Source organism: Notamacropus eugenii, chromosome 5 (assembly GCF_028372415.1).
Source record: "Notamacropus eugenii isolate mMacEug1 chromosome 5, mMacEug1.pri_v2, whole genome shotgun sequence".
Lineage (NCBI taxonomy): Eukaryota > Metazoa > Chordata > Mammalia > Diprotodontia > Macropodidae > Notamacropus > Notamacropus eugenii.
Window position 1 is genome coordinate 153,866,909 of NC_092876.1, and position 119,996 is coordinate 153,986,904.

At 38.2% G+C, this 119,996-nt stretch overlaps 1 protein-coding gene and 1 pseudogene across 1 annotated transcript; both read left to right on the forward strand.

The window, feature by feature from the left end:
- Nucleotides 1-3,258: 3,258 nt before the first annotated feature.
- On the forward strand, nucleotides 3,259-3,986 carry LOC140508949 (large ribosomal subunit protein eL6-like; annotated as a pseudogene).
- Nucleotides 3,987-38,062: 34,076 nt separating this feature from the next.
- Nucleotides 38,063-109,104, forward strand: TMEM123 (transmembrane protein 123). The gene is made up of 5 exons (XM_072615676.1): nucleotides 38,063-38,188; nucleotides 38,328-38,931; nucleotides 95,669-95,992; nucleotides 98,349-98,499; nucleotides 106,654-109,104. The coding sequence occupies exons 1-5, from the start codon at nucleotides 38,063-38,065 to the stop codon at nucleotides 106,676-106,678; spliced, it is 1,230 nt and encodes a 409-aa protein (XP_072471777.1). The 3' UTR covers nucleotides 106,679-109,104.
- The last annotated feature ends 10,892 nt before the right edge of the window (nucleotides 109,105-119,996 follow it).

Genomic DNA, 119,996 nt, shown 5'->3' on the forward strand with positions numbered 1-119,996 from the left:
GTAGTTGAATTTAGCATATTGAATGAATATGTTCTTCATATTCTTTTTGTGTAAGAAGCACTTAGGTGGATCTGTACATAATACACTGGACCTGAAGTCAGGAAGACCTAAGTTCAAATCCTACCTCACATACTAGCTAGGTAACAGTGGACAATTCACTTAACATCTCTGTACTTTGGTTCCCTCAACTGAGTTCAAATTCTGACTCAGGTACTAGCTAGGTAACAATTGGGGATTCACTTAACCTCTCTCTGCCTGAGTTTCCTCATCTGCAAAATAGTGATAATAATAGCACCTAATAACAGTACCTACCTCCTAGGGTTATTATGAACCATAACATAATATTTCTAACAAACCTTAAATGCTAGCTATTTATTATTCTATGTTCTAGCCAATCACTCCATTCCTATTTTGTTCTTTCTTTCCTTTCTCTGTAAATGTGTTAACATCATTCCTTATGACTGGAATGGACTATCTAACCTTCACCACCCAGTCTAGCGAAGTCCTTCCTTTCCTATCAAGACCATGGGCACCACCCAAGACATGGAACTGCAGAGTATGCAGGATTTGGAGTCGGAGAACTTGGATGTGAATTCTGGATCTGACACTTATTATACAGGACTATTGTTCTATGATGGAAAAAAGCACGAGATTTGGAGTCAGGAGACTTGAGTTCGAAACCCAACTCTGTTACTCATTGCATTTATTGCTTGTGTGATTGTGAGAAAGTCACTTAACTTGTCTGGGTCTTAGTTTCTTCATCTCTATGTAGAACCCAGAACTGTCATCATCCATTGGTCCCTAAAAGCTACTAGGTTTGAAACATTTTGTGGATCATCACATACTCCAAACCGTAGCTTACAAAACCCCACTGATAAACTTGTGTTTAATAGGCCAACAAAAGAACATACTAATTCAACATAAAAGACATTGAATTAAAGAACATCGCTGTGTAAAGACAAGAAGGAGGACAGGAGGACAGCAGATACAGTCTGGAACAAGCAGAGGGGGAGAAGACCTTCTACCACTGGGGATTCCCTATCTACTTGTCTTCCCCCTTGATGCTTGCCATTTGATTCTTTAGCTGAGATTAGAGTGAATAACTTCCTTCCTTCTAATACAATGAAAGACCATCAAGTTTCACCATCTGCCCTACTATTACCTCCCAAGATCCTCATCAGCTGCGCTATCTATGTGCCCCAAAGTCCTCCAGCTCTGTCATCATAACTACTTTTATAATTTAAGGACCTTATCATCCACTCCATCTTTACTTAAGGTTTCCAGGCTTTTCTATGTGCCCTACAGCTGAATTTTCTTTTTATGTTTTGCCTCCCCTAATTAGAGTATGAGCTTCTTGCTTTTGCCATTTGTATACCCAGTACTTGGCACAGTGCATGGCACACAGTAAGCTCTTAATAGTCAATAAGTCAGTTAACATTTACTAAGTGCTTACTACATGCCAGACACTCCACTCAGCACTGGGAATACAAAAAGAGGCAAAAAAACAGTTCCTGTCTTCAAGGAGTGCATAATCTAAAAGGGAAGATAACAAGCAAGCAAACATGAATAAGCCAAGTATACTCTAGATAAGTAGGAAATAATTAAAAGGAGGAAGGCAATAGAATTAAGAGGAGTTTGGAAAAGCATCCCGTAGAAAATGGGATCAAAGTTGGAACTCAAAGGAAGCCAGTGGACAGAGATAAGGAAGGAAAGCATTCTAGGAATGAGGGAACCAGAGAAAATGGCCAGAGCTGAGAGATGGAATATTTTGTTTGTGAAACAGAAAGGAGACCAACGTCAATAGACTGAAAGTACGTGGCAAGAAGTATTTTTCATTCATTCATTTGAATACTCCTGGCTAGATTGCCATGCTAATAGTGTAGACACACTCAAGGAAAACACATGAAAGAGCACACATAATCATGGAAGTATATCCATAGTGTAGTGCCTCATTCCTCCAAAGAATTGCCATCTCTAGTGATATCACAGAGCAAGCTATCTTCTCCAGTGAAATGGAGTGTTCTGCTATGTTCCTCCCTGCTGAACATGTATGGTACTTATATACTTATATACAAAGTTCATATTCCATGAGCTCCCTCATCTGCACAAATGTGTAACGCTATCCCCAAAACATGAGTTTCATAAATTGGTCACTGGCCAAATGGTGCTAGCGTTTCTGCCATGACTCGTCAGCTCAAAACCCTTAGCATCCTCAGACCTATTGGCCTAGAGACACAGTTCTGAGCTTGGAGATGCCCCAGAGTAACTTCAAGTATCCCTGGGTCAACTATTCTGTTGGACTAGAAAACCTCTCTTGTCTCTTTCAACTGCAAATCCATTATATATCTGTGTGAATTTGGGCAAGTCAATTCACCTCACAGATCTGTTTCCTCAACTATAAAATGAGGGGATTAGTCCTTCATAGGAGCAGCTACAGTGCAGGGCCTGAAGTCAGGAAGACTCTTCTTCCTGAGTTCAAATCTAACCTCAGATATTTACTTACCAGCTGTGTAACCCTACACAAGTCATTTAACCTTGTTAGCCTCACTTCCTCATCTGTAAAATAGTCTGGAGAAGGACGTGGCAAACCACTCCAGTATCATTGCCAAGAAAACCCTAAGTATAGTCATGAAGACTTAGACCTGACAGAAATGACTCAACAACAACTAAAGTCCTTCAGAGATGGTTCATCCATTTTTAAGACTATGATCTTGTGATCTCCCTTCACGAAATTTCCTTTGATTGTCTCACATCCTACCACCCCCTCTAAGAACAATTTCTGCCCTAAAATTTCCCATAATTCTTTGAACATCCATAGAATTTATCACACTTAGCCTGTATTATACTCCACATACATATGAAATCATGGGATCCTATATTTTAGAGATGGAAAAGATCTTAGGGACTATGTAGTTTTTCATTTTACGGAGAAAACTAAGCAGAGAGAAGTATCTTCAGCCATACCTGCCATTTGATCGTAAACTGCTTGAAAACAAGGTTTATGTAGTATATTTTTGGGTCTCTCAAATGTTACACAGTATCTTATACATAGTACATGTAAATGCTTAATACATATTTATTCTGGACGATGAACTGAATAAGATAGATGATGTAGTTCTTTCCCATCTCTCAAGATGGCAGACAAAAAGCCCCCAAAGGAACCAAAGGAAAAAAAGGTTAAAAAGGGGAAAAAGGAGAGCAAAAAGGAAAATGTGGCTGAAAAGGTGGTGAAAAAGACTCAAAAAATTGCAATCTGAACCCAGTCCTGTCCCGAGGGATTGGTAGGAACTCCATGTCTGCAATGTATTCCCAGAGAGCCATGTACAAGCGGAAATATGCTGCACCAAAAACCCAAATTGAAAGGAAAAAGAAAGAGAAGGTACCTGCTACTATCTCAAAGCCATTTGCTGGCAGATAAGAATGGAGGAACCTGTGTGGTAAAGATTCGCAAAATGCCTAGGTATTACCCTACTGAGGATGTGCCTAGAAAGTTGCTAAGTCATGGCAAAAAGCCCTTCAGCCAGCGTGTGAGGAGACTTCAAGTTAACATCACCCTAGGCACCGTTCTGATCATGCTCACTGGCCGCCACAGGGGCAAATGAGTGGTTTTCCTGAAGCAGCTGGCTAGTGGCTTGCTACTGGTGACTGGACCCCTGACCATCAACCGTGATCCTCTGAGAAGGACCCATCAGAAATTTGTCATTGCCGTATCTACCAGGGTTAACCTTTCAGGTGTAAAAATTCCAAATCATCTTACTGATGCTTACTTCAAGAAGAAGAGGCTCCATAAACCCAGACACCAAGAAGGAGAGATTTTTGATACAGAAAAAGAGAAATAAGAGATTACAGAGCAGCACAAGGTTGATCAGAAAACAGTGGACTCACAGATCCTACCCCAAATCAAGAAAATTCCTCAGCTCTGTGGCTGTCTGCGTTCTGTATTCTCTCTCTCCAATGGAGTTTACCCTAACAATCTGGTGTTTTAAATGCCTAGCACAGAACTCATTAAAATATTTGGAATAATTTTTTTAAAAAAAGATAGATGATGTACTATCAATTGCAATAATAAGTACGCAATACGACATTTGTTCTAATCAGGTTATATACAACCCAATTTCTTTTACATAAAACAGGGATGAAACAATGGAGCTAATATGATGTTCTGCCATTGTAATCCTGAGCCCTCAAACAAGTGCTGCTAATGTTATGCTACTAGGATTGGCTATGTCAACAGCAGCTGGGGTTCTGAGATACCATTTGTTCATCACTGAGTAACTGAGGGATTGTTCTTTTATCTTTGGGTAAAAAGTTATTTAATCTTTGGAGATTTTTTTAAAATGTATTTTAAAATAATTTTGTAAGTCAAAATTTAGTACCTATTAACAAAGATAAACATTTAAACATTTTTGGACCAGTATATGATTTCATTGTCCTAGAAAGCTCAACATTGGAAACCCCTTCTACCAATGAAGATTGGTAAATTGCCCTGTAATTTACAATCTATCTGGAATACTCAGAGGTTTAAGTGATTTGCCCAGGGTCACACAAGTGTGAGTCAAAAGTGGGATGTGAACCCAGGTCTTCCTGAATCTAAGGTCAGTTCTCTATCCACTGTGTCTCCTCCAAATATTCAAATAAAGAAACAATAAAAAATTATTTCATAACAATAATAATAAGACTCATTTATACAGATCTTTAAAGTTTGCAACACATTTTATATAGTTTCATTTATTCAAATGGAAATCTCACAAAATTTCAACCTGTTCACAATTTATATTTTCAATGTGTGAACTTAAAATAATAAAAATAAAATCTTTTGTTTTTGCAATCATTTCTGATTCTTTTGTAGTTAATTTTTTTCAAAACTGTGTTGCTATCATCATTTCCATGTAGATAGATTCTGTAAAAGTTAACAAGGTTAAAGAAAAAGGCAATGCTTGTTGTGTTTTCACAGCAAACATGCATTTCTATAAAAAGTATAAACATCCACATTGGAACCATATTTGAGATTTACTTCTGGCACTGGTGATGTCTCCTTATGAGCCTTCACTTCTCTGTTTATTTTTTGGCTCGCTGACATCACATCAAACATGATGATTGTTTCAGTCAGTTCCAAAGAACTCATACACAAACCTTGAAGTGAGAATGTTTTATCTATCTTGGGGGGAAAAAAAGAATAATCAAAGAAGGAAAAAGAAAAATTAAACTAGATAAGGACAATAATGCTGAAAACAAAGAGAATAGAGATGCTCAATTTTTATTTTGCTTCTGTTTTCTCAACTAGGGGGAATTATCTTTAGACTGAAAGGGACAAATCAAATATAGCTAACAATATCTACATATAAGGTGATAAAAGAACAAGCAGGCAGCTGCTGCCACTGATGTCCACCAGGGGGCAACCTGATCTGAGGAAGGTAGAGATTTGAGGAGTAATAAATTTCAACTTCTGCAATGGGAGAAGTGAAGTCTGTGTGAAGTCTGTGACAATGTGGCCACCATGATGCTGTTGAAGCCCATACTTTTGCCACTAAGATACTTTACTCTAGAAAAATGGAAAAAATGCAGCAAATATCAAACATGATGGTGATTCATCAATTTGCACACTGGTTTATATCCTAGTTCTTCAAAACAATTCATAGTCATTAGCTAAAGGTGTTGCATGTATTAAAGTTAAAACTTCAATTAAAACAAAATGAAAAGGATAAATCTTAGTGATCAAAACAACATATTCAAGTTTTCTAGCTCACATTTTAGCCAGAATGTAGTTCAGGCTTTACTTTGGTTGTATTTTATGATGCACTTCAGGATCCTATTAGAGGGAGTTAGAATTACAAATGACAAATATGCCACAAAATAATTGTCTTGCTGTCACTCACTTTCCTACTCACATGAATTTTATAGCTCCAATAACTCTCCAAAATGTGCAACTTCATGACAATCACACACAGAGACTTTTTCTATTATGTGAAGACTCTACATTTGAAAAGGCATTAAAATCACTTCAGAAACAGGCAACATTTCTCTTCAAGAATCCACCTGGGAATCAAAGCAGAGAGAATCCCAGAATAGATTTGCGAAGGAACACATGTATATGGTAGATTACTTTTAAAATGTTACATATTATGGTTTATCTTTCTTTATAAAATATTATGGTTTCTCTTTCTTGGTCAACCAGGGCAAAAGAAACTTGGCTATGTTCCTAACCAATAAAAACTATTTAGCTAGGTAAAGTTGGAAAGGTGATTGAGTTTAAGTGGCTAGGTCCAGATGAACTATATATTTAGGCAAGGAATGGCAGATAAGATTGTTGAGTTATTGTCAGTGATTTTTGAAAAATCATGAAGAACAGAAAGGGAACCTTGAGATTGGAGGAGAGAAAAATGTTACTAATTTTCAAAAATAGAAGATAGCGGAGCCTGTAAATTGTAGGATGATGAACTTGACTTGGATTTCTGGCAAAATTCTAAGTGGGTTATTAAAGGAATGGTTAGCGAATATTTAGAAAATAAAGTCACGATCAGCAAGGGTCAATATGACTTTAAGAATGTCATGCCAGACCAGACCTGCACAACCTGGCAGCAGGTAGGAATCAATATTAAACCAGGTTAAAGTTCTTCAGGCTGCACATAGCTTTTTAGCAGCACACTTTCCAAGTATAATTAACGATTAAACTATTTTGCAAATGAACCATATTTTTTTTAAAAAAAGGAATTTCAATTAATAGCAATTAATTATACTTATTGCTTAAGATTTTTATCATGAAATCACATTAATGTTTTTAAAAATTACTTTGCTAAGTGGTACAAGTTTTAATACATTTTTCCAGTTTTCTTACTGTTTACATTTAGTTAATGGAACATATTACACTTGTTGTCAGCAATCAGTTTATCGTGCCCCAAAATCACATTTTGAATCAATTTCTTTAGAAATCTGAAAACTAATCTTAGTAGCCACCTCACTTTCTGAATTTACTTTCTTGAAAAACTGTTGTTCCCTACTGAGATTTTTCAACAATTTGGCTACTTTAATTTGTTTTTCATTGGTGTACAATTTGCATATGTCAGGGTGTTTTGATTGCAAATGGTGACAAGGATTGCATTCCTTCAGAACAGCTATTACTTTTTGGCAAACAAGGCACAATATTTTGTCTCCATGTAAGTAAACAAGTATCTATTTGTCTACTCAGGATTAAACATTTGGTTCTGATTCGATCTTCCATTTCTTTTTATCAGCCATTTTACAAAGTCACCCCAAAAACTTTAATATTAGAACCAAAAAATCTCCACGACAACCTGCTCATGTACAAAGAAATATTGAACTGAGTGTCTGACCTTGGAGAGAGAGCCAGACACTCATGTCACTTGGAGGGCAGCTGCGCAGTGAGGGAGGGGAAGAAGCCGTCACCTCTCATCACATAGCAGGCATAAGATGCCTTGGTGCATGACTGCACTCACTTTGTCCCTGTTTAACACCAATAACGACTGAAAAACACAGCAAAAAGATACAACTCTTGCTCCTCTCCAGCTAGAGACAGATTGAGGATGGGTCATGACCATGGGTCATGTGACAAAAAGGAGAGAGTATGCAGTGGCAACCTACCCACCAAGTACATGATGAGTACAATAAGGCAGGTTAAGCAGAGCACTGACAAAACATTCATTCCATCTTTACTTTCTTTTACATTCTCTATATTTTTCACAGGTCACCTGAAATCATTTGGCAAGTCACAAGCAGCCCATGGATTGATTGCATGTTGTGCAAAGCCTATACCAGACTAACCATATTTCCTTTATGGAAAGTGTTATTAAATTTGGAGAGCAAAGTAATGCTCTGGATTTTAATCTAGTTTACTTGGAGATTAATAAAGTATTTGTTAAAGTATTTCATACTATTCTGGTGGAAAAATGTAGAAATGGGAACCAGGCAAGAATACAATTAGATGGAATCAGCACTGATCAGATGGAAAGGTCTCCAACTGGGTGCCCCACAGTTCTGCACTTGGTCCTCAACTAATATAATTTTGTCAGTAACTTGAAGTGAAATACAGGACACTTACCAAATTTTCAGCTGACACAAAGCTGAAGAGATAACACACTGCATAATAGAATCAGGATTCAAGAAGATTTTGATGAACATGATCAATTACTTATTCACTGCCATACTAATCAGACTAACAAAAAAATTATTTTATGGAGTTAGAAAAAATAATTTTAAAAATCCACCTAAAAGAACAAAAGGTCAAGAATATGAAGGAAATTAATAAAGAACAAAAATGTAAAAGAAAGTGAACTAGTCATACCAGATCTCAAACTCTATTACCAAGTGGTAATCATTAAAATAATCTGGTATGTCTAAGAAAATAGAGTGGTAGATCAGTGGAATAGATTAAGTACACAATACACCCTAGGATACACAACTTTTGACAAAAATTGATGGGAAAGCCAAAAAGCAGTACTTGGCAGAAATAAGGTATAGACTAACACTTCCAAGATAAGGTCAAAATGGGTACAAGATTTAAACATAAGGGGTGATACTATATGCAATTTAAGGGAGTTAGTTTACATGTCATATCTATAAATAAGGGGGAAATTTATCACCAAACAAGAGATACAGAGCATTACAGCATGTAAAATGGATAATTTCAATTACATTAAATTAAAAATGGTTTGCACAAACAAAACCCAATATGGTCAAGATTAGAAGGAAAGCAGAAAACTGGGGGGGGGGGGGAGGCAAATTGACAGCAAGTTTCTCTGATAAGGGCCTCATTTCTTAAATATATAAAGAACTGAGTCAAATGTAATAGATTATAAATCCTTCCCTGGTTGGTAAATGGTCAAAGGATATGAAGTCAGTTTTCAGGTGATGAAACCAAAGCTATCTATAGTCATACGAAAAAATGCTCTATCACTATTGACTAGAGAAGTGCAAATGAAAACAACTCTGAGGTACCACCGCATACATAAGAGATTGGCTAACATGACAGAAAAGGAAAATGACAACTGTTGGAAAGGACTGGGAAAACTGGGACACTAATGCACTGTTGGTAGAACTGTGAACTGATTCAGCCTTTCTGGAGAGCAATTTGGAGCTGTGTCCAATGGGTTATAAAACTGTGCATACCCTTTGATCCAGCAATACTATTATTAGATCTATATCCCAAAGAGATTAGAAAAAAAAGGAAAGGGACCCATATATACAAAAATATTTATAGCGGTTCTTTTTGTGGTGACAATGAATAGAAGTTGAGGGGATGCTCATCAATTGGAGAATGCCTAAACAAGTAGTAGCACATGATTGTGATGAAATGCTATTGTGAAATAAGAAATGACATGCAGGATGGTTTCAGAAAAACCTGGAAAGATTTACATGAACTTATGAAAAGTAAAGTGAACAGAACCAGGAGAGCATTGTACACAGAAATAGCAATATTATATGATGAACCACTGTGAATGACTTAGCTCTTCTTAGCAATATAAAGATCCAAGACAATTCTGAAGGACCTATGATGAGAATAGCTATCCACCTCCAGCGAAAGAACTGATGGAATCCACATGCAGATCAAAGAATACTGGTTTGAGTTTGTTTTTTTTAACTTCCCTCATTTTTCTTGGTTTTTTTGTCTATGTTTTCTTTCACAACATGACTAATATGGAAATATGCCTTGCATGACTGCACATGTATAGCCTTTATCAAATTGCCTGTCTTCTCAATGAGGAGGCAAGGAAGGGAGGAGAGGAGAGAATTTGGAACTCAAATTTGTCTTTAAAAAGAAGGTTAAAAATTACTTTTTCATGCAATTGGAAATATATGTGTATATATTCAAACATACATATATATTATATATAATGTACATATATATGTATATATTTCCTATCTTAAAAAGAGTAATTGTTCATTTTCTGAATTACAGAGCAGGACACTCAATTACACATTCCAAGAAGTTGACTCATCAAACATCCACATGTTTCCAGGACTGGGCCCTTATTGGCCATTCTCCTGTTACATAAGGAAAGAACATAATAACCTGCAAAGTATTTAGAGGGTCTTAGGCAACTAGGATAATGAAAAACCTAGGCTAAAGATCAGTTGAAGTACTTCCATATTTAGCCTGAGAAAGAGAATAGGGAGATCATGGTAGCTGTCTTCAAGTATATGAAGGTGGAAGAGAGTTTAGAATTCCTGTTTGCTCCTGGGAAATTGGGTAGAAGTTTGAGGAGGGGCATTTAGGCTTGAAGCCAAGAAACTCTCTAACAATGGAAGCTATCAAAAAAGTGAAATGGCATCCCTCAAATGTGTTTCCCCTGATTGAAGGTCTTTAAGCAAAGATTAGGTGAGTTCTTGTTAGGTATATCATAGAGGGAATTATCTTTCAGGTATAAAAGTTGGACTAAGTGGCCTCTGATGTCCCTTCTCACTCTGAGTTCCATGGTTATATGTTTGCCTGTGATAGTAATTATGAATTATCTATTCTGTTCCATTGATCTGTTTTGCTGATTTTTATTCAGTGTGAGATAGTTTTCATAATTATCCCTTTCACAGTATAATTTTAAATCTGTCAGTGCAATTCTCCCTTACTAATTTTTTTTGTTCATAATTCTATTTGAGATTCTTGACTGTTCTTTCATATAAACAATCAATTCATCTACTTCTATGAAGTAGCACATTGGCATTTTAACCAGTACTGCATTCAATCTAAAAATTAATTTGCGTAGTATCAACTGTTTAAAAAATATATTGACCCAACCTAGTTTTATACATTGAATCTATCTAACTATTTGATTTAGTGATTACTTATGTTTTAAAAAATTCTAGAATTCTCTTTATGTTGGTATTTATTCAGTTCTTGGTCATTTAATTCTCTTTATGTTAGTATTTATTCAGTTCTTGGTCATTTAATTCCTCAAGAATTTGATTCATTTTGTTGTTTTTATAAATGGTATTTTCGTTTCTATCAATTTCTATCAATCTCTGTTAATAATATATCTATTGACCTTCCAGTTTCATATGTAAATGTTTTGGGGATTGTCTGACTTAACTAGGTCTCAAATAGAGTTCTCTGCAAATTCATTTTCCTCTTCACTTCATCTCACTGGTCTTGTGAGGTGCTGCTGCTCATAATCTTTCGCCAATCTGCTATGTAACATTCAGTTCAACAAACATTTATCAAGTATTCATGATATGCAAGGCATTGGGCTAGGTTCTGAGAACACAAAGATTACATTTTAAAGTTCTGACTGTGAAGAAACTTACATTTTACTACAGAGAAAGAATATGTTCACAGACAAATACAAAGTATATACTGAGTACAAGGGGGGCTGGTGAATAGGAGAAGTGGGTGATCAGCTGTGTCGGAAGTTGAAGAAATATCAAGTAAAATGAAGATGGAAAAAGATCACTGGAAGATTTGGGCTATGGGAATTGAAGAGGTTGATGAACTAGGAATTCAGGGTGTTTGAGAGGATATCAGTAAGTATACTGAAAACTTCAAAGATAAGAACAGGAGTTGGGTTGAAGAGGAAGACTGAGCCAGGTAGTTAAACTCCTTGAAAAAGGAGAGAGAAAGACTTGGAGGTGTGTAGATGGCAGTATCTGGGGGCAATCATGGAGAATGGAATACTGGAGTGATAATGGCAAAAGAATGGTCTGAAAGTGGGAGTGATGAACAAGGACCATGACTATGCCTCCTTCTTCTCCTGGCCCAGGATTCAGAGGGCAGCGAGAGAAGGAGAACCTTGGGCTGAAGAGAATGACTAAGGTGAAGTGTCTTCTGGGAGCAACTAGTTTTCCAATACCCCACAAAGACAGAATGTGAAGTTAAAAGCTACAGGATAAGGGAGGCTTGTTAACAAGATCAGGAGTTCCTAAGGACAATTTATTTTGCAAATGAGTTTATGTTCTAAATTGGTATTGCCCTTGGCTTCCACATCTCTCCATTTTACTAGGAAATCAAGTGCTTGCTGACTAAAGAATTTCTGATATTCTTTTGAACTTGCAATGATTGCCACAATCTCTTTGGAAAAAATCAATAATCTGTCTTCTTTTCATTTGATCATTTTTGGAATTGGTCAATCGGGAGCCTTTATAATTACATGTAGTATTATATAATTATGTATATACATATATATTAATAATCCTCCCACTGAACTCTAACAAAGAAAAATAGTTAACACAAAACCAATCAACCAAGCGCTCATATCTGAACACATTCCACACCAATAGTCTCTGCATCTTTCCACTGAGAGAATGAAAATTGATTTCATTATCTGTTGTCCTGTATACCAATAATGGTCACTGCAATCTGTCAAAGTTCAGTTACGCTTGAGTATTGCTTTTGCTTACACTGTTTTAGCCATTGTGTGTCTTTTCTCTGGTTTATGCTTTCTTCACTCACTCTGTATCAGTTCATACTAGTCTTCCCACGTTCCTCTGGATTCCTTATATTCATCATTTGTTATAGCACAATAATGTTCCATTACATCCACAGACCACAATTTGTTTGGCCATTCCCATATCAGCAGGCACATGATTTGTTTCCAATCCTTTTCCACCACAAAAAGTTCTATCAATATTTTAGTATGTTTAACATATTAAGTAATCAATACTTGTTATGTAGGGACTTTCATTTTGTCAATCCCCTCTGGGTTAGAATATGAATAAGATAATAACTTTTTTCCTTTCAAAATTCCAAATTATTTTTGTCCAACCAGAGTGGTTAGGCTAATCCACAGTTTGAACAACAGTATGCTAGGGTGCCTGTCTTCCCACACCCCATCCAACAATGCTTATTTTTTTTATTCCTTCTTCCAATCTGGTATTGGCTCCAACCTTTGCCCCAACTAGACAGTGATAGTTGCTATTGTTTGTCCTTACTTCTCAAAGTGAACAATGACATCAGAAAGGTGATGTCATGATTTCCAAGTGAATCAGATTTAAGTGAGGGAGGGATGTGCAAAGTCACCAGTCTCACTGTCTCTTTAGGAGTCATCTGGGTCCAGAGGCAAGATATAGATCAGGATGACTAGAGACAGCTCTGGATGCAATGGGACCTTGGCCTTTTTAAGCTAAGGTCTATCTAGTTCTCACTTTGACTGAGGCAACACCCATTCAGTGATTAAAGCTAGGTAAAAAAAAATTAGCCAAGGAATGATCCCTTTGGGATGTGAGTGGATATTTGCCCTGTTCAATACCAGAAAGATATATAGGCAAGAGGCTTCTGAACAGTTAAAAACTTTTAATCCCTTTCATTATATAATCCCAAACCATATTTTCCAATATATTTTCCACTATCTCCCCTCATTCACACCTTTACATTAAAGGCATCTAGTATCAATTGGTTTGGAAGACTTTGTCAAGTTGTTTGTAGATTTTCTCTACCCCCTCCATTCACTGCAGCAGATGCATATAAGCTTTAATGATCCTTATGGTCATTATGAGCACTGCAAGGCAAGATAACCATGTGCTCCATAATAGGATCTCTTTTTCCCTTTTTGCACATGATGAAATAACTTTGTCACTCTACAGAGAGAATGTGAGCCATCCTTCCATTTCGCTGCAACTTCCCTATATCTTCTGGTTTCATTTATAGTAATAATGGTGGTATCAGTAATAAAGTATCAATAATATGAGTAATTAGAAACAAATAAAATATATATAGTATTATAAATAAAACACCTATAAATATTTTTTGTGCATATAGATCCTTTTTTTTTCTTTATCCCCAGACCTTATCAGAGTGCCTGGCACATAACAGGTGCTTAATAGATGTTTATTGATTTATTTTTAGATATAGAACCAATAATGAGATCACTTGATAAAAGGGAATGATCAGTTTTGTGATTTATTATATATTGCTAAATTACATGCCAAAAAATTTGCACAATTCTCCAATCCCACCATCAGCATAATAGAATGCCTTTTCCTAGCAGGCATTCCAACATTGAATTTTTTCTAATTTTTGCTATTTTTAACCAATTTAGTAGGTGTAAGGGGATGCAAAGTTGTCTTTTTAGGAAATGTGAATATTCTTCATGTCATTATGAACAATTTGTATTTCCTTCTTCAAATATCACCTTTGCAAACTCTGACAGCTTTTCCATTGGGAAATACATTTTGCACATTTATTAGTTCCTAATAGATTATAAAAGCCAGTCCTTTTTCTGATACATTTACTATAAATATATTTCTTAATACATCTGTTTTGTCTAGTCTTTTATCTATAAAATTCTTTTATCTGACTGTTCCAATGTTTTTTTTCCATTTGTTTGAATGATAAACAGATGCAACAGATGTAAATATGCTACTCCTTTTTCTTCTAGTTTTGTATGATTGTTTTTGTATTTAGGCCATTGATCCAATTAGATTTATTGTAGCAGATGGTGTGAGGTATGGATCTAAACTAATTTTTCACTGCACAGCTATCCAATCTTCAGTTTTCACTGAATAATGATTCCCCAATGTTTTTAGTCATGAGGTTATCAAATGCTAATGTCTGATATACATTAAGTTCCAGTTCTGCTTTTTCTATTTTGTTCTATTGATCTGTTTTCCCTTTTTCCCCCCAATGCCAGAGAGATATTTATAACTATTGCTTCATAATGCATTTTGAAACTTGGTAAGCAAGATCCCATTCAACTATTCTCTTTTTTATAAACTTTCTTGATATCCTTGTAAATCTGTCTTTTTCATAAAACAACTGGCCTTTGTAATGCTTTAACTTTTGAAAAATGCTGTATATATATATATATAATCTCATTTAAGCTTCCAAACAACTTGCTATGAGGTAAGGTATTATTACACATCATTTACAAACAAGGAAACTGAGAGTCAGAGTATTTAAGATACTTGCTTAGTCACATACTATGCCAAGGGCCAGATTCACTTGGAGTCAGGTCTCTGATTCCAAGACCAAGTTCTTTCCACTACATCATGATGTTTCTCATATGAATGACACCATTTAACTATGTGATATGGCCTATTGATATTTCTATTGGTATCACATTAAATCTAAGAACTTACTTAAAAAATATTGGCATTTTTGTTGTTTAACCTAATCAAGTGTCAATAATACCTTCTTATACAATCAATTCTTCCTTAATTTCTCCTAAAATTATTTCAAAGTTGTCTATAACTCCTCTCACATGAATTAATAGGTTAAGGAACAAATATTTGATGAATTTTTCTAATTGTTGTCAATGGTATCTCTCTTTTTTCCTTGCTGGATCATTATCCCATCTTCAGTACCAATCAAATATTGATCCCCAAAGACTCTATCCTGGGCCTTCTAGCTCTATCTTATTTCTCTTGGTAATCTTATGAGCTCCCTTGGGTTCAATTAATATGTCTTTGAAGATGACTCCAAGCCCTAATCTAGCTCTTGAACTCCATTACCATGTAACCAACTTTCTGATATACATTTTTAATTGACTATTCCATCAGAATCTCAAACTAAATATGTCCAAAACATTATATTTCCCAGAGAACTCATCCTTCCTCTAAACTTCCTTATTTCTGTTGAGGGTACCATCATCCTTTCACCTACATTCAAAATTTGGAATTATCTTTCATTCTTTTCTTTCTCCAATCACTCCCACATTCAATTAGTTGCCACATTTTGTTTATTCTGCTTTCTCAATTATTCTTATGACAGATCCCTTCTCTTCATTCACATAAATTTCAAGTACCTTTTGCTCCTTGAACTATTGCAATACATTCTTATTATGAATGACGTAAGTCTCTTGACATGAATGACTCCATTTTTAATTTCAAAGAAGCCTGCTTACTCCAACTCTCTTCTAGGTAAACAGCTGGATTGTGTAGGTCTGATAGTCTGAAGTTTTTAACCAAGTGCCATCACCTTGATGTATAACATCAGTGTAGTATCATAAGCTATTTACTAGTCAATCGACAGTTATCTCAAAGGGTACTGTAAATCATATATTGGCACAAACAACCTTGACCACAAATTATGTCAGCACACACCAGTTTGATCAAGTTCTCCTTAAAAATGGATCACACTGAGCCCAAGCTATCACTCCTAATCATTGTAGGATGGGTGAAGAACAGGTCTAAACTGAAGTCAAGTAGAATGAGAAAAGCCAGCAAAGACAATGGGCCAAGATTTGAGAAGAAACCACACTGTGAATTTCTAGTTTCCTAAAATCTGAATAAGATTAACTGCAGCATCACCAGAAACGGAATCAGGTGGGTCTCAGTATCTTCACTCCCAGCATATCTTCTCCTGACTGGATTCAGCTCTCTGTACCCTTCACCCTCAAACTTGTACCTACAATCATGTCTTCCACTGTCCTGATAGTAGTACAACTGCTTAGAACAGTTTGACTGTGATGTTGGACTGTGTCTTCTCTATTATAGATCTCGGGAAATTTAGGTGATTTTCATTGTGAGGTATGGGAATATGTGTAGAGGCTTTTCTACCCTCTACTGAGAAAACTGAACCAAGTAAATAAGATTGAATGCATTGTTTGAAGTAAGTAAAAGCAAGTTTGAGCAAATCATTGAGTGTCTTGCCTTTCAAGGAAAAGTATGTTTAGCCAGCTATGGTGGCACACACCTGTAATCTCTGCTACTAAGGATGTTGGGGGTGGTGGAATGCTTGAGCTAAGGAACTCTGAGCTACATTGGGTTAAAGTTAATCCAGTGTCCACACTAGGTCCAACTCCAATAGGTGAGCTCTCAGGAAAAGGGAAACTGCTCAAAGAGGGCAGTTCAGATTGGAAACAGAGCAGGTCAAATCCCCATGTTGATTAGTATGCAATCAAATCCATGATTGACCTGACTGAACACTACCTTTTTAGCGTGAGTTGGGTAGGGAGATCCAGTTCCCCCCACCCAGTAAAAAAAAGTTCCTAGTTTTGGCTATTCTTTTTTCATGTGATATCTTGGGTAATTGGGTACAAAGGGCTTGGAAACAGAAAGATTCATCATCATGAGTTAAAATCCAGCCTTAGACATTTACTAGCTGTGTAATGCTGGGCATGTCACTTAGCCCTGTTTGCCTTAGTTCTTCATCTGTAAAATGAGCTGCAGAAGGATATGTCAAACCACTCTGGTATCTCTGCCAAGAAGTTCCCAAATGGAGTCACAGAGAGTTGGTCTTCAGAGGCTTCCTACTGCCTTTAGAATAAAATACAAACTTATTAGACTGGCATTTAAAAGCTTCCACAGTTTGACTGTAGCTCTCCTTTTCAGATTTATTTCATATTATTCCCCACAACACACTCCTCTATGTTACTACCAAATTGTCCAACAGGCTATTCTTCAAAAGGGAGGTTCCCTTTCCCACCTCCATGTCTTTGCACAAGCTGTGACCCATACCTGATGAATGAATAAAACAGTACTTAGTAAGTTCTTACCAAGTCACAAGCATTGAAAATAAAAACAGATACAAAGAGGAAGACATCACCACAAACTCTTAAGATTGTGACCCTTCTTCAAGGCTCAGTTCAATTCCACCTCCTTCATAAAGCCTTTCCTGACCCTCTCTAGCTTTTGGTGTTCTTTTCTTCAACAGATTATGTTGTACTTAATTATTTGCACATGCCCAGTATCTCCTCAATAGAGTGCAAGCTCCAGAGGGTAGAAATTATTTCCATATATTTCTTTTTGTTAATCAAATAAGTAAAAGCATTTTGTAAATGTTATTATGGGCCAGGCACTATGCTAAGCAAAAACCAGTTCTTGCCTCAAGGAGTTTACATTCTAGGAGGGAAGACAACATGCACATGCATAGGTACAAACAAGATCTGTACAAAGAACAAGGTAACTACAGAGGAGACCGCTCTAGGAAACAGGGGAAGACTTACTACGAAAAGTACTACTTGAGTTGAGTCTGGAAAGAAGCCAAGAGTTCTATTAAACAGAAATGAGGAGGAAGTAACCTAGGTACTTGGTACTTGGGTTTTCTAGATCTATACAATCATATCAACTGCAAATAGTGATACTTTAACTTCCTCATTGTCAACACATATTCTTCTAATTTGATTTTCATGCGTCATATGTGGCATTGTAATATTGTATATTTGTAATATTACATCATTTAGAAGTGGCACCTTTGCTATATGCTTGCTTTGATGGTATCAAAGGATCATAGATTTAAAAGTTAAGATTGCAAAACAAATCATGTAATCCAGTCCTCCTCTTTTACAGATGAAGAAACTGAGACTAAGGGAGACCTGTCCATGGTCATGGAGGTCATAAATAACAAATAGAATTTGAACCCAATCGTTTCTTCTAATTCAATACTCTCGATTTATTGAGCTTTCAAAAAAACTGATCTTTCTGTGGGAAATCTCAGGTTTTTGTATTTATAATTTTGTATTTGTGTTTCAAGGGTAGTTACGTGGCAGACAGTAGATAGAATTCTGGGCCTGGAGTCAGGAAGACTCATCTTCCTGAATTCAAATCTAGCCTCAGACACTTAATTAGCTGTGTGACCCTGGGCAAGTCACTGTTTGCCTCAGCTTCCTTATCTGTAAAATCAGCTGGAGAAAGAAATGGCAAACCACTCCAGTGTCTTTGCTAAGAAAATCCCAAATGGTGTCATGAAGAGTTGGACAGAGATGAAATGACTAAACAACAACAACCACTACTACCATTTCAATTTTCACCTTGTTAATGAGATTTGTCCCATTACCTTTGATTTAATATGCTTTTGAAATAATCTCTTCAAAATTAAAGTTATCTACAGTCATATGAAAAAATGTTCTAAATAATTATTGATGAGAGAAATTCAAATTAAAACAACTCTGAGGTACCACCTCACACTTATCAGATTGGCTAATATGTTAAAAAGAAAACTATAAATGCTGCAGAAGATGTGGGAAAATTGGAACACTAATGAATTGTTGATGGAATTGTGAACTGATTTAATCATTCTGGAGAGCAATTTGGAACTACACCCAAAGGGCTGTAGAACAAATAGTGCATGCCCTTTAATCCAGCAATACCACTGTCCGCACCCCAAAGAGATCATAAAAACAGAGAAATGTACACATGTACAAAAATATTTATAGCAGCTTTTTTTCTGGTGGCAAAGAATTGGAAATAAAGGGGATACTGATCAATTGGGGAATGGCTGAACAAGTTTGGTATATGAATGCATTGGAATACCATTGTTCTATAAGAAATGACAAGCAGGCAGATTTCAGAAAAACCTGGAAAGACTTACATGAACTGATGCTGAAGGAAGTAAGAAGAACCAGGAGAACACTGTAGAGTATAAAACATTGTACAGTAACAGCAATATTGCACAACCAACAACTCTCAGCAATAAAATGATCTAAGACAATTCCAAAAGACTCAAGATGGAATATGCTATCCACATCCAGAGAAATCACTACAGAGTCTGAATGCAGATCAAAGCACACTATTTTCTCTTTTTTTTCTTTCTTGTGGTTGTTTCCTTTTGTTCTGATTCTTCTTTCACAACATGATTAATGTGGAAATATGTTTAATATGATTATACATATATAGCCTATATCAGATTGCCTACCATCTTGGGGAGTAGGGAGGGAGGGAGAAAAAAATTGGAATTCTAAATCTTATAAGAGTGTTGAAAACTACATGTGATTGGAAAAAATAAAATACAATTAAGAAAAAATACTATTAAAAATCTGTTCATTTACTCAGATGTGATTTAATAAATTATTTTTTAGTTTCCACATGGACCTCGTTTTATGTAGAGTATTATTTATGTTCTATGTGTGGTCTACAGAATATTTTGGTGTATTTACCTATTTTTTCCTTACTATTAACAAGGTGATCAATTGTTGTGTTTACTTTATCTCTACTTTTAAAAAAATCACACAATCTCATTGTTGAAGGAGAGTCTCTTCTGCAACATGCCCAAAGAAGGTTTGAAGGCAATTAGTGAGGAGCAGCCCATACCACCTTTGGACAACTCTAATAGTTAGGAAGTTTTTCCTGAAAGCATGACTAAATTTTCCTCTATACAATCCCCCCCAACTGAACTCATTTCTGTTCTATGTGACTAAGAACAAATCCTCTTTCTATCATGTGACTACCCTTCAAAGTCTTGAAGACAGCTAATATATCGCCCCTAAAATTTCTCTTCTTCAAGCTAAACATCATTGATTGATTCAAAAGACATTCATAAAGCATGAACAAAGATGTCCCTCCACAATATACCAATACCCTATCTAAAGGTGATGACCAGAATGGACACAGTACTCCAGATCTGAAGAACTGGCTAGTACAGAATACAGTGGGATCATCACTTCCCTAGACTCAAAGAGAATGCCTCTTTAATGAAGACTAAATTTCATTAGGTCTATTTTCCACCATATCACACTCCTAAACTCATATCAATTTTCCCCCTTTTCTCCTTCCTTACTTTGGACTTGATGCTATTTCTTTGGTGGAGGGAAATCTGGTGAGGAAAATATTTTCCAGTGACAATTGATACCTGCTCTGCTATTTAGTCTTAGAGAATTGAAAAGATAAATGATTTACCTAGGGTCAAATGGCCAGTATGGATCTAAGGACTTGTACCCAAGTCTTCCTGACATTGAGGTTGGCTTACTATCTATGATACCACACTGCTTCTCCTCATACTGATTTTTCAGTCCACTAGAACATCTTTTTGAGATGAACACTGATCTAACTGGGACTCCCAATCTTGAACCTAAAAAGTTTACTTTTTTCAACTCAAGTATAAGACTTTTTATTTATCCCTTTTAAATTCAGTCTTACTAGATTTAGCTGGATATTCTAGCCTGGTAGGAATTGCTGGATCTTGACCTGATTATTCAGTGTGTTTGTTATCACTCCTCACTTTGTGTTATCTACAAGCTTGATAAGCATGTCATTTATGCTTTTAGCCAAGTCATTAATAAATGGTACAAAGATATGAAACTGAGATAAGAATAAATCTTTGAAGCATTTTGAACCATTACATCTTTTTCTCTGTTTACTTGTGGTGGGTGAATAATCCTATCCAGTTAGAACTGGAGTATCTTGATAACAATTTTTCTTCGTAGCTACTTGTACTATGCTACAATCCCCTCCTTATATTTTCTAGCCATACCCAGTTCCTTATTTCTTTCTTCCCATTTTTATACTCACTATTAAATTTCTTGATTACATTGTTAATGTCTGTTGCTTTTAATTCCTTGTCATCCACTCTCTCAACACCTTAAAATCAGGTTTTGGTCCCTACCATACTACTACAAATGCATTGTCAAAGGTTCACCTCCTGATTGCTAAATCAAATGATATTTTTTTCAGAGTCTGATCTTTTTGCTACTTTTCATACATCTGACTTATTCCTCCTGCTGGACACTTTCTCCTCCTTTAGCTTCAGAGACCTCCCAGTTTCTTGGTTCTCTTCTGATCAGTCCATCTTGTCTCTTTCGTGGACGTTATTCCTTACCTCCTAATGTGAGAGTTTCCCTAAGGGTTTTTTCTTAATCATCTACTCTCTGATCTCTGACTTGGAAAATGTTCATTATGTCAATTTTTAGTCCAGAATAATTAGTAATTGCTTTTATAATTTTGTCAGCATGATGTTTGTTTGTTGGAATTTTTATTCCTCAAGCTAACAGTAGGATAAAACTGTGCATATAACAGCACATTGAAAAATGTTAAACAGTAATAAATTCACTTGTTTTTCCAAGATTCAGCTCAATTCCTTTCGTTTTCTTTTTTACATATTTTATTCTTTTTTTTAGGGGGCAGCTAGATTGCCAAGTGGATGCTGGGCCAGGACTTAAGAAGACTCACCTTAACTTCAAATGTGGTCTCATATGCTTACTACCTGTGTGACTCTGAGCAAGTCACTTAAGCCTATCTATCTCAGTTCCTCATGTGTAAAATGAGCTGGAGAAGGAAATGGCAGCCCACTATAATATCTTTTCCAAGAAAACTCCAAATGGGGTCACAAAGAGTAGGTCACTGAACAACGACATTCTTTTTTTTTACATCACCTTCACTTTCTAATACCTCTTTTCACCCAATAAAGCTATTTTGAAACAATTAAGCAGTCAAGCAAAACAAATCAACACATTGGCCATGTCTGAAAATAAATGTATGCTTTATTCTACAACTATAGCTTGCCACTTGTCGGGAGGCAGAAGCCAGTTTAATTTCCATGAAATCTTCTCTCACTCACAATAATCTGTCCTGTTAATTCCTACTGGGTATAGTCTATATCATTCAATATTTACCATTATTATATACGCTTATGGATCTTTGAGGTCCTGTCCTGTTCTGAAACCTCTTGATTCCAATGATTCCCACTGCTGGCAGACAGTAGCACATTGTCATCTGTTCTACTGCATTCTTGTATTATTATTTAACTTTTCATATGTAGTTCCTTCAGGACAAGGACTAATGTGATAGCCCATAGTAGACACTCAATAAATGTAATGTTATTGAATGAATAAAAGTCATTTCAGTATCATTATTAAAATATTAGCATCATCAAGAACCTAAGGAATGGAGGAGAGGGAGAGGAGGAATATTTCTAGAAGTGACTACTTAAAAGCAAGCTGTTAAAAAAAACTTTTAAGTCTTTCAAGAGAAGAAAACAGGAAATTCTCATCTTATCAGTAAGTTATTTCTTGTTGGATGAAGAAAAAGAAACTGAAAATAAAGAACTAGCATTCAAGCAAAACCTTTACCCTATAAACTGAGCTCCTGGGGAAGAAGGGAAGCACACCAAATAATAATAATATTATATAAATATAAATAGTAGGTATGCTATATATACACATATACACACACACACACATATATACATATATACATACATATGTATGCAAAGAATAGGCATGGGCACAGTGCTATAAGAAATGCAAGAAAGGAAAGACCACTTTTATCCAAACTTACTTCTCGATATTCTCCAAACTTGAATCCTGTGATCTACTGCAGAAAGGTAGGGTCATAGGCTAGAGTTGGAAGGAACCTAAGAAGCCATCTAGGCCAACCTCCTTATTTTACAGATGAGCAAACTGAGGCCCAAGGAGCCTAAGTGCTCATCATCATACAGGTAGTGACAGTTTCTTCACTGTTCCCAGTATTTCACGACACTCATTCTTGCCTCCAACCTCAACGCGTAATGTTCTCCATTTTTAGAATGATGTTATACCATCTCTAGATCCTTCCACATTGGACCTATCTTCCAAGGCTTAGCTTAACTCCCACCTCCAGATAACCTTCCCTGAGTACTAGGCCTGCTATGATCTCTTTTCCTCTTGAATTCTTGCTTCAGGTAAAGTCAGTAGCATCACAGTTGGGCATTTGTTCACATCATGCATGTGAATTTGGTCACTCTAACTGGAGTAAGTCTTATGCCTCTTTTTTATTGTCTGTAGTGCCTGGTCTAGTTTGGGAGCACATAGTAGATGTACAATAAATATCTATCAAGCCATTACATTTAATTTCACTAACAAAGGTTACCTATTACTATGTACAAAACACTATGTTAGGCACTGGGGATAAAAATATTAATATGACACAGGCCCTTAAGATGTTTACAATATAATGGGGAAAGGAGGAGGAAAAGAACACAAAAATATGAAACAAGAGAGACAGGTTTAGGCACAATGCTCTAAGGAGTTTTAGGGGAGAAAGACTACTTGTGTGTGACTTCATAGAGGTAACTTCTACACTTAACACAGTGCCTGGCACATAGTGGATGCTTGATAAATGTTTATTAATTGAATTAGGAAGGAATTCAGACAGAAAATTAGGTAGGGATAGGGAATGGTATGAGCCAAGGCATAGAGATGAGAAATGACATGAGAACAGGAGATGGATGATGCAGTTTGCCTGGAAGGTACAATGCCAAAGGGAGGCATGGAGAATATAAAATATCAAAGGAAGGAGCAAAGCTGAATAGGTAGGTCAGAGTCACATTGTAGGACATTTTATATGCCAGTACTACAAATGTATGCTCTAATAGAATTTAGACCTAGGAGAGAACTTGAGGTCATCTAGTCTATCTTTCTCATTTTACAGATGAGAAGACTGAAAGAAACCAGAGAGTTTATCTGACTTGTTCAAATACATTTTTTTCCTTCTGATCTATACTCACTCTTAATTCAGAGGAAAACCACTGATGGTTTTTTTAATAAAGGAGCAACAAACTCATAGTAATACATTAGGAAGAATATACTGGAAGTACTGTGGAGGAAACACTGAAAGGGAGAGAACTAGAAGACAGGAAGATCTTGGGAATTTTTTACAATGACGCAGGCAAGGATTCATTTGAAATAAATTAAGCACCTATTTCGTACAAGGTACTCAACAAATAAAGACCAAAATAGATAGATAGATAGATAGATAGATAGATAGATAGATAGATAGATAGATAGATAGATAGATAAAACAGTCCCTGCCCATAAGGATTTTATATCCTATTGGAAAAAAAGCTAAGTACCAGAATTAGATAATTGCAATGTGAGAAGAAAGGCAGGATACAATATATATTTCAGAGATGAAAATTATAGGACTTGGCTACTGATTGAATATAGAAGATTTGGTAAAGAGAAGAATTAAGGAAAATTATAAGAGTCTAAGCCTGGAAACCATATTTAGGACTTTGGAGAGAAGTGAGAAAGAGAAAGGAATATAAAAGGAGAAATAAGAAAAGGGGGAGAAAAATCCCTAAACACTAGAAGACTGCTAAAGAACTATATTCAATGGCTCAAGAATGAGGAAGTAGTTTTGTAGATGATATGATGGTTTACTTAGAAAACCTTAGGGAGCTGATTAAAAATTTATTGAAATAATGACTTTAGCAAAGTAGGGATTTTATAAACCCAAAGACTCCAGCTACTAGGGTAAGAACTCACTACTTGACAAAAAATGCTAGGAAAAATAGATAGCAAGGAATTAGACGCAGACCAACACTTTAAATGATATATTCAAGAAAAGTTCCAAATGGATATGTGATCTAGACATAAAAGGTTACATCATAAAGAAATTAGAGGAACAATGAAGAAATTAACTTTCAGATATGCAGGTAGGGAAAAAGTTCATGACCAAATAAGGGATTGAGAGGATCATAGAAGATAAAATAGATGCTTTTGATTATATGAATTATTTTTTACAAATAAAAACAATTCAGCTAAACTTAGGAGGGAAGCAGATAAGTGTGTGGGGGGAACCTTTACAAGTAACTTTTTCTTATGAAAGTTTCATTTCCAAATTTGCAAGGAATTGATTCAAATTTATAAGAATACAAGCCATTCCTCAACTGATAAATGATGAAAGGATACAAACGTAATTTTCAGAGGAGAAAATCTGGGCTATTAATGATGATATGAAAAAAATGCTCCAGATCACTAATTAGAGAAGTGCAAATTAAAGCTGCTATGAGGTTCCACCTCACTTTTATCAAATTGGCAACAGTGACAAAAATTAAAATGATAAATACAGGAAGGGTAAAGCCATGAATTGGTCTAACCATTATGGAAAGCAATTTGGAACTATGACCAAAGAGTTACTAAGCTGTGAATACCCTTTGATATAGCAATGCCACCGCAAAACCTATATTCTAAAACAACTGCAGAAAGAAAAAAAGGATTCAACTATACAAAAATATTTACAAAAGACTTTTTTGCAGTGGGAAATAACTGGAGACTAAGGTATTAGATATCAATGGAGGAATGGTTGAAGAAAATGTGATATGTGAATGTAACTGAATAATACTGTCTATGAGAAATGATGAAAGGCAATGTTTCAGAAAAACTGAGAAGTCTTAATGAACTAATGCAGACAGAATGGTGTGCGCAGAACCAAAACAACTTATACTGTGAAAACAACATAGTAAAAACAAAAAACTTTGACAAACTTAGGATATCTGATCCTTGCAACAAACAACTAGGAGTTCAGAGGAGTGAAACTGAAACAAACTCCTGACAGAGAGATGATAAACTCAAGATACAGAATGACAAACATTTTTAGACATAGCCAATATCAGAATTCGTTTTGCTTGAAATACATATTATGAGTGTTTTGTTTTTCTCCTTTTTTTTTAAATTGAGAGTGGAGTGAATGGGGAAAAGAGAAAACAAAAGCTTGTTAATTTTAATTTGGAAAAAAATTAAGATAGTTTACAAAAGAAAAAATAATGAGAGAATAGAATGGAAGTCATCAGGAGAAGGGAAGGCTGTGAATACACTTGAACTTATATAGGCAAAACTACAAAAGTTTCCCCCAAGGAAGGAAAAAATTCCATTCTCTCTCAAACATTCCAAGAACAAAAGATATCTGTAAACAGTACTTTGTCAGTAATCTGTTTTTCCTGGAAAGATCCTAACAGCACTTATAACATGTTCTCAACCTGTTGTAATAAGAATTCTGACTAAAATTTGGCACAAATGGGGAAATAAATGGCCCTATGCCAAGCATACATTCTTATATCTTTCAGCTGCCTCAGGCCATTTGCTGCTTAAAACCTCTATGACTGAATTGATTTTGAATTTTTACTCATGAAAATATTCCACAGACTGATTTATAACAGCTGAGGTATAATTATCTGTGAACAACAGAAGGGCCCAGTGCTCTCCTCCCTGCCCCCATTCATTTAAAATGTGTATGAAATTACTATGGACTCTAAATGGCATGCAGTATTACAATCTGAAGGTTCTAGACCTCCATTTTTTTTTAACCTCTAACCTCGAATAAACACATAAGACAGGTTTCTACCACAACATTGTGTGAAAACTGATTCACTTTCAAATCATGTCAAAGAGTCACGGAACTTTAGAGTTGGAAGTGACCTGTATGACATCAAGCAAGTCACTTCTCTGAGATTTGTTTCTTCATCTATCAAATGATATGAAGAAATCGGTCAAAATCTCCATTACTGGTGGAATTGTGAAAGGGTCAAATTGTTCTGTAAAGCAATTTGGGATGTCACAAAAGTCACTAAACATTACATGACCTTTGACCCAGCTGTGCCATTTCTAGGCCTATACCCCAAAGAGATCCAAGAAAGAGGAAAAGGTCCTGCATGGATAAAAAAATATTTATAGAAGCTCTTTTTGTGATAGAAAAAAGTTGGAAATAAGGGGATGTCCATCAATTAGGAAATGAGTAAACAAACTGTGGTAAAGGCATGTTGCAGAATACTATGGTTCTGTAAGAAAGTGGTGGAGATGATTTCAAAGAGATCTGGAAAGACTTATGAATGTGCAGAATGAAATGAACCAAACCAGAATAATGTATATTATACAGAAATATTTTTAAATGAATACTTTTGAAAGATTTAATAACTGATCAACTAAGTGATCAACCATAATTTTAAAAGACTTATGGAGAAGAATGCTACCCATCTCCTGGCAGAGAAATAATGGATTAAGAGGCAAGAAATTCATTTTTAGATGTGATCACTGTAGGAATGTTTTGTTTGTCTATGTTTATGTAATATATGTAATATAATTTTTATGCAATATGTATGTAATATATAGGGTCCTTTCTTGCTTTCTTCCTTCCTTCTTTCTTTTTTTCCTTCCTATTCGGTAGGTAGGAGGTAGGAGGAGGTCACTTCTATCTCTAAATTTATCACACTGACTTCAGCCATCTGGTCCAACTGATCCCTAAGCAAGAATCTCCTCATGCTATAACATATAGGACAAATAGTTACCTAATTTTTGCTTGATTACACTCAGGGGAAAATCAACTACCTTGAAATCTACTTTTGTATAGCTTTGTTAGCAAGTTTTTCTCAAAATTAAGTTTAAATATACCTCTTTTGAACTTCCACTCATTTTCTAGTTTTGTCAACTAGAACATGACAGCTTTTGAGATCTATTTTATTATTGCTTAGTCAATTAGTCAGGTCTGACTCCTTTTGACGTCATTTGGGTTTTGTTCACCATTTCCTTCTCCAGATCATTTGACACATAAGAAAACTGAGATCTAAACTATACTTCTAATAGGTCTTCTCTTGTGCATGCTCCTAATTCCAAGCTCTGGTGTGAACATCTGCTTGGGCAAACTGAGCAGAAAACATTCAGCTGGAATAAGTGGGGGGACTTCTGAAGAAAAAGGCATAGAAAGTAGAGATTCCAGAGGAAATGACAAACAGATAACAAAGCAATACCCTTTGTGGTCTGTGCCTCCAAGGCAACTGACGAATTCTCTCCTTCCAACCCCCTTTATCCATTCATATTGCTTTTTCCAACAGGAGAGTCTGCATTCCATAGAACTTAAGGTACCATATATTGCTCAACATCTATGGAAATCCTAGGAAGAAACAATTCTCTGCAATTATTAACTATTTGCCAAAAAAAAAAAAAAATGAGCTCTGCTTCTTCACCAATTGTCATCTCTCTGCAGATGACTTTCAGATCCCTTTGTCCAGCCCTAACAACTTTCTCAACTCCCAGTCCCATGTCTCCAACTATTAGACACCTTGAACTGGATGAATATCCCATAGACATCTTAAACTCAACATGTTCACCACTGAATTCATTATCTTTCCTATCAAATATTTCCCTCCTCCTAATTTACCTAATTTTTTTCAAGGGTACCCACATCTACTGAGTCAAGTCCATAAGTGTTTATTAAGTGCTTACAATGTGCAAGGCACAATGCTATGCACTGGGAATGCAAACACAAACAGAAAGAAAAGCAGCCCCATCCCTGAAGGAGCTTAAATTCTGATGGGAAAAGGAGATTTTTAAAAGAGAGCTGAAAAGGGATAGGGGAGAGGAAAAGGAGGAAGTATTTTTCTGGGGACATGATAAAGAATAATGGAACAGTTAGGAGTACTGCCTAGAGAGAATTACACACCTGGCTTTGTCAAGAAATTCTTAAAATGGAGGCGGAGCCAAGATGGTGGAGTAGAAAGACGCACATACGCATACCTCCGAACCCACAACCCACAGAACGGCTACAGGGGAGCAACTCACGGCAAATTCTGCACCCAGAGGCCACGGAATATTGGAGCAAGGGAGATTTCTGTTCCGGAGGGACCTGCAAACCTCTTTCGGGGGGTCCTTCGCGCTGCGGACTGGGCGCTGAGACTGGGAGCTGAGGGCAGCCCTGCAACGGCCGCGGCACCGAGAGGAAAAGATCCGAGTGGGCTTCGGGGACGGGACCTCCAGCAGCCACGCAGGTCCCTACACCCACAGAGGGACCTGCAAACCTCTCGCAAAAGGTCCGTCGCGCTGCAGACGCGGAGCCCAGCCCAGCCCAGACCTGCTGCGGCCACAGCACCAAGAGAAACAGACCCGAGCAGGCTTCAGGGACGGGATCTCCAGCGGCCGCACAAGTTCCTCCGCCCACAGGTGACGGGGGTTGGTGAGAGAGTCTCTTTGGCGGGTCGAGAGGGGAGTGGGGTGCCCACATGATTTTGGCCTCCCCCGGGAGGTAGAAGCTGAGAGGCGGCTGCAGAACAGGCTCCCCAAGCAGGCGGGAGCCTGGATCCATTGTGGAAGGTCTGTGCATAAACCCCCTGAGGGAACTGAGCCTGAGAGGCGGCCCTGCCCCAACCTGACCACCTGAACTTAATTCTCACACTGAATAGCAGCCCTGCCCCCGCCAAAAACCCTAAGGCTGGAAGCAGCATTTGAATTTCAGTCCCCAAACGCTGGCTGGGAGGACCAGGAGGCGAGGTGGGTGTGAGGAGAATATTCAGAGGTCAAGTCACTGGCTGGGAAAATGCCCAGAAAAGGGAAAAGAAATAAGACTATTGAAGGCTACTTTCTCGGAGAACAGACATTTCCTCCCTTCCTTTCTGATGAGGAAGAACAATGCTTACCATCAGGCAAAGACACAGAAATCAAGGCTTCTGTGTCCCAGCCCACCCAATGGGCTCAGGCCATGGAAGAGCTCAAAAAGAATTTTGAAAATCAAGTTAGAGAGGTGGAGGAAAAACTGGGAAGAGAAATGAGAGATATGAAAGAAAAGCATGAAAAGCAGATCAGCTCCCTGCTAAAGGAGAACCAAAAAAATGTTGAAGAAATTAACACCTTGAAAACTAGCCCAACTCAATTGGCAAAAGAGGTTCAAAAAGCCAATGAGGAGAAGAATGCTTTCAAAAGCAGAATTAGCCAAATGGAAAAGGAGATTCAAAAGCTCACTGAAGAAAATAGTTCTTTCAAAACTAGAATGGCACAGATGGAGGCTAAGGACTTTGTGAGAAAGCATGATATCACAATACAAAACCAAAAGAGTGGAAAAATGGAAGATAATGTGAAATATCTCATTGGAAAAACAACTGACCTGGAAAATAGATTCAGGAGAGACAATTTAAAAATTTTGGGACTACCTGAAAGCCATGATCAAAAGAAGAGCCTAGACATCATCTTCCATGAAATTATCAAGGAAAGCTGCCCTGGGATTCTAGAACCAGAGGGCAAAATAAATATTCAAGGAATCCACAGAACACCGCATGAAAGAGGTCCAAAGGGAGAAACTCCTAGGAACGTTGTGGCCAGATTCCAGAGTTCCCAGGTCAAGGAGAAAATATTGCAAGCAGCTAGAAAGAAACAATTCAAGTATTGTGGAAATACAATCAAGATAACACAAGATCTAGCAGCCTCTACATTAAGGGATCCAAGGGCATGGAATAGGATATTCCAGAAGTCAAAGGAACTAGGACTAAAACCAAGAATCACCTACCCAGCAAAACTGAGTATAATACTTCAGGGGAAAAAATGGTCTTTCAATGAAATAGAGGATTTTCAAATTTTCTTGATGAAAAGACCAGAGCTGAAAAGAAAATTTGACTTTCAAACACAAGAATGAAGAGAACCATGAAAAGGTGAACAGCAAAGAGAAATCATAAGGGACTTACTAAAGTTGAACTGTTTACATTCCTACATGGAAAGACAATATTTGGAACTCTTGAAACATTTCAGTATCTGGGTACTGGGCGAGAGTACACACACACACATGCACACACACACACATACATAGAGACAGAGTGCACAGAGTGAATTGAAGAGGATGGGATCATATCTTAAAAAAAAAATGAAATCAAGCAGTGAGAGAGAAATATATGGGGAGGAGAAAGGGAGAAATTGAATGGGGCAAATTATCTCTCATAAAAGAGGCAAGCAAAAGACTCATTAGTGGAGGGATAAAGAGGGGAGGTGAGAGAAAAACATGAAGTCTACTTTCATCACATTCCACTAAAGGAAAGAATAAAATGCACACTCATTTTGATAGGAAAACCTATCTCACAATACAGGAAAGTGGGGGACAAGGGGACAAGCAGGGTGGGGGAGATGATAGAAGGGAGGGCATGGGGAGGAGAATGCAATTCAAGGTCGACACTCATGGGGAGGGATAGGATCAAAAGAGAATAGAAGTAATGGGGGACAGGATAGGATGGAGGGAAATATAGTTAGTCCTATACAACACAACTATTATGGAAGTCATTTGCAAAACTACACAGATTTGGCCTATATTGAATTGCTTGCCTTCCAAAGGGAAGGGGTGGAGAGGGAGGGAGGTAAAGAAGTAGGAACTCAAAGTGTTAGGATCAACTGTAATGTTCTTACTACTAGGAAATAAGAAATACAGGTAAAGGGGTATAGAAAGCTATCTGGCCCTACAGGACAAAAGAGAAGATGGAGACAAGGACAGAGAGGGATGATAGAAGAGAGAGCAGATTGGTCACAGGGGCAATTAGAAAGCTTGGGTTTGGGGGGGAGGGGATAAAAGGGGAGAAAATTTGTAACCCAAAATTTTGTGAAAATGAATGTTAAAAGTTAAATAAAAAAATAAAAAATAAAATAAAATAAAATAAAAATAAATAAAAATAAGAAATTCTTAAAATGAAGGCTCTGGGAGCAACTAGCCAATCAGACAAAGGAGCTATAGTGATGGAAGGTACTTCCAATGTGAGAAATCCAGGGCTGAAATTGCAGAGGTTTCCATGACACAGTTGGGAAAGTCTGGAGAAGCAGGAATGCATCCTGCAGAGGAAGGAAGACCAGGTACTCCAGACACCCAAATTTCCAACATGTCATCTCCAAGACTCCTACCCTCTCTCACTCTCCCCCCACAACTACAGCCAATCAGTTGTTGGTTGTCATTTCTACCTTCCTAACATCTCTGGTATACACTTATTTCATTTCTCCCCTTTGACACTGTTACCACCATGAATTACTTGTAGTAGCCTGCTGGTTAGTCTCTTTGCCGCTGGTTTCTCCCCATTTCAATTCATCTGCTAAGCTGTCAAACTGATCTTAAAACACAAGTCTGATCATATTAGCCCTCTATCAATAAACTTCAGTGAATCCCTATCACTTTTAGGATAAAATGGAAAACCCTCTGTTTGGGTTTTAAAGCCCTCCTAACCTAGCCCCCTCTTACCTTTACAGTCTTCTTATACCTTATTTCCTTCCACATGAGGTAATCTGTGTTGCAGCTACACTGGCCTCCTTGTCGTTTCACTCACACAATACATTCCATCTCCCAACCCACACCTGAAGGGAAAACTTGTTTGAGAGAACCTGCCAGAGCTTGTCTTCTGCAGACATAGTCTTCTAGCCCTCAGGGTCACCTGCACCAGGAGGTATCTGACGACTTTAGAGAGGATAATTTATTAATCACCAGGGTTTAAAGAAAGGCAGAATGACATATAGTATATAAACAATGACCTTAGAGGATAAAAGAAGACCAGGGATCATGAGCTGAGGCCTTTTGACACAACCTATGTGTTCCTGAACAAGTTTTTTAATCTCTCATGCTCCACTCTAAATTACAGAAAAACAGAAAAGGTGGTGATTTTCATTGCTAGAGAAAGTTTCTCTGGGTAAGCTCCCTGCACAGATAAAATCATAGGTCACATCAAAAACATCACACACAGGTTTTAAGACAAGGACTGCAATAGTGAGCAGCAATAAAGAGATTTGTTGCTTGAGGAAGTCCAACCAAATTCTGTCTGAGAATTCACACTGGACCCTGATTGCATTGCCACATCAAGACTTCCTTCATTCAGGTCTAGGAAATATTTTCCCATGTCTCCCATAACATAGTGTTGTACTTCTCATCTCTGTCTGTCATGGTAACAAAACAGCATTCCAGATCGCTAATTTACACATTTGAGGGGCTTAATAATTATAAAGACATTGGCTCCTCTCCTCCCTGTCCCATCCCCATGCCAGCTGCAGATGTATGCATGTTTTCATATCTTTTTTCCCTTGCCAACCCAAAATTGGAACTGTATCTGGGATCCTGTCCAGCTTTGGGTAGAAGTTGCCATAGATCATGTCAACTTTCTGCATGTGGAAATAAAATGCAGATTTTGGGGAAAAAAAATGAGTGTAGGGTAGATGAATTTCCTAGGTAGGGCAATGCATTAGAAAGCACTTGGAGTTGGAAGACCTGACTTCCATTGTACAACAGTGGCCAAGTCTCTCAATCTCTTGAGCCTATTTTTTTCATCTGTAAAATAGATATAATAGTAATAATATATGTGGCGGTGGGGGTGTTGTCCTTCACTTTCAAAAAGGACCCAAATGACATCACCATGATAAAGTGAAGTTTCAGTGTGTCTGACTGTGGCTGATCAGACCAATACAAGCTCGGAATGCTCTACCACAGGTTGGGCATAGATAGTCCGTATGAATTTTGGGGGTGGGTACTCCAAATTTGCACAGCCTATGTTTACTTTGTGCTGTCTCAATTCTGCTTTGCTCATAAAGCCCAGCACTCTTTCTGATGTGGGCACACCATGCTGAGCAGTCCTATGCCAGTATCTCCTATGTTGCACAGTCAAATCCCAAGTTCTTGAGAGAGACCTTGAGAGAGGGTCTTTGTATGGCTTCTTCTGACCACCATGTGATGGCCTACCCCATTAGAATTCTCCATAAAATAGTCTTTTTGGCAAGCATATATTTTGCATGTGAACAACACAGTCAACCCATCAGAGTTGTGCTCTATGAAGCATAGTTTGAATGCTTGGCAGTTCAGCTGGAGCAAGGACTTCAGTGTCTGGTACCTTATCCTGCCAGATGATCCTCAGAATTTTCCTGAAAAGTTCAAATGGAAGCAATTCAGTTTCCTGGCATGATGCTGGTAGACTGTCCATGTTTCACAGGCATACAACAATGAAATCAACACATCAGCTCTGTAGACCTTCAGTTTGGTAGTCAGTCTAATACCTCTTCTCTCCCAAACTTTTCTTCAGAGCCTCCCAAACACTGACCTAGCTCTGGCAATGCATGCATCAGCCTCATTGTCAATGTGTACATCCCTGGAAAGTACACTACCAAGGTAAGTAAACATCCACAGCATTCAAAACTTCTCCATTTCTTGTAATCAGTGATTCCATGTATAGATGGTGTGGTGGTGGCTGATGGAGCACCTGTGTTTTCTTGGTATTAATTATTAGTCCTCCTTAATAGGCTGACCCTTCACCTGGAAGACGGTCATATATCTGAGAGCCAGTATAGCTTCAGAAAGGGCCGAGGAATCAATATGATGTTGCTGCCCAACAACTCCAGGAGAAATGCCAGGAGCAGAACAGAGGTCCGTACGCAACGTTTGTAGATCTGACCAAGGCCTTTGACACTGTTAGTCATGAGGGCTTATGGAAAATCATGTTAAAATTTAGCTGCCCAGAGAAGTTCATCAGTAATATATATCAATTTCGTGATAGTAGGTTTGCCCGGGTTCTGGATAATGGACAATGTTTTTGTGCCTTCCCATTCACAAATGGAATGAAACAGGGCTGTGTGCTTACTCCCGTGCTTTTTAGCATGATGTTTTCAGCCATGTTATCAAATGCTTTCAATGAGGGGCAGAGCCAAAATGGCAGAGTAGAAAGACATATATACTCTAGAGCTTCTCCCACAGCCCACAAAATACCTGTAAAAAATGATTCTCAACAAATTCTAGAGCAGTAGAAGCTACAGAACAACAGAGTGAAAAAGATTTCCAGCCAAAGGTAACCTGGAAGGCCGACAGGAAAAGTCTATCTCACGGGACTCTGAACAGAGACCAGCCCTGGCCACTCAGCACTGGGAGGAATAGGATCTGAAGAGACTTCCAGGGCAGAACTACCAGCAGGGAGGGTCCCAGATCCCTCAACCCACAAGCAACAAAGAAAACTCCAAAGGTCAGTGTGAGTGGGCTTTCCCAGATGGGAGAGAGGGGAATAGGGTTCCCCTAGCACTGGCCCCAGGCAGCAGCAGCAGCAGGCAAAAACAGCTATACAGAAGCAGCCTGGGTCCACTGTCCAGGTAGCTCAGCTAAAAGCCTCTGAAGGAATTGAGGAGCTGATCTGAATCTCAGCCTTGAACAAGGTACTGGGGTAAGGAGGAGTACTAGGACCCTCCTCTTGACAAAGGATTCAGAAGTCAAATAACTGGCTGGGAAAATGCCCAAAAAAGGGAAAAAAATAAGACCATAGAAGGTTACTTTCTTGGTGAACAGGTGTCTCCTTGCATCCTTTTGGATGAGGAAGAACAAGGCATGCTGTCAGAGGAAGTCAAGGCCTCTGCCTCCAGTATCTCCAAAATGAATATGAAATGGGCTCAGGCCATAAAAGATCTTAAAAAGCATGTCAGCAGCCTGCTAAAGGAGAACCAAAAAAATCCTGAGGAAAATAACACCTTTTAAAAGAGGCTAACTCACCTGGAAAAAGAGGTCCAAAAAGTCAGTGAGGAGAAGGAGGCTTTAAAAAGCAGAATCAGCCTAATGGAAGAGAAGGTTCAAAAGCTCCCTGAATAAAATAGTTCTTTAAAAGAGAGAATAGAGTTCAGAGAAGCTAATGACTATGAGATAAACTAAGAAGTTAGAAAACAAAACCAAAAGTTTGAAAAAATAGAAGATAATGTGAAACATCTCATTAGAAAAATAACTGACCTGGAAAAGAGATCCAGGAGAGACAATTTAAAAATTATGGGACTACTTGAAAGCCATGATCAAAAAAAAAGCCTAGACATTATCTTCTATGAAATTATCAAGGAAAACTGCCCTGATATTCTAGAACCAGAGGGCAAAATAAATATTGAAAGAATCCACCTATCACCTCCTGAAAGAGACCTGAAAAGAGAAACTCCTAGGAATACTGTGTGCAAATTTCAGAGTTCCCAGTTCAAGGAGAAAATATTGCAAGTAACTAAAAAGAAACAATTCAAGTATTGTGGATATACAATCGAGATAACACAGGATCTGGCAGTTTCTACATTAAGGGATCAAAGGGCTTGAATAGGATATTCCAGATGTCAAAGGAACTGGGATTAAAACCAAGAATCACCTACACAGCAAAACTGAATATAATACTTCAAGGGAATAAATGGTCATTCAATGATATAGAGGACTTTCATGCATTCATGATGAAAAGACCAGAACTGAATAGAAAATTTGACTTTCAAACACAAGGATCAAGAGAAGCATGAAAAGGTAAACAGGAAAGAGAAATCATAAAAAAGACTTTCTAAAGCTGAACTGTTTATATTCCTACATGGTAAGATAATATTTGTAACTCTTGAGACTTTTCTCAGTATTTTAGGTGGAGGGATTATACTCACACACATACACATGCACGCACACACACATACATGTATAGACAGAGAGTACAGGTTGAGTTGAATCAGAAGAGATGATATTCATAAAAAAATAAAATAAAAATTAAGGGGTGAGGGAGGAAAATACTGGGAGGAGAACGGGAGAAATGGAATGGGGCAGGCTATAACTCATAAAAGAGATAAGAAAAATCTTGTTCAATGGAGGACAAAAGGGAGAAGGTGAGAGGGCAAAAAGTGAAGTTTACCCTCTTCACATATGGCTTAAGGAGGGAATAACATGCTCACTACATTCTGTATGAAAATCTTACACTACAGGAAAGTAGGGGAGGAGGGGACAAGTGGGGTGAGGGGAATGATAGAAGGGAGGGCAAATGGGAGAAGAGAGTAACTAGAAGTAAACACTTTTGAGAAGGGACAAGGTCAAATGAGAAAAAAAAGTGGGTGACAGGGTAGGATAGAGGGCAATACATTAGTATTACACAACATGATTGTTATGGATTGTTTGCAAAATGACACATATATAGCCTGTAGTGAATTGCTTGCCTTCTCAGTGCAGATGGGTAGGGAGGTAGTGAGGGAGAGAAGTTGGAATTCAAAGTATTAGAAATGAATGTTAAGAATTATTATTGCATATAACTGAGAAATAAGAAACACAGGTAATGGGGTATAGAAATTTATCTTGCCCTATAAGAAAAGAGAGAAGATGGGGATAAGGGAAGGATGGGATGTGATAGAAGGGAGGGTACATTGAGGGAAGGGGTAATCAGAATGCAAAGTATTATGTGATGGAAGGAGGGGAGAGATGGGGAGAAAAATTGGAACTCAAATTTTTGTGGAAAGGAATGTCCAAATCTAAAAATAAATAAATGCAAAAAAATCAAAAGAAACAAATGCTTTCAATGGGAATGAACGAGGCACCAAGATCAACTATTGTAATGGTGGCAAGTTCTTCCATTTGAAAAGGCTACAAGCCAAGACCAAAGTGGAGGGAGTGTTGGTGCATGATTTTCTGTCTGCAGATGATTCTGCACTCAATGCAGCCTCTGAAACTGAGATGCAACAAAGTATGGATCAATTCTCTGCTGCCTGTGCTAATGATACATGTGCTTTCTGCTTCCTAAGGTTGTTTTAAGTTACATTCAAATGAAATAATATATATTACAGTTTTGGAGGGGTTTTTGTACGTGGAAAGTGCTCTAGAAAAGTAAGGATTAGTGGTAGGTAAGTTTCCTCTATCTAGCCCAACAGAACCAATTCCAGTCTGGGCCGGTTCTCTACTGTCCCCTAGAACATCCAGCCTCCTTTGTTTTGCTCTGTATTACCCTACCCCTAAATTAGACCACCCCAGTATTCCACATTGGCTAGTACGGTATGCAATACACCGCTTGTTCGTTATCCAAAGATAAAGGAAGAAGTCTGCTTTTCCTGGAGGTCAGGGAACCCTAAAGGGTTAGAGAAAGTTGAGGGCATTCCCCAACACCTTTGGGGACTTTAACTTCAAGGGTCACCATGCAAACCTAGAAAAATGAATGTCTTTACACCAAGAGTTGAAGTTTTTGCTGTAACAAATGGAGCGCAGTATGTCACCTGGACATGTCACCTGGAGCCACCCACACCGCCCCTCCCAGGCTGGGGTGCGCAACTGCACCCAGTCCTGTTATCTCCTTATCCCGCGCACTCCAGCAACTTTCGTCCTCTCACTTTCTGTGACACCCAACCCAAACCCACCCCAAAGTCAGCCCTGCTGAAAACCACTTTTCAAACACTTCCTCTTCCCCCGAGCGCTCCCCGTCGGCCGACTCTGGGCCCCGAGCAAGAAATCGAGGTCGATTTTATCTAAACTAGAGAAAATTGCCGTTTCCGAAAGGAAAGGAAACCGTTCACAGGCACGCACGCAAGCCAGCCAGCCCCGCCGGCGCAGGGCCCCTCGCTCCGCGTTCGCTAGCTCGAAGCCTGCCTGGCCGGGAAGCGGAGGAGCCAGCCTTCACCACGCCCAGCACTGCGCGCTGGCCCCCGCAGCGCTGCGCTCCGCCCCGCCCCGCGCCCATCTCGCCCTGCCCGGCTCTGCCCGCCCCGCCCGCCCTCGGCAGGTTCTTCCACTGCTCTCGTTGCCCGCCCCCTTCCCAGCTCGGGGGCTCCCGGACCCTATTTGGTCATCCGGAGGGAGCGCGGATCGAGCGAGGGAGCGAGCCCGGCCGCCAGCGCGGAGCTAGCCAGCGCGCAGAAGGACGGAGAGGTCCACGTTGCGAGCTCCGCTCAACGCCCGGGGAGCGAGCACTGGCGTTGGCCGCAGCCGCCGCGCAGATCCCGCGCCGCTCCGTCCCACCGGCCGGCCGGCCTGTCTCCCTCGGAACAATGAGACTCTCCGCCGTAGCGACTTCGGCTCCCTTGCTGGTGGCTGCGCTGCAGGTGCTGTTCCTCTTGGAAGCGGCGGCCAGCTCACCGCAGGGTAAGTAGAGCAGCCCTTAAAACGGGGCGCTCTGGGGACCCCCGGACAGCTGCAGCCCTGGGGAGGGGTGCATCTCCCTAGCCTAAAGTTGGGGCCTCAGTTGTTCCAGCAAGTTCGGCGTCTGGCAGTGTTCCTGGGTGCTGAGGTTCCCCATGCCCGAACTCCGAGAGCAAAACTGGGAACAGGGGGAGCGTTGGAGGAGAGGATGGAAATTGGGGTTCCGAAAGAACCAGTCGGACCTGCCCTGGTAGCCAGCTGCTGATGAATTGTACCGAACGCGACTGCATGACTTCTCCTGTCCGATCATGCATGGGTGGGGGGGGTTTTCGCCGATGAAATTCGAGGTTTGGGGAACAGATGTAAGTGATCAAAGTTATGGCTGCAGATGAGCAGGAAGAGAAAGCTTTGTGGCATTTGATCCTGGTTAGTGTTTGCTGAAGGATCTGTCTGAGGCGCACATTTGGAAACGAGATGAGGTAGGTTGGAAAAGCTAAGCGTGGTGCTTGCCCAGTTTTATGATGTGCGAGGAGGGATTGGGCTCTCCATCTCCACACTTCTTATTTTTCTCAGTAAGTAATAATGAGCCAAGCCATTTACAGTTTTAAGGAATCGTAAGGCTAAGTGTTAAGAAAAATAATCCAGCTTAAAAGTGAGATTTTAGGGGTCTCTGGGAAACTGCTGTTCTCCTGTTCAAAAATATGCCAGGCAGACACCTTTTCATCAGCGTGGTTAAGTAAAGTAAGTTGCTTCCTGCTCCTATGTGCAACACAGACATCTTGTCTTAGGGAGCATTTGCTCTTCTGAATTCTTTTCCTCCTATGACCGTGAGATAATGAAAAATATCCCTGGGTCCGGCACCAATTGAAGCTCAATTCATTTTTTATATTTTCCACTCTTTGTGGTGGTGTTTGTACTGTAGTTCTCTGAAGATTTTTATCGGTTTCCTGTTTAGTGTTTGGGGGTTACTGCAATCCAATACTGCGTGCAGATTCTCTCTGCTCTTTGCCAATCACTATAGGACTTTGGGTTACTGGGGAATGAGTCATCTAACCCAAATGCAGTAGCAACTGATCAGCAAACTAACAAAAATCACTTTAAAATAAAAATGTTAGTTCTCCCAGGCATTCTTTTAAAAAACATTTTTTTTGTTTACATTTCATGTTAGTTGTACCCAGCCAAAGTTAAGTGGAGAGAGTTTGCAAAATTGCCAAGACGTTTAGGCAAAACACCTGCCTCTGCTCAAATTCTCTCAGTGAATCAGACAAAACGGACGTTTTGTCTGAATTTGGCAGTTAACTGTGAGTTGGTAGACCTGGATTGTTTTAAAGTAGGGATGGGGTTTATTATCATCCCAGGTAGAGCCCTTCATACTTTTCTTTAATTCATCAAGCACTTAATCATAAAATTGCTACATCTGTTGTGTTCCTTTGCCTAGAATCAAGACTTCTGAATACTCAAGATCTCTGTCGTTTTGGTGTACAAGTAAACTTTTGTGCCATTTCTGCAGTCCTGTTCTTACTCATCGAAATAAAGGGTTGTGCTCTCCATTTGTTTGGCCTCATAGCATATATTTGTTCTTTCTGAAGACTGGCAGTCCATGTTCCACCGCTAATCAACATTAACTTACGGTTAGGGCTAATTCCAAAGTAAGATGCTATAGTTCCAGTGGCACTGCCACAGTAGTCTCATTGAGAGCTCCAGTCACTCCTGAATATATAAAGTCCATGTAAGAATTGTAAAGTGATATCATACAGAATAGTCATCTCTCAGCTCCTTTTTAAATTTTTTTAAAATTCTTTAGCAGTTTTATGTATGTCTGTGGACTCATGCTAGAAGGCTAAAAGGTTTGGCTGACTTGACAAATACAACAGAACCCACACATCCAGAGAAGTGCTGCCTCCTTCAAAGTAGTTATTTGGGGTGTCTTCTTCTAAGATTTTAAACAAATTTGTTCTAATAGATAAGCAGAAGCTAGCCCTGGCATCAAGGTGCTCCCAGGTCTACTTTTCCAAACTTATTTCACATTATTATCCTTTACACACTGTACATTTCAGCTCATCTGAGTTATGGGTCCTGATCTTATCTAACTTACTCCTGTTTCTTTACATTTGTCTATTCTACACCCCCTCCAGTGTCTGACATGACCTTCTTTCATAGCTGTGACTGCAAAAATGCTTCCTTTCCTTCCAGATTCAGGTGCTACTGTTTTCTTCCTTCATTTCTCCTTCCTTTATTCTTCTCTCCTTTCCTCCCTCCCTTCCTTTCATGCTTTTATTTTGCTGTTTTTGTATAGTTGTATTTGTATCAATGGATTTATTCTAAACTGTAACCTTAGAGAGCAGAGAATAGGTCCATGGAGTTCCCTTTCTGAAGAGCAGTTGGACCTATAGCCAAGGTTAGGAATCATAAATACTTTACAGGTGAAAGGAATCTTAGAAATCATCTGTTCTAATCCTGTCATTCTCCAGATGAGGAATGTAAGACCCAATCCTAGAATGTGATAATGAGTTTGGGGACTTAGATGAGTTTTCACAAAAATACCACACAGGGTAATTTTTAAGATAAGGGGACTTTATCATTTCATATTTTAACTCATGTAAGGTCTTCACATTTTAACTCAGGTTAAGTCCCTGGGACTTGGGAAAACAGGGCAAGCAAGATAAGAGGGATTCAAGGCAAAGGAAACTCAGAAGACTCAGTCCTTGGGGCATCCAGGACTTAGGTCACATCAGGAAGAGAGATAGTGGTCATTTATGGTCCCTCTAAAAGGCTGCCCTTGAATTTGGCACATGGAGGTTTCACCAAGCTCTTTCCCTAGTGGATGTGTAGAACACTTGAGTCCTTTGCTTCCTTCGTACCAGGACAGCTTGGAAAGGTAGCAGAAGGTTTACGAGAATTGCAGTTTTCTTGATCTGAAGCTTTTGATTGGTTTCTCCAGCATAACCAGCTAGAAGATGGTAGGACTTGGCCCTGGATGCCCCACCTGTACAAGTATAAGACTGACTGTAAAAGTTTCATGCTTTCCCTTTTGCTGGGACACTGAAGCCTTTGACATCTGAAAGCAACACTTGTAGAAGTAGTAATATTCTTTCAATCTTCTCTTTCCTGCCTTACTCCATGATGCATGGCCTCAGTTTTTGTGGTGAAATAGGAGGCCTCTCTGCTGAGAGGCGGCTGGGAATGGATGGTGGAAATGGATTGAGAGGTTTTGGAATGGTCATTGCAGGGAACTTCATAAGGGGTAAATCATGATTTTAAAAGAATTTTGGAATTCTGCATAGAAGTGAGGGCCCAATGAGATTATGTAGAACAAATTTGTAGCGGATTACATCATGTTGTTTGACTTCATCCAGAGATTGTCGTTGGCAGATGAGTAGGATTGGGTAGGTTCTTTCTGGGCCTCCTATTTATCCTCCATAAAATGAATGATCTCTTTCTGTTAACAGCAGTGGGATGAGTGAGTAGTGATCATTAGTAGTGATTAATTTTTTTGTATAAAAGAAAGAAACCTGGACTTAAGATCAGGAGACTTGGTTAAGTAAATGAGTTTTGGCACTGACTCACTGTATGACTTTGGGCAGAGCCCTTTTCTCTGCACCTCATTGTCCTCATCCAAGCAATGAGGTTGGGGGGCCATTTCCAACGTCCTGATCTCTGTCTTGCCACTGGACCCTCAGATGGCTCCAGAGGAGAAAGTAAGGCTGGTGACTTTGAACAGCCCTCCCTCACTTAAATCCAGTTCATTTCAAGTCATGGCACCATCCTCTATGGTCCTCCTTGAGAATGAATGACAAAAAACAACAACAAGGTTGGGATAAAGGGATCACTAAGGTCCCTTTCTGCTCTAATAATCAGTGGAGTGCCCAGAACATAGTAGGTGGTTAATAAATGCTTATTGATTCATATTTTTTTTATTCTTCTAGAATTACCTACAGAGTTGGTAACACATTCTTTTGAAGTCTCAGTAGATTTGAGATCAGAGAACTTGAATTCAAATCTAGACCCTCCTGTAAAACTATTTAAGTGACCCTAGGCTTTGTGTCTGTGGGCCTTAGTTTCTTCACCTGTAAAATAAAGGTGCTGAATTAGATCATCTGCTCTAATTCTGTGGTTCTCCCATGACCTCAAGGGGCAAATCTTTTTTCTTTGAGGGTGGATTTAGTTTTTGGAAACATTCCAGTATTCAACTCCAGGTTTGATGAATAAGCTGCATAATAGTGTCTCTGATCAAAAACATTGTATTAGGTAATTATGTGTAAGATTACAAGACCAGTGTTCTCTTGTGGCCCATATGATATCTCTGATGGCAGTTCCAAAAGGGGAGTTCCATAAATGTTTGGGGGAATGACAGCAGCATCAGAATTTGTATATAGCCTCCAGGGGTGACATGCAGATAGATAACACCTCTTTGTGGATATATGTCACATTTAACACATTTAATAAAGCAAATAACCTTCAAATGGCCATTGTGTGCAAGATACTGGTAGATATCCTTCAGGCAATGCTCCTTTTCTCTTCTAAACTGAAAGGGCTTACAAAATTTAGCAAACAAAGATCTAGACCTTACCTGTGTGTCAATGCTATTATGATTCTGGACAAATCAGTTAATTTCTCTAACTTGATTTTCTCATTTGTAAAATATGTATGATAATATACTATCTACCTCATGGGGTTATTGTGAGGAAAGCACTTTGTCAACTTTAAACCATTCCAGAATTAGCCATAAAAATAAAAACATCATAGAAATCTTTAAAATTTCCACAGTGAAAGAATATAGGCTAAATGTGAGAAGGATTGTTCTGACAATTATCTAAAGAGGATTTGTATGGAATCTTTTCTTAGCAAGTTACATATTTCCCCTCTTTCTTCCATTTCCAAGTCTGTTGCTGGATGTAATTGGAGGTTTGAGGGTGTGTCATTTTGACATATAAAATTCATTTATTTTGATTGATGATCAGCAATAAATGTATAGCCAGTCAACATTATGGCTTTAGACTGTAACTTCACCATATCCTCACCCAGTGAGCAAATTTCTCTGTGAGAAATTAGCATGAACAGTTCGTGTAATGGCCTTGTCCCTAATTTTCGCATTTTTGATGATTCTATTAAAACTTTTCCCAAAGTAAAGAAGAGCATATTGGTAGTTCTTTTCCTACACAATTTACATAGGTTTAAATTTTGCATTAAATAAGGGTTCCATTACCAATTGAGTAAGTCACTCTTCCTCAGAAACTACTCATTTTTTGGAGCTAACTTTCCTACATGGTATCATTTTAAAAGAGCGAAGAGGAGCACAGACTGCCAAAGACTGTAAAGAAAAATGGAAAGCCCATCCCATCAGATCACCTCTGCTTCCTTATGCTTGAGCTTCTCCCTAGAATCTGAAGTCAAAGTATCTGTTTTGCAAAACTTTAATGGAATAGAGGGGCAGTGGAAAAGTGGGTTACATGGGTTTCTCTCAGGATGTTACATCCTACATTAAAGGGCAATCACAGAGGTGTGAGTGCCATGATTCACTTGTTCCAGGATAAGGGGAGTAAGTACATTTCTATGAGGATTTTGGATTAAATTAACAGTTTCTCTGACATTCGGCAAACATTTGGTGCCTATGATGTAGCATGGTGTAATGGATAGGACTCTGGGCTTGGGATCAGAAAGACCAGTGTTCCAATTCCATTTTACTTAACCTCTCAGTGCCTCAATTTCTTCATCTGTAAAATGAGGGAATTGGATTCAGTGACCTCCAAGATTCCTCCCAGTTCTAAATCTCTGCAATCTGTGATCTCTTGATTGCCATATTTCATGGTCTTTGCTAAGTCCGCATCCTTTTTTTTTTTAACCTCTCTATGTCTTTTGACACTGTTAACCACCCTCTTTTCCGACATACTGCCTTTTCTCTGGGTTTTCATGACATTGCTCTCTTCATTCTCCTTCCTTCTGACAGTCTTTCTCAGTCTCTTTTGTTGGATCATTATCTATGTCCTTCACCTTTGAGGTTTTCCCCTAGGTCTGTCCTGCCCACTTTCTCTTCTTTCTCTACAATTTCACCTCTAGACAGATGATTCCCAGAACTATGTTCCAGCCCCCTCTAGTCTCATTTCTGAACTCTAGTTCCACATTACCAGCTGTCTATTGCACATTTTCAACTGGATGCCTTATAGATACCTCCTACTCAACATGCCCAACTTCATAATCTACCACCTCCCCACATACCCAAACTCACTTCTTTATTTAACTTTTCTATTTCTGTTGAGGGCAACACTATCCTTCTAATAACCCAAGTTTACCTCAATCACCCTCAATTGTTGTTGTTTGATTGTTTCAACCATGTCCAATTCTTGGGGGTTTTCTTAGCAAAGATACTGGAGTGCTTTGCTGTTTCCTTCTCCAGCTTATTTTACAGATAAAGAAACTGAGGCAAACAGGGTGAAGGGACTTGCCCAGGTCACACAGCTAGGCTGTGTCTGAGGCTGAATTTGAAATCAGGAAGATAAAGTCTTCCTGATTCCAAACCCGATGCTCTTATCTACTGCACCAGTTAGCTCACTCTCAAACTTTATACCAGGCTTTAAGATTCATAAAGTCATCCACATCTCTTGAATTTATTCTCTTCTTTCCACTCATACAGCCACTACTCTAGTTCAAATGCTATTAATTCCCATCTGATTTCAGTAACCTAATTGGTGTGTTTCAAAATCTCTCCAAACAGTTGCTAAATTGATATTCTAAAGTATAGGTCTGAACATGTCACTTCCTGTACAATAAACCCCATTGGTTTTCTCCTGCCCCTGGGCTCTAGCTAGGCTTTTTACACATCTTGGATATAGAGTTCTCTCTCTCCCTCCCTCTCTGTCTCTGTCTGTCTGTCTGTCTGTCTGTCTGTCTCTCTCTCTCTCTCTCTCTGTCTCTCTGTCTCTGTCTGTCTGTCTGTCTGTCTGTCTGTCTCCCTCTCTCTCTCTGTCTCTGTCTCTCTCTCTCTCTCTCTCTCTCTCTGTCTCTCTCTCTCTCTCTCTCTGTCACCCATGTCATACAGCTAATATGTGTTTGAGTAATGATTTGTACTCAGGTTCTCCTGAATCTAGGACCAGTTCTCCATCTACTGTGCCACCTAGCTGCCCCTAGTCTAGTCTCTTTTAAAACAGTTCAGTTGCTACCTCCTCCAGGAGGCCTTCCTGGGTCTCTCCATTTGCTAGAGCTCAGCCCTTCTCCCATTTGGGCTTTGTTGTTGTAGTTTTAAAATCTAGACCTTTGATTTCTTCTGACATTTCTGAAGAGGAACTTCCCTCCTCCAGTGCACATGAGGAAATGCTCTTCAGTTTATGATTGGGGCATAAGGACTTAAGGCCCTTTTCCAGGGTCCTTTAGTGACTATTGCGTCAGAGGAGTGACTTGAAGTCAGAAAGAGCTGGGTTGAGGGCAGGCTCTCTATCCATTGTCCTACTGCTTTTGTATTTACTTTGTGCATGTTTTGTATTTATTTGTGCCGTTGCACCAATGTCATAGACTCTCTCTCTGAGGGTAGGGACTTTTGATTTTTGTTATTCACTCCCTAGTGCCTGGTATACAGTATGTAGGTAATACGTGCATGTTGATTCATTGTTGCTGTGTGCTAGATAGTAAGGTGAGAACTTGAGGATGGTGGGGGGAGGAGGGAGATACTAGATGAATAAAACCTCTGTCTCTGTCCACTGATAGGTTACAATCAGGTAATAACTCACACAGATACATAGGTAGATAGATAGATAGATAGATAGATAGATAGATAGATAGATAGATAGATAGATAGATAGATAAGATCTATCATCTCTTTAAAATTTGCAAAACAGATGGATCTTATCTATCTCTTTTAGATAGATAGATCCAATAATCTAATCTCTTCACAGATTTGCAAAGCTCTTTGCTCTCATTTCCATGAGGCATGGCGTTATCTTCTCATCTAAGTGGTCCCAGATTTCACTCCTCAACCCCACAAGGATAAGGGGGCTGGAGGGTGAGGGTGAGGGATTTATGCACAGGTGAGCCGGGTAAGGGCAGGGGCATGAGTCTTACAGGAGTTCTTGGGCATCTCCCTAGGAAACAAGCTTGATTAAGAATAAACTAGGAATGAATTGTTTGGTATTTTTAATCACTTTATACCATAGGACTCTTTTCTATCAAAAAACACTTAACCATCCAGCCTGAGTGTCACTGTCCCACCCTTATGACTTCTCCCTGATACTCTCTCTGATTTCCCCTCCCACTTCTGGTACCATGTCTGGACAGTTCTTGTAGGGACATTTGCACTTTGGGCAGTTTGTCCTGTAGTTTGAGATCACCTTGAGGTGCTTAGCCTTCCTGGTAGAAGATGAAATCTGAGTCAGGAGTACAGACTAATAAGCCTGAGCAACACCACCCTCCTCCCACACCACATTTCTGACATACAGTGAAGATCCCAGACACTGGTACGGTGAACTTAGAGTTAGGGTTAGAGTCAGAGTGCTCCCTATTTCTAGTCCCTTCCAGCTCTAAGTCTGTGATCCCTTGACTCCCATTTTACATATCAGGAAACCGAGGCTCAGAGAAGTTTTGATTTGCCCATGGTTTCACAAATAGGGAGTGTAAGTGACAATTCAAACCCAAGTCTAACATTCCCCTCTGACCTGCACATATCACTGATAGAAGATAGAAACCTAGTAAGTACTAGGAGGAGATAATTTAGGGCTAGGGGGTTCAAAGAAGATGTTATATTTGATCTAGGCCTTTGAGAATGAATAGGATTTCAACAGATGGAGATGGTGGGAAGGGAGATATCCTAAGCAGGAGCAGATACCTAGAGTCAGGGCCATTTGACATCTCTGGAAAACATAAACGTTCCTAAAGCCAGGGAGTAGTTAAGAGATAGGGTCAGAAAGGTAGGCTAAGAGTTCATTTATTGAGTTTTGAATGGTATTTGGATGGTTTTCATTTCTGAAATTTCCTTTCCAGAATAAGAAAAACATTGGTGAATGCATTTCATGTTGCAGTATCGTTTCTCAAAAATTTCATGTTTTGGGGAAATGACGTGCTTTTATTTATACAATCCCCTGTGCCAGAAGAATTCTTCTAGCTCAGGTTTATTCTGTTCAATTGGAAAGTAAATAAACTCCTTTAAAAAAAAGTTTAAGAAAAATCTGTTGGTATCTTTCCTTAGAGTTCTAAAAATAAGATTTTACTTTTTAAAAAATGAAAAAGAAGAGGGTCACCTTAGTAACTGAGCTTGGTAAATATTCACTATTTTACATTTCCTTTTGAAATTTCAGAAAGCTCTGACATCTCAGTGTTTCTAGGTGTTGACTGGGCTGTTCAGCTAATCTAATGTTCCTAGGAAGGGTGATTAAAATTACCCTAACATGCTTTTCTTTTCTTTTCTTTTTTTAAATAGTTAAGCAAAGTGTGGGTTTGTACTGTGTATATTTCTATAGCAGAGCCAACTTGTGGATTTGGTAGGTATTTTTTCATTTGCTACAGACTTAAAGATGGTCCAGTTTTAATACTCTTGAGAAAAATAAGCCTAGCACTTGAATGGATGACATGACATTGTAGTTCTTGAGTTTTCTTGCATTAGGTTTCATACCTGTGTTAAACCTGGGTTAATATAATAGACAGTAATATCGTAGATGAAATGTGAGCTCTGAAAAGCTCCTTTCTGGTAGTTGAAAAGCTTTATGGTCCTAAAAATAAAATAAAAAATAAAAAAATTCATTTTTGTTTTGGTAACAGTCCTGGAAACCACTTTTAGATTTTTTTTAAAAAAATTTGTGTAGTATTGTCTCTGGGTGACTTCTCTCACTCCCAGCTCATACTCAGATTGGGTCCCTTGGGGGATAACTACCCCAGGTATTCCTATAACTATAACATACAAGCCCCTACCGGTGTGTTTATTTATAATAGTCAGCCAGTTGATACAAAGGCAAAGGTATTTCCTGTAAATGTCATAGTAACAACAGAAGCTACAAAACATTCTTCCCATAAACCTGTAGCACACATTTCAAAAAAAAAAAATGACATCAGGAAGAACAGCGGACACTTACATAGAGTACAGTAGCAGAGACACACACGTGGGGCATCTGTATGGCCAAGTAAACACATACCTCTGGAGCTACAGGAACTGATATCTTTTCTCATAGTGTCCTCATGGTTTTCCTTCTGGTCTCTGCTGGGCAGATCACCCCATTGCATTCCCTGGCTCTTCTCCTTACCAAGCATAGTATCTCTATAGTATCTCTAGGTCCTGCTCTCTGTTGGATGAGGTGTATCCTAGTAGGTGAGTTGTTTCACTGCAAGACACCATTTGAAATGGGGGTTGAGGATGAATGAGAACCCCCTCCATCCTCCTAGCCCCATCCCCTTTACTCTGGGAGAGGTTCAAAGGAAAAAGTTGAAAGGCAATTCTTTCTCAAGAGCTGGACTCTTATTCAGCAGGGTTGGGTCACATTTCTCAACTTCCAGAAACATCTCTCAGCTAAAAGAGATGATTCCTTAGAAAGCGTGAGAGCGGATCTAGCTAGCTTTCCATAAAAGACCGTATGGATGTGATTCTTTCAGCCAACTAATGCTAGCTTCCCCATAAGTTTATCAAATTAATGTAAGAACCTTTTCATTCTTCCTAAGGGAGCAATGAAGTGTAACCTCTTTTTTACACCTGCTGTACAGTTTTCTGAATAACCCACTAAAGGTTTGAGCCTCTTGAGGTGTCACATCCTTTATAGGATACAAAATAATCCCCCCAAAATTGGACAGGTTGAATATATTATAAGATGTACCCTAAGTCACAAAGTAGCAAAAATCTTAATACTTCATTTTCTCTCTTGTTTACCCCTTGTGTTGTGTAATTTTATCAAATGAGCTGCGAGCCCTCAACTGATCAGTACACTTTTGATCAACTCCCTATCCTATTTTGTTATTTAAAAAAAAACCTATTACACCAGTCATATCCCAATACACACCCCCTCCATAGAACATTCTATTATAACAAGAAAAAAAGTTACAGAAAACAACTCAATATAGCTAACAAATCTGACAGTTTATGTAATTTTCTACAACCATGACCCGTGATACCAAGAAGAGGGGTGAGATTCTTAGTAACTAAAATGAATTCCTTCCAGTTTTTTGCCACTGTACAAAGACCTGAGATGAATGAAGATATTGGTATATTTGGACCTTTTCTTTCTGTTGCTGACATTCATGGGATATTGCTTAATAGTAGCTCTCTGGGTCAAAGGGTATGAACAGCTTAATAATTTTGTTTTCTAGAAGTCTGACCAATTCAGAAGTCTTTCAGTTCTTTATTGAAGTGTGTCTTCCCATCATTGATTTTTAGTCTTTTGTCATCTTTGCCAATTTGATAGGTGAGATAAACCTCAACATTATTTTAATTTGCATTTCACTTATTATTTGTGATTTAGAACATTTCCCCCTTAGGATTAATGATAGTTTGAATTTCATCTTTTGAAATACTGTCCAAATCTGTCTGTGTCTGTGGAAGAGGTTGCACCTGTTCATATGTCTATCTCAGTTTCCTATATCTTGGTTATCAGAATTTTGTCAAAGAAACTTGGTGTAAAGATTTTTGCCCTTCAGATTGTTCTCCTCTTCTAGTCATGATGCTTTTGTCCAAACAAGATGTTTTACTTTTTTATATTAAAATTTTTTTTATTATTTTTTGTTAATTTCCCTGTCACTTGTTTAAGCTAGATAGCATAATGAACAGAGTGCTGAACTTGGAGTTAGGAAGAAAAACCTGAATTTGAACCCTGCCTTATGTACTAAATATGTGACCTTGAGCAAGTCAGTGAATTTCTCTGTGCCTCAGTTTCTTCTTTTATAAAATCGGGATAATAATAGTGCTTACCCCGAAGCATTGCTATGTGGCTCAGATGAGTTATCTTCCCACACCTCAAAGAGCTATATTAATGATAGCACTTATTAAACTTGTGCCCCTGACCATTGTTCTGAAAGCCACCTCTTTCCATTCTTCTCTGACCTGCAATAAAAGAGAAATTACAAATGTCAGCTGCTCAAAGATACTAGAAGTTTCTCTGAGCATCTTTGCGAACCCAACATTTCCAAGTAGCCATTGGTGGATAAAGATGAATTGTTAAATGCACGTACATCAGGGATATCTTGTGGTTTAATATATTATTATGAACATATTATTATTTTTGCTGAATTCAGTTATATTTTAATTTACTAACATAGTAACAGTTCAAAAGATTAACTTGGAACAAGAATAAAATTCAGCAGTACTATAGATCTAAGAGGACTATAGTCAGCGGATGGGCTGACCAAGATATAAAAATCATGCTGCTGCAATGGTTGCGCTCTTATTTTGCTTTAAATTAGGCAAATGCATGGGGTGGAACTTATAGACTGTAGGTTTCCTTCACGGATGCTGCTGTCTAAGACTTTGGCTCAAGCTTAAACTGTATAGGCCCAGTAAGCCTTGTATAGGGCAGCTAGGTGGCCCAGTAGATAGAGCACCAAGTTTAGAGTCAGAAAGACCTAAGTTCAAATCAGCCCTCAGACATTTCCTAGCTGTGTTACCCTGGACAATCACTGAACCCTGTTTGCCTCAATTTCCTCATCTTTAAAATGAGAAAGAAATGGAAAACCACTCCACTATCTTTTCCAAGAAAACTCCAAACAAGGTCATAAAGAATTGGACACAACTGGAACAACAACTGAACAGTTAAAAACAACAAGCCCTGTACAGTGTAAGTTGAAAAAGGAGGAATCCAAAGGAAAGTGTCCAGAAAGATACTTTCTTCTTGGTAAGGAGAGCCCTTTCTGTCCACTTCTCACTTAGGAAGCATCCTTTTGTAACCTCTCCAAACACTCCACAAAGGTGAAGGGGGCTAGAGGGAATGTGGTATGGACTAGGACCCTAGGATGATAAGACATGCACACCCAGCACTAGAAGGATCCTGTGAAAAAGGTATTATGTAAGCCTCAAGGGGCTTTGTGAATTATTATTTTTACGCTCTTAATAACTTCGCTTCCTTGGCAAAGTTTCTAGAACCAAAAAGGAAAGATAGAGGCTAATCGAAAGTGTTCTATTAGCATGGAACATTGCCACAAAAGTTAAGCCAGATCTGTATGACCATTAGTCCCTATCAAGGCCACAGAAGATCATTATGTTCTTTACTCATTGATGTATTTACCGATATACTTACACAAGCTCTTTGAGGTCAGTTCTTTTTTGTATCTTCCTTTTGGTCATGATACAGTAGATATTTAATAAGTGATGTTAACTAGCAAAGATGTTCGGTAATGTTTTTTAAGGTCTAAAGCAATTTTTCTCTGATGAATTCTAAAACAGAAGCCTTTAAAATTTTCATTTTCTGCCTTGCTTGAGGACAGTTACAATTCAGAATAACTGAGTTGATTTTCTTACGTTTGCCAAGGATAACACTAACAAGAAAAAGCAATTACATTTCAGGAACTGGTTTGTATGGCCAACGTGAATCATAGGACCATTGATTTTAGGGCTAGAAGGGACCTCAAAGTTCATCTACTCCAGTGGTATCAAACACAAACAGAAACAGGGCCACTAAACTGTACATAAGAATACTTGTAGCCAAATATTGATTTAGAAAACCATATATGAACATTATCTTAGTTCTATCGTATTTTTTATTTATTTTTAATATTTCCCAATTCCATTCAATCTGGTTTGGTCCCCTCTTGGGATGACTGGCCTCATGTTTGACACCTCCAATCTAGTCCATTGCTCTCATTTTACAGATGAGAAAACTCAGGTTCAGGAAAGTTGTATTTCTTCCAGAATTACATAGATGCTAAATAACAAAGGCAGAATTTGAACTTTCAAGTCCTCTGATTACAAATCAGTGCCCTACCCCCAACTTGCCCAAGTGTCCAGGATCACAAAATGTTACAGGAAGAGGTAGTCAGCTGTATTCCAGCCCTCCCCCCCCCTCCCATTATCTTTATTTCCTGAATTATTTGAATGGACTGTCTCAGATTAATTAGCTAAATCTGTGGTTCTTTGCCTTGATTGAGCTGTGAGGACCTAGACTAAAATGTCTGTTTTGGAGCCTTTGATACTAAACTCACAGTTTGACTCTTAAGGCAAGGTACTAAGCAGAATTAGAATTCTGTGGACATTAGAGAATTTCACTGAAAATAGGCACATAGGTTCATAGATTCAGAGTTGTAGGGTATCTTGAGGTCATTTGACCCATCTCCCTCATTTGGCAGATTTGGAATTGAGCCCCCAAAAAGGTAGGTGACTTGCATGCTGTGGTCACACAATCACCAACTTGAAAAAACTTATTTGTGCTCCAGTTGGCTCCATGGGGAACTTTCTGTAGGTGACTTCCACAGTATCCCAATATTTAGTTGAGCTTCTATTAAGATAGGGTCACTAGTCCATGGAAGGGTCATCCTGTTAGCAAAGCAGTATGAGTTAATCATTTAATATTCCTCTTTGCCTACGATTGTTGTAATTGGAGATTTCTTTTCTTCTTTTTTTTATTTTTGGTAAGGGCTATTTTTCAGCAACACCTCTCTGTTCAGGTGCAATCCTTTGATGCCACCTCCATAGGTAAATTTAAAAATTCCCAGGGAGACTGATATTCTTGGTACAGTTAAAAATAATTATAGTCACTTTGTGTTAAAGTCATACTCTGGGGAAATATAAGCAAGCTAACCAGTATATTGACCTAATTAATACTCTTTCTAAAAGTAGGAGAGATATGAACAATTTAGAATATATTAAAACCAAAATAAAAAAATGAAATACTTTTATGCCAGCCAATTTTTGGGTTTGGGGGGGTTTTGTTTTTTTTACATATTTTTGTGCCAAAAATGGTGAATACTTGTCCAACTAGGTGAGATGTCCATGCTTGTTAAAGTTTTATCCTCTCCAAAAGGTAGCAGGGCAGGGCATTCAAAGCCAGAGAATTGCGGACAGCCATGGCGTACTTGGCTGACTGAGAAGGTCTTTCTTGGTTTACATACAAAATTCAACTCTCATTCCCCCTTTAAATTCCAAAATCATAGCTCTAGAGTCCTAAAGAGCTTCTAAGTCTAGGCATTTGAAGTAGGGCAGTGCTGAGTCTAGTTCATCCTCATTTTACAGAGGAGGAAACTGAAGCCTGACGATTACATAGGTAATAGTTACCATAATTTGAATCTGAACTCATGTCTTCTGAAATGAGAGCTTATTCTCATTCCACTGTAGCAAAATGCTTCTTGCTGCTCCCTGACAAAAGAAAGACATTAGATGGAGCCCACTTACTCACCTTCCTCTGTTCTTGGGATGTTTGGGGATGTCTTAGGCGGTGGTTCTTCCTTGAGTCTCCTCTATTTTCGCTAACTTGAAGGGAATTAGGGGACCACGAAGACAATGACAAGAATGGAACTTGTTTTTGTTCATCTGTGTCAAGGTTCCAAGTGGCAACTCTTCTTAGCATCTTCCTTGTTGTTTAGTAGTTTTTCAGGAAAGTCTGGCTTCAATGTCATTTGGGATTTTCTTGGCAAAGATACTGGTTTGCCATTTTCCTCTCCAACTCATTTTACATGAGTAAAATGAGGCAAACAGGGTTAAGTGACTTGCCTTGGGTCACACAGCTAGTAAATATCTGAGGCTAGATTTGAACTCAGGAAGATGAGCCTTCCTGACTCCAGGTCTCGCACTCTGTCCACTTTTATTCTTGACATTTGGCTTAAGGAGAGATTTTGGAAGAGGTATTAAAAGCAGTCAGTAAGTCCACAAACACAGGCAACTGTGCAAAAGAGGCCCTTCCTTTTTTCAGGCATCTTATTAATTCCATACTTATTCTGTGCTTCCAGATTAATAATTAGACTCAATTCTTTCAGGCTTTTATTAGTTTTGTTTTCCAAAAAACAAGGAAGTACAAAGCTGCATACCACAGGAGTAATTCTTATTTAGCATTTTAAAAGAGAAGTTTCCAAGTTCCTCTTTTGTGAGTCGTAGAGGTTGCTGCTGCTACTCGGGGAATTATGTCATCTTCAAGTAAGATATCTAGAGGAAGTGGTAGAATTGTGTAAGCAGGGTTCTAGTGATGGAGAACTCCCTGAGCAGAAGGGATAGGGGAATTGGAGATGGGATGGGGTCACAAAGGAAGAATTAATTATCAGAAAGTTAGCACTGAAGCAAAAGGAGGAGATTAACATGGTGGTGTTGAACATCCAGGAAAACAAAGGGGTGAAAACAGATTAAATAAGAAATATGAAAGTAGAAAAACAGAAAATTGGAATTCTGTAGAGGAATCTTTCAAACACAGTAGTACTAAGTTAAAAGCAATGTAAGAGGAAAATGTTAAGCACAGTGCCTGGCACATAGTAGGTACTTAATACATTTTTTTGAATGAAAAGCTTGTGTAGAAAAAAATTATGCCAGCAGGCAGGGGTAAAATCAAAGTTTATTCTGCCTGTCTCTCTAGTTCGCCAGAATGCATGTCATCTGAATCACAGTTCCGGTCATTTCAGTTTTCTGAAATCTTTCTTGTTTTACCAGAAATTACTAAAGTTAGTTCTCTTTTCACAGAAATTTACAGCTCTGGCTGTGGAAACATAAATCTTCAAACTAAAGCAGGGATCTCAAAATATCATCCCAAGTTATTTTCCACCATCCCCAAAGTCTCAGAGACCTTGAGATAAGAATGGACCTTGTTGACTCTGGATATTAACATTAATGAGGATCTAGTCTTAATCTTAAACTAGCTTCTTAACTAATCTGACCTTAAATGAGTGTTTTAGTCAACAAATGTTCTGTGAGCCAACATCTGTCCTGGCTAATCTGTAACAGAATCAAATGCTATAGGCCTGTCTCAGGATCCAGAAAACAAGGGCTGCCAGATCCTGTTTTGTTACTCGTCCTACCATGGAGTGACTGGTAGGGGAAGGTGCAGTACCACCCCCACCCCTTACAGGTGATTCCTACCAAAATATTCCAGACTAATTGAAGCTCTCTGGCCATAGAAACTCAAACTCCCTTTTCCCTTTTTTGCAGCTGCTTGGGATTATTATCCCTTTCCCTCCTTTAGCTAATGCCTGAGAATCTCCAGATGTCCCGGCCTCATCCTGTTTCTCCCTTCATCTTAGAGCAGTGGAGAAAGGAAAGGAGCAGAGGGTTTCTTAACTGCTGATGTTGGCTACCCCAGCTTCAGAACAGCTTTGGAAGCCCCCTGTTCCATGTCGTTGCCTCTCACTTCCCACTCAGAGGCCTCATTTTGTTCTTGAGCCCTGAGCCTTGGCATTGCCCCACCCCCAAATGCCTAGAATAGCCTGAGTCTGGTTTTCTTCTGAAATGTAGGTGCATTTTGTCTGTGTACGAAGATCCATCATTAGCACCTATCACTTAGGTTTGTCTTATAAAAATTAAGTGAAAAAAGAGAATGGACAAAGTGAAGTCATGGGAGGGAGAATTTTTTTTGCTTCTCCATTGCCATTTGCTTTGTTATAGTTAAATGATTCAATGTATCTGTAATTTCTTTAACATTCTTAATTACAATTTCCGTGCCAATTCCAACCTGGAAGAATCAAACTGTTAAATTTTAAGTGTGAACATTCACACCTCAGAAATCATCATTACAAATCAGAACTTGTTTTGTTGATCATCTAGCCTTAGGAAAGTGATGGAGAAAATGTTAATAATAAAGATTAAACTTAAATATGTGCCATGCCCCCACTGTTAAGCATTCACTAATATATCTCTACACCTCTTACTCCTAGCCTACTGCTTCCATTACTGACAATCTCTTCCATTTGAAATAACTTTGCATTACTTTGGAGATGCTCTAAATTTGCTTTCTTGTGTATAAATTGTATTCCCCCTGTGGAATATAAGCACCTTGAGAGGAGGGGAGATGGTCTTTTGTTTTTGTTTTATCTCTATACCTTCATGGCCTTAAAAAACTTGCACAGTGTCTGATATGAGAGGGACCAAATAAACATTTTTATTGAATTGAATCCTATAGCCTGGGTTTCTTTCTGTTGAGAACTTGTTCGTATCCTTAGACTAGTTGTCATTTAAGAAGTAACTCTTTTTTTTTTCCCAATTAAATCATTTCCTTCTTATCTATCTTGGAAATGAGACCTTTATCAGAGCAAATGGTTGCTTATATTTTTCTCGTTGTTTTCCTTTTGATCTTAGCTTTACTAAATTTGTTTTGCAAAAACTATTTAATTTGATCTATTCCTTCTAGAAGGGATTCTTCCTAGCATCTGTGGCCTTGCTTTTAAGTATATATATATATATACAGGCATACCTCAGAATTATTGTGGATTTAGGCTCAGACCCCTGCAATGAAGTAAATAATGCGATATAGTGAGTCACCCTAATTTTTTGGTTTCTCAGTGCATATAAAAGTATAGTTACACTATATTTGTAGTCTATTAAACATGCAATAATACTATGTCAAAAAAATCTGCATACGATAATTAAAAATACTTTATTGCTAAAAATGCTAACTACCATCTGATCTTCCAGCAAGTCATGATCTTTTCACTGGTGGGTACCTTGGCTCATTGTTGATCAGGATGGTGGTTGCTGAAGGGTGAGGTGGCTGAGGCAATTTCTTAAAATAAGATAGCAATGGAATTTACCTCATCTATTGACTCTTCCATTTTAGGGTTATTAATTGGCCTAATTTCAATATTGTTGTGTTTCAGGAAATAGGGAGGCCTGAAGAAAAGGAGAGAGACTGGAATGGCTGGTTGGTGGAATGATCAGAACACACAATATTTATAGATTAAATTTTCCATTTTGTATGGCCATGGTTAGTAGCACCCCAAAGCAGTTAAAATAATGAAATCAGTGATCACTGATCACAGATTACCATAACAGATATAATAATAATGAAAAATGTGAAATATTTCAAGAATTATCAAAATGTTACCCGGAGACACAATGTGAACACATGCTGTTGGAAAAATGGTGCTGATAGACGTGCTCAAGGCGGGGTTACCCCAAACCTTAAATTTGTAAAAAGTGCAGTATCAGCAAAGGGCAACAAAATGTATTTTGATAACTATTTCGGTATAATTTGTTTCCTTTGTAATTCTATGTATTTTATTCATTTAAAAACACTATTCTAAGAAGAGATCTGCAGGCTTCACTAGACTTCCAGAGAGGTCGATGACACAAAAAAGGTAAAGAAACCGTACCTCATTTGTACCTATTACAACCCATCTATCTCTTCTCATTCAGATGATTCTTATTTCTGTCCTGTCTTAGGTCTTCCATAGAAGAAGAAACCACCCAACATGCTGAAGATTTTCCTCCCTCTAGGTCTTTTTTTACAAACTTTTTTAGGGTACCAAGGAAGCCCCCAGGCTATCTTTTCTATTAGCCCCCACTCTGGAGAACATGGCTGGCCCACCCCCTTTTCTGATCATACATTTCTTCATCATTGATTTGAAATATGCTGGAGCTTACTTGTGCCCCACTCGTGCTTTTTGGGCTTTTTGCAGCTTTAATTTCTCAAAGATTTTAGTGTCCTAATATTCACTACCATAGATCATTACCACATAAACATTTATGTTGAAAAGAATGGTGCCTAGGGAGCAGCTTTGGGATCACAGCAGTTTCCCAAAAGCAGCGTACCTTCCTGTCTTCCTCCATTCACCTTTGGGCCAATCCCAATGTCCATCTGTAGTATGCGTCCCAAGTGTACTGATAGAATAACCCAATAAGTTGTTCATCCAACTGCTTATCATAGTCATCTTTTATTCCTTTTTTCCTGTGTGGATTGCTAGACCCCACCATTGTGACTGGTTGTGGATCTCATAAATCTTATTCTGACCTAATGCAGTTACAATATCAACCACAGAGAGCATTTGGGAGAACTCATGTTCTCTAGCAAGAGTTCTAGAAGCCTGCATTCCATGAACTTTTTATTTAATAACCATATTTCAATATAATTTATTTCCTTAGTAATATTATGTATTTTATGCATTTAAAAATACATTCTCAGAAGGGATCCATAGGTATCTTATCTCTGACATAAAAATCTACAACACAACGTTAAGAATCCCTGGTCAACGGGAAATTCTTCCCTTTGGACTTGAATTAAGACATCATCCATGTTAGTGGCAAACACCTTTGGTGAGCATACATTTCCCTGTTTTATGTTTCACTTCAGGTTAAAAATCAAAGGATCTTTGCATAGAGGGTTGTCTTTTTCTCAGAATTTTGTCTAATCTTAACAAATTATATGAGCTACTGCTTTGTTCTACTGAGTCAAATGCTGTGGGAGCTTATCTTTACCTTTCAGCTGTGTGACTATAAAGACATGATCTGCTATAGGGAATCATTTATGAAAGCCTACCTATACCCTTCTCATTTTCATGCTGGATAACTGCTGCTTATGAATTTATGGCCATTAGCAATTAAAACCTATCAGAAATGCAAACATACTGTATGCATGCCCCCTTCCAGGAAAGATCAAAAGGAAAATCGGAGAGCTTTTGTTCTATTCTAATTTGGGGGCTGGAGTGAAGAAGAGGGGAAGGATAAAAATGCAGATTGGAAGCAACAGGTGGTAGCAATGAAAAGGAAAACAAGGCAAGACCCAGGACCTAGGGAGAGAAAAGGTAGGGAGAGCTGACTGAAAGCCAGATGGAATTAAATATTGTTCACAGATGTTTCTATTAGCAGGAAGCTCTTCTTCCCCATCCCCTGTAATCTCCATCCCTAGTCACATCAGGGCTAGTGGTTCATGGATGATGTGGATTGGAATGGAGAAAACAGGCAGTGGCAGTTAAGAGCCCACCCCTGTCTTTCTCTCTGAAGCCCTTTTTCCAAGCCAAGGAAGCCATCCCTATTGGCTTGTCATTGGTAGTGGGATAGGGGGTGTTGTAGAGAGTTTTATTGCCATTGGTCAGTAAGTGGGAGGTCAGGGTAGCCCCAGATTCTACGTCAGGGGAGGAGAGATATCTTTTGAAATTACAGTTGGAATTCTGAATGTATTTATTCTCCAATAGAAACGTTGTTATACAGACTGATATTTTAGTTTAGTACAGTCCAGTTCCAATTTCTAATAACTGATTTAGAAAACCTTCTTTCAGAATGTCTCATGACCGAAGGGTGGATGGATGGATGGATAAAGGAATGAATGAAAGGCATTTATTAAAAACCATGTGCCAGGGACTGTACTAAGCTCCAAGGATAGAAAAACAAGCAGGCAAAGACAGCCCAGTAGCATCAAGGAGTTTGCATTCTGAAAAGGAAAGATTGAATATAAAGGAGAGCCACAGGTGGAAAAGGAAACTACAAACCCAGGGGCTGGGCTGCATTAAGTGAAAGGTCACCACTCAGAATGGGGGTCTGGAAAAGGAGTGTGTCTTCAAGTAGGGGAATGATAGAACACTGCCTTTACCAGTCCCTATGGAAAGAGGCAAAGAATGGAATGCCTTTCAGAATGTTGAATACACTATCAGACTCTGGTCACCATATTAGAGTTGTTCTTGTTCACCTGATTTTCTTTGTTTAAAGAGCAGATTCAGTTGGGAGCCCCGGCAGAGGAGTGAGAGAACTACATTCAAAAATGACAATCATGTAAAAACAAAAGACATCATTAAAATTTTTTATGAGATAGCCCTTGACCTCAAGGATCTTCCAGTTTAACTGGGAACTGTAACATAGGGGAAGCTGCTGAAAATGTTAGTCTTTTACAAAGCTATGTATTAACAAGTGCAGATTAATTGGTCATAGATGAATTCGCTGAATATTATAAGGGCAGACACCTTCCAATCCTAAAAGACAGTCTGGAGGAGTTGAGTTTTAGTTAGCCTCCATTTAATCTGATTAGTTTACAAGGTGACCCAATAGAAAGACCAAGCCAGCAGAGTGAAAGCTGTGAATAAGTCCTCCTTGTCTAGAAAGGCTTCAAAGCCCACCTCAGTATAGAGAGGTTGGCCATCAGGCAGCACATCAGGACCCACAATGTGGAGGATGTCATCAACACTAATAGAAAGAATACTTTGTGAAATTATTGAAATATTGAAGTAAATATTTAATCTAAGAAAAGGCCAGGTCAACCCCTAGATGAGATGAATTTTAGTATTCACATGGTCATTTCATTGTCAAGAGTTCTTGGATCAATCGACTTATAGTTAGAGCAGTTTATTTATTTATTTTTAGTTTTCAACATTTACTTCTATAAATTTTGAATTTTCTCCTCCTCCCTTCCCTCCCTTCTCCCCAAGAAGGCATGGAATCTAATAGAGGCTCTAGATAGAGCATTTATTAAGCAATTATGTGCAAATCACTGTGCTTCGAGCTGGGGTTACACTTACAAACTGGCAATGTAGTCCTTGCCCTCAAGGAGCTTACTACATCATCATCATCATCATCATCATTGCTAGCATTTATAAAGTACCCCCTGTGTCAGGCACTGTGCTAACTACTTTAAAAATACTGTCTCAGTTGATCCCCACAGTAACCCCGAGAGGTAGATCCTATTATATTCCCTGTTTTACATTTGAGGAAACTGAGGCAGATAGCAGTTAAGTGACTTGTCTAAGGTCACCCAGTTGGTAAGTATCTGAATTTGAACTCTGGTCTTTCTGACTTCAGGCAAAATACTTTATCCACCATCCCACCTTAGCTGTCCCTTTCTAATGCTAGTGGGAGAAGACCGCACAAGGAGGAGTATGGTGTGGAGATGTCTGGGACTTGGTATGGAAACCTGTTTCTGAGGAAAATAAATGAAAGTTCACCTATGGGAGTGGGAGGACTGGAGTCCAAATTTTTGATGAGGGCAGGAGTTTAGGCAGTATGTTGTTAATTCAACTTGTGGACTAGAGTCACGGAAATTCCAAGAATGTTGATTTATTACACAAGCACTATGCAGAGCTTTCAGTCTTATAGAAGCTGAATCTTTTAATGTTGCTTGTACCTCAGACTGTTAAAAAATGAAATATTAAAGGGGTTAGAGAAAAAAAGAGTAGGCAGTATGATGGGAGATGGCAATTCTAATACTGTTTCCTGATGGATTCAAGTGTGCCTTGTATTATTATTATTATCATCATAGAAACTATTCAGTATGAATGATAAAGTTAGAGTTCCGAAGTCTTAATGCAGGTTAAACTGAGTCTAATTCTATCATTATCTTGGACGTTCATCAAGTTTAGACAGCTCTCATTTCCATGCCCTATCTAAAAATACAACAATTATATATACATGTAATCTGTGAAGCAGGCCGTGTATTACTGTTATTATTTCCATTTTTCATTTGAGGAAACTGAGGCTGACAGGCTAAATGACTAGTTTAGGATGATTTACTAAGTGTCAGAAGAAAGAGTAAAGCCCAAGTCACCACCTTCCAAATCTAGTGTTCTTTCTGCTAAGGATATCAGCTGTTTATTGAGTGCCTACCGTCTACTTAAAGCATGTTAATAAAACTCCTAAAGCTCCAGGATGGGAGATCAGTTAGGAGGCTGTTGCAGTAATTTAGGTTAAGTGGTAATAAGAACTTCAGCTAGAGTGATGGCAGTGGGAAGAGACAGATGCGACAGTGTACAGAGGCGTAATCATACTACCTAGCAACCATTTGGATATGAAGAAGGAGGAAGGAGTTAAAAGATTTGGGCAGATTAGAAGAATAGGGCCTTCAACAGAAAGAAGGAAATTAAGAGAAGAAGGTAGTTTTTGAGAAAGGTGATGAATGTAGTGTTAGATGTATATTTATTTTGAGGTGCCAGCAGGATATCCAAGCGAAAACGTTCATTGGTAGTTGGGAAAATGGGTCTGGTACCAACTAGGAAAAGAATCTGAGCAATGAGTTGGTCGTTTGTTTGTTTTGGGAGTGATCTGCTTAGAGGATATACTTTAATTTGAAAGTAGATGAGATTTCCTGGAGAGAAAGTACAGAGAGAAGGGGAAAAGACCAAGAAAAAATCTACCACAAGCAAGATTTAAGCCTAATCTGAAAGGGGGGGCAGGAGCTTCTTGATACTTAGAATTGTAAAAAAATAGACAAAAAATGGGTCCTGTCCAACTCAGAACCTGAGATTCTAGGACAGAATCTTGAAGGAGCTCCTATATTCAATCAGGAGTTTTTAACCTGGGATCCACAGATGTTGAGAAATCCATGGATAGATTTTGGGAGAGTCTGTGAACTTGCAGGGGGAAAATGACATCGTTATTTCAATATAATTGGTTTTCTTTGTAATCTTATATATTCTGTGCATTTAAAAACATTATTTTGAGAAGGTGGTCCATAGGCTTTACCAGATTGCTGAAGGATCTGTGACACACACCCCCTCAAAAAAAGTTTAAAATCCCTAAGGTGAAAGGAGCAAGAAAAGGATCCAATGAATGAGTCAGAAAGAAGCCTTGGGTGGCACAGAATCCTGTAAACCATCACAATGGAAATGTTCAAGTTAAAAGGTGCCAGCAGTCTGGGGCAACAGCTGCCGCAGCAGCAGCAACAATGGTCAGCTGTGTTCAGGGCTCCAGAGCAGAGGTATCACACACTCTACAGGCCCCTTTTTGACCCTTCTGTTATAGATATAAATTGGGAAAAGGGGTAGAGAAATTGAAAGAACTGACCCAGAAGGAAATGGAAAAAAGGAGTAGGTTCCATTAAGAAGAAATGGGAGCAGGAAAGGGATCGGGAGGCTGCAAACCACAGAATCTTTTCCTTTCTTCGCCATTTTACCTGGAGTCTACCCTGTTCCTGCATTCAGGGCATTATGACCACGGTTGTATGTCTGGGTTGTCACCTGCTCCTTCTGTGCCCTTTGGTGACAAGATGTTAAGACAGCTGACTCTGTTTGTGTTTGATGTAAAAGACAGGAAGGATATGAGTGATCTGAGAGGAGTGTTGTGGCCTCCTCCATTTAATGGCCTCATTATGGTTTCTATAGCTGTGCCAAAGTGTGGGCAACCTGGTGCCCTTGGCACACCATTCTTATTATGTCAGTTGGCAAGTCAGAACTCACCCATCATGAGCTGAAACATCAGACAAGTTAGATATCTTTTTTTTTTTTTGGTTGTTTAAATGCTAGACTTTTCCTACAGAAACAGTTATGGTTTATTCTTCTAGTTGCTAGACAGCTTATTTGTTTAACCATATAGGAAGTTTGCCCTCTATTCCAAGTAAGATGGGAAACTTGGAGCAGAATGCTTAAAGTTAATCTAATCCAACCCCCTCGTTTTACAGAAATGGAAACTAAGGCCGAGAGAGATGAGGTGACTTGCCAAAGACCTTATAGCTTAGCAAGTGCAAAGTCAAGATTAGACCCCAGGTTGCATGCTGAAGGACTTATTATCTAGGTGAGAGGTTGTACAGGATGACCTCTCATGTCCTGTCCAGCCTCTGGATTCTCTGATTCTTCAGCTTGTAGCACGTCCATTTTTCATTGCATAGAAACAAGTCCCCACTAGGAGTTTTAATTTATCCCTAAGAAGAGCTTCTTGGTCTCTCCACTGAGGTCCTGGGATCCTCAGGTCTTCTTACTTCAGAGAGATGGATTACTTTTTCCACGGATTCATGCTAGATGGTTGTTGGATTTTTTAAAACAAATTTAATATTTTTGGAGGCTCACATAAAACCTTTGGATTATCTTAAATTCACATCATTTGAAGGGCCAAGTTTTCTAATAGAATATGCAAGAACTATGTTGATGCTGTATAAATAACAGTGAAAGATTTCCAGAGGAATCTAAGGATATCCAGAGGACGTGGGTATTGTCCTCTGGCAAGAGTTAATGGCAAGTTAATGGCAAGAGAGGTGATCACAGCAGGATTTCAAGACTCTTAGGATCCTAGAGGGAGAAAGATGTTAAGAAAGCAGCTAAGAAAGAAAAAATACATGATAGCAAATTGAAGGAAAATAGTAAAAGTGATCGGGAAAGGCAAATAGAGGCAAGAGAAACAAAAACAGAGAAGGGGAAAGAAAGACACCTTTTTTTCCCTATCTATTTACCTACTTTTGATAAAGAAGGGAAAGGCAAAGAAATAATAAAGAAAACATGAGGGAAATGGAGGTCGAGGGAATGGGGTCACATACACAGCCAGGAAATAAAGCACTGAAGTTAGGCAGACTACACCTTTCCTGCCTAACCCAGTTAATGAAGGCACCACTTGCAGGAGTTGGGGGAGGGGGAGAGAGGTTGTGAGAGGAAGTTTGCTGTGTCCTTCTGAGTATTTTTCCTGTTTACTACCTTTTCAAAAAATTTTACTTTCTGTCAAGGATATGCTGGAGTGATTTCATTTTCAGAAAAAATTAATTACCTTGTCTTTATTATATAAAAATAATAATGTTTTATTGGTTTCTTTTCCTTTTTTTACAATTACTCCATGACCATTGAGACCCTCCCTTATTAAAAAAAGAAAAGTTAAGCAAATCCAAATGAAGCAGTGACTGCGTCTGACACAGCATACAGTGTTCTGTACCCAGAGTCCCTTACCATATTACTGAAAGGAAGGTGGTATATTTAATAGGATCATAGAGTCCACAGGGCCTAGATTGGGGGTTAAAATCATTTATACTTATTCTTTTTTTTTAATTTTAGTTTATTGCAGTCATTATGTGTATTTTCATGTGTCTTTCATGATTCCGCTTACTTCCTTCTGCATCATTTCATACAGGTCTTCCTCTGTTTCTGTGACTTATTCATAGTCATTTCTTTTGGCACAGTTATAGCCCTTTACATTCATTCATTCAGTCATTCTCTAATTAAAAGGCACCTGCTTGATTTCCAATTTTTTGTGTGTCCACAATAACTGATGTTATGAACATTTTAGCATATATAAAGCCTTTATTTCTGTCTTTGACTTCCCTGAGGTGTATGTTGAGTAACACCATTAAGAAAATACCATATTAGTCCAAATATAAAAAATCACTATTATGAGACCTCCTTGGGAGGCATATTTATACATTGAAAAATTACTGTGTGTGGATATGGGTGTGTATAAGCAAGCTCTGGATCTGTAATTTTCTCAATTTGGGAAAACAGATTGTGGAAATTCCCTTCTCATCTGCAATATATCACCCTTAGTTGCATAGGACACTGGAAGGTTAATGAGCAAGTTTTCAGTGGTCACAGTAGATAGTAGATGGAGTACTTAAACCACATCTTCCTGACTTTGAGCCTGGCCCTCTACTAATCCATATTGCCTCTCTTTATACAATTTGTTCAGTAAAATACAGACAAAATTACCATAAAATTGGATGCTTGCGTGGTTGAGATGCCCCAGGACCTGGGGAAGGGTCTGGTAGGCATTGTCAGGAAATTCACAGACCTTTAGTAGGAGAGAAGGAAAGGGGGAGCGAAAAAAGAGATCTAGCTGAGACAACTACTTATTTCACACTCAACCCCTTTTGTTTTTTAAGACATAAAGTCAAAGAGAAGCAAGCAGATTAAAAAAATAAAATAAACCCAACTGGAATGTGATTATAAGCCATGCTTAGGTTTAGTGTAAGCCAAATTTGGAGAAAATAGAGCTATCTATAACTAGATTGATATGTTAATAAGAAATATGAACCAGTTCTGATTCTAATAGATTCTAGGAATCTTGGATTATATATTAATTTTGTTTTGGCCAGTATTTGAAGGAATACTGGAGCTTGGAAACTTTTTATTTTTCTCAGAGATACTTAATTTTCTAAAGCAGCACTTAGACTCAACTCAGTAAAGGGTTTATCAGAGAAGCTTTACCTTGAGCTTTTTTCTTCTGTCTTCTGCTTACAACATCTTTTGTTCTGGCATTTGTTGTAATGGAACTTGCCCAAAGTGGGCAGACTATTAATATTGTCAATGGGACTTAATGCATGAGTCAAGTTTTGTCTTCATTTTATTCATTTATTCCTGGCACTCTAGTTCTCTGGAGTTATTGGGAAATGACCAATTCTGTTGTGTTTTTTTTCTTATCTAATAAATAGCCAATGATAATCCAAGGGCTGACTCTGAGCCCAGAAGACCTAGGTTTTAAATCTTCCCTCCCTCAGGCACAGTCTAAGCCAGGGGTCTAGGCTGTGTAACCCTGGGCAAGTCACTTAATGCTCTCAGAGCTCTACAATCATAAAATACAAAAAGTTGCCCATCATAATTGGTAGAGTTTTCTCTCTTAGAGTTCACTATACAATGAAATCCATACCCCCAAAAAAACAAAGCCCATAATTTTTTGAAGTAGATTGTACCTATTATTCTTTCTTTGAAAGACTTGAGGTCACAGTTCAAGGAATAAGAGTCAATTTGAAAGAAAACAGGTTCTTCTTAACTTCAGGCTCCAGTACTGTTTAACCCAAATATACTATTTAATCCCTATATAAATCTCTTTTCCACCATTGGGTTAGTAGTAGATGAGGCCCTGGTCGTTTGAGCCAGGCTGTCTTTGAATGGAAGTCTAATAACATTTACATAGAACATGCTATTATACATAAGAAGGGAAAAAATGTTAGCGTGGTATGATAGCATTTTATTTTAAATGAAAATTAGCCATAGCATTTATATTTTCATGTTTACTAACTAAAATAAAATTTTCCAGGGCAAGTATTTAAATTTCAGAGAGGAATGAGAGAGATCTTCTCATGAGACTTTGGATAGTCCAGTTTGGGAAGCTTATAAAAGCATCCACATAAACTTTTCCATAAATAAAATTATTTTAAGCTTGCCATTGTCTGTGTTGAGTGTTGCTTTATTCTACTGTGTATCTCTTGTCCTACCTTGAAAAAAATCATTTTAAGAGAAACTGTAAGGATAATTTTGAAAAGAAGAAAATAAGAGTAGGCATTAGTAGAGATCTGTAATTTCAGATTTTTATTTGAAATTTAATCTGCAGCCATCCTAATTGTCACATTTAACAATAGCCAACATTTTTGCTTTGCATTTTACATGCTTTGCTTTCAGAGTTTTAAACAGTATTATTTGGTAAAAGGGATCCAATCACAAGGGATTGAAGAAGGAATGAGCAGTAAAAAAGCTGAGACATGGAATGCAGATGATTTTTAAGTTAGACATTTTTATTTATTCTGCTTTTGAATGAATGAATGAAAAATCATTTGTTTACTATGTGCCAAGCACTGTGTTAACCACTGGGGGAATACAAAAATAAAAAGGGAAGATAGTCTTTGATCTCAAGTAGCGAGTAAGGGAGAGACAACACACATATTAGAGTGGTTTCCAGAGAATGATGTTTTGATGTGGGAAGTTACACAGATGGTGAGTGAGCTTATGGGGATGTAAACTGATACACCTTGCAAGGAACAATGAGAGAATTGATTTGAGTATGGTTCCAGAACTGGAAAAGGGGGAAGGTTATGGAGGCTGATGGGGAGATGGCCTAGGTAGAGAGGGAGCTGCTGAGACAACTACCAACTAGGGGGCTCTAGGCATCAGATACCACAACCACAAACAATGAAAGTTGAGCAAAACTGCCTGAGAAAGTCACCACTAAAGATTAGGCAGCATGCCTTACCCATGGCTGACTGCTTTGAGTTAGTGTGTTTCAGCATCAGTCATCTGCAGCCAGTGCTGATCCCTGCTTTTGACTGAGGTTCTCCTGTCTCTCAATGTTGTCTCCCCTACTCACATTATTGTAGTTTTGTATATGATTCTTTTTTATTAGTTCATATATTCTCGTGTTTCCAGTATTCATGGTTTCTTACAGTGTGGTAAAAATTACATTCATATATCAATTTGTTCAGCTATTTCCCATTTGATGGACATCTACTTGGTTTCCTTTTTCCTGCTACTGCATAAAGTACTGCTATGAATATTTCAGTGTACATGGGGTCTCTCTTTAGGTCATTGATACCCTTGGCATATGTACCCAGTACCCAGTGGTGCAATTGCTTTAGTTAGTTTCCTTGCCTTCCCATCACCTCCTACTCTAAAATGTTGACAACATTTTAATAAGGTTAGTGGTGAAGAGGAGTTTATGGGATGGTAGTTCAAGAATATAAAAGGAAAGGGTTTTTTAGGATTGAGGATATGTGAACATGACGGGAAAGAGCCAGAGGTGAGGGAGAGATTGAAGATGCATAAGAAGAAAAGTGTTCACTGCTGGAGTATATCCACAAAAAATAGGGGGGAATGGGATCAAAGACTCAAGATAGATGGGTCTTAGTGAGGTAGCAATCCGGCTCAGTGAATAGAGAGGATACACAGAAGGAAGGGAAGGTCTTCTTTGCAGAGGTCTGTGACTGTGGAACATTTTATTTATTGTCAGATTTGTTTGGTGTGTTAATAGTTTTGGTGAACTGCTTTTTCCCCCCTATTTCTTTTTCATTATTTGTTAAAAGAGATGGATTTCTGAAGAAGAGAATAAGGGTGTGTTGGGAAATGAAGATGATAGAAAACAAAGATAAAATAGAAAAAGAAAAGGAGTAAAGGAAGAAAAGGAGAAAAAGAAGAGGGGGGTATAGAGAACAAGGGGAGAGGAATGTGGAAAACAGAAAGGAGACAAGAAAAGAGGCACAGGCAAAAGGAAAAAGAAGAAAAGAATGCAGATAAGTGAGAAGAAAGAATTGATAGGTTTGGGAGAATAAGGGAGGCAGAAGGCTACAAAGAAGAGGAAAAGACAGGGAAGAAAGAGAGGGATTTGAGGAGGAGAAAGAAGGAAGGAGAGAGAGAAGAGAATAAAAAAAAGAGAATGAAAAAGAGATGGAGACTTGAGATGCCCACTGACTAGTAGCTGGTTAGCTAGGCCCATCGTTTATCACAAGAGCTCAGGATGTTCTAACACTGTCAGGGTTATCCTCAATTATAGGTGTAGGAGCTGGTTCTGTGATCTTATTGGTATACAAAACTCTTAAATAAGAAAATTTCTGCCCATAAAGGTTCTTCTTATTCTAGACATTTACCTAGAGCACTGAGATGTTCAGTGATTCCCCAGGGCCATGCAGCCAGTAGGCCTTGCTTGCTTCTAGTCTAGTCCTCTATCCATTGGGCCACACTGCTTCTCATTCTCAGTTATAGGTCATATTACAGCTCTTTTTTTTTTTTTAAGTTTTGATTCTGGTAGCCCTAAGGAAGACTCACATGGGGATGACAGAAGGGTATGAAGCCTCTTTTATCTTATATCTTTCTCCAGCTCATTCAACTCTTCATTAGCTTTTTGTGGACTGACCCCCAGGGTCCAGATGGTTCTAGGCATAACAAGAATCTCCACTTCCATAGCATATTTCTAGGAAGGATGGTTGTGAGCCCCATTAGACTGTAAGATCTTTGACAACAGGGATTATCTTTTGCCTCTTGAATGTATCCTCAGCACTTAGTACAATTCTTGGCACATGATAGGAATTTAAATGCTTGTTGACTTGACTTTGAGTCAAGACGATCTAGATTCAGGTCCAGCCCATCTCATCTCAACTTAACCTCTCAGTGCTCAGGTAACTGTTAAATTTCAGAACAGATACCCATTTGCCTTTATAAAGGGAGTTTTCCTACCCAGGGAGCTCTTCACACTGAAGAAATCATGGGACTTGGCAAAAAGAAAATAGAACATCCACCCCACCAGCCTCCTACCTTGCCTAGGATAATATTCTTAGCATATAAATCATACATTTGTAGAAGACAGGCAGGGGTATGCTGGTAAATGTATATCAGTCAGCTCTCTGAGGTTGATTTTTTTAAAAGTACTTATTTTAAATTTAATCTTCATCATTACTTTCTCAAGTTTAGACAGTTAATAAAACAAGAAGTCAAGCCCTGATTTGTAGCCTTTGCTGATTTCAATGCTCACACTGAAATTGGGAACAGCTAGTGCAAGCTGGTCCCAACACATCCCTGATAGAGACCTTATAGACCATCCATCTATCCAGTCATTCTACTCTTCCCCTACCTGAGGCCCATAAAGGGGAACATGGCATACTGGTGGCCAGGCAGAACTGGGATTTAAACCCAAGTCTTTTGACTTGAAATAACTAAAAGATGCTTCATCAATTATTTTTTTTAGGTGAATGAGTCCACATGCGGAGGGTTCTGCTATCAGATTATCATGTCAGAGGCCTGTGGAGTTTTGCTTATCTTCTTAAACTACATCCTCCCCCTGCCACCACCTAATCAACATAGTGTTCTCTTCCGAAAATTTAGGAAGCATGAGTCACAAAATAGCTTTGAAATACAGGTTTTGTTTGAGCAGAGGAGCTTCTGATCTTTCATAAACATGCCTGGAGTTGTTCAGTGAGGAAAAGTTCACTTGCTGACTTTGAGAAGAGCCATGGTAGGCACTGAGGAGAGGCCACAGCTTACCCTTCCTTCCTTTTCCTGAAATTCTTTGCCTTTAACTCTCATGCTGCTGTTAAATTTAAAATAATTTTGAAACCACATCAGCATAGATCCCTCCCCTTGTATTTGTGAAAGAATGATTTCCCTTACTCTATGGCTTTACTTTTGTTCATGTTGAACTTTTTTTTTAAAAAAGCTGGATAATTTTAATTACATGTGTATTTTTCAAATTTAATATATTTTATTCCCCCACCCCAATTAAATGTTAAAACAATTTTTTAACATTTGTGTTTGGTTTTTTTTTTCATTTTGAGTTCCAAATTCTCTCCCTCCCCTTTCCCTTCCCTAAAATGATAAGCAACCAGATAGAGGTTATACATATTCAATCATGTAAAATATTTCCATATTAGTCATTTTGTACCAGAAGACTCATATAAAAGAAAAAGAATGAAAGAAAGAAAGAAAATGAAAAATAGCATGCTTCAGTTTGTATTCAGAGAACACTATGTTGATTAGGTGGTGGCAGGGGGAGGATGTAGTTTGTATTTCTGCAGAGGCAGATAGCATGCTTTATCATTTGTCCTTTGGAATGGTTTTGGATCGTTGTATAGCTGAGAATAGGTATGTCATTCACAGTTCTTCATCGTACAATATTGCTGTTACTGTGTACAATGTTTTCCTGGTTCTGTTCACTTCACTTTGCATCAGATTTTTCTGAAGTCATCCTGCTCATCATTTCTTACAGCACAATAATATGACATCACAGTCATATACCACAGCTTGTTTAGCCACTCCTCAATTGATGGACATCGCTTTGCTTTCCAGTTCTTAACCACCACAAAAAGAGCTGCTATAATATTTTTGGACAGATAGGTCCTTTTCCCTTTTTTTATGTCTCTGGGATGTAGACTTAGCAGTGGTATTGCTGAATCAAAGGGTATGCACCATTTTATAGCCCTTTGGGCAGAGTTCCAAATAGCACTCCAGAACTGTTAGAGCATGAACTTAATTTTTTCATTTCAGATCAGTTCTCTAATTTATCAGGGTTGTTTTTCATTTTCCTTTTTTCTAAAGTATCTCTCTGTTCTTCCTTATGTCATCTACAAATGTGATTAACTTGGTTTCTAAGTTTATTATCCCATTCTATTGATGGAAACATTAAGTAAAACTCAACTCCAAATCATATTAACTCGAAGGGCTTTTTTTCCTGACAGTTTTACCTCCAGGCACAGGAAAGGGATGGAAATATAGAGAAATGTGTGAGCATCTGGGCTCTAGGGTGCATCAGCCCCTAGCAAGTTCCATTATTCTCTAGAGAGCTCACTCCTTTTTCACTTCCAAAGTTAAATATAGTTGTGATCAGTGAACATTTCTTTGTTAGTTTCCCTTAAAACAGGAATCCTGAACTGATCACTTTCACCTCCATCTGCATGCCCCAAGGTAAATTCTACTGCCCTTGTTCTCCTTTTTCAGAGAAATGTCTAAATATATTTTTTCAGAGAAATGTATAAATGTAATTTAACAGGCAAATAAATGAATAAATAAATTTAACAGATCATTTTATTCAAGAACCAACGTTTAGAGGCTAATAGATTAGTGATATAAATTTACAAGAGAAGTTGGAGTTTGAGACTCAAACTTAGAACACTATTCTACATTATAGGCTGGGTTTTTTTATTTTGTTCTTTTGGATTTGTTTTTTTGGCTTTTGGTTTTATAGGAATAGAGGGAAAGTGATATTTTACTTAGTGTTTAAGAGCAGTGTTTAGCCCTGGAATTTTCCTGCTCATCCTATTTGGGTCTTACATGCCTTGGGTCCAGAAGGATCAGACGTATAACGCAATCTGAGTAATTTATTAGCTGTTATAGCTCTCACATCCAAGAGAAAGAAGTGAGGGTTAGAAGGATAAGTGCTGGTTGACTCTTCATTATCTACCCCCAACTCAGTGTTGGTCAAGAAGCCAACTGTTCCTTGAATTAATCTTTTATCAGCCCTCAGCAAGGTGTGTTTTGTTTAAAGGAGCTTCTCCTAGAAGAGTGGTTGCTATTTCAAAGTAGAAAACAGTGAGGAAGCATTAATTATATTGGGAAAATATTTTCCTTTATTCCTCTGCTCACTCCTGCAGGTTGATAGGAAAGATTTGTGAGGAATAAAATGTATGCATTCGTCCTTCCTTTCCTTCCACCCCTCCTTCCCCGCTTTAGTAACCTGGTTGGCAGCCCTAGTTGCCTTGGCTCTAATAGATCAGCTTTTTTGCTTATTTTGCTGAGGTCCAGGACTCTAAACCTATTGCCCCCTCAAAAAAGTACCCCATCAGTCAATTTTCCAGTCCTCCTTTTATGCAGTGTCATTCTTCATTACATTAGGAATGTAAACTCCATGAGGCCAGGGACTATCTTGTATTTGTATTCCCAGTACTTGGTACAGTGTCTGGCACAAAGGTACTTAATTTTTTAATCCATCTTTCCATCACTCCCATCTACCTTAATGATTTCAGTACCTGGCTTTCCACTATATCTCCACTGTTCATCTTCAGCAAATTTTAAAAGCCCATTCTCTCTAATATTCATGTTAATGTCTCTTCTTACATCACAATCTCATTGTTTCTCAAAATCCTCAAGTACTTTGACCACTAGGTTATTGAACTTTCTCAACCACCTTTCTGCATAGTTATCTTCCCATTTTTTGGGTCTGTAAATTATTAACTGATTTCACCTTCTTTCTCAAAGCAAGGTTAATTATCTCTTTATTCTGATCTAACAAACTTTTTACTTATCTAATATACTTGAATGTTTTAATTTCAGGATCTGTGTATACTTCTATGATTCTGTTTTTGTTTAAATCATTCCCTACTAGATTAAAATTTCCTTGAGGGCAGGGACAGCATCTTATTTATAGTCATAGGCCGAGTACATATACCTTATACTTGGTAAATGAGTAATATCTGGCAAATGAAAAGTAAAACAGGACGAGAAAGGGGTATATCTGGAAGTTAGTGCCATGTAAAAACAAGAGTTCTGAAAACATGAAAAAGACAGTTTTTAAAATTAAAAAAATTTTAGTTTTCAACATTCACTTCCATAAGCTTTTGAGTTTTAAATTTTCTTCACCTCACTTCCCTTATCCCTCTCTGAGATGGTGTGCAATATGATATAGGCTCTACATATACATTCTTATTAAACATTTTCACATTAGTCATGTTGTAAAGAAGAATTAGAACTAATTGGAGGAACCACAAGAAAGAAAAAAAAACATAAAAGAGAGAGAGTAAATAATATGCTTAGGTCTGCATTCAGACTCCATGGTACTTTCTCTGGTTATGGATATAGCACTTTCCATCAGGAGTCTTTTGGAGTTGAAGGACAGTTTTTAAAAAGAAAAGCAATGCTAGAAACTTGATCTGGTTAGTGTATCGGTACTTTACTTGCCATTAGGTATATTAATACCTAATTTATCCTGAATTGTTAGGGGAATAAAATATTTCCATAGTGTTAAAATTTCTTTCTAAAATTAAATGCCCCTAATTTTATTTCATCCAGCTTTGCCAGAAATATTTCCAAAATGTAAATATATACTCCCTTGCCACCCTAAACAAAATATACTGATGCATAATATTAAACCTTTTCTTGATGACTTGGGCTCATTATGAATGTCACTTGAAAGGTGTACTCTAAAATTAGCACACGCCCAGTAGCTATTTGCTTGTTCCTCTACTAAACAGCCTAGGCTACTGTGAATTTTGAATTATTGTGGCTACATTTTATAGTTTCTCAGGCTCTTAGCCCTTCCTTCTTTTGAGGATTGTCAAATTACACTGCTGACAATCAACCCCCTTCTAAACAATTTACTAATGCTGGTCAGAAAAATAAAACTACCCAACATCAGAGTTGAAAGGTTCTTGAAGGAGGGTCTGAGTAGCTCACCTATAAGTAAAGTCTGTGACCTTTAGTGCATGAACATTTTAGGATAGGTTTCACATGCTCCAGAGGTCTATTTTGCTCACTTCCCAGTTTTCAGGTGTTTTTCTATAGTTGAAGTTTGACTAGAAAGTGACTTCAAACAAAAGTTTTAAAAAAATTACTTTCCTGAGCTAGGGCACACACAAAATTTTGAGACACTAATAATATCAAATTTGCATAAAACAAACCTGCGGAAACATGAAATATCAGAGACTTTTGTTTGACATCATAATCAGTCTTAAACTTGCAAATTCCTCTATCTTGTTAATATCCTTTTTAGTAGAGTGAAACAGATCAAGCACAGCATAGTAGTTATGTTTACCATGTTCTGCTACAGAGAACATAGATGGATTTTCAGGAGTTTGCAATAAGCAAATTAGAAGGATAACAGCTGTTTCTGACTATACAAACTGCTTTCACCTTGATTTGATTTATGAGGCCCCCATCTTTAAAAAATATTTGGTTAGTGAAAGATATTTGTTTTTAGTAACTACAAAGGTCTTTTTTTTATGTATTTGATACTAGATCCTTAAGGTTTTTTGTGCTATCATACAGTGAAGTAAATTTATTTCAGTAAGGATTTTGTTGTAGTGACTTTTTTTCTTATAAAACTCTATCCCTTCCTCTTTCAGGATTTCTTTTGTACTGAACTTGAGAATCCAGTTATTCGGGGGCGTTTCTGTGCTGACTTAATCGCTCTTTGTTATATTACCATTTTCCAGCTCATGGCCACTACGTAGCTGTTCGGTGATGAGGATTCACATGTGCTTTTTGCCTCTGAAGTCTGTTCTTATGACTCAAAATCTGAAGTCTCTTCCAACTGTTGTGATTCTAGAATACTTTTACTCTGCACCTCATAGAATTGTTGTGAGGATCCATTGAGAAAATGGATGTAAGGCATTTTGTAAGCCTTCAAACCCTATGTCCGTGTCACCTACCTTGCCTGGTCTCATCTCCTCTCCTCCACATATGCCCTTGCAGGAGCCCTTCCTCTGAGCTAGGGAAGCCCCTATTATTAACTTACAGCTGAGAGGTGGATGGGTTCTCTTTCACTGACCGGAGAGGAAAGTTCATAAAATCAGATTTGCATCTGGAAGGGACTTTAGAAACAAACTAATCCGAATCCTCATTTTACATACAAGGAAACCAAGGCTCAGGAAAGTTTAAGTGACTTGTCTAACATCCCACAAAATAGAAATGACAGATCTAGGATTTTAATCTTGGTTCACCAACTCCAAATTCAGTGCCCCTTCAACTTGTACTACTGTCAATTGAAAGTAGAATCTTTTACCAATACTTCTAAAGATGCAGATGCACACTTGCTTCCCTGCAAAGAGAATAGAATTAGATTATAAATCAGCACCCTAAAGCCCCATTGCATTTACAGACTTGACCTAGGGTCATATGGGCATATCAGCAGAGAGGAGTGAGGGGATAACTGTAGGAGCTTCTTGCCAAGAAGTAGAGAAGATGGGATGATGAAGCTTCTAAGCAGCCCAAGAGAAAAGAGCACCAGAGAGCGTGAAAGTTTGATGTATAATAGTTTCATCACAAACCATTTTCACCACATCTGGCAAAGTCATGTGTTTTCATTGAGAGTTAGAGGCATAATTGCTTTCCAACTTTTGGTTTCTCCAGCCCTGTGCTATTCCCTGAGGCCCCTTTTTAAGGCCCTAAACCCTAAGTTTAAAGAACTAAGAAGGTTCAACCCAGTTAGTAATAGAAAAGAGGCAAAGATGAAGGGGAAAAGAGAAAGCCTGTGTAACTCAGTACTTTAGGTAAAAACTGTATCTGACAAACTAGTTTGTATAATCTAACCCTAAATGTAACAAATCTGTGTTTATATAAATCAACAAGCATTTATTAAGTGCCTTCCAATCCTTCTCAGACAGTTTGTATGCTCTCTGAGGATAGTACATAGAGGTATGTGTGTGGATGGAGAGAGAATATATACAAAGTAGCCAAGGAAGGCATTAGTAGTTGGAGGGAGCGAGAACCAATTCATGGAAGGTGATTGGAAGGTGATGCTTAAGCAACACCTAGAAGGACGTGAGGATGCAATGAGAAGACATGGAGAAGAAGTACATTTCAGGTACAGAAGATAGTGCATGCAAACGGAGTTAGGCAAAGTGCTGAGAAAAAAAGATGATTGTACATAAAACTGTAAATCTATTATGTACAACTTCCTGTTCCTTTTAAATATATAATAAAATTATCATGTAACCTTTTTTCCTTTTTTTCTTTCCCCTACCCTAGAGAAGGCTACCATTAGACACATGTATACATATATATACGTGCACACACACACAAACACACAGATGTATATTCTGTATATTGTATACATCTATGTATCACTTCTTTCTCTGGATGCAGATAGTATCTTCCTTCATATGTAATTTGGATATTTATAATATCTAAAATTACTTAGTCACAGTAATAATTCTGTTACTGTATACCATGTTCTCTTGGATTGGTTCTTTTTGCTCTTCTTTATTTCATGCAAGTCTGTCCAGATTGAGCTCATCATTTCTTGCAGCACAGTAGTATTCCGTCACGGTCATATACTACAACTCGTTCAACCATTCCACAGTTGACTGGCATCCTTGCAATTTATAGTTCTTTGCCACTACAAAAAGAGCTGCTGTGAGTATTGTAGAACATTATAGGTTCTTTCCCTTAATCATCGTGGGAAACAGACCTCGTAATGGCATTGCTAGATCAAATGACGTAGGCAGCTTTGGGTATAATTCCAGATTGTTCTCCAGAATGATCGGATCAGTTCACAGTTCCACCAATGGTAAATTTAGTGTCCCAATTTTTCCACATCCCCTCCAACATTTCTCACTTTCCCATTCAATCATATTAGCCAATCTGATAGGTATAAAATGATATCTCAAGGTTGTTTTAATTTGCATTTCCCTAATTAATAATGACTTAGAGCATTTTTTCATAATACTATAATTTGTTTTGATTTCATCAGAAGAAATATCCATTGACCATTTTATCAATTGGGAAATGACTCATTCTTATAGGTCAGACAAAGTTCCTTATGTATTTGAGAGAATATATATATCTGAGAATCTGTCTATAAAATTTCCCCCCTCCCCCAATTTTCTGCTTTCCTTCTGGTCTTGATTTGTTTTATTTGTGCAAAACCTTTTAAATTTAATGTAATTCAAAGGATGTTTTACACCTCACACCAATCTCTAACTTTATTCATAAGTTATATTTTATGCCTATTATAATATGTTCCATGTTCTTCAAATTTTCTTGTACTATCTGTCTTTATATCTAAGTCATGTATTCATTTTGATCAATTAATAATTTTAGCAAAGTAGCAAGATATAAATCCACATAAATTATCAGCATTCTGATATATCACAAACAAAATCCTGAAAGAAGAAAATAATAAGAGATACTCCATTTAAAATAACTCCATACTTACTTTTCAAGTCAATAAGTATTAAATCCCTATTGTGTGCCAGGCACTGTTCTAAGTGCTGGGTATACAAAGAGAGGCAAAAGACAGTCCCTGCCTTCGAGGAGCTCACAGTCTAATGGGGAAGACAACATGAAACAACTATGTACAAACTATATATGGAATGCACTCCTTCCTCATGCCTATCTATTTGCATCCTCACTTCCTTCTAGCTGTAGCTTAAGCTTCGTCTTCCAATCACTTTCCATGAAGTACTTCCTTCTCCCACCAACTACTAATGCTGTCCCTCACTACCTTGTATTTATTGTCTCTTTCTCCATGCCTCTATATACTATCCTCAGGTAGCATATAAGCTATTTGAGAAAGATTGGTAGGCACTCCTATGCATGGGATAAATTGGAGATAATCTTAGAAGGATTCATGCTAATGATTAGACAGACTGGGAAATGCCTCATGCAGAGGGTAAGATTTTAGCTTTGACTTGAGGAAGCAAGGAGAAAAAAAAATAAGAAGGAAGAGCACTCCATGCTTGGGGAACAGCCACTGGAAATGTCAGGAGATGGACTGACATTGTACAAGGAGAGATCAGTGTCACTGGATCATAATGGAGCATATAGAAAGGAGTAAGGTGTAAGAATCCAGAAAAGGTAGGAAGGGACCAAGTTATGAAAGACTTTGAAAGCCAAATAGAGGATTTTATATTTGATCCTGGAAATAATAGGGAACCACTGGAATTTATTGAATAGGGGAGTAGCATGGTCAAATCTGTTTAGGATGATTGGCAGTGTCAAAAAAGGATAAGAATTAAGAAAAAGATTATATTTGGCATTTCATGTCATTGGTGACTTTGGAGAGAGCAGCTTGAGTCTAATAATGAGGCAGACTATAGAGTTAAAGAAGAAAATGAAAGGAAAAGAAGTGGAGGTACCAGTTTTAGATGGCTTTCTCAAGAAATTTAGCCTCAAAGAGACATAGAACAATAGCTGGTGGGGACAGTCGGATCAGGTGAGTGTGGCTCTGTTGTAGCTAACGTTTGCTTTCTTTGGATTCCAGAATGGTACCAATAACACGATTACAGCCCTACATGTTGAAATGCTTGGATGAAAGTGAAGAGGGGGGAAAAAGCCCTGCCATATTTTAGGATATTTTTAGAATTAGAATTCTCTGCTCATGGAAAAAGTTATTTTTTAACAGAACAACATTGATTCCTGAGATGAACTGACTATGAAATAGTAAAAGTAAGGGACAGCTGATAGATAGCCCATGTGATTTTTTTGGTATCCTTGTGATCTCAAAAACAAACCAGGAAAGCCCCTAGAACATATGGGTATGGATGTACATGATCAAGAATCAGATAGGAAAAACAAGTATGAATGGGCTCTGTGTGGTAGATGATATTAGAGGAAATACAAACAATAAAGAAAGCTTTTGCTCAGTTAATTATTTCCTATTTAATCTTATACATATAGTTTGTTTTGCCTATTTTGTTTGTATATTGTCTTTCCACATTAAATTGTAAGCTCCTTGAGAATAGGGACCGTCTTTTGTCTCTTTTTGTAACCCCAGTACTTTGCATCGTGCCTGGCACCTAGTAGGTGATTAATAAGTGTTTATTGGTTGAACAAACATTTATTAAGCACCTACTATGTGCCAGGCACTCTGCTAGTCACTAAAGGTACAAAGAAAAATGAAACAATCCCTACCTTCAGGGAATTTGTATTCATTGAGGCAAAATGCTCACATACAAGTTTATACAAAACATATGCAAAGCAGTTATATTTACATTTGACTGTTCAACTATGCATAAAGGAGGCAGTGACCCCCATAAGCCATGGTATCTTGGTTTTCTGACTGTGATCCTTCAGAATGATTTTGCTTATATATCATTCATAATAACAGTGGAAATGGAAAAAATATCTTTGTTCCTTTAAACTTATTGTTGTCCAATTGTTTCAGTCATGTCTGAATCATTGTGTGACCCCGTTAGGGTTTTCTTAGAGATATTGGAGAGGTTTGTCATTTCCTTCTCCAGCTCCTTTTACAGATGAAAAAATTGAAGCAAACATGGTTAAATAACTTGCCCAGGGTTATATAGTTAGTAAGATACTGAGGCCGAATTTGAACACAGTGTAAATGAGACTTCCTGACTCCCAACTGCTTCCTAGTAAATAAGAAGAGACTTAGGAAAATTCAGGCATGTTATTCTGGCCTGACCAGACTGTCCTGATTATTTCTGTACACCAAGATTCTGTGATTCTTTCATTCTTCCTTCTTTTCTTTCTTTCTCTGAAGAGTGATAGTGATCATCTTAACCAGGGAAATTCTTTTAAAGCTGACTAATTTTAATAGCAGCAAGAAAAATTCTTGTGGGTAGTCCCTTCACTGATATAGACTCTGTGACCCTTCCACACCTTAGTATATGGTTAAATGAGTTGCCATTACCAAAAAGAAAAATCCCTATTAGTGGCCAGTTACCTGGTGATTAACCTGCCCCCACTTATTAATTTTGGTCCTTGGAAGAAAGATACCCAATTCATCTTTGGGACTATTTTCAAAGACTTTATTATTTGGTAGGACTTTCTCGAGTTTGTCCTTTGCTGACAGCCTTTGGGAGCTCAGGATCACCTGGACACATAATGAAGAGATCACAGAAATACTTTAGTGAAAAGAGAATCTTTTTTTAGGGGGGGAAGGGGGTCCTGTGACTGTGATTTCATAAGGTGCAGAGAATTGCTGTTATAGAAATGTATCTTTGCTAATGCAGACCAGCAATTTCTCTGTAACTTAGAAAATTGCTTGAGCATGGGGTTACCCAATATTACAAAGTCAGTGTCAGAGGCAGGACATGAATCCAGGTCTTTCTGTCTCTGAGGCCAACTCTTTAACCACCAACTCATGATGCCACTCTGTATATGTCAGTGCTTAATATCTCAAATATCCGCATGGACTCGATATATTTTATAAATGCTTCCACATGGGCCTAGTCACTATAATTGTCATAAGGTAAGTATGTAGTCAAAGTAGACCTAACTGATCACTCTGAAAGCAAAATTTGTGTCTATCTGAAACACTTACATCATTATGAAGACTTCAGTCTCTTTACTACTAATAAGCATAATTTGAATTAGCAGCTGATGAATTAAGACTAAAAAAATCTTAATTATTTTGAGTGCTATATATAAATAGCTTAGTGTCTGATGATAGATTTGCCTTCCAAGGACCAACCTAGTTTGTCACCAGGATGTCCCCAGGGAATGATGACTTCTCTAGCTAGGTCAACTTTTGAATAGGATTAAGTCAAAGAAAAGTTATGATCTATGTCAGAGGAAAGAATTACTAATGAAATCACAAATTCTGGAAGAATTGAACTCATTAACAGTCATTCCTTAGGTCCTATGGGCTACAAAAATAAAAACTGAAACATTCCCTGCCCTCAAGAAGCACACATCCTATTATGAAGTATAAAAGGATCTCAAATTCTATTCAAAATGCATCCATAAAAAGGTGTTTTTATCAGACATCTGTAGATTTATCTTTCTTAAAGACTTTACTTTGAAGAGCCATATGGCCAACACATACCATTAGCATTGCTTATATAGTTACAGAAAGATGTTTTGTATGGACAATGAAAGTGAAATCCAAAAGTAGCTACAGATATCCACCATACACCTTCCCCTCAACTCCCATTCTAGCTTAACCACTTGTTCTGAGTCAGTTGTCACAGATCATCTGTTGCCAAGAGCTTTCTGTACTATCTTCGTTTTCCTGGCCAGTGGGCTTCCATTGCTCGCCAGAAATTGCCTACTGTCCCAGCTTAATGACCGCTGTACCCATTGACTGCCATAGCCATGAAGCTACTGCCAACATGTAGGCCGTGATTTGAATGCTTTTGACACCTTGCGTTGATGCAGTCCATTTCAAAGTAGATATGAATGGATGAGTGAGCAGGATTGCCCCAGTTTGGGCAGTGTAATGGCACAGTTGGCTGCTGCAAAGAGGTGTCATTTAATGAGTGTTGAAGTCCTGAATCTCTTAACAATTTGGGACTTTTAAGAGTCAAGAGGGAGCATGACCAGCATGTGCCGCTTGCCATTAAAAGCACCAGTGAATGCCAGCCTTATTTCCCCATGTACTCTCAAGTACTTGGCCATGTTCAGCCTTTTTCCTTTCATTCCTGATTCATTTCATTTTCACTGGTCAGAGAACTTAGCTGTTCTCAATGAGTGCCTTTTACCAGACCTGGGTTTTTTTATATCCCAGGATAATGACAGAACATGCAGATTTGATGGCTGAGCTGCTGCGATTGATTTTCCCCCCAAAAAATCTTAAAGAACAGGAAAGTGAAGCAAGACTGAATAGAGATTGCAGATATATCACTTTTCTAAAAGGGAGAGGCCTTTGGCTTCAATTCCTGCCAAAATTCTAGGATGCATTATTTAAATGATTTGGTCTTTTTAAAGAAATTATTAATGCTTTTTGTTCTTATATCACATTTTCCAAGCCTTATCCCTCCTTACCAAAAATGTATCCCCCCAAAAAAACCTTCCCATGTAGCAAATAAATACAATTAAGCGGTGACCATGTCTGAGAATGTGTACCTCATTCTGAAGTGGAATCCATCAGTAAGACAGAGAATATTCAGAACATGAAGACTAGCTACCACACAATGATTAGTTGATGGAACTGGGAATATTTAGTTTAGAGAAGAAAAGATTGAGGAGAGGGAGGCAGGGAGAAAACCTACTATCTGTCTTTGAGTATTTGAAGGGCTATCAGATGGCAGGATGGACTCACTTTGCTTTGCTTGAACCCAGAGCGCATAATCTCGGAACAGTGAAAATTTCAGAGAGGTAGATTTTGGTTCTACATAATGAAAAATTTCTTCACAATTAGAGCTTTTGCAAAGGGTAATTGGCCATCTCCTGAGGTAATGAATGACCTATTACTAAAAGCTGTAAAGCAGGAGCTGGATCACTACCTGTCAGTTGCTGCAGTAGATTTTTTGTGCAGGTACCAGTTGACTGAGGTGATCTCTGAGGTTGCTTGCAACTCTGTGGCTCAATAATCTGCACACCTGACTAGCTCACTCGAACCCGTCAAACCAGATTTCACTTTCCTAACATTCTGTGTGCCCTCTATGCCTCTGGTGCTCATTGTCTGTCTGTCTATCCGTCTTCCTCTCCCTCTCCCTCTCCCTCTCCTTCTCCTTCTCCCTCTCCCTCTCTCTCCCTCTCTCCCACCCTCCCCTCGCCTCTCTCTCTCTCTCTCTCTCTCTCTCTCTCTCTCTCTCTCTCTCTCTCTCTCTCTTTCTTCCCCCTCCTCCTCTTTCACCCCCTTTCTTCTAGCTCCTTTCCCTTTCTGTGGATCACCTGGCAATTGCTCTGTGCTTGGGGGAGCCCCACTGGGCCTGCCTTTAGCTGCTGAGGCTGGGGGGAGAGGAGGGGGAAAAGGCAGTTAATTCCGGATTTCCTACCATTTTGTGGTAGGAGATGATAGCTCTGTATTTCTAATCTGGGGAACCAGTAAGAGTTTACCATCAGGGCAGTTAGTTACTCCTATCATCTTTACTATCATCTGTCTACCAGGAAGCTGTTGTATCCATTTGGTTATTTTAATTGCCCTAATTAAGATATATTTTGAACATTTTCATTTGCATCACCTAATATTAGCCTATTATAATGTCCCATTTTTGTCATGTAAATTTGTATAACATCTCAGAAGGAATTTTTTTTTCTTGCTGAGGGAGAAGTGAGCTTGCAGTGCTCTGAGAATGCTGAAAAGTAGTATTAAACTCCCTCTTAATCCACAGAGATCTTCCTGAACTTGGGATAAGATACAAACAATTGCGACTTCTCATTGTTGTCATTTATTATGCTACAATGAAAATGAAGGAGACACTTGGAGGGCTGAAGTTGATTATTTACACTTTTTAACTCTCAGAACTTTCCCACGTTGATAGCTGAACAAATATGATTACATGGTTACATTACTTGGTGTTAGCAGCTTGAATAATAATCAGATATTAGTCTCTTAAGTGACAAAAGGCCTCCATGGAATGTTTTAGCCCTCTATTTATACTAAAGTTTTTCTGAATGGAGAGGAAATGGAACAAGGAGTTAAAAGCACTGACAGATTCATAGTTTGTTTTTTAAGATGGGGAAAACTGATTTGAAGGTGAAATCTACCTCTTAAAATCCTGCATAATTCAATTTAATCAAAAGTAAATGTGGAAATAATGCCTAGTGTGAGGTGAATAAAGTCCAAAGGAACCAAGGAGGGATTAACCTTACAAATGAAAGTCTTTTTGAGGGTTTGGCAGCTATATGGTACAAGTAGTATAAAGGCATTAATATTGCTCCAAAGTATACCCAGGGAAAAAGTAAACCTATTTGTAAATCCCCCATTCATAGAGAACTAAATAATAATATAGGAACACACATAAAATAGAAAGACATATGAAAAGTTTCAGACAACTTTTGAGTGACAGATACTTTCTGCAGAAAGCAATTCTGTGAGTAGGGAAAGAAAAGAAAAATGCTCAATTCCTGAAAACCCTGCCCCAGTTGAGTAGTCTATAGCCATACCCTCCCTTCTCCTCTGCCTCTAGCTGTGTGTTTGTCCTTTGTTGCCAAAGAAGACCATGCCATCAGAGAAATAATGACATGACTTTAACTTGACTTTGTTTTGAGTGAGGGACAACTGTGCAGGTCACCAGCCTCACTTCTCCTCCAGAGCCATCTGAATCCAGTGACCATATGTTCCTCAGGATGACTGGAGATGACCCAGGATGAGGCAATTGGGGTGAAGTGACTTGCCCAAGGTCACACAGCTAGTGAGTGTCAAGTGTCTGAGGTGAGATTTGAACTCAAGTCCTCCTGACTCCTACACTGATGCTCTATCCACTGCACCAAGCTGTATAAGCAGCTTCATTGTAATATCCCTGAAGTGTTTGCTTTCTTAAGTAGCCTATCTTTCATCAGAAAGAGAACTATTTTCCTCCAAATAGGAGCAGCAAAGGATCAGTGCGATAAGAGTGGGAAATGCCCAGGTTTGGGAGTTAGAAGCCCTAAGTTCAAATTCTGCTGTTTTTTACCTGTTTGAACTGTCTGGTCCTTGGCTGCCTCATCTCTAAAATGAGAAGAGTGAACTAGATTATCCTCCAAATGTGTTTTGTAAGTTTGAAAATGGTGGTTTCCCTAGACATTGATTGTTCATTACAAAAAAAATCACAACCATTCTTCCAGATGGAGGATTTCTGATTTGGGAAATTTTGCAGCCTGTTATAGTCAAGGGTGATTGTACAAGTAAAAACCCTCCAATGTGGAAAGCAGTATATTGTGAAATCCTCATAGAGCTGCTTGTTGACAAAGTATTTCACTTCCTAAGATATCAGGATGTGGGTGAAATCTATAAAAATAATCTTTCTATTTATACACCTACACATATGTTCTGCCAACCATCATGCCAGAGACAGATGGCTAATTTTATCTTGTTTGCCCCCATTACCCCAGGTTGTTTAGAGGGATGTGTGGCTTTTAAAAACCCTGATGATTTGTAATAATCTGAGATTCCTAAAGTGTATGTAAATCATTCTAATATCAATGATCCTACAGGGAGTGATGAGTATTCCTTCTTCCATTGTTAAGAAAAATCGATGCATTAAGAACAGCCTTGAGAAGTAAGACTTTATTTGGAAACCTTTGCATTTCGGTATGGAATGGGTTTGAGTGCCTGTAGTTTTTTGGCTAGCCATTCAGATATTGCAGTAACCTGCATCCGGAGAATCAGGGTTCACCTATAAAACGTGGAAAATATGAATAATCTCCACAGTCTTTGTCCCCAAAGGCCACAAGGAAGTAGCAGAGCTGTCTGTGCTTTCAACTTTTATGTTCAATTCAACAATTTAATGTATTTCAACAAATATTAATTATGTGTATACCCTAGGTGCTAGGGATAAAAGTGGAAAAACAATATGATCCTTGAACTCAAAAGCTTACAGTTTCCTAGGAGGAGCTGTTCTCTTCCCCTTACTTTCTTCTCTCCCCCTCATTCTCCTTCTCTCCTTCACCTTCCTCCCTCCCCATCAAAATCTTTGTAATAAGGGAATGTCCTATACAGTGTTTGCCGAGGAAGGAGCAGATTGGGAAGTGAAAGGAATGTACAAAGACAAGGAACACATTGGGAAGTAAAAGAAATGTAAAAATGAGACCATTAGTAGAAGGAACCAACACAGGGGCCAATTTTGACATTAGACAGTGTTCCATACCCATGGTCTCCTACTTCTACAATGAAGAATGGGAGACAGTCTCACATCTCCTCTTTGGGGCTGAGCTTGACCATTTATAATTTCACATCATTCAGTTTTGATTATTTCCTTAGAGTTCTTTACATGCACATTTTGTGTCATTTTCCTGATTCTGCTCACATTGCTTTGTATCAGTCAGTTCACATAAATCTTCCCATGCCATTCACACATTCTTTTTTCTTTCAGCACATTAATATTCCATTGCAGTGACACACCATAATTTGAATCGCCTTTCCCCATGCAGTGGGCATCTGGTTTGTTTACATTTTGTTGCTACTAAAGAGAAAAGGTGCTGCTATAACTATGGGGGGAGTGATATAAATAAAACCAGGAGCTGAGTTTTTTTTGAAAAATAAAATAGATAAACCAGTAGGTAACTTGATTTTTTTTAAAGAAGAAAACTAGATTACCATTATCAGAAAAAGAAAAAGATGAATTAATAACCAATGAAGAAATTTTTTAACATATTAGGAACCAATTTGTCCCATTACATGCCAATAAAACTGACATGAATTTTACGTATACATAATCTACAAAAATAAAAATAAATATGCAGATTAACACAACTAGAAATAGAGGACTTAACCCAATCTCATGGGAAAAAAGATACCAAACAAGTCATAACAGAAACCAAAAGGGAAAAACAAAACAGGACCAGATAAATTTACAAGCAGTTAATTCTAACATTACATAAACTGTTTGGAAAAAAATAGAAAAAGAGTCATACCACATTCCTTTTATGATACAATTATGGTCTCAAAGTAGAGAAAGAAAACTGGTCCATCCCCAATGAATATTGATGCACAGATTTTAAGATTAGCAAGAAGACTACTGTAACATCATGAAAATTATGTACTATGACCAGTTTTTATTTATACCAGAAATATAGAATTCAATATGAGGGAGAATGTAAACAATAGACTATATTAATACTAAGAACAGAAATCATTAATATATCAATAGATTCAGGAAAGGCTTTTCAAAGTATTATAACACTCAATACATATTTTTTTTAAAAAATACACAAAACTGAAAGAATAATGTATCTTTCATTAATATGAGTACTGTCCATAAAAAAACCAAGAGTCAACACTATTTGAAATGGAGATACACTAGCAGTTTTTCAGAAAGATCAAGAGTAAAGCAGGGATGTCCATCATCATTATTATTCAATATAATGCTACAATACTAGTTATAGCAATGACAAGGAAAAGAAATTAAGGAAATAAGCATAAGCAAAGAGGAAACAAAGTGTTTTCTTTTTGCATGGTGATAAAATGGCTCAGATATAGAGAATCTCACTTTAGAGATAGCTAACTAGTCACCTAAAAAACTAATCTTTATAATTAACAACTTCAACAAAGTTGCAGAATATAAAATAAATGCACATAAATTATCAGCATTTCTGTATATTACCAAGTAAATCCAGCAGAAAGAGATTAAAAAGAGAAATTCCATTTAAATTAATTACAGACTATATAAAATACTTGGGAGTCTACTTGCTAAGACATAGACGTACAGTAGCAAAACATTCTTTATACAAATAAAGACAGATCTAAATAATTGGAGAAATATCAGTTGCTCATGTGTAGGCCAAACCAATATAGTAAAAATGACAAAACAACCCAAATTAATTTAGTTATTCAATGCCATTCATTCTACCAAAGGCTTACCTTATTGAGCTTGAAAAAAATAACAAAACTCATCTGGAGGACCAAAGAATCAGCAATAACAAGGGAAAAAATGGGAAGAGGGCCTTGCGGTACTAGATCTCAAATTCTACTACAAAGGAATAATCATCAAAGCAGTTTGATACTGGTTAACATAGAGAAGGTGATCAATGGGAATAGATTAAGTATACAGTATACAGAAGCAAACAGGCACAACAGTGTAGTGTTTGAAAAACCCATGGATCCCAGCTATTGGGTCAAGAAGTCATTATTTTGTCAAAAAAAAAAAAGGGTAAAAAAAAAATGTCAGGAAAACTAGAAAGCACTTTGGCAGAATTTAGATATAGGCCAACATTTTACCACACAGACTGAGACAAGCTCCAAATGGATACATGACTTTGACATAAAGGGTGACATCATAAACAGAGTACCGATGACATCACGAGGTGATACCTCAACTCACACATGAATTGGTTTTAAGTGAGGCAGAGTTGTACAAAATTATCAGCCTCACTCTCTTCCAGAGTCATTGAAGTCCAGTTGCAAAATAAAAGTCAGAATGACTGGTAATGGCCTGGCATGCAGTGGATGACCTTGGCATCTTTGATGTCTGATCCACCTCTCATTGGAACAAATTGTTCTCATCTGCCCATTCCTCTGGGGGAAGTCTTCATGTGCTTGGGATAGACATCTCCCTAACTCACTGATAAGTCTGAGGCCCATTGATTACCCTGTCCGCTGAGACAGTTTTACCAGGCTATGGTTGCTGCACGTTACAGCTCCTTGGAGCCACCAGTGAGAGTTAAACAAATTAGAGGAGGAAGGGAGATGTCTTTTCAGTCTATAAATAGGGGAAAATTTCATCACCAAACAAGAGAAAGGGAGGATCACAGAAGATAACATGCACAGCTTCAGTTACATAAAATTGAAATTTTCTGCACAAATGTAGCTAAAAAAAATTTATAGCAAGTTTCTCTGATGAAGATCTCCTTTCCAAGATGTATAAGGAGTGTATTCAAATATATGATGTAGTCCAGAGGACTATGCTGTAACATTGAGAAGGGAAAAAAAGTATGCCACATCTTGATTTGGTGAACCTGAGATTATGATAAGGATTGGAATGGGTAACAAAGAATGTTGTGTCCTTGCCTAGTCAGTTACCAAAGTGCCTTATAGTTTTAAATGAGCCTTATAGAGGAAATCCTTTTGTAAAGCCAATAAAATGCTTTATGAATGTGAATGATTGTTAACAATGGTGTCCATACCTGCCACACCCATTTTCAGCAAAGGACTGTCCTCACTGTAAAATCATCACAAGTTAAGAGGAGAGAAAAAGAATGAGACCAATAATATAATTACCCAACATCCCTCCCTCTGATGTTAAAATATTTTTTCATTATATTGAGTATCAGAGCTGAAAGGAACTTTGAAGATCATTTATTCAAACATCACCACCCTACTCATTTTTACAGGTAAAGAAAATGAGACCTGAACAGGTGGATGTGACTTGACCAGATTTCATAGGTATTTAGTAGGAGCAGGACAGGAGCACTAGCTCTTCTAACTGTTGTCCATTCATTTTTTTCTACTCTACTACTTCTCTCTCCATGCAAGACTGCATTTCAGGAACATTTGGAAAAAACAACCCCCAGCCAAAAGAAATACCAAACTTACCTGTTCGCTGCTAGTTGAAATTCCTTTCATAGGCCATAAAATCTATAATGAGGAAGAAAACTTGCAGTACAAACACTCATAAGAGAGGACACACAAACACCTGTATTTTCACACCCCCTCTATATAAAGTAACTGATAACAGATCCTTTGGGAATAACAAATTTTTAATAGGGGGAAGGTACTGGGCTCCTCTAGAAAAGAACAGGTATTACTGGTGGATCTGTGACTAGAGTGCCAGGTCCAGAGTCAGGAAGACTCATCTTCTTGAATGCAAATGTGACTCAGACATTTAACTAGTTGTGTGACCTTGGCCAAGTTACTTCACCCTGTTTGCCTCAGTTTCCTCATCTGTAAAATGAGCTGGAGAAGGAAATGGCAAACCACTCTAGTATCTCTGCCAAGAAATTTTCCCCAAATAGGGTCACAGTATACAACTGCACAACAACACTATACACTGTGTTCATGGGCAATAACAATGTCATGAGACTTATGTGAAAACCAGCTTTATTACTAAGAGAAATGAAAATGCATGTGGAGCCCAAAGGGTTCACAGTCCTTGCAGAAGTTTGCATATTTATGACCATAACAGAAGGAGGAGATAACAGGAAGGAGCTTGGTCTAGGAGGGGAAAGGTTCAGTCACCCCTGCAGAAGGAGAGGAGCAAGGCCATGGCAAAGGCTGAATTGTTTTCCCTTGGGAATTGCTAGACTATGAAGATAGGAGGGTCTGCTTATCTGCAAAGGACCCCAGAGGCAAAAGCACTATCCTAGCCTGACACAGATTGGTTGACACCTGTCTTGCCTCTCAAGGACATACAGGGAGTCCAGCTTGGGTGCAACAGTAAATTATGTTAGTTCAGGGGGAGCTTTGTCCTTAACACATTCAGGGCCTCCTGCATGCTCTGGGTCCAGTGCTTCTGGAAAATATGGCAACTCAAAAAGACAAGTTCAGGGACCCCTTAATAGCCTTTAACAACACTCAAGTCAACAAGAGTTATTATGAACCTATTATGTGCCAGGCACTGTGCTACGCTTGGCCGGGTGGGGGTGGGGGGACCACCGGGAGTGGGGGTGGTATCTAAGAACTATAAAAATAGTCCCTGTCCCCAAGGAGCTCTCAGTGAAATACGGATGATGGTGTGGAAACAACTAAGTACAAACATGATATAAGTAGGATAAATTGGAGATAATATCAGAGCGAATGAAGGATTTGGCATTAAGGGGAACTAGGAAGGGTCTCTTGCAAAAAGTGGGATTTTATGTGACACTTAAAGGAAGCCAGATAGTAGAGATGAGGAGGAAGAACATTCCAGGGATGGGGGAAAGCCAATGAAAATGCATAGCAGGATATGGAGTGCAGGGAACAGCAAGGAGGCCAGAGTCACTAGGTCGTAGAGGAAGAGGAGGGTAAATGTAAGAAGACGGGAAAGGTAAGAGGAAGTAGGGCTTGTTATGAAGGGTGCAAAAGCCAAAACAAGGATTTTATATTTAATCTTGGAGGTAATAGGAGTCATTGGAATGGGAGTCCTGGGGATAGGGGCCGAAATGGTGAGATTTGTGCCTTAGGAATTTGACAGCTAAGTGGAGGGTGGCCGGTAGTGGAGAGAGATTTTAGACAAAGAGACCAACCAGAAAGCTTTGAGCTGATGAGGGTCTGCACTAGGGTGGTAGCAGTGCCAGAGGAGAGAAGAGACCATATATGAGAGATGTTTTGAAGGTATAATGAATGGGACTTGGCAGGTGATTGGAGGGAACAAGGTGAAAGAGAATGAGTAGTCAAGGATGGGTGCTCTGAACAGTAATAAAGAAGTTAGGCAAAGGGGAGGGTTTGGGGGAAAGATAATGAGTTCACTTTTGGACATATTGAGTTTAAGATGTCTGTGGGACATCCAATTCAGAAGTTGGAGATGCAACACAGAGATCAGTGGAAAGGCTGGGACAAATAAAAATGATAGTATTATTAGTACAGGGATGTTAGTTGGATCCACGGGAATCGATGAGGTCACCAAATGATATAGTAAAAAGGGATAATAGAAGAGGGCCCAGGATGGAAGCTAGGGGGGATAGAAGGCATGACCTGAATGACGATCCATCAAAGGAGACTGAGAAGTAGTCGCCTGGGCAGAAGGAGAACAATAAGAATTCTGTTGTGGAAAACTAGAGAGAAGAGAATGTCAAAGAGAAGAAGGTTATTGAAAATATTAAATCCTGCAGAGAGGTCAGGAAGGATGATGATCAAGAAAAGGCAAAGATCATTGGCAACTTTGGAGGGAATAGTTGCAGTTGAATGATGACGTTGGGAACCAGACTACAGAGAGTTAAGAAAGGGGAGGCACTGATTGTAGACAGCTGCTTCAAGGTGTAGCCCCCCAAAGGGAGAAGAGATCTAGAATGATAGCTAGTAGGGATGGACAGATCAAGTGAAGGCTTTTTTGAGGATGGGGGAGACACAGACCAGTTTGTGGGCCTCAGGGAAGCAGCCAGTAGGCAGAGAGAGAGTAAAGACTAATGAGAGAGTAGGGGGTGCCAGAAGGAGAAATCTGCTGAAGAAGACAGGGCAGAATGGGATCACATGCTTGTAGAGAGATTTGTCTTGGCAAGGAGGGCCCCCTCTTCATGTGAGACAAGGTTAAAGGAAGAGTGGAGGAAGGAAGAAGTATGTATTCAGTTAAGCACTTTACAAATGTAATCTCATTTGATCTTGACAACCACCCTGGGAGGTAGCTGCTGGGATTATCTTCATTTTGCAGTTGAGGAAACTGAGCCAGACAGGTTAATTGATTGCTAAGGGACACAGTAACTAGCAAGTGTCTGAGGCTGGATTTTAATTTGGGTCTTCCTGACTCTGGGCCCAGTGCTCTATCCACTTGTCCTCTTAGCTACAAGCCAGGCACCAAACTGCATCTTATGACATGAGGACCAGGGAAGGAAAAAATGCTCTCAGCTGAGATGGAGTAAGAATGTGATGGAAAGCTTGAAGAAAGATAAAATTATTTGGAAAAACTGTTGCGATGAGTAGGACAGTGAATCAATTAAAGGTGTAAAAGGATTGCCTTGTCACAGTGAAGGTCCCAGTTGACGTTATATAACATAAATTTTCAGTGAATCTCCAGTAATCATGGTTCCACAATTTTTTCTAGTTTTATTTAGTATCATATAAAGAAAAGGCAGTGGATGATGGCAGTGATCCCAAGGCAGGGGCGTGGCAGGGCAGCCTTGAGGCAGGGAACTAGAGAATTGGGAGTAGAGAGTTTTGAACCGGTTCTCCAAGGTGTAGAGATGGAAAGAGTGTAGCTAGTATGGGAGGGTGATAGCTCAGAAAAAAACAGGGTGGAGGAATTGAAGAGTCTCCAGTGTAAGGGGGAAGGGAGGTGGAGAGAAGAATGTGAGCCAGGTACTGAACTCCTCGAGGAAGAAAGAGGAGTGAACTGGAGATCTGTAGAAAGAAGGTCCCAGAATTTTGATTGGATGAAAAATATGAGAAGACATTACTGAATAATAGTGGTAGAGGGAGAGCCTAGAAGTCACAGTGAGGAACAAGGAGTATTCTAACTCCCCTGTTACAGCCATTGAGTTGGCGTATGAGTGAAAGTGCAACCAGAGCTGAAAAGGATAGCCAGGGATGTCACATCATGGGCATATGATACATGTAATACCTGAACTCAGAGTTTTGTTACAAGGAAAGAGCTTCTTAATGTGAAGACTTCTCAGCAATTCAGCAATCGGTGCAGGTTAGCCGACGACACTAAGGTCAACAAGAACTTGTCTAAATTAAAATTAGATTTGTTTTTAAATTTGGAGTATACTGAATCACTACATTTAATAACATGAAAACAGTTGGGGAAATCATGGTTCATGAAGTCATATTTTCTGAAAAAATAAGGAGATTTTAGTGGACTGTGAACTCAACCTGAGTCAACCGTGAGATTATTGGCCATTGGGGAAAGTGATGTGATTTTTTCAAGCGGCTTTCTGACCAGAAATAAGGAGAAAATTCTGGCCAGATCTAATCTGAAATACTGTTTTTCATTCCAAGCATAACGTTTTAGGAAGGACATTGATTAGTACAAGCATATTAAGAGGCAGGTTCTCAGGATGATGAAGGGTCTCAAGTCTATGAAACATAAGGGACATTCAAATGAAGTAGGGTTGTTTAGCCTGTCAAAGAGAAGCTGCAGGTGGGACAGAATGACTGAGTGCTAGGAAACCATCGTGACTGCCAAATACGTGTCTAGGCAGTCCCCAAGCTCAAGGAACCCAGGGGAAGGCTTAGCAGCACATGGTTTTACTGTAATACAAATCCTGACTTATTCATCAGTTCCCTTCCAAGTTCACATAACTTTTTAAAATTAATTTTTTTTTTATCCTGAACTTAACAAAGAAATAGAAATGGGCATTTGCATATACAAGGAACAATGAAAAGTTTACACATGAAACTGCAGTTTAAAATGTACAGTTTGCTTTTCATTTTAAGTACAGGACAGGATTAACCTGTGTAGCTTTTTCAAAGCTAGTCTGCTTCTCTGGCTTTTTTTCTCTTCTTTTAATTTTTTAAAAATAGAAAAAGTCACATATTAACTGTATCTGGAAATGATCTTATATATATAACTCTCTGTATTGTTCAAAGAAGCCTTTACCACCTCCTTTGCTGAGGGACTTTTGAGTATTCCACAATAATAATAGCTGTCATTTATACAACACTTACTATGTGACGGGCATGGGGCTAAGCACTTTATTATCTCATTATTTTTTCATTTGATCCTCAAAACAACCCTGGGAGATAGGGGCTATCATTATCCCCATTTTACAGATGAGGCAAGCAGGTAAGTGACTTGCCCAGGGTCACACAGCTAAGTAAGCATCTGAGTCAGGTTTTGAATTCAAGGCTACTGACATCAGGCCCAGCACTCTGTCCACTGTGCCACCTGGCTCCCTCTTTAGAGATAGGAAGTTCTTCCTGAGAGCTAATCTAAATCAGATTCATCTAAATTGGCTTCAGTTTGCTTGTTTCCTCCTTGTTTTCAGTGAATGGTGAAGAATAATGAATACAATATTGTGTGTGTGTGTGACACACACACACACACACACATATATATGAATAGTGAAGAATAATGATTGCAAGATATACATATACATTCATAGATATATGTATATACACATTGCTTTGTTATTTCCAAAGTACTTTCAGATGCATGTTCTTGTTTGAGTTTTGTAATTTTGAGACATATATAGTATGAATATTATCATTGTATATATGAAGACAGTGAGATCCAGAAAGGTTGTGACTCATCCAAAGTTAGGACTAGACCCTAGGTTGTCTGACTGAATTATCCAATGTATTCCATGTTACTCAATGCCCCTTTCTCATTTATGCCCACCGTAACTATCATTTAATAGGAAAATGATGGAATTTTCAAATGAAATTGGCATTCATTTTCCCTTCTCCCTCCCCAGCCTGTTTCCAAAATGAATGACTTTTTTTATTTTCTCTTAATTAAAATCACAGATGCAGCACAGACCAACAAGACCACACCTGGAACTCTGAACGCTACAACCAACAACACAGAAAGTCATCCAAACCTGACATCTTCTACCACCAAACCAGTGACATCTCCACCTTCCACTAAAGTATCAGCTTCTACCAGCAAAACGACAGTAAAACCTCAGATAACAACCAAATCCTCACCACCTGGGACTAATAGCACCACCGTGAAACCTCCGGCTACAACAAAAAGGACCCCTCCAAGCACAGCAGCCCCCAGTGCCTCGAAATCATCCGCTGCCCCAACCAGCAACAGTACAGTGACCACCATTGCCACCCTGGCCACAGGTATGAGCCTGACTGGTATATGTTTCTTTACAAATTCTAGCCTTACCCAGCCTGTTAGTCTGTGCCACTAGGAAGGCTGAGGCAGGTGGGTCTGTTGAGCTCATGACTTCTGAACTGCAGTGCACTAAAAGCTGTCTGAGGTGGAATGGAGGGCCAAGATTGGAAAAGCAGGGTGAGGGAAAGCTTCCATGCCCCTCAGTAGTAGAATTGAGTCCTAAGTGGCCACTGCACATCCAACCTTGGGCAAGGTTTTTGTTTTTTGTCCTTTTCATTCATTTCCTTCCAACTCTCCATGGCCCCATTTGGGGTTTTCTTGGCAAAGATGCTGGAGTGGTTTGCCTTTTTTTTTCCTCCAGCTCATTTTACAGATGAGGAAATGGAGGCAAACAAGGTTAAATGACTTGCTCAGGGTCATACAGCTAGCAAGTGTCTGAGGTCAAATTTGAACTCAGGAAGATAAGTCTTCCTGACTCTAGGCATAGCACTTTATCCACTGTACCACCTAACTGCCCTATGGACAAGCTTGGGAGACCCAGTCTCAAAAACAGAACAAAAACCAAATTCTAATCTTAAGGGATTGCCTTGTTTTGGTTTGCTTCTCCTATACACATTTGCATAAGAATCACATATACCAAACATTCTTAAAGTACCATAAGTTCCTGATCTTATTTGAGGTTGTATGAGATAATGGAAACTGTATTTGACTTGGCGTTTAGGATACTTGGGTCCAAATCTTGACTCTCCTGCATACTAGCTGTATGACTGACCCTTTGCAACTGATATAACCTCTCTGGACCTCAGTTTCCTCATTTTTAAGATGAAGGGTTTGAATTTGATAGTCTCAGAACCCTAAAGCCTGGAATCTATGATATTCTCATTTATACTGTAAAGCTTTATTTAAATTGGTTTTGGAAAAATGTCACCTTAATTAATCTGTTTCCAGATGAGCTTCATCTTCCTTATCTATATAATATATACATGTACAGCCTCCCTCATGAAGTTGTTTGTTAAAAAAAAAACTTTGCAAACTTTAAAGCATGTTATGAAATTCAGTGAAGTTAATTTTATTGCCACAATTGCTGTTAAGTGCCAAAATTAGGATAAAGTTTCCAAGTTACACGAAAAAGCCGTTTTTAAAGAAATGTTTATAGTAGTAGAATTTAGAGGCCTGTATTCAGCAAGAGTCAAGGGATGCAAGTTCAAATTCAGACTTTGCTGCTTACTACCCAGGTGACCTTTGGCAAGTCATTGAACCCCTAATAGGCAGCCTCTGTGTCCTCCTCTGTAAAATAAAGGGCTTGGTCTAGAGCAGGGATATTGAGCTCAAATTGAAATGGGGGCCACTAAGTTGTATATAAGGCTCCCTGAGGGTGACATAATGACTTACACAAACCACAAATCAACATTATCTACAGGGTAATATTAACAGTACAATAATAATACAAATTTTTTTTGTATTTTTATTTACTTGGGTTTTTTTTTTAATTTGTTAAATATTTCCCAATTCCATTTTAATCTAATTCAGACTGCATTCTGCATTGTGGCCCTTTTGTGTGATACTTCTGGACTAAGTGATCCTCAAAGGCTTGTCCAGTTCTAGATCCTGAAATCCACTTCTAAAGTGATTACTTTTCTACTTGGAGCAGTTGAAATATGTTTGGTCTTGAGCTCATCAGAGGAGAAATAGGCACATGTATTTTTGAGGCAGTGAGGTAGCACAGTGGAAAGAGCACCTGGTCTAGAACCACAAAGACCTGAATTCAAATCCAGACTGGTACACGGGTACACTTAATAGCTATGTTAACACTAGGCAAGTCACTTAACCCGTCTCCCTCAACTTCCTCGTCTGTAAAGTGGGGATAATAATAGCCCCTATTTTTCAGGATTCTTGCAAAGATCAAAGATAATAATTGTAAAGCACTTAGCACGCAGTGCCTGGCATATATTTAAACACCATATAAATGTTAACTATTATTATTATTTTTGTGCATATGTATATTACTATACAGAAAACCAAATAACCTGCCTTCTGGTTCTTAGTAGAATGTGAGACTTTGAAGAACTGATCCCAAGATACAAGATTTCTCAGGACCAGACTTTTTCTGGAGGCCTGCTTAAAATTAGAGTTCTTAAAGAGATTTCAGTTAAAGGAAGGGTATAAATAATGGTAAAAGAAATGAGAGACAGGCAATCACAGTGAGACAAAAAAATGAGCAAGGAAACACTTCTGTCACCCGTGTTATCCCAATGCCATGGTACCAGATTTCCATGCACTAAAATTCAGAAGGATTTTTGGCTAATACAGTGTTGAAAAACCAAATGCTAAAATCTATTTTTGTTCCCCACTTTGTTTTAGCCACAGCCAACATCAATGCTCAGATGAGAAAAGTATCAAGATTTGATATCGGCAGCTTTGTTGGAGGCATCGTACTAACTCTGGGAGTTTTATCTATCCTCTACATTGGATGCAAAACATACTATTCAAGAGGCATTCGATACAGAACCATGTAAGTTTGAACCTATTGAGCTGTTTTGTCTTTTCCTATCTTTTTAAAATATTTTATGGCTAAATGCCAAAATCTGTCTAGTAACATCCAAAACAAAGGAAAAACCATGAACACAACTATCTATCTGTAATTTGTTTGTTAATGCCATAGGTAGTGGTGTCACTATAGTGGAGGTATCAGCAACACCCCATACCAGCACCCCCCCCCAGTATAACAGGGGTCATGGTATGGTAAGTGATATGAGATGTGAAAAGCCTCTCATCAATGTCACACAATACATAAATGTCATCCTTTTCACAGAATATGTTGACCTACCACTCTTTCTTTGAATTGGCTCAATCATTCCAACCTGCCCTCACATTAGCAATTCTGAGCTACCACCAACAGGTCAAATACCATGTGGTTACACACAAACTCTGTCAAGGACCTATGGGTAAACCTGTTGAAGGAAAATAATACTCTCCCTCCTCAGTACTTTAACTCAAGCCCTCATACAATAAGTACACAGGCATACACAAACAAAGTAACTCATCCACACTGTGCAGGACAGTTACACAATTAATCGGTCAAAGTAATGGAACTACAAATTTAAATAAATAATGTATCTATAGATTAAAACATCTTTCTTTAAAGGCAAGATAAATTATAACAAATACTAATATTAAAATCAGTGCTTAAATAAAAAGAAAAAATTTTACAGTATACGTATCTAAAACTTGGATCACATTCTGTCACCAATATACTGTAGTGTCTGTGTTGAAGAATGGAAACCTAGCAGAGAAGTACATGAGGTGGGAAAACCTATGTGCTCCGAATAATTCACAACTGTGGTCAGCAGGTTTTGATATCTGAGTCATTCAGAAGCATCAATCAGTCATTAAACATTTATTAAGCCCCTACTATGTTCTAGGCACACTGCTAAGCTATAATCATAAGGAACTGCTTCTCTGTACCACCTCTCACCATGCTCACCACTATTCAAGCTCTCGATTTACCATCAACCTTAAAAGGATATTTAGAATGTGTTACTTCTTCATACGAATGCCAATTCTCTTTAAGCCAAAGAACTGAAAAGTTTATCAGACCCATTATCTCCAGGTTACATAGACCAGTTCAGCCAGTAATTCACTCACCTAAGTGCTGTGTTGTCTCCTCAGAAGCTGACTCTTTAAACCAGGCCAACAAACCTAGCCAAGTCCATGCAGAGCGCCCCTCTGCATTTTCCTTCTCCAGTCAGAGGTAGCAAAAGACAGTAATGCAGACTTTACCTTTCCTTTGAGATGGTACTGAGAGGCTGTAGCTGTCACTCTTAGCCTATGAAGTCACATCTCACTTCCCCAGATCAGGAATCACTCATCTGAAGCTGTCAGCTGATTGCTTCTAACTGCCACAGTACCAACAGCTTTTCCAGCCTGGCCTGCTCTGGTTTCAGTCCTCAGAGAAAGAGAACCTATGTCAAGTTCTTCTTTTATCTCCAGCGTCTAAAAGCAGTTCCTTTGCATTTCAGTGGCTTAAATAAAAGACTCCTGCTCAAAAAGTCACTATTCTTTAAGTTTATCATCAAATTAGGAGTCCTTTTTTTAAGGAAAAAAATCATACCTCAGTATTAAATAATTATATTCTCATTTTTACAAGCTTTATTCTCTGTAGTCATAAAACATGCCTGTGCAGATGAGCCGAGTGGCTCCAAAGGCTTCAAAATGGTCCAACTTCTCTCTGGTGTCCTTAAAACTGTTTTTTACTTATATTAATATTTCTCCATTTATTCATAAATTTTATAATATCTTGAAGATTGTTCCTAAACTGGTGAGACATCATTCTACATCATTCACAAAGGGATTTGAGTCTTTCAAACAGTTTATTTTCCCTAAAACTGTTCAGATCCTATCTGAAAATCCCATCTGATCCCATATAAAAACTTTATACACATATTAGCAATTTTTATTTCTAGAAAGAAAAATTTCCTGCTTTTTAGGTATCAAAATGCTCATCTTTAACAGTGGCAAATCTTACAACATTCAGCAATATAAATCTTTCTCTTTACAAAAATAATTTCTGTCCTTGTCATCAATACTCCATATGAAAAATGTCTTAAAGGAACAGTGTTCTTTATACTACCATTCCTAAAGTTAGTTGTTTATGGAGGTCTTCTTATGAGCATGGCTATCAATGGTTGAAAGAATGTCACAAGTCTTGCATTTTATACAGAGAAACCAGGGTCAGCAAATGCTTTCATTTGCTAACACCCCTGATCAAGGCAGAAGGCTTAAACAAAGTAAAAGCCTTTTGAAGGCTTGTCCACATTGAATCTATCTATCTAGCTCAGTATTCTGTATTTGAGTGTGGCATCAAACTCTACTCTGTGGAAGAACATATAACTTTTTCTCTGTATTATCTCCATTGACTTCCAGGGTCTAGACATGTATCCCATGTTCTCTTTTCCCTTAGACCCATTAACAATGAGTGGTGGTTATAAAGAACTTATTTTTATTTGCACAAAAATTAACTTGTTCAAGGTATCCCTTGTTCTAGTATTCTAAATTTGACCCTAAAAATCTGTATATACCTTATCTGTACCATTTAGGGGCTCACAAGAATTTCATCATATTTCAATTTCATCCAGTAGAAATAAACATTTTTTAAGTTATTGCTATGTGGATGACACCAGAGTTTAATTTTACTTGGGATAAATACAGCCTCTACATCGATAAGTAAATATTGGACATTTAAGTTGCAAAAGGATGTTAGTAACTTGTGAGGTATGTAAGGGATTCATATAAAAGGTGGTAGCTGAGTTGTGCCTTGAAGGAAGTTAGGATTCTAAGAGGTGGAGGTTAGGAGGAAGTATTTTCTAGGCATGGGTATAATATCTTGTCATTCATGAAGGCAGGATTATTGAGTTTGGAAAAGTTAGTTTTGCTATTTCTACCTATATCCTCAGTCTCATCCTCTCCTATCTTTCCCAGGACCTTGTTCTACCAATTATTCCTGCGTTTCTTTTATATATTATTAATCACTCCCTCTACAAATATACCAGTCTATTTTTTTAAATAAAATATTGGCTCAGCTATACTTGTCAGCTATTTTCTATTCTTTCTCTGCTTCACTACTAATTTTAAGAAAGAGTTATTAGTCATTTAAGACTCTGTGACCCCTTTTGGAGGTTTTATTAGTAAAGGTACTGCAGTGTTCTGCCATTTTCTTCTCTAGCTCATTTTACAGAGGAGGAACTGAGGCAAACAGGGTTAACTGATTTGCCCAGAATCACATAGCTAGTAAGTGTCAGAGGCCAGATTTGAACTCAGGAAGATGAGTCTTCTTGGCTTTAAGCCCGGCTGCCCTAAGAAAAGAGTATTTCTATACTTGCTGTCTTTCTCACCACCCACTGACTCCTTTAACCCACTTCAGTGCACACAAAATCCAGTAGCCTTTTTACTGTCTTCTTTTCTTCTTGACTTCTCTGTTACCTTCATTGCTGTTGGTCACTCTTGACATTATTCCCTCTTGAATATTCTCCTTTGATTACTAAGAAAACAATCCTCTCTCAAGGCTGTTCTGCCTTATCTTTCCTCTCCTGGCACTGTATCCTGCACCACTCCACCAATTCCTAAGTGTTGGTGTTGCCCAAATTTCTTTCCTTGTCTTTATGCTCACCCTTGATGATCTCAGCTACTGCTGTGGTTACAATTTTATGACATCTTGCAGATGATTACCAGTTCTTTTTCTACCCTCTGCTGCTTGTAGACCAGCTTCCAGCTTCACTTGGGTATACTGCTAGCACATCAAGTTCAGCATGCCTAAAACCAAGCTTTTTATCTTCCCCCAAAAAACTTCCTATTTCTGTTCTTTTCTTGATATCCTATTCTTTTGCTAGACAGTTTGTAACTTCAGAACGATAATTAACTCCTTTCTCTCTTCTGCCTTCATCTATTGATTACACCGTGTCATTCATCCTGATGAATATCTGGTCACTGGATTCAGATGGCTCTGGAGGAGAAGTGAGGCTGGCAACCTGCACAGCCCTCCCTCACTCAAAAACAAAGTCAAGTACAAGTCATGTCATCATTTCTCTGATGGCATGGTCTTCTTCGGCAACGAAGGACAAATACACACACCTTGCCATTATCCCAACAGACGCAAAGCTCTGGCCTGGAAGGCAGATGACACAAATCCAGGAGGGATACTCATACCCCGTTCCCTTCTTTCTTTCCTGTTGAAACTTTTCATAACTATCCAACTCTTCTTAACTAAACAGTTATAATATATGCATCTTAATTGGATTTTCCAGTGTCTAGTGTCAATCATTTCTCCCTTTAGGCCTTCATGCCATCACCTGAACTATCTTCCTGTTCTATTGCTGTGATCATGTCACCTTATTTTAAAATCTTCAGAGGTTCATTGCCTAAAGCATTTGGTCAGAATTTTGGTATTCAAAAGTCTTTACAATCTGACTCCAATTTTTCAGTTTTATGTTACTTACATTTATATGATTTCCCTCGATACTAGTGTTGCAGCCACAGTAGACTGCCCATCATCTCCTCTTGTTCTGCCTTTTCTTAAGCCCTATGTCTTTGCTTTCATGATTCCCTATACCTGCAATGGGACTCCCATCTCCACCCATTAAAGTCCCTTTCTTCTTTAAGGTTCAGTTTACAGAAGCATATGCTGTATGAAGCTTTAATTTACCCCATCCTCTATAACTGGAAGTGATTTTGCTTTACTCAAATTTGTCATAGTTCGTAGCCAAGATCTCACTCCTTGGCACTGTCATGTTTTCTGTTACGTGTATACGTTTCTTTTGGTCTTTATTGTGTTCTAAGCTCTTGGGATCAGGGCCTACATATGGCTATCTTTATACCTCCACAACCTTGCCATGTACATAGCAGGCACTTTGTGTGTTGAATTGAATTGTATTGTATCTTCATATCAGAGTTAATCTATTACCTTGATCAATTTAGTTGCCCTTCCATGAACTACCTTGAAAGGCAGCATTGTACAGTGGATAGAATATTGTACTTGGAGTCAGGAAAAACCATGTTTGAATCCCACTTGGCACTTTAATAGAGTTGCACAAGTATGGGCAAGTTACAGAAACCTTTCTGAGCCTGTTTCCTCATCCATCAAGTGGAGATTCTTATATAGGAATCTCCAAAGCCTTAGTACAGTTTAAGTTTTAATAACTTCAGAAGTATAAATGCTACATAGTTTACAAAAAAAGATTGAGATGCTTAATTTTGAAATATTGGTATCTTTATTACGATTCAACATAACCACCATCTAGTGCTATATATTGCTCTGGTCAGTTTCTGAACTCTATAAAAACTCTCATCAGCCCTTTCTCAGTTACTGAAAGGATTGCATTTGTAATTCTAGCCTTAAGATCATATGAAGAATGAAGGGTCAATGTATACGTAAGAGTTTTGACATGACCCCCACCCCACTCCCACCCAAGAAAAAGTCTGATGGAAACAGATTGGCAAAGCAAGAGGACCTACTCTGTCAGTGTACCAGTCTTAGAAAAGTGCCATCCAGTAACTGTTACATACAATGCATAATGACAAAGTGCCCCATCTTTCTAAAATTAAATTTGAAAATTATTCACAATTCACAAAGTTAAATATAGAATAGATTTAAATCGTTAAAGTTATATTTTTGTAAGTTTGTAGGAATTATACTTCTGAAGTTATTAAAGCTTAAAATTGTACTGAGACTTGGGACACCTTGCACTTCCTTCATAAAATTGCTGTGAGACTAAAATGTTTTGCATGCTTTAAAACACTAAATAAATGTTAACCTCTCTTGTTATTACCTCAAGTTGGGTGACCATAACTAGATATAGAATTTTCAAGTTCAGACTGGTTTTACCCTTTGAACAAGGGTAACATTTGTTCTTTAAACAAAGGACGTAGAAGGTATTTACATTTAAGCATAAATTGTAAATATAAGTTTAATCAATTACCTGTTCTATCCTGTTTGGACATTTACCATCTTTTAATCAGCGGTCATGTAATGTCTGGTTACCTTAAAATAGATCTCTGACTTTTCACGTCAGTATCTTCCATAAACTTATAAAAGGGTTAAAGGAAGGAGTTATAGTTATAGTTTCAATTATCACCTTACAAAGACCAAATTTTAGAGTATTAAATCTTTCTTACCAAATAATTTGTATTTATATAGAAATGTGTTTGTGTATAAATGTTATTCAAAATTCATCAGAATAAATATGTGTAGTTCTCAAATTCTTAAATAGAAATATTAGTTTTTAAGATTAAGAATCACTCAGATAGTAACAAATGTTCAAAAAATTAATTGAATTGAGAAGTGCTGTGGCATGTTCTTTATTCTCCTTCTTCAAAGTATGTAAGTAACATAGGTAGAGTCCATGAGCTTGTTTTTTTCATATTTTGTTAATTTTCTGTGTAATTGTGTTCTGTGTTTTTTGTATAATTTTATTCCACTGTAATCTTATCTTAATTCCCCTAAAGCATTCTGAGGAGGGTCCATAAGCTTTCCCAGAAAACTCAGAGTCCACAACATGAAAGGCCAAGAACCTTCTGATATTTCGTTGCATGGTTTTTTAAATATATATATATATACACAGAGAGAGAGAGTAGAAAGAGTTGGTGTTTTATCAAATTAGATGCAAACTTGGACAAATGCACTTTTAAAAAAATTTTTTGTGTTTGTCCATTCCACAGATACAAGAAAATGTTTGCTCAGTCTAGAAATACTTTTGGATATTGAATATTTTTTAAATATGCCCAGAATTTTTGTGACCTACCACCTTCCCAGATGTCACCAACTAAAAGTCATGATTTGTTTGTATTTGTCATATTTAAATGCCACTCGTCTTTTGAGAGATCAGAATTTGCAAAGTTAGCAATTAGTGCAGTAATTTTGTCCCAATTCTGCTTTTCTTATTGAAACCATTGCTTTCAGTGGCACATATGTAATTTCAACCTCTCCAGAGCTGATCTTTCCTCACAACCTGCTTAGGAACGGCCCTGAGACCCATGATCTCCCTCAGAGCAATGGACCCCTGCCGGCAGGAGCACCCTTTGTTCTGCAAAGGAAGCTTGGTTTTCATAGTCAGTATTTAGTGAAATAAAATCCATAAAGAAAAAATTAATTTTATTTCTTCCATTAATTTCTGACTTTAAAGTAAGTTGATTTAATAGTGATTGGGTTTAGTTGTAAATTTAGTTGCAATTGGGTATTGTAGTAGTCTGGGCCTGGAGTTAGAAAGATCTGGCCTTAGACACCTACTAGCTATATAACCCTGGGCAAGTCACTTAACCTCTGCTTGCCTCAGTTTCCTCATCTATAAAATGAGAAAAATTATAGCACCTACCTCCCAGGGTGCTTGTGAGGATCCAGTGAGATAATAATTGTAAAGTGCTTAGCACAGCACATAGGAAGCACTATAATAATTTTTGCCATTACTGTCACTTAGTAATCTGATTTGGTAGTAAACTCTACTTGCTAAACACTTAAAAGTAAATATATTTGTTTTAAATAAGATATAGTTCCTGCACTCTAGAAGCCAAAGAATTAGAGGTTTTTAAAAATTTTGAAGTCATAGGTCTTTGTTGGTACTTGAAGCATGCACAATTTCATCCATATGGGTACTCCCCCCCACAGTGGAGATTTCTTCACATCTGTACCTTAGTGGAGACATTTTTCATGAGTTGCTCTCCCCCATAATAAAATCGCCACATGGTGTCCACACAGTGATAAATCTCTCTAAACTTAGCGAGACTGGTCCTCAGGTTACATACAGTCTGGCACCAGGCGTATACTTGATGCCTTTTTAACTTGATAAGGTCTGCCATAGAACTATCCTAGAATTCAGAACTATATCTCACCCCATGAGGAAGCATTCAAGAAGTACTACTGTAGAGAAGTTATAGTTTCTTGAATTTTCAAAAATACCTAAAATTTGAGAATGCTGACTAGCATTTTTAGCTGCCTGTTTCTTATTACCAAGAATACCCTTATCTTTACATAAGAAATGAAGCAGAGTAAAGGAAATACATCCAGATTGTCAGGAATTAAACTCTCCTGCGAGGTAACTTTCTAATGAACATGAATAATCAGGTATTCTTAGTACCACTACAAAACTGAAAGTAATTCCAATATTTCGTGTTGTTACAGTGATGAACATGATGCTATTATTTAAAGAAAACCATCCAAGAAACAAAGCAAAGGAAGAAGACGGCACAACCCTCATCATTAATTTCAGAAAATGTTTCCCTCTTGAAAAACATATAAACAGACCATACTCACCAAGTAAAATATACTCTTATGAATGTGTAAAACTTCTCCATGGTCACTAAAGGTAAAAAAGGGTTGTTGCATTTGTTTTCATGTTTGTTTGTTTTTTAATGAAAAGGCTTGACACTTTCAAGATCACAAATTAACACAAAGTTTCCCACAAATAACACTTAAAAACAAATGAGTTTCAACACAGTAAAAGCCACTCGTGGGGCTGTGAAATTGGTTCTAAAACAGTCAGCAACTGGAAGGCATCCACACGGGATATCGTCTGGGCATCCATCCACGTGGGATGGGGGAGGGACCACTGCTGCCTTGGTTGATCATGATTCTCAGTCTTTAGAAGTGCCCTTACTGCTTGAGCACATAACTTCCAGCTGCTGGTATACCCCAGAAAGTAAAAGCCTTCCAGTTTGCCGTTAGTGTAGATAAAGCAGAAATTACCATGCTAGCTAGCAGAGACTGGGGGTCCTGATTATAATCAGTCTCAAAATGTGGCCCTTGTTCATGCTAACAATACAGAATTCAGTGTAGTTTATTAAACTGTCTGTCCCCACAAAGAAACCCCAAACTTTTAGAGTAATCCAGAATGTTTGCTTCAGAGTTTTACCTGAGCTGTGTTCCGTTAAGGGTACCAGCTGGGAGTTTGGATTCTTATTTTTTAAGTACTTCATTTGAGCTTTTAATGGTAGTTGATAGGCAATCTTATTTTTACTTTTCTTTGCCATAGTTTCAGTGAATTATGTTTTACATGGTATGATTATGGACTAGCTATTAGGAACAAACAAATCAGATTGGCATGAAAGGAAAGAGCTTACACTGTAGATTTTTAATACTGTGAAAATATAGATTGCCACTGGAAAATGCTTCTGATTCAGCTACATTCAGAAATGTTTAAGGAAGTCTCTCCCACCCTCATTTAAAACAAACAGCTTTGCTCTTTTCATGATTCTTGGCCTCTTTTAGGATGGTGTATATAGTAGGGATACTTTACTAATGAAAGCACAGTGCATTCCTGGGACATTTATATTAACAAAAGTATTGTTGGGCATAATTAGGAGTAGTTATGTGTTTGACAGTGTGTAGCCCAGCATGTGAATCTCAGGGCAAGTCATGATTGGGGTATCAGGCAACCAAAGTAAAACACCATAAAATCCATATATTTAGGGTGCAATGAAGACTTCCTTAGATGCACCTGGAATCAACAGGAACATAAGGAATATTTTTCTAACCTGTACTTGCAAATCCTAGGTATCAAATGGACATTAAAGTACTATGCCTTCTTATTGTGCACAGTGGCCAAGAGATGTGATAAATATAAGACCATAGCCACTGATCCCAGAGACAAGACTGTGTAGTGAAAGCCCGCCTGATACTGCATTGAGTAGGAATGATTTTGTACGGCACACATGTACGTGCTTTGAGGAACAACATGGACAAACAGACCAAACAGGAGCCTCTGAGTTATATGCTACTGATTTCTCTGACCCTGCATAGGTCATTCAACCACTCACTGCTTTTGTTTCTTCCTCTATAAAATAAGATGAGAGAGAGAACAGGAAGGCCTGCCTTCTTCCCAGGTCTGGTGCAGGAATGGGGCTGTATTCTGTTGATTTCATGCCCAGCCTGTGAGCCTGTTGTTTGAAGTCTACAGGAACTTGTGTGGAGCAGGCCTCCTGAGTTTTTCTAAAATATCTGTCGCACTTTGAAGATGACAAGCTCCTGAAATTCTGAAATCATTATTTGCTTTGAAATGTTCTACTTTGTCTTATGCTTCTAAAGGATTTAGATGTTGCTTTCCTCCTATTCTTTACATAATACAATTTGTTAACATGAAAATATCATTATTTACAAAGCCAGCTCTTGACAGTCTATTCTCATTACCCTCCTCCCCCAAATTAGGGGAACTAATGAAATAATTTTTATTTGACTTTGATTATATTCTGGGTTTTTTTTGATTGTGTATTTATTTTCTTAATTATGTTGACTTAGACATTTATTAAAATTAATTTGCATTTGGCTGACTTGACAACAGATGAAGATAGTCCAGGTGCACAGCTGGGTGATGGGCAAAAACTAGCTCAAGCTTTAAAATACTCCGTCAATAACACACAGAAAGTATAAGTCAAATATAGGTAATTGAGAGTTGGCAGCATATTAAAGCAATTTTAATTTTGTCTTTTCAGAAATATTTTTAAAGCCATTTCCTGTTTCCTTTTTGTTTTTTCCTTTTCTTTTGTTATAGTAACCAGCACTTGGGTATACTGTTGTTATTGCTGAGGTCTATTTTTAGATAAGTAATAAAATGAAAATTTGCACTTCATCAACAAATGGTCCCAGTGTTTTGATTTATTTTAATTTAAGTAGTAGGGCAATCAACAGAAAAAGCCTGAAAAACAAAGAGGCAGCTGTCAGGTGCTCTACAGACACCATAAAGTATTTTGACATGAAAACTGTGTTTTTCTCTGAGTGAGCAGACGAGGGACAGCAAAGATCACCTCATAATTCAAAACTGTAAATGCCTTCATAAACTGAATTTGCAAATGAAGCAAAACACAATAATTCTTTCATTCAGCAAACATCTTCGCTGATTTAAAAAAAAAATCACACCTAATATCATTCCCTGGGGAATTAAGCAGTAATTGATAAATAATTCAGTCTGGTTTTGTTTTGTTGGGTTTTTTTTAATAGTTTCTGCTGCTTGTGGTCTAGAGCTGGATGTTATAACAGTGTAGTCCTGAGAGGTTAAAATGTTTCTCACAGTAGTGAGACAGCCTGAATGAAAGGATGCTATCTTCTAAGATTTTGTCCAACAAAAATTATCTTCCCAACCTTTTACAGAGTCCATGAAGCAGTCTAAATTTGTTATAGCTGTATATTGAGAAGACAAGCCACGTACCTGATACCCTTTGCTCATTAGAATATAAGCTAGTTGAGGGCAAGGACGTAATTGTTCTATTCTTGTTTTACCCAGCACCCTGCATAGTCAGTGTTTAATGTGTACTGACTAACTGAAATGAAGAGAATTAAACATTTTTTTATCCTCCCTTTTGATTTCAATGATGTAGGGAACTTCCTCTCCCAAAGCAGTTTATTAGTGATTCTGTAATTCATAATATTTAGAATTGCTTGTATCATTAAAAAGACTGACTTGCCCATGTTTACACAGTTTTTCAGAGATAAGACTTGAACACAAATTTTCCTGACCCTGAGTACAGTTCTTTAAATCCACTGTACAAATACTGCCTTATCTTGAAAATGTGTAAAGGTACCAGATCTGACACACCTTTTCCCATCCCCATTTCATGACATCTCTGAGTGCTGGGAGTACAGGCCGTTTTATTTCTGCTTCTAGCTTTACCCAGGTCTCCCTCTCCCCACAGCAGTGATTCAGTTTAAACCCCAAAACACACCTTCCTCAAGAAGAAGCAGATAGTGTAGAAAGGAAAGGGAAAGAAAATGAAGAGGAAAATAAGGCAGTGTAGATAGAGAAGGTTGGCTAGAGGAAAAAGGGGACTAGAAACCTATCTTCCGATCAGTCCTTTTTTATCCACAGTTTGCTATGGGAAGGGAGCCAAACATTCCTAATATAGACAGGAGGGAATTTAGATTAGAGCCAATAGGAAAAAAAGAAAAACTAAAAGTCAGAGACAAAGCCTAAGTACAAACCTAGTTTGTGAGTAGATAAATCACCAAAGAGTGGGAAAGATGAAAAGAAAAAGGAGTTAAAAAAGATGTAAGGCCAAAACACATTCAACACATCATATTATGAAGGAAAATTAATCAAAATCATCAATGAAAAAAAGACTTTTGTGGACTCTCCAGAAATCAAAACTACTGCAAGAAATTTTTTAATGGTTCAAGGGAAAAACTTAAAAAAATATACTAGGATGGACAATGGGTGTGAAATCAGAGCTCTCAATGAAGAACGAAAGACAAAGAACAAGACACAGCATCTAGATCTCACGATGGAGGCTCTTCAATAAGTGAATTACCAGTGAGCATTTTTAAGTGCCTACTATGTGCGAGGCACCAGGGATACAAATAGAGAAAAATGAAAATCTCTGCTCTTAGGAATGCTAGAAGCTGGGGGATCAGGAAGGGTCTTGTGTAAAAGGTGGTATTTAAGCTTAATCTTGAAGGAGAATAGAATTCTAAGAGGAAGAGATGGAAGGGAACACATTTCAGGCATGAGGAATATGCCAGTGCAAAGGCACAGAAATTAGAAAACAAATGTGTGTGCGCCATCACCATACACATTAAGAATGCCAGTATAGGAGGAGCCAAGATGGCGGAGTAGAAAGATACACATGTGCTAGCTCCTAACCCACAGCCCATAAAATACCTGTAAAGGAGAACTCCCAGAAAATTCTGGAGCAGCAGAAGCCACAGAACAACAGAGTGGAGGAGATTTCTGTTCCAGAGAGACCTGAAAAACTGACCCAAAAGGTCTGTTGCGCACCCAGACACGGAGCAGAGCCCAGCCCTGCCTTGACCGCGCAGCACCGAGAGGAACGGATCAGAGCAGGCTTCAGGGGCAGAATCTCCAGCGGCAGCACAGGTCCCTCCACCCACAGGCCACTCCACCCACAGGCACCAAAGGTCAGTGAGAGGGTCTTTTCGGCTTGCCAAGAGGGGAGCGGGGTGTCCCCATAACTCAGGCCCCCTCGGGAGGCACCAGCGGAGGCAGCAGCAGACAAGGGCTCCCAAAGCAGGCAGGAGCTCAAATCCATTGTTGAAGGTCTCCTCATAAACCCTCTGAGGGAACTGAGCCCCGTGTGGCTGCCCTGCCCCCACCTGAGCAGCTAAACTTAATCTCACACTGAATAGCAGCCCCGCCCCTGCCAAAAGCCCTGAGGCTGGGAAGCAGCATTTGAATCTCAGACCCCAAGCGCTGGCTGGGCGGATCTGGAGGTTAGGAGGGTGTGGAGAGGACACTCAGAAGTCAAGTAACTGGCTTGGGAAAATGCCTAGAAAAGGGGGGAAAAAAAATAAGACCATAGAAGGTTACTTTCTTGGTGAACAGATATCTCCTCCCTTCCTTTCAGATGAGGAAGAACAATGCTTACCATCAGGGAAAGACACAGAAATCAAGGCTTCTCTATCCCAAACACCCAAAATAAATATTCAATGGGCTCAGGCCATGGAAGAGCTCAAAAAGGATTTTGAAAATCAAGTTAGAGAGGTGGAGGAAAAACTGGGAAGAGAAATGAGAGAGATGCAAGAAAAGCATGAAAAGCAAGTCAACACCTTGCTAAAGGAGACCCCAAAAAATGCTGAAGAAAATAACACCTTGAAAAATAAGCTAACTCAATTGGCAAAAGAGGTTCAAAAAGCCAATGAGAAGAATGCTTGAAAAAGCAGAATTAGCCAAATGGAAAAGGAGGTTCAAAAGCTCACTGAAGAAAATAGTTCTTTCAAAATTAGAATGGAACAGATGGAGGCTAATGACTTTATGAGAAACCAAGAAATCACAAAACAAAACCAAAAGAATGAAAAAATGGAAGATAATGTGAAATATCTCATTGGAAAAACAACTGACCTGGAAAATAGATCCAGGAGAGACAATTTAAAAATTATGAGACTACATGAAAGCCATGATCAAAAAAAGAGCCTAGACATCATCTTTCATGAAATTATCAAGGAAAACTGCCCTGAGATTCTAGAACCAGAGGGCAAAATAAGTATTCAAGGAATCCACAGATCACCACCTGAAAGAGATCCCAAAAGAGAAACTCCTAGGAACATTGTGGCCAAATTCCAGAGTTCCCTGGTCAAGGAGAAAATATTGCAAGCAGCTAGAAAAAACAATTCAAGTATTCTGGAAATACAATCAGGATAACACAAGATCTAGCAGCTTCTACATTAAGGGATTGAAGGGCATGGAATAGGATATTCCAGAAGTCAAAGGAACTAGGACTAAAACCAAGAATCACCTACCCAGCAAAACTGAGTATAATACTTCAGGGGGAAAAATGGTCTTTCAATGAAATCAAGGACTTTCAAGCATTCTTGAGGAAAAGACCAGAGCTGAAAAGAAAATTTGACTTTCAAACACAAGAATGAAGAGAAGCATGAAAAGGTAAACAGCAAAGAGAAGTCGTAAGGGACTTTACTAAAGTTGAACTGTTTACATTCCTACATGGAAAGGCAGTATTTGTAACTCTTGAAACTTTTCAGTATCTGGGTAGTTGGTGGGATTACACACATACACAGCACAGAGTGAATTGAATAGAATGGGATCATATCTTAAAACAATGAAATTAAGCAGTGAGAGAGAAATATATTGGGAGGAGAAAGGGAGAAATGGAATGGGGCAAATTATCTCTCATAAAAGAGGCAAGCAAAAGACTTTTTAGTGGAGGGAAAAAGGGGAGGTGAGAGAAAAACATGAAGTTTACTCTCATCATATTCCACTAAAGGAGGGAATAAAATGCACACTCATTTTGGTATGAAAACCTATCTTACAATACAGGAAAGTGGGGGAGAAGGGGATAAGCAGGGTGGGGGGTGATGATGGAAGGGAGGGCAATGGGAGGAGGGAGCAATTTGAATTCAACACTCTTGGGGAGGGACAGGATCAAAAGAGAGAATAGAAGCAATGGGGGGCAGGATAAGATGGAGGGAAATATAGTTAGTCTTACACAACATGACTATCATGGAAGTCATTTGCAAAACTACACAGATATGGCCTACATTGAATTGCTTGCCTTCCAAAGGGAATGGGTGGGGAGGGAGGGATGAAGAGAAGTTGGAACTCAAAGTTTTAGGAACAACTGTTGAGTACTGTTCTTGCTACTAGGAAATAAGAAATACAGGTAAAGGGGTATAGAAAGTTATCTGGCCCTACAGGACAAAAGAGAAGATGGGGACAAGGGAAGGGAGGGATGATAGAAGAGAGGGCAGATTGGTGATAGCGGCAATTAAGTATGCTTGGTGTTTTGGGGTGGGGGGAGGGGACAAATGGGGAGAAAATCTGTAACCCAAAATTTTGTGAAAATGAATGTTAAAAGTTAAATAAATAAATTGAAAAAGAATGCCAGTATAGCAACACCATAGAGAATCAATAAAGGTAATGTGTGACAAAGAGCTCTTAGAAAGTAACAGATTTACAGAAATACAGAAGTAGAACAAAATTTGGTAGTAGAGAAGCAAAAGGCAATAACTTTAAAGGACACGTTAATTCTACACAAGCCAGAATGACTGAACTTCAAGACAGATCACATAGAAGTAATTTAAGGATTATAAATCTTCCAAAAGAACATGACTTAAAAAAAAAAAACCCTGAATATCCTACTTAATGAAATATAAGAGAACTGCCCAAAACTGAATATCAACAAAAAATTATTGAACAGATCACCAGTGAAGAAATACATTGATACTTAAAACTCAACATAATAGGGAGGTTAACTGTAACAATTCCAGTGACAAATTTTGGAAGCATCAGGTGAAATACCATCAACTGTGAAGAAGCCTCAATTTGAATTACTGAGGATTTCTCTTTAGTCACAGGAAATCAAAAAAAGGATGGGACGAGATATCCCAAATAGAAAAAATGTTCAGTCTTCAACCCAAAATGATAATTATGAGAAGTTAAGTATAAATCATTGGGGTGGGGGGAGGGAACTGAACTTTCAACTCAAAAGAGGTATATGAAGTCATTACTTTAAAAAAAAAGTAAGCAGAATATTTGACTTCTAAACATTCCAGGTAATTGATGATACAAAAAAGACAAGTATATAATAGAGTTATGAAGGGGAAAAAATAAAAAAAAAATTCTGTTGTCTTTAAAAAGCTATCATTAAGAAAAAAAATTAAAATTAGGCACAAACAAAAGCAACATAAATTTCCTAAGGGACTAAAAGTATAAGGAAACCTTAAAGAATGAGGAGACAATTTGAATTAATCAATGGACTAAATCCTGTCTTCCCCCAAGAATAAATCCATATCTGGGGGGGCCTGGAATAGAACAAAGTAGGAAGACATGTGAGTGGGGAGATGAAAGGTAAGAAACAAAAAGGAGCTGAAAATGTATCTACATCTATTCCATAGGTGAAAAGAAACAGCCATTTCTTATAGAATTGGACAAAAACAATGGCGGTGATGGAGTGGGTTGTGGGGAATCAAAGTTTAGATCTCATCTCAAAAGAGGAAATGAAAGGTTGCTTCTAAGAACATTTCTTTTGGGGCTGGGGATGATATGGTCAAACCTGTCCTTTAGGAAGATCTCTTTTGACAGCTAGGTGGAGGAACCAAATAATAGAAAGCAATTTGAAACTATACTTCTAAAAAAGTGGAAAAAAAATGCCCATATTCTTTGACCCAGAGAGCTCACTATTACATATATACACCAGGAATGTCAAAGTCAGAAAAGTTCTATACGTACCATAATATTAAAAGTTGCACTTTTTATAATGGCAAAGAACTAGAAACTGAAGTTAGTACATGGTCCCAAGTGATAGAAGTGGGATCAGTGAGTGGAATGTGCAGAAAAAAATCTAAGTTTAACGTAAGGAAAAATTCCCTAATAATTTTTGTTGTTCAGTTGTTCAGTCACGTCCTACTTCTTGTGACCCCCATGGACCACAGCGTGACATGCCCTTCTAACCACTACTGTCGTCCAAAGTCTATGTTCCTTGTTTACTCTTCTGATTCTGGGCCTACTTTATCCACTGAGCTACCAGTCCAAAAATGGAATAAGCTGCCTTAAGAGATAGTGCCTAGCAGCACGTTATGAGGCACTTAATAAATGCTTAATAGTGGTTTCCTCTTCACTAATATTCTTCAAGCAAAGGATGGATGACTACAGGGACTTTGTAGAGGGATTTTTGTCCAGGTGAGGGTTAGACAAAATTATCTCCAAAGTTCTTTTCTTCCATCTCTGAGATTTCGTGACCTCTTTTACATTGCCTTCCACATATTCAAAGACCTGAAAGAGCTATTAGGTTTACAATGTAAAAAAACACCTCAAGTGAGAACTCCTCCTAGCAACTTAGTAAATGTCTTTCACCTTAGGAAAAACATTCCAGAGTTATCTTAAGTACACAGAGGTTAAATTACTTGTCCAGGGTTTGGCATCTAGTAAGGGTCAGCAACAGGGCACCATGCTACCACTAAGCCTTATACATTACAGATGCTTAATTACTTTATTCATTTGGATAAAGGAGGTCATATGGGCCCATGTTGAGAGCACTGGATTCAAATTTCACAATGCCTTAATAATACCTGTGTGTTCTGGGGCAACTCATTTAACTTTCCTGCACTTCAATTTCTTCATCTGTAAAATGAGAAAGCTGGTCTAGATGAATTATGATGTCCTTTCCAGCACTAAATCTATGATTCTTTGAAGGAATACTTGATAAGATAGGATCGTTCTGGGCAGAGACTATCATTTATCTTTCAACTCCACAATAGCCAGTACATAAGAGGAACTCAATGTTTAACTGATTTAAGTTCTTATTGCTCTTATACAATTTGATAATTATTGATAAAATGTTTTTATGCTGACTAATTTTTTTGAAGTTATGTTTTGTAGTAAGCATTTTGGTAATTTCAAATTAACTGGAACAGATTATATCAGAAGTTTTTGTCAGGTTTTTTTTAAGGGTGTAGATGCTATAGGGCTGCTAAGGGAAATACATAATAGGAAAAGAATCATGTTCAAATCCTAGCTTTGTTGTTCCTCTGAGCAGGTCAGTTTGTTCAACACTAAAATGAAGAGTTTGGATGACATTCTCTCTCTCAAGGCCTAAGATCATAATTTTAGGGCTAGAAGGCACATAGAAAGTCATCTAATCCAACTCCGTCATAGTACAGATAAAGAACTTGACCCTAGAAGAGAAGTTACTAGCTTACATTCAAATGGCTATGAATAATAGCATAAACAGACCATTCCTATAGTGGTGCTAATTCTACAAGTATTAACCCCATTTTACATATGTAGAAACAGACTCAGGGATGCTGAAAAGGATGCTTAATCGCCTTGTCCAGTCACGCAGCTTGTGTCAGAAAACAACTGAACAGATGCCTTGACTCCATGACTTACCATTATACCACACTATTTCAAGTAACAGAAAAAAGACCTGAACCCAGACTGTCTGATCTCATACATCACGTTCTTTCAACCACCTCATATTGCCCCTGCAATCCTAAGTTTTACGATCCTAATGAATAAACTTAAGCATTTGAAACAAATTGCATAGGGTTTGGGGTTTTTTTGCTTTAAAGTTTGGAGAGCTCACTAAGAAATAGTTAGGGAAAAGCCTTCCACTAACAGAGAGAACAATTCAAGAGAGACACTAAAGGAACAGTTGGCCCCACTGACTTTCTCTTCTTAACCATGGGAGAGGCAAAACAAGGAAAAAAAGTGAATGACCTTTTTTTTCTACTAACCCTAGGATTCTATATCAAAAAACAATTAATCACAGTAAAAGTGGGGAATTTTTGACATTTTGTAAAACTATAAAAGTAAATCTAAATCCTGGAACAATTTCTATCTCCAAGTTGAACTGGGATCAGATCCGCTTAGGTCTGATGAAACCTGGATAAAACTAAGCAATGATTGACTTGTTTTTTACGACTAACCTGTGATTTAATTAGCATCAGAAACTTCCCTTTACCAATACATACTGGCATTTGCTCTGCATCTTATTCTTACTGAGTTGCCTAGGGCAGTAGGAAGTTAAGTGACTTTCCCAGGATTACAGGGCCATATTGCTGGACAACTTCACTACAGGTTGACTGAGACCCAGGTAACTACTGATTAGATTACACTGTCACTCCAAAATATTTAAAAGTGCCAAGTTGTACCCAGGCATTTGTATGCATTTAAATGAGGCATTACCCTTTAAAATTTATTATATATTAGCTATATTCACAGAACTTCAGCGAATACATTTTTCCACTCAAATACACTGCTTACCTTAACACACACCTCTATTGTGAGCCTAGTTGCTCAAATCATAAGGTTCTAAGTTCAAGTATCATCACCCTACCTAATAATAGCATACCTGAACGGCCATAGTTTCTAATCAGAGGAAACAGAATAGCTGGTGGAGTGCTGTCTTTAAAACTTGTACTGAATTATATGCCAGCTATAGTTTTCTAATTTTTTAATGTAAATCTTGGATTTACAGTAAGATTGTTAGTCCTACAATACTAGTAGGTATGTAAGCAAATACTTACTGTGTACTGTGCCTGCGTTTATAATCCAAGACACCTGTGAATAGTATCTTGAGCTATTTTTTCCAAGTTAGAAATGGGTCTTTCCTGATCCAACTTCAGTTACTCCCATGGTTGTTCTTGTATCACAAGTTATATCCTATAAAATGTGGTTGTCTATCAATCAAATATCTGTGTGCCAGGCACTATACAATAAGTCTCAAACTTAATGCTTAAATCCAGCAGTTCATAATTATTTTTTTTGTGCCATAGACCCTTTTGGAAGTCTAAAGAAACCAAAGACACCTTCTCATAATATTCAAAGGAGTACAAAGGAAGACAGTTATACTGAAATAGTTTATATATTTTTAAAAGTTCATGGACTCCAGTTTTAGAACTCTCACCTAATCACATGAACTAACTAGTCATGATACTAAAAATATTACTATCCTTTTCTGATCTCCTGGCCACCTCTCCCAAAGCTTCCTGATCTCTAATTCTACAGCTACGATCAAATCTACTTTGTAATTATTCATGGGAGGAGTGTATCAGGCTATTATTACCCTACAGCCCCACTCACCATAACTAACTTTCCAGGCCACCATTACCCTGCATGTATTATCTTCTCCACTAGAATGTTAAACTAGCTAAAAATAGTAACTGAGAAGCCATCCAAACTTATCTTTCAAGTGAAAATTTCAAAGCTGCCTCCCTCCCAAATGACTAGTGATATAATTGCCAATTCTAATGGTTTCTTCTTGATCCTCTGCTTTTTTGACCTGCAGGCTTTTAACACTATCAATTAACCTCATCTCCTGAATCTCTTCCCTCTAGGCTTTTGTGGTAATGTTTTCCTGGTTCTCATTCTGCTTGTCTGGCTACTCTTCATTTTTCTTCACTAGATCTTCCACCATGGCTCACCAACAATGGGTGTCCCCAAGGGTCTATCCTTGGCTCTTTTCTCCCTCTATGGTATCTTGTACTTTTGAGATCTCATGAGTTCCTGTAGATTCCATTAATATTTACATAGAGATGATTTTCAGATTTATTTATCCAGCCCTAACATTCAGCCTCTCATCACCAAATGCTATTGGATATCTTCAGCTGGATGTTCCAGAGACATTTCAAACTCATCATACCCCAGAGTAAATTCATTATTTTTCCCTCAAACCCTCCCCACTTCAGAACTTCCCTATTCCTGTTGAGGGCACACTATTCTCCCAGTTACCAAAGCTTGCAACCTCACTTGCAACCCAACTACTCCTCATTTACTTCACTTACCCAATCAGTTACCAAGTCCTATTGTTTCTACCTTCTTAACATCTCTCATATACGTTCCCCCTTCTCTTCACTCATATAGCCAACATTGGTGCAGGAATCATATCATCACCTCATGCTGAACTATTGTAGCCTTCTGTTTGGTCTCCCTGCCAAAGTTTCTCCCCACTCCAGTTCATCCTCCATTCAGCTGTCACAGTGTTCTTTCTAAAGCATGGTATTATGTTATTGTAGGAATTCCTTTCATGTATAAGTTATATGGCCACTGAGCTAATTACCAACTCCCCAAATTTGGGGGTTTATAAAATCTTCATTTTCAAATCACTCAAGATTACCTACTAATTAAGATTTATCTAGAAATGAGGACAAACTGAAAAGAAAAAGAGACTGGCCAAGTATCATCTTTGGCAAAAAGTCCCTGAAACCACACACAAATCAGTCTTTATAGATAATCACGGGAGTGTTTCTTAGGCTATTCTGGCCTTTTCTACATGTAGGGTCTGGATTCAGATCACACCACTGATGCTACCTGTATGACCCTGAGCAAGTAATTTCAATGTGGTGCAGTGGATAGTGTCAGGCCTGAAAGTCAGGAAAACTCATCTTACCAAGTTCAAATCTGAGCTCAGACACTTAATAGCTGTGGGACCCTGGGCAATTCACAAATAGCAAATCGCTCCAGTGTCTTTGCCAAGAAAACCTCAAATGGGTCATGAAGAGTTAGATATGACTGAAACAACTGAAGAATAAAAAGAATTAGATTAGACCTCTAACTTACAGCTCAC

Bases quoted from the DNA above. Each gene is read 5' to 3' on its own strand.
- TMEM123 (XM_072615676.1), top strand. From the start codon at position 38,063: ATGTCACCTGGACATGTCACCTGGAGCCACCCACACCGCCCCTCCCAG. The intron at 38,932-95,668 runs GTAAGTAGAGCA...TTAAAATCACAG, and splicing joins GGCGGCCAGCTCACCGCAGG to ATGCAGCACAGACCAACAAG. The intron at 95,993-98,348 runs GTATGAGCCTGA...ACTTTGTTTTAG, and splicing joins CATTGCCACCCTGGCCACAG to CCACAGCCAACATCAATGCT.